The following is a 115,428-nucleotide window of genomic DNA, read 5'->3' on the forward strand; positions in this document are numbered from 1 at the left end:
ATTTCAAGGCTCAAGATGTCTATTGCTAAATTATTTCTAGAAAAATTTCTTGAAAAGGGGACAATATGGTGAGACAAATGATTTGTACAGATAACTCAGGTAGCAAAATCTATGGAGAAGATGACTAGAACTTCAACTATTGTGATCAAAATTGCAAGGGTATGAATGTAGAGGTGTAGCTAGAGTTTAGAAATGTCTCTAAAATAGTCAAAAGGAGTTAGTAACTAGATACTGGGAGGTGAGAAACAGTAAGGAACCAAAGACAGTTGCCTAGCTTTCCTGTCTGCCTAATTGGAGACAGTTAGGTTCGTACAGAAACAGAAGATAATAAAGTGTGTAAAAGATAATTTGATTTGCAATTTCTTTGTTTGGCTTGCCCGGCACCTGGGCTAGGTTTAGAATTTTTTTCAGAGAAGGGTCTTTGGATGACAATCTGGTTAGAAGGTAAAGCTGTATTTATTGCCCTGGCTGGTGTGGCTTAGTGGATTGACAAACAGCCTGTAAACTGAAGGGTCTCCATTTTGATTCCAGTCTGGGCACACGCCTGAGTTGCAGGCCAGGTCCCCAGTTGGGGGACATGTGAGAGCCAACCAGACGTTGGTGTTTCTCTCCTTCTCTTTCTCCTGCCATTTCCCTTCTCAAAAAAATAAACAAAACTTTTATTAAAAAGCTGCATTTATTTAGCAGACACCTGTTTTTTATATTTAGATTTTATGCGTATTTGGTTATATAAATTGAGGTTGGAGGGTGATAAATTATCAGTCATCCCTAGGCAGGCCCTGCTGGCATCCATTCCTTCTTATTCTTCTATTCACCCTTCAATTTTCCTTAGGAGGTTCACCCCTCTCCCGCTTTCCCTTCCTGTGGACTTACTGCTCCTAATTCAAATCAGCCAACCAGAGCCAACGGGGCTGAAGTCTAGGAGTTCCCAGGGAACTGCTGAAAAATGCTGAATTGCAAAGAAGATAGGATGTAGACCTGGAGCTGTTGGCAGTTGTTTTGTTGGCCTGGCAAGACTCAACCCCAAGGAAAGTAGAAGTGAATTAATCCTGAAGACCTCGCTCTGATGGCATCACTTAAGCCCTAGGATTTACATGCATTGATGACAGTTCTAGGACTTTCAGTTCCAGGACGTATTAAAATTTCCTTTTTATTTTAAGTCATTTGAGTGAGCCTCTGTCATGTACAACCAAAGAAGTCCTGGCTGATACAGTATTGGAGATCAGAAAAAGTCTCAACTTTTCAAAAGTTTCAGCTATTCAAGGTAAAACTAAGAGGAATCTTATTGTAACTATACGAGTATTCTCTTTTATATTTAAAGGCTGACAAAGGTGTATTGAGCATCTGCTGTAGTGCCAGGTGCTGTGTTAGGCTTTGTACACAAAACAGGTTAATTAAAGGTGTGGTTACAAAGATAATCTTATGGACAGCTTGTTAAAATATCATTACAATTCCTAAATTGGCCAAATTAGCTAGCCAGAAGAGTGTGAATTTTGGCTTTTAGGTTTTATGTACTTTGCTTTATATTTCGTTTCTAGATACAAGGGTAGCTAAAATCATAGTTAGAAAATAATTTATTTGCTTTAACTTCAGAAATCTTTCAGATGTCTGGAATAGAAAACTCCAAACTAGCAACTCAAGTTTCATGATATAGATTATCAAAGGGTATTATAGCTTATATGTAAAATGTGTAACAATTGTCCACTCATTGATGTGCAGATTTTGGGGGTCTTTCTCCTGCATCCCCATTTCCATTACTTTCAAAGAATACAGATGGTGCAATCTCATTTAACGATAAAAGCTCAATTAAGCATTCTGATGTGACATTAGTAATAGATTATATAGAGTTGTAGGAGTAAGAACTAATCAGGGTCTTTTTTTCCCCTCTAATATTCATTAATGTTTCATTTTTAAGCCACCTTTGTGCCTCAGCTGTCTCTTTTGGTCTTGAGTTGTCAGTTGAGGATGGTTTAATTAAGAATGTTTTTGCTTCACACTCACCCTTGGGTCATTAAGAATCATAACGGAAAATATGACAATGGAAAAATAGTTAAAGCTGTTATTAATATGAGTACTTAAATGTGTATCAAGTGATCCAGAACACATTGTGTTGAAAAACCTAAAACACAGAAAAAAGTATTCACCACCCTACATCTCATAAAAATTACATGTAACCAACTGGTAATTAATGTACCACAAATGTAGAGTAACAAAATACTTCATCTTTTCTAAATTAAGCATTCACTGCTTAAATGTAAATAATCAACAAATTTTTCTTTTTCTCACCAGGGGTTTTAAGGAACTCACTAGTGAGTTCGCAAACATAGTCTTATTAAAAAATAAATATAGGCAACAAAGACCAGGGCACCCTGGCCTTCTGGCTACAGAACCACTTCTCAGGCCTGAGTTTATTTTCTTTCCACCAGAAACCCAATCTGCATTCCTCTTCCCTTTCTGCTAAGATTCTTATTACCCCTAGTCAAAGACAAGCTGTAGAGTTGGGCACATTTTCTCGAAATCTTGCTCACTATCCTTTCTCACTACCCTAATTCGTGGCTGCTCCTGAAAATTAGGCCGAGAGCCCTTTCATTACAAGAGTTTGATGGCTCTTCAGTTTCGAGAATAATGAAAATAATAAACTTGAGGACGTCTGAAAGCTTGGGAATTTTATGATGAAGTTCCTACATATTTTTCTGCATCATAGTTCCTCACTGCCCTGTTAGATGAAAACAGTGAACTCCAGTGGATTGTATTTCGGTTTACAGCCTTCCTAACAGAGTTCACCAAATCTCACTTCTGTAGAGTTTGCTTTTCATGACAATTATGCAAATTTCTTCCTCTGACATGGCCCTCCTCCCCTGTGTGTAGACTGGAAGTCATAAGCAAAACTGAAAAGGTATCCTCTTGTCTGAAATTGGTAATTTGTACTTTTGAGGAAGTAGAGACTGTGCAACATCCATTCCGAGGTACAGGTACCATATCGAAATCATCACTTTTGAGCAGTTACCCTTCTTGAAAGGATGCTAGGTTACTCAAGCTTTTGTCAGATTTCCAAGTTTTCCTGTTTCCCGGGGAAACCAAAACAGTGATTCTTCGACACAGAGACTTCACATTAGTAGTTAGAATTTCTTGTTGTAAACCTTGTGGCTATCGCCCTACACTTAAAACCTCTTAAAATATGGGTTTCAAATTATTTTTTTGCAGTTACTGGTTAACCTTGGCTAAATTTCTGCGAGAAAGCGGCATCTAGAAAACTAAGTAGCAGGGGAACTGACACAGCCAGGAATCCACTGCATTCCCCAGGGTCAAAACATTCAAGCCATTGCTAAAATGCAATAAGTATCAAGCGTTTATTGGCGTTCAAAATAATGATTTATAAAAATTGAGGTACCATAGCGATTTATTAATAAATCGGATTTGGCATGTCATTTTACGGTCTAAATTCCTTTAGCTTTGAAGGTCACCTACACAAGTGAGAAAATGTACAGTTGGGAAATCAGGTGTTATTCCCACTCAATGTCTGGTGTAGTGAGCACTATGAAACAGCAAGAAACACACAGTTTGGGGCGGGGGGGCGGAGAAAAGAAAAGAAAAATGAGGTTAGCATCGCGGTGTCGATTCCCCCAGGCATAAATGTAGCCCTGGCCCGGTAACGGAACCTTGCGAGACTGGCAGGCGCTTCCCCGGCGAGGACACCCAGCAACAGGGGCCGGGGGTCGCCGAGGGTTCGCCCGCAACCTGGGCGTCCCCGCGAGGGCTCAGCTCCCCGCGCACGGCGGGTCGCAGTCAGGGCGCCGGGGTAGCTCGTCCAGGCCGCAGGTGGTGGGGCTAGACGCTGGAGGAGCGCCACGGCGCAGGAGCAGCGACCCGGAGAGGGCCCCCGGGATCACGCCGCGTTCTCACGGCCCCGCGCTGGGAGCGGAGGGGCGGGACAAGCGCGCGACGGCGGCGGCGAGGGGGCGGGGCCGCGCGAGGCTGCTTTTCTCGGCTCCGCGGCGCGCGGCGCGAGCTCGCGGGGCAGTGGGACGGGACCGCGGCGCGGAGCGGACGCCGCAGGTGGCTCGGGCTAGGAGCCGGGTGCGCGGGCGGCTGCCGAGGAGTGGAGGCGGGAGGCGGGCCCTCGCTCGGCTCCGCTCACCGCCTTGGCGCAGCGGGCTGAGGAGACGAAGCGAGCCGAGGCGGGCGAAGGGCGCGCGGCACCCACTTGACGGCCGGCGGTGCCCGCTGCTCTCAGCATGTTTCGCGAGGCGAGGGTTATCCTCCCGCCCGTGGGCTGAGGCGGCGGCGGCGGCGGCGGCCAGAAGGAGCGACATGCACCTGCCAGGCGCGGTTTAGAGGACGCGGCAAGTCCCGGCCGCCAGCCGGAGGGCTTTCTTCGCCCGACTGCCGCCGCTTGCTGTTGCCGCCGCGGGCGCGAGCCAGAGCGGCGGGGTGGGCGCCCCGTCATGGCGGCCCGGAGCGCCCCGAGCTGCCACCTGCGGCTCGAGTGGGTGTACGGCTATCGGGGCCACCAGTGCCGCAACAACCTCTACTACACAGCGGCCAAGGAGATCGTGTACTTCGTGGCGGGCGTCGGCGTGGTGTACAGCCCGCGGGAACACCGGCAGAAGTTCTACCGGGGCCACAGCGACGACATCATCAGGTACAGGGGGGCGGGGGCGACAGCGGTCACCGCCGCGAACAGTTCTCGGAGTTTGCACTTGCCTGACCTTCTGGGTGCGGTGACCGAGTCCTGCAGGAAGCATCGCCCGGGAGAGAGCCCCGCAAGTGTCTTGTCCGGAACGCACCGTGTTCGACCGCTACAAACGCCTTTCCCCATCTTTGGGTTCTAGAGTCTCCCTAGGGGCGGAGCGGTGACACCAAGTCCGTGGGTCTCTTGGGCGTTCGGCTTTAAGGCTTTGCACCCTTCTTCCTCCAGCAATTTTTATGATACTGCAAGAAGGTTATTCGGCTGGCAATGTAGTCCTTTAAATCCCGCCCGAGATCTCTTGTTAAACGAATTCTTCGAGCGCCAGGGGAAAGTCCTTTACCTATTGGAGAACTGATCAAAACCAAGGACCGCCAGCGGTGGGCTGATCCTGGGGAGCGCGCCCAGGTGGCATCCTGGAGGGCACTCATCTCTTGGCCATAGTAATTAGTTCAGGTTTCACGGCCTGTGTTACCCACAGATAGGAAAGAAACCCTGGCAACCTTTTGGCAATTCATTGGACATTGAAATTTGCGCATCTGAAGACAGTTTGGGGGTAGGTTTCACCCGAAGGAAGTTGCTAAAAACAGTTATACCGTTTTCCAATTCCCTTGTTTCCTCTTCTTTAAAGTACTCCTAAATAAGTTTACTTTTGTATTTTTTGCTTAAATCGTATATATGTATTTTTCCATTTTATATAATTCTCCTCTGGGCGGTATCCTAAAGTTGGTCCCAGGGCTTGTTGACATTTCTATAGTGAATGGTGTATTTGAAATGTAATTTTCAGTTAATATTTCAGCAGAACTTTTGTGGAAAGTAAAGTTAAAAGCTGCAGAAATTATTCTAGGCCAGCGACTTTCAACTGGTGTGCCGCAAGAATTTTTAAAACATGCGGTACCTGACTACTTAGTCAAGGACACTGACCTCTTTTCCCTTAGATTGTCAAACACAAAAATAGCAACCACCAACACAATAGCCGTCCTGTGTGAATGAATCAAAATTATACTTTTTTTTCCTCTTTTTGGTCAGATCGGCAAAAAATGTATTGTTTGGTGCGCCGCAGAAATTTAGTTATGTGTGCCATGGGATGAAAAAGGTTGAAAATCGCTGTTGCAAGCCATTGATTACTGCCTGCTGCACAGCATACTTGTCCTGGACATTAGAAGCATATATTTACAATATTTTGAAAATGTGTTTGTGTGCTGCCTCTGGATTTTTAACAAATTCTGTGATTGGATTTGGTTACTATTTTATTTCCTTATTTATGTTCCACAGGGTTTAAATTGGGCATTTCAAATCCAGAATTAGGGTTTGGTGTCTTATAGTTAAGAAAGCCTAACTTCCATAAATGACAAAGTTGTTTTCTTTTTTAATCGCGTGTGTCTGTACATCTGTGATCTGTAGGGAGGACAAGGAGGCCTAGGACAAGCACAAGGTAGGGTAAGATGGAGTTACAGATGAGCAGAGCAAAAACTGAGATTGTAGAATAGGGAGTCAGGGGTGTGTGGGGTTCATTTGTTTGTTATTAACTTCAAGAGTATACTTTACCTCAGTTCTCTGTGTTTTTCACTAATCCTTCCCAGTCTCTTTATTGCCCACGTGTTAGGTTGTCGGGAGTACGGGGTATAGCAGCTGTACCTGGTTGAAGCCGCCCTCCTCCAGGTACTGGGTCTGCTAGGTTTAATTCAGTAGGAGGGGGAGGTGTGAAGGATTTCGAGGTCTTCTCAGTATATTTCTATTGTCTGTACTCCTTGGTATTTGAGAGCAGTATGGTATGAGGACCTTTCAGATTTAGATATGATTTATTTGATGGCATAAACTATGTTTTTGTTCTTCCAGCAGTAATTAGAAGCTGTGGCACAGGTCACACTGCTTGAATTTTTATAATTGTGTGTCAGTGAACTCTAAGGAAGGTAATGCTTTTGCCTTAGATATAGATATCTATACCTAAGATAGATATATGATAGATATATCTATCTTTGAGATAGATACATATGTATAGTTGCACAGTCTGTACATTGTCTCAAAATACTACAAAATGGCAAATTACTCGATTTTTGCCATAATTGGATACACACTTATAATTTTATACAAAGGATTTATCCTTATAACAATGTATGACAATAAAAAAGTTTCCTGAAAATTTGCAGTGCAATAGTAAAATCTGAATCATATGGCATCTTGATATCAATGGCACAAATGGAATACACTAAGAGTATAGCTTAGAAATCAGTCAAAGGCATCTGGAAATTTTATTTCAAACAATGACAGATCGTTATTGTTTGTGAAATAGATCAGGCAAATGTTCAGACCTTTCTATTTTCTTTCAGTTCAGTGTTTGAAATACAAGTATAGAAAGTACTCCAGTAATTGTTGATTATTTCACAGCAGAAAATGTAATATTCATAAACATGACGCATAGTGGAAAACAATGTTGCTGAAATGTTAGCCTTAGTAATAAAAAGTCATTGCCATTTTTATCACATGTTTTGTTTCTATATTTGCTTGAAACTTAGGTAAAACTTATTCATCAAATATGACTTGACTTAGTCTGGTGCTAATCAGAATAAGCAGGTCTTTTTTTCTTTTTTTTTTAGTTTTTGAAAATGTAAATGTTAAACTGCTTGTAAAGAATGAATCATAACCAGTCTATCATTTGCTTACTAGTTCTTCTATCATCTCACTACATCTAGTATTGCTAATAATGGTGCCACATGACTTACCATTTTGTCCATGTTGTGTATTGTTCTTTTTTACCATATGTCTCCATTCTCTAATAATTTAGCCTTTAGTTGCATTTATGTCAGTACTGATTCATATAGAAGTTAGTTTCACTGTCAGAAATAACACAGGACTTTTATGGACTCTTTTTCTTGTTTTTACAGGGTGGGCGGGAGTAGGTTTACAGTTCTTTGTTTGGAAAATAATACAAGAATAAAATCTGTTTCGCGTACCCACAACTATAAACCTACTTTTGCACCACTCTGTATTCTGTTGCAAATTGTAATGATAAAATTCTTTAATTCTTTAGTGTTCATTTGGTTTAACTGGTTTAAGACTAGGTTATAAAATATGCTAGACTACTACCGATTTTAGTGTAAGATGCACATTTATAGCTTGGTCTGTATTTTGAAACTTTTGTTGTTTTCCCAAAGGATGTAATAGCTTTTAAAATTTATTTATTTATTTTAGTTACTGCCTATCAACACATTTTTGGCACCTTTGTTTTTAGTATTAAGATTTTGCTTATTTTCAGAGAGAGGGAAAGGGAGGGGAGAGGGAGGAAAACCTCTATGAGAGAGAGAAACATCCATTGGTCACCTCTCATGCACCCCCCAAAAGGGACAAGGCCCACAACCTAGTCATGTGCCCTGACTGGGAATTGAATCAGTGATCTTTCAGTTTGCAGGCTGGTGCTCAATCCACTGAGCCACACCAGCCAGAGCAGGGAAGCTTGTGCTCGAAGTAGTGGATATTATTGACATTTTTGAAATCATTTATCACCAGTGAAGACCATTGATGAAATATAGTTGGTTTTCTTATGTGAGTGAACCTCCGCGTTGAACTGCCCGAGCCCATTGTTTATGTGCTATGTAGGTATGGAATTTCAAGTTTTTTCCCCTAAACATTGTGAAAGTAGCTTAAGATGGCGATGAGCTTAAATGACATAATGCATCTGAAAGACTTTGTAAAGTAAACCATATTACATAGTTGCAGGTTAGAATAATATTTATTGCTTCTATTGGGTTATCCAAAAAGTTTGCTTGTTTTTTTCTATTACGATGGCTCTAGTAGCACTTAGCTGTCTTTAACTTCATTGGTAACAATTTTGTTAGATTGTATGGTGACAGTCGTCATATCAGAATGCATTTTTAAAAACTTACGAAACTGGTGAATTTTTGTGTAGCCATTTTAATATTGAAAATGGAAGAAAAGATGCAACATTTTCGGTGTATTATGCTTTATTATTTCAAGAAAGGTAAAAATGCAACTGAAATGCAAAAAATGATTTGTGCAGTGTACAGAGTGGGTGTGTGACTGATCAAACATGTCAAAAGTGGTTTGTGAAGTTTTATGCTGAGATTTCTCACTGGACGATGCTTCACAGTCAGGTAGACCAGTTGACGTTGATAGCAGTCAAATCGAGAAATTGAGAACAATCAGCATTCTACTATGTGGAAGATAGCTGACGTACTCAGAATATCCAGATCAATAAAGTTATTGGTGAAAATGAAAAATGTGACTTTTATATTATGGAAAAAACCGTACGGACTTTGTGGCCAACCCAATAGATACGACTTTTTTACTTTAGATGAAATGAAAGTTCTTTTCTTTTCATCTAAAAAGTAGCACTTTTCTTCAGTTGTGGTAGATGGTATTCTTAAGAAAACTGATGTATCTATACAGTACACAAGTATGTATACTATATGGGGGGGAGCCTACAAAAACCCACCCAGAATTATCTTCTGGAGGGCAGACCCCTTGTAGCACAGGCCTCCTCTGCTAGGTGAGCATTCTAGGAACCCATCTGTATCAGTTTACTAACTGTCATTGAGGTGAGAGGCTGTGTTTGGTCTCAGTGAAATTTTTTTTAAACTTTCAGTGTGTTTGCCCATTTCATGATGGATGATTTATGAGTGCACCTGTGTACACCTCGCTGAGTGTTCAGTAGTTTTTGACCCAAAACGGCATGACCCTGTGCTCCACCCTTCCTATTCATCCGATCTCACCCTGAGTGACTTTTTTTTTCCCTTGGCTGAAAAAAGTACTCGAAGAGGTGAAACAGAATCGGCAGAAGCACTAAAAGGCATCAAAATCGACAAATTCAAAAACTGTGTCAAGCAGTGGAAAAAACATCTTGATAGGTTTATTGCATCAAATGGAGAGTACTTTGAAGGTGACTGAAGTTTAAACATGAAAAAATACACAATTTTTATAAATCAATTCTGTTTTTTGGGTCCCTCTTCATATACATAATATATGTATACACACTATATACATAATTTATATATAAATATAAGATTTACATTGTGTATCTCCCCACAATAGATACAAGTTTCATGAGGATTGGGAATTTCACATTTGGTTCACAGCTGCATCTCTAGTGCTAAGAATAGTCCCTGGCAAATAATAGGTAATCAATAAATATTTGCTTAAAGGTAAGTAAACCAAGAAATGCCTATTTCCACACTAACATGTGTTCAGACACCACTTAAAAAAGTGTCTTAAGAAGGTGGGAGTGACCAACTGTGACAAATGATGATAAAAACCTCAAAAGAGATGAGCTGTCTGGTGTGGCTGAGTGAATTGAATGCTGGCCTGCAAAACAAAGGGGCACCAGTTCGAGTCCCAGTCAGGGCACATGCCTGGGTTGTGGGCCAGATCCTCAGGGGGCGTGTGAAACACAACAACACATCGATGCTTCTCTCCCTTTCTTCCTTGCCTTCTCTCTAAAAATAAATAAATAAAATCTTTTTTTAAAAAAATCAAAAGAGATAACAGAATTGACCACTGGAAATGGCAGATGTAGAGGGCATTGGTGAACTTGACAAGCGTTGCTGTGGTGTACTAGAGTAGAGTCAAGCCTGAATGGGGGCGGGGAAGCTAAAGATAAAGATATGATGATACCTCTTCCCAGGATACTATATCTTCCCTCATTTATTCTGATCACTGTTTCTCTCTGTTTTTCTTAAAGACTCAGATGAGCTATCTATGATCAGTAGGAAACATCACTGTGAACTGTTATATCCCCATGTTGTACCATGTCACAGGTACACTAGTGCTATCACTAGTACACATAGTATCCTAACTGATTCTTTACTTGAGCAATTGTGTCTTTAAACTCTGAATACTTTAAGACAGGGACCATTGCACAAAGCAGATGCTCAATAAGTATTTCTTTGATGAGTAAAAAGGCCTTGAAAGAACAGTAAGCTGTTAATAGCTTCTCAGAATTTATTTCATATTATTCTTAATTCATGTCCAAAATATTATCTATTCAACATGAAACATAAAAAGGAAAATATTATAATGTAAATATAAATATTTGTCTTTTTCATAATTAAATAATACACATTTAATGTACATTTATGACAGTTTAAACTATTCTAGATAATTCCTACCTTTCCCTGAAAACTATCTTTTAATTTTATCCCTTAAACTATGCAGTATTTCAAAAACAAATGATTATTTTTATATGCAGACAGAAAAGGAAATCTTACAGAATAAAATTATATAGCCTGTGAAAGTTAAGTTCATATAATTCTAGTTACTTAAACACAGGGACACAGGTTTTACTAAACACACAGATTTTACTAAATCTGAATATATTCTCTTACTTTTTGAAGTATTGCATCTAGATATTAAACAATGCTTAAGAAAATTCTGGTATTAGGTTTCTACCAGAGGGGAGGGTTTATACTCATTTCTCAAACTGCTTATGTTAAGAATTCTAGGAATGCATGCTCTAGAATACAGATTGGCAGTGTGCTTCCCAAACAGAATCATCTGAGGCACTGTCTAAAAAACAGATTTCTGGGCTCTGGCTACAGAAAATTCTGACTTAGTGAATCTGAGGAAATACCTAGAATTGGCAAAAAGCTCCCTAAATGATTCTGATTATCAACCAGGTTTGGTAAATATTGACCATATATCTGGAAACATAAAGGAGATAAGTAGGTTTACATTAATTCCTGCCAGACCTGAAAAAGTTGCTACCCGAAACCCAGATAAACACAAAAAATATTGACCCAACATGGAAACATTATGCATTCTGAATTGCTTTTCCGGCTACAGTTTTGACTTATGTTGAATGAATGAAGTTTCCATACCATAAATACAGAGCTGTTACAAACCACTCTTTACTATGTTATCAATTTTCTAAAGAACAGCACCTGCCAGCCACAATCGAAGAAAAGAGCTACTGCACCATATATAATTAAGGGCTAAGGAAAAAAAGGCAGGAGAGTGCAGTAGAGACTGCTGGAAGAGTTTAGATAGGTGTTTGGATAGGGTGACCGGGAAGGCTTCACTGTAAGATATAAAGGTAACACTTCAGTAGAGGCTTAGAGGTAAGGGAATGTGTTGTGTGGACATGTGAGGGAAGGATGTTTCAGGCAAAGGGGCTATGGGCTATCAAGTGCAGAAGCCCTAAAGTGGAATGCCTAGTGTGTCTGAGGAGCAGCTGAAGAAAGTCAGTGTGGGTGGAGTGTGGTGAATGGGGGTGAAAGTAGTAAGAAACAGGGTCTGATGAAGTAATGGTGCAGGAGCAGAGTGTCAGACCTTACAGGCTATTGAGAGGATTTTAGGGTTCCTATCTGCGTGAGATTGGAAGTTACTGGAACAGTTTAATCAAATAAGTGACATAATTTGACAATGTTTGAACAAGGTCACTGTGGCTCCTGTACTGAGAACAGACTAAGGGAGAAGAAGAGAGAGGCAAGATGGAAGCCGAGACCATTTAGGAGACTGTTGCAATGACCCAGTCAAGACATATTGCTGGCTTGGACCACAGTGGTAACAGTGGAAGTAGTGAGAAAGGTTCAGGTATATTTTGAAGATAGAGGCAGCATTATTTATGGGTGGATCAGATGTCAATTGTGACAGAAAAGAAAGGGCAGTGATCATCACAGTTTTTCTCTAGAACAACGGAAAGAATGGAGTCGACAGTGACTGAATTGGGAAAGACTTGTAGGAAGAGCAAGTTTTCTGTGTGGGAGAGAGGCGAGATCCTGAGCTCTGTTTTAGAAGCGTTCTGTTTGAGATGCTAGTGGACAGCCACGTGGGGTTATAAATTAAGCCGTTGAAGATACACGTGTATAACTCAGAGAAGCAGTCTGAGTTGGTATAAATTTAGGTGTTATCAGATAGTTTTTAAAGCCATGAACATGGATGAGATTACTGAGTATAGATAAAAAATCTAAAAAATGAATTGCTGTGGCACTCTAGCATTTGAATATAGAGATGAAACAGTACTGACAAAAGGTGGCCAGAGAAGCAGGAGGAGAAAAACAAGAAGTGTGGGGTCATGGAAGTTAATAAAAAGAGTATTTAAGGAAGAAGGAAGTGACCAGCTGTATCAAGTAAAGTGAGGAGTGTTTCATCTTAGTGGAGATGTTAGCTGTTTTGCGATTATTATGTATTGTAATACAAGACTCTCCAGGAGGCTGTGTATGCTCAGCTGATCATACGAACAGGGGGAGCAGAAAGATGTCTTCAAAATGAGTCATGTTATTATTAGTATACAAAATTGACCTCCTTTAAGATTTGTCCCAGAAGCTTCTAGTTTGCTTGGTTATTTAAACAATTACACATGGCTGGCAGCTCTAGATCCTTGGTACATAAATATGTGGTCCTCAGACTAGCAGCTTCAGCATCACCTGGCAGCTCCTTAGAAATGCAGATCTCCAACCCCATCTAGACGTGCTAAATTAGACTGAATTTTAGCATTCTCAGGTGATTTGTAAACATATTAAAGTTTGAAAAGCACAGTCTGTGTATATCAGTGGTTTTCAAAGTGTGGTCCTTTAACCAGCAACATTAGCATCACCTGGAAACTTGTTAGAAATGCAAATTCTCAGTTCACCCCAAATCTAATCAGAAACTCTGAATATGGGACCCAATAATCAATCCATTTTAATCACCTCCAGGTGATAATGATGTGTTATTAAGTTTGAGAACCACTGCTCTAGATTTCTGATTTTCAACCCTGACCACATATTAGAGTTACTTAGAGAGTTAAAAACAAAGTAAACAATAAAACCATCAATGACTGAATCTCATCCTTAGAAATTTGATTTAATTTGTTTAGGGTGGATCTTAAGTATAGTTTCTTTGTTGTTTGCTTCTGTTTTTAATTTTTAAGCTTTCCATATGACTCTGATAGGCAGCCAGGGTTGAAAAACACTTCTCTAGATATAGTAGTAATCCATGTTTAGCTGGTGGGCTAGGAAGTCAACCTCAAAAAACTCAGGACTTAGCCAAATTTATTCATTTACTGTTATGCATAAGTATTGGATTGCATAAATGGCCAAAACGCCATTTAGTTTTTTCCATAAAATACAAGACACATTTTTCATTTTCACCAATAACTTTATTGATTTGGATATTTTGACTATGTCAGCTATCTCCCGCTATTGGCTTCCAGTGGGTAGAGGCCAGGGGTGCTGCTAAACATCTTCCAATGCATAAGACAGCCCCACAGCAAAGAATTATTTGGCCAGAATGTCAGTACAAAGAAACTTTGCAAACCACTTTTGACACATTCGAGCAGTCACAGCACCTTCTCTATACACTACACAGATCTTGTTTTGCATTTCAGTTGTGTTTTTATCTCCTGAAATAATAAAACGTAATATGCCAAAAGTGTTGCATGTTTTCTCCATCTTCGGTATTAAAATGGCTGTACCAAAATTAACCTATTTTGGTAAGTTTTTTAAAAAATGCATGCTGATAAGACAGCTGTCACAATACAATTTAACAAAATTGTTTCGAATGAAGTCAAAGGCAACTAAGTGCTACAAGAACCATCTTATGGAAAAAAGCAAATTTTTTGGCCAACCCAGTACTCACTTAGTATGTTCTGACTTGTTGAATACTACCCAAGCCATGCAGGTGCCCACACCAGAAACCCAAGAGTTCTGCCTCCTTTCCATCACTTCCTATTCTGTTTTAATACCCCCGCTAACTTTCCCCTCTTCCAGTATATCCTCCATCCTGATTCCAGTAGTGACCATTTTTCTCCCTAAGGTGAATCTGATCATCTGAATCTACTTGTAGAAAAATTTATCAAGGAGAAATTTATATTCATTCCCTGTCTTCTGCTGATGTATGTGAATTGTTATTAGCTAGTAGGTCTTTGTCTTGTATTTAAAGACTCAGATTTTTTTTATGAATTATGAGTGACTTTTCTGTTTGTTAAAATGTGGTTTGTATTTTAATGTTAATACTACTGTGGGAGTACTACTAAGTACAATTTTTGGACACTAAGATTTGGTCTAACTTTATCCGATAAAAAGAGTAAAATGGGAAAGAGGGCTTGAAAACAAATGAATAACAAATAAGAAAATGGAATGTGGTAGGGTTGCCACTGATTTGTTGCTGCAGTTCAGTTGATCCTTGTGAAAATTCCTTTTTTGGAGAAGTTTAACATACACTGTATCATATTACAGGGATTATGAAATCTATCATTAACTGTTTATCACATTATATTGAAGCAGTAACTGTTAGCATGGATTTTTATAAAAGTTATTTTAAATCGAAATTATTTTAAATGGATAAAATCTAATTTACACATTGGTATATGTTATGTATACAAAATACTCCAAAAGCTCTATGAGTAATTTTAAGTATTTATTTGTTTTGCAGCCTTGCATTACATCCTGAACGAGTATTGGTAGCAACAGGGCAAGTTGGGAAAGAGCCTTACATCTGTGTTTGGGATTCCTACACTGTACAGACCATATCAGTTCTGAAGGATGTTCATACACATGGTATAGCTTGCTTAGCATTTGACTTAGATGGACAGGTATGTGATAATTTTTTAAACTATGTTTTAAATATGTACTATAAGAAATTATTACAAATATGTAAATATTAAATCAGAAAACAGTTGATGAAAAGTATTTGTTCAAGTATGGAGGTGGGTAGATGGGATGAATGGTTTGTGTATATGGAAAAAAATAAGAAAAATAAGGTTTTTTTTTTAAATTTTAAGAACTTTTCAATTGAATTGATTACTACCATGAAAGACAAAGAGATTCTGGACTATTACCTGGTGGTTCTAGAAAATTTTCCAAGTTGTATATATTGACAAACAAATGGAAGACATCTTAGAAAAATTAAGTTTCTCTAAGTAGAGTTGCATACATTTTAATTTTTTACGTTTTCTATTAAAATTACATTTTTATTGAAAATAATGTAATTCCTAATAAACTATTTTTATACAAAATTACAGTTCAAAACAAAGGATATAATTATCATTCCACTTACTTTTCTAATCCGCTTCTAAATTATTTACTTAGTCAATGACTTTTTAAAAATTAAACAAGGCAAAGGCTTTTTTTGTGGGCTTTAATGGACTTTGTTATACCTAAAACATATTTAAGAAGTTGGGTTTTGCAGATGTGGTTAATTTATAGTCTTTAAAAGTTTGATGTTAAAATTAAACTTTAAAAATTTAACTTTTAGGAAAAATTTTAGTTTTCTGCATTTCAATTGATAAAATTAATTTCACAGATCGAGATTTAACAGGAACAGATTACATTGTGTTCTCTTCTCTTGAAAATGATAGCCACAGATGTTTTATTCATAACTCTAAGGAATGGCTTCTTTGAGTATTATAGATACATATGACTTTCTGATAAAAGATGCCTTCTTGGTTTAATATTGCAGGTAGCAGTGATTGGCAATTACAGAACCTTAATTTGTGTGCCATTTTTGCCATACTTCAAGTCCCTTAATGTCTTCATAACAGAATTTTATTTTCTTTTTTAAAAAAAGGATCATACTCTTTACCTACTTTATAGGAGATTATTTTATATGAAACAAAACTACTCAGTTGTTTTTAAAAATCATTTACTAAAGGTGTTTGAAATCCAAGATGTTTTAATTGTGTATATTTTCAATATAGATGCTTTCTTTTTAATTTTAAAATTGCCTTTTCTGCATGTAAAATACTGCATTGCTGAGGAATTTTTTTTATATGTACATAGAGAAATTATGCCCATAGCTTCTCTTAGTTGAAAGCCTTTAATTTCACTTATTTTGAACAACTATAAGAAAAGTTTTGGTACATGTACTTTATTATCACAGATCTTCATGAGAACATATTAAACATTTAAACTTATAAAAAAACATAACAGCTAGAAGTTACTGAGCACATGGAAGTATAAGGCATTGTGCTAAGCCTACATTATCACATTTAATCCTCACACCCTATGAAATAGATACTACTATTATCTCTATTTTACAGATAAAGAAACTGAGACTTAAAGAAGTTAAATAACTTGCCCCAGGTTACACAGCTAGTAAATGGAACCAGAGTGGGGAACCCAGGTCAGTCACACTGCATAGCTCATGTTTTTAACCGCAGTGCTCGACTGCCCCCCAAATGTGGAACTTAGGAGATGGTTATTTATATTTCAAAGGGAATTTATTCATCTAACTACAGGTAAAGCTTGTAAGGAACACTACCAATTGAAGATTAAGTTAAGGAGAGTACCTCTGAAATTATGTTAATGAAAAAATGCTTTACCTAAAAATATTTTTAGAACATATCTGTCCACTCATATCTATAAACTATGAGATACCAACTAGGAAATACTGTATAATTTTTGCATTTTCTATTATAATTGAAACTGTAAACGACCAATTAAGATTCTTTCAGTGAATGGGTTTCCCTGTTGGTAGTAATGCTGAATGTTCTTTTCCCAGAGAGGTTCTTCAGAATGGATTGAATATCCATGCTAATACTGGAAGTCTGCCTCATTGAGAATAATTAGGGCCTAAAAAGGCTATTTATATAAATCCACATAAAATAGGGACTAAAAGTTTATAGTAAATGGGGGAAGAATAAGAGGAAGGGAAATTTGACTGGTACTTTATCTTGAAAAATATAAACGTAATTTAAAATAATAAAAAGACACCTTCCATATTTAACAAAATCTGAGTTGTAGTTATAACTCTGATAATTTATAGAATGAACCAAGAATAAGGTATTAATGTTTTTAACCTAATTTGTCAACTGTATACTGGTACAAAATAAAATGCTTTAGTTTACCTTTGACTTTTGGCACATGATCATGAAGAGGGGTCATTTTTACAAAAATAGAGGAGTTCACTGATTTTTTTCAAGGGCCTTTCAGTAATCTCTTGATATCTAGACATATATCAGTTGCCTATAGCATTATTTTTGAATTTGCTTCTATTGCTCTTCTAGGTCCTAACTTCTAATGGCTTTCTGTATGATTTGACCAATATTTACTCCCTTAAGTAATGCATCTTTTGCAAAATTAGTGATTTTTACTTTGTTTACTTAGTTCTTATATAATAAACACTGAGATCACAAGGATCTCCAAACTAGAATATTTTTCAAGTTTAATTGTCCATTATTTGATTATGTTTCACAGTTGCAGGAACACATGGGCTGTGTCTAGTTGTGGCTATTGGAATATTTTTCTTATTTGATTATTTAGTGTACTAGAACTTTTTACCAAATACTTCCAATTCAGTTAATAGACACAACCAAGATTTTGTTTGGAAATAGGATCAGGAGGACTTTGGGGAGCTGGATAGAGGCTTCTTTTTTTTTTTTTAAATCCAATTTTCTTTTTTCCTCTCTCACTGTACTTCTTAGTTATCTTTAAAGGAGCCTTTCCTCCTGTCTGCTTCTTAAATGCCAGTGTTCTTTAGGAGTCTGTTCTTTTCTTTTCACTTTATCTAATGTCTGTAGGTGGTTATCTAGATCCATGACTTTAACTCCCTCATCCATTAATAGTGGTCCCAGCTTCACCCTTCAACTCCAAATACCCTCCTTGAATGCCATGTAGATATACCAAACATTACTTATTTAAAACTGAATTTTCTCTTTATTCCAACTCTGTTTTTAAAAAATAACCTTGTTCCCCTGGTATGTGGCCTGCCTCTCCGGGCCTGTCTCCTGCCACTTCCCAGTTGTCACTCTTTCCCTCAGCCATGCTCATTTAGTGGCTCTTTCCTGAGAGGGCCATGATATGTCTAGTCCTGGTGTCTTTTGGCTTGAAATCCACTTTCTCATACTTTTCTATCCAACTCTAACTTTGTCTTCCAGAATGATTCAAACAGTATTTTTACTGGAAAACTTTGTTCTCTTCCTTACCTACATAGACTGGGTTAAATGTGAGAACAAATAATAAAGTAAAAAATAAAAAGCTGGGAGAAAACATAGTATTTGCTTGGTTATTTTTAGCTTTCTCTTTCTACTATTGTTTAACTTATGCTTAGGAAGGTTAATTTTGGCCATGATAATACTTGTCATGGCCAAAAGTGGAAGTGCTTTCAAGTCTATTTTGTTACTGCCTGTACAGAGCTAGATGCTTTGAGGCTCTGTTGAGACACATGGAGTTTTAAACGTTTTGGTCACTTGTGGTTTGCTATGTGTGTGTGAGCTGAGCCAGAGAAGAGCATTGTAGAAAGGACAAAGTCCCTCTGTTACTCACTTTACAGTTGTCTTGTGAGATTTTAATCTCTACACAGTTTGCTCTAGCAAGAGGTGTATCTCGTAGTTAGGTAACTTGCTGATACCCTCTAGTTCCCAAATATTAAAGACCTTAGGAGAAGCAGATTATCTCCTCTTGTTCACTTGTGCTTTGTGCTTGTGTGATTTGCTGGAGAACCATGATAAACTGTTCTCTCTTTATGGGAGCCATTCATTCTACCCATTTGAGGGTTTAACTAGCAACTATACTTTGCAGAAACTATTTCTAACTGGGTATTAGATGACATTTCTCATTTGGACAGGGAGAGGCCATCAGTTCTTGCAGCTAATTATGGTCATGGTAAACTGATGATGGTGATGTGTATAACACTAACTGTATTCCAGGCGGTCTTCTAAATTCTTTATGGACAGTGTGAGGCAAAAGTAGGTTTACAGTTGTTTGTCTAGAAAATATACAATGATTAATAATAATACAAAAGTAAAGTGTTTCATGTACACTCACAACTGTAAACCTCCTTTTGCCCCATTCTGTATGTTAAATTTCATATTAACTCTACAAAGTACTTATATTATCCCAACTTAATAGATAAGGAAATTAAGTTACAGAGAGGTCTGCAGTTCATATCCCTACCTTGGACATGTTCTAAACAGGAATAGGAGATAAAGATAAGGTAGTCTACAGAACAAAATCAGGCTTACCAGGGTTTAGCTGATACCTTTAGCGTAAAGTGGATATCAAAGCTCTTTTTCTGTTCAGTATTCCCATAGGAGACCGGCTTTGTTTTTGTTCTCAGATTTCTTAATTTTTGACAGCACAGCAGTGCACCTAAAAGATGTTTTTACCTTTTACCGAGCATTTTTAGTTTTTGACAGGAGAGATGTTTAGACTATTTGGTTAAATCTTACTGTTAGACATGGAAGCCATTCTGTTTCTTAATGGGATGAACTACACATATGTGCCAATATTAACATGAAATATATTCAGCCTTTCTTTATGAGGTCTATAAAATATGATTGTATAAGTTCTGATGTTTACAGCACCCATGAGTAGAATTTGTTTGCCATTTATAATTTGGTTCCTTGTTTGTTTGCCTGTTTATTCCCTTCTGGACTTCTTGGACATAATTCAGCGCTTGGTTTCAGTTGGACTCGATTCAAAAAATGCAGTTTGTATTTGGGATTGGAAAAAAGGAAAAATGTTATCTATGGCTCCTGGTCATACAGATCGAGTAAGTATTCCCCTATGGGGTTTCTAATGGGTATAGGATGGGAAAAGGCCAGAGGGTGTCAGCGGGTTTTATGTTTCTGTGTTTTGTTATTGGCAAATAGTTCATATGTAATTAAATACGATTGCATTTTTTAATACCTATTTTTCAGTATGTTAGTTCAAAATTATATATGTAAAGCACCTGGTAGCTGGCTTGCATTAGGTGCTAATCCTGGAAGAAATTTAACCTGTGGGACCTGTCACATGGTTTGTAAATTTAAAGTACAATTGTAATTAGAATGCATATGTATTGTAGGCTCATATAGGTATAATGTTGTTAGCACAAAACTTTTATCTCAGTTGCTTCAGCAAAACTGATTAATTTTATGTTATTAAAACCTCAATTTAAAAATAGAATAGTTCATGCCCTAGGGTCTGTTTTAGTTTGGTTTATCACTGACTTGTTACATATGTATCATAGTTAAGGTAAAAAAGATATTTTGTGTGTGAATTTAAAATTATCTATTAGAATTAACATTTTCAGGGACCTAATTTTTTTTTACTTTTTAAACTTTTAAAAATATATTTATTCCAACTTGTTTAAAATTAATGTAAAGAAAATGTTGTAGTCAGCTTTTTAATTAAATATTATACTACTTTTGTAAACATACATCAGAATTTTGTCATAAACTCTTAAAAATGTCTGAGTTTTTTTGTGTGTATAGTAAAATCCTAACCTAAAGGAGGAGCACAGGAGGTATAGTCATTGATTCTATTTGGGGGAAATCTCTGATTCTGTAGAAGTTGTATAAAAACATTTGTGTGAATTTGTGTTTTGGTTTTTAACATTTTCAAAGAGGCCTGTTACACGTAAACATGATTTAAATTATTAAAGTGTTAAGTATATTTTATTAAATGATTGTGTACTCTGAGAGCAAAGCATTTCATACATTAGTACTTTGGGTTTAGTAAATGGGCTGATTATTACGAAAAATGTTACTGCCATTCCATTGGAACTTTTAAAGTATTTTTGTGGTTAGTGTTTTAAAGTTGTATCAATGTGTTTGTCATATAGTCTGTATTATGGCGAGTTGTTAAACATTGTAAGATGAACTCTCATCACCGAAGAGCATCACTTTGTACACATCTATAGGTAGTATTTTACCTGATTATACTGATAGTCGTCAAGGAAACATGGTGAAGACTAACCATGTGAAGATAGCAGAATTCTTTTCTGCTATGAAATTCTTTTTCAAATATTAGTTTTCCTTTTAGTTATTATTAAAGTACATGTTTCTAATGAATATTTTATTTCATCTGTTTTTTAATCTTGTTTGCTTTTCTAACAAAAATAGTGTGTGTATTTAGCATTTATGGAATCTTAGAAAAGAACAAAGCCTGAGAATCTCCAAAATTTAAGTATAAGTTAATTTTTTTTGACCTGTAAAGAATAAAGAAAGCAAAAAAATATGGAATTTTTACTGTGAAATAAATGTTTGGATTCTTTATGTAGGTAGTTTTGCATGATAGAAAACTATAAAAATATTCTCTATTTATAGCTGTATGTGTTAAGGTTATGTTCCATCCAGATTTTTCTGTTGTAAAAATTATACAGATTCCTGCTTCATACCCTAGTTGTGTTGAACCATTCTTGTTATTTATTTAATTAAAAATAGAGTTAATTGTCATTTTACTAGTTGCTTCGTAAGTGCATATAAACTAAGAAATAGTTTTTGTTTCTTTTCCTTTATGTATTTTTCATAAGATTTTAAAGTGTAGGATTCTGATTATTATTTGTTGAAGAATGTTACTTTATGATAGGGTTTGGGGGTTATGTGGTCTTTTGGACAGCACTCTTAAATGATTCAGAAAATAAGTATTTTAACCATGAATCTTATTTGTTTACAGATATTTGATATTTCTTGGGATTTGTACCAGCCAAATAGGCTTGTCAGCTGTGGTGTAAAACATATCAAGGTACTAGAAGAGTCTTATTTTATAATAGTCATCTTTATTTATTATCTGCCACTGAGTACATATCACACTATTTAGAATTTAGGGTAGTTTTAGGACTTTGACAGAACTTATTTTTAAATGTCAACATTTTAAATTTTTAATATTCAATCTAACAAACATTGTGTAGTTACTGTGTGTCAGGAACCTATGTGAAGGAATAAGTATGAATAAAAAATAAAACACTTTCCATAAAGGGATTTATAGTCTAAAGAAGTAGGTTTACTGTGCTCATCTTGTTTCTTCATGTTTCATTTAGAAGGCAAAATGTAAATAAAAACCCAAGTGAACTGACCTTCATTCACAAAGATAGAATGTGAATGTGGTAGAAGGATCATTGATAGACTGGACTTTGCCACCTACTAGCTGTTTGACCTGGGATGAGTGATTTAACCTCTTCGAGCTTCCTTTCACATCTTAAAACTGAGGCTGCTGTTGCCACCTCAAAGAGGTGATGATTAAATAAGGCAGTGTGGATGTCATAGTGCCTAGCACATGGTCTGCTTTCTGAAAGTGTTATCTTTTCTTTGCATGTTTGCTCTCTTATTTGATCTCAGCCTTTGATAGCCACTGTTTACTTTGCATAGGAAAGCCCATATAGTCAGTGATGGTCTTCACTCTATGTTTATAATTACTTTTAAATCCCTGATGCAAGTTGGAAATACTTGCTTGTTTCCCAGTATCTGATATAACAGTTCCTATAACAGTTAATTCCTAGTAAGTTTTTGTGCGCACATTCTTTTGATACTCCCACTTCCATCCACATTTTTCCAAAGCATATTTAGCTGCAGCTGCAATTCTGGTTTTCATATTCTGGTTCTGATTTGATCATGGGTAATATTAAATTTTTATTTTTTCAGTAAATATTAGCAAAAAGCTCTGTGCTAGGTTTAAAGTAAGTAGTATATGCACTGTGAAGGTAGAAATTTTTGTCTTGCTCATCTTTGATGAACAAGGTGATGTTTGACACAGTACTTGATATATATTAAATTCTTTGTAAAGTTTTTATTCATTTTGTTTTTAGAGAGAAGGGAAGGAAGGGAGAAGGAGGGAGAGAAACATTGACGTGTGAGGGATACATTGATCAGTTGCCCCTCACATGCCCCCACTGGGGACCTGGCCCGCAACCCAGGCCTGTGTCCTGACTGGGGATCGAACTGGTGACCTTTCGGCTTTCAGGCTGGCACTCAGTAAACTGAACCACAGCAGCCAGGGCTGATAGATATTAAATTCTTAATAAATTGTTGACAAGTTGATGAAGATATCATACTGCTGTTTTATATTGTAAATAAAGCTGAAATTTCCATTTTCAGATTTTTAAAAAACTTCTCAAACTAAACAAAACTATATATTTTACTATGAATATCTTTCTTTACATTTGGTAGAGGCAACGAATAGCATGGTAGCTATCTTTGTAGGTAATACATGTGAATAAACTAAGTCCCAAGATGATCTAGAATGGCGCTGGCCAGTAGAGTAGCAACTAGCCGCACATAGCTATTTAAATTAAATTAATTAAAATTAAATAAAATATAATATTCATTTCTTCAGTCCCACTGGCAGTATGTTCAAGAGCCACACCTATTAAGTGGTTACCATATACACACATGCACACACTTTCATCATAGAAAGTTGTATTGGGCAGCACTGATCTGGATTCTTGAATAATGGTTCTTAACTCTTGCTGAATATTAGAATCATTTGGATACCTGGACTTCACTCTCCAGAGAGTCTGTCTCATTTTATCTTAGTGGGGCACCAGGCATACAGTGTTTTATAATTTTCCCCAGGTGATTCTAAGGTGCAGCCAAAATTGAGAATCGCTAATCTAAAAGAAAATATTAGATTGAAATTGAATTTACTGAAAGAAAGAATACCAGCTACCCTTATGCACAAAATTATGGAACTTTTAACTTTAAAAGTCATAAAATTTCTTTGATTAAAACATCCATTAGTTGTTTGAGTGGATCAGCATCATAATTTTTAGTTCTTTGATACTTCATACTTTAAGATCTTTAGGTCTTAAAATAAGACCTTGAAGATCAGGTAAGATTTTTAAGTATATAATATCAACGAATTAATTATTTTAAATAGCAATTTACTTACTATAATGTTGAGTTTATTCTCAGGCCCAAATTTCTCTCTGTGCAGCTATTTAATATATATATCCAATATTTAATATATGCATATTCCTGCTCTGCCCCATTTTTGGTTTTTTATTTCTCTTTGCAAACTTTTACAATTTACCTGAATCCACATAAAAGAACAAGAAACCCTGGGCATAAAGATTTATGTTTGACTTTTGTTTACCCAATAATAAACCAATAATTCCAAATGTGTGTATCTCTTATTTTTAAGCTTTACAAGGAAAGGTATTGCTCAGCCTTGAAAATACCAGCGAGAGCAACATACTAATCCTTTTATTTTTCCCTGTCTTTGCTGTCTTTATCAGAGATTGAACATTAGTTTTAGCCCTTTTTCCTATTAGTATATGGTATTTTATCTTCATATTTATTGCTAACTCATGCTGAACTTTTTAACCTAAATTTCATGTAGATTTTTTCCAGAAAGCTAGTAGAAGCGTAGCGTATTGTAAAAGTAATGCAGTACATCCCCTCCCCCCCTTTAAGGATTTTAAGGAATGAAACCAGTGACTCATCTGCTATAACATAGCTATTGACAACACTAGGGTGAGGATGTGAACCTTGAGTGCTATTGTACTATAAGGGAGTTTTTTAGGTACTTTCTAGTCTGCAGCCTAATATAGCCTCAAAGAATTAGGACTGTTTTGCTTTATTTTATAAGCATTCTTTGGTAACTTAATTATACTATGTACCTCTTAGTTCTGGAGTTTATGTGGAAATGCTCTGACACCAAAACGAGGGGTCTTTGGTAAGACTGGTGACCTTCAGACAATATTGTGCCTGGCCTGTGCAAGGGATGAATTGACATATTCTGGTGCACTCAATGGGGATATATATGTTTGGAAAGGAATCAATCTTATACGAACAATACAAGGAGCCCATACTGTAAGTATATATATTTAAGTATTTCAAACACTTTTAGATGTTAATTGCTTATCTTCTTGTCTTAGAACAAAAGATTACATAATATAGCAAACTTTCTAATCAGTTATGTGGAAAATGTTATAACAATTTGTTTTCAAGATTTCAATGGCAAAACATTATGCAATTAGACACACATGGGTATTTATTAAGTTAGTATAATTAGTACCTTGTTCAAACCATTTCTTAATGTGGTATCTTTCTTAGAGTTGAGAAAAAGCTTGTTAAATTCAACCTAAAAATATTCTCGATTAACCACATTAGAAAAAAGCTAGTGCTTCTGTGGCTAATTTACTAGTGGGAAATTTGGTGTACTTCTAGAAAAAAATATGTAACTTTTTTTTTCCTCATCCAAGGACATTTTTTCATTGCTTTTAGAGAAAAAGGGAGAGAGAGAAACATTGACGTTGAGAGAGAAGCAGCAATTGCTTACCTCCCATATGCACCTGTACTGGGGATTGAACCCGTAACCTATTTATGTGCCTTGACCAGGAATCGAACCCGCAACCTCTGGGTTATGGGATGATGCTCCAACTAACTGAGCCACCCTGGCCAGGGCAGAAAAAAATATAACTTTTTGGTCTTAGTATCATTAATTCATTAAGTGAGTGGCCAAGGAATTTTGTACTTCATGAGATTGTCTTATGAACAAATGATCAAATCAGGGGAAAAAAATTTGTTAAAACCTTTTAGTGTTTTGATTTGAGCTTTTTGTAGTTAGGTCCCTTACAAAGTGTAAAGGAAGCTAGAGAGCACAGGGCTACTACATTGTTAGCCTTAAGATCTCAAGTAGAACAGTTATTGAATATATTGGATTGGCCAAAAAGTTCATTCAGCTTTTTCTGTTAAGATGACTTTAGTAGCACTTAATTCTCTTTAACTTCATTCAAAACAATTTTGTTAGATATGAACCACTATTAAATATACATTACATATTAAATATATTAAAGAAGCATTTACACAGAACTTGCTTTAAAGCAAAATAAATACCTAAAGATCAGAAATACCAGATTCTTTCCCACAAAGGTTGTGGCAATTCACATTTTTACCATGAGTATGTAAAAATACTAGTTTTTCCTCTAATATTAATCAGCATCAGAAGCTGTAACTGCTTCTATAAATTTTTGCTTGTCTACTGGGTAAAAAATAGTAACTTCTTGTTTTAATTTGCTTCCTGTCTATTTGTGAAATTTCATGTATTTACTAAATTTCCTTTTCTGTTAATTGGCTTTTCATATCCTTTGCTTGTTGTTTTTGTTGAATTTTCTTTCCTTTATTCATTGTATATTAGGGATATTAACCTCTGACAGTCATACATTGCAGATATTTCCCCAATCTGTTTATTTTTGCTTATGATATCTTACGTTAAAATTCTAAAAATTTCCTTTATAGCTTGTGGATAGTCTGCCATGCATTAAAAGATTTTTCACAGCCCAAAGTTACATGTGTTGTGACTCTTTTCTAACATTTTTTTTTCTATTTTACATTTAGAGTTTTATGCCTATTTGTAATTTATTTTTATATGGTATAAGGTCTAACTTTATTGTCTTTTATTTTATTCCCATATCATGAAATACCTTCTTGGTCATATGTTGAGTTCCTATATAATACATAGACTTATTTCTAGGTTTTCCTTGGTGTTCTCTGATGTATTTGTTTATTCTTATGTCACATCAAAATCTTTTAAAGTGGGTTTATACCTTCATATAGATTTTCTAAAAATATATATATTGTTAAATTATTTCCTCTTCTAGGCAGGGATTTTTAGCATGAATTCTTCTGAAGAAGGCTTTGCTACTGGTGGCAGAGATGGCTGTATCCGTCTTTGGGATTTAACTTTTAAACCAATTACTGTGATTGATCTCAGGGAAACAGACCAGGGATACAAAGGTAATAACAAAACAAATATCTTATTACTAGGCAAATTCTAAATATATCAAGGATTATCTGTCTTTCAGTAAACATAAATTTGTTTTATAAATATACATGATACTTACATTGCTCCTTTAAGCTGTATACAGTTAATTGAAATTCTTCAATTGAAGAAAAATTTTGCCCAAAAATGGTTTAGGTTTGCTGTTATGACAAGGGTTCTTCATATGTCTAATTACTATTATAATGGGACCTAGAGTGATGTGATAGATTCTTACTTGGTAACCTTGGATCTTGAAAATACGTTACTATTAGAATATTAGATGTAACTTGAGTAAATAAACTGCTGAAAATAAAATGTGTTGAGTGTTGGAGGAACCTTTGTACACAGAACCACTATGTGGGTTATAGTGCATAGATAAGAACACTGAGAGAGACTAGCATTCCCAAAAGGAGTTGTGGAGCACGTAGAAAACGTAGACGTCTTTTTCCTTAAAGATTTTATGAGCAGATTGAGGAAATGAAATACAGACACATGAAAAGTCAGATTATTATAGGAGATAAATAATACCATTCTGTAAAGGTAGTTCCTGAATACTTACTTTTTGGATGATGCAAACTGTGCTAGAAGATTTTGGCTGAGAGAAGAGGTCTAACTATGACTGAAGTTGTCCAATAAAGAAGAAGGGTGTGTATCTTGACAAATGGGTAGAAATTTGGTATATAAAAAGAGAGAAGTATCATTCCACGTAGAAGACAATATAGAGAAATTGAAAAAAGATATAGGGATCAGAGACTTGTAGATTCTTTTTATTGATTTAGGCAATTGGAATTCTATTATGACAGCATTACTCTTAAATACAATTCACTTTTGACTAGGCTTGTCTGTGAGGAGTGTGTGTTGGCGCGGTGACCACATTCTCGTTGGAACACAGGACAGTGAAATTTTTGAAATTGTGGTGCATGAAAGAAAGAAACCTTTCCTAATTATGCAAGGGCATTGTGAAGGTGAACTCTGGGCACTTGCCATCCATCCTACTAAACCTTTGGCCGTGACGGGAAGTGATGACCGTTCAGTCAGGTAAGCAAATTATAAAATAATTGTATAGGCTGGAATTTGTCCTTAGATAAACAAAAGAAAAACTTTTAAAAAATACATAGATTTAAATTTTATCAACTAGTGGAATAACAAGTGAACATAATTAATAGGCACTTGAAAGTAATAGAATTAACTATTTATAAGATGTTTTTTCATATTAAAAACCTCAGTTGGAGTTTGTTCCATATCAAAATGTACAAGAACTACCTCTACCTTTTTAAAATCCTGTAATATTCCTCTACATGGATATACTGTAATTCAACTAATTCATTACTGATCTGAGTTTAGTTTCTTCTAGTTTTGTGCTATTAAATATAATACTTTCAGAGAATATCCTTATACCTATGCCATTATGTACCTGTGTAAAAATGAATATCTGTATGATAAATTGTTAGCAGTGTTGAAAGAATATGTGCATTTGAAATTTTGATAGCTAATGCCTTGCATAGAGACAATAACAATTTACATACCTATCAGCAACGTATGACAATACATTTTCCCACACCCTTGTCAACATTGCCCCAAAAGATGAAAACTGTCTTGCTATTATTTGGAAACGTGAATTTTTTCTCATATTGAGTACGTTTTCATGTGTTTAAAGGGCATTTATATTTCCTTTTCTGTGACCTCTCCAAGCTCTATGCCTATTTTCTATTCATTGGTCTTTTTCTAATTATTTAAGAACAGAGTCTAACAAAATCTGCCTGCATATTAAAAAATCAACCCATTGTCTATGACAGTGGTTCTCAAAATGTGGTTCCTGCAGCAGCACCATCAGCATCATGAGGGAACTTGTAAGAAGTGCAAACTCTCATGCCTTATCCAGGGGCTCATATCAGACACTCATCTACGTGTGGTTTAACAGACCCTCCAGATGGCTGTGATTTACACTACAGTTTGAGAACCACTGGTCAGAGGTATGAGTTGAACTATTTTTTTCCACTTTGTTGTTGTCTTTGTTCCCCATTTCATCTGTAATTACTTCCAGTTATATCTCTAAAAGGTAATTCTAAACATCTTCACAATGCTGTTACCACACAGCATTCCTTTGGCTTAGAGTTAGACTCCAAATAAGGTCCATAGATTCCAACTGTTGATCTGTCCCTTCAATCTCTATTATTGTATAGCTTCCTTTCCTTTTTTCCTTCTTACAGTTTATTTGTTGAAGAAAATATTTACCATCTAGAGTTCCCCACTTGCAGAATTTGGTTAATTGCACACTCGTAGTGTATTTTAAGAACTTCTGTCCTTCCTGTATCTTTTAACAGATAGTTAGATCTAGAGGTTTGGTGAGATGCAGTTATGAATTTTCACCAAGATGATTTATAGGTGGTAATGTGTTTGATGGTATATAATATAGGGTCAGGCAAAAGTAGGTTTACAGTTATTCATATGGAATTTAATACAATAATTAATAATACAGGAATAAACTGTGTTTTGCCTACTCAGCAACTGTAAACCTGCTTTTGCCCCAGCCCTGTATTTAGCTCTTTTTTTGGTCTTAGCAGTTATTGATGGATATTAGGTCAGTGTTTTTCAACAACTTTTTATATTACTGTTTTCTTAATGAGACTTTTTAGACATTTTTTCCCTAATAACATCTCCCATGTAATTTTAACACCACAAAAAACTGTACACTCATTTTTGTACTGTGGCCCTTTAAAGATCCACAGACCATTGTAATAGTTAAGATTTTCATCCCTAAAAACTAATTTTTAGCCTTTTTGAGGTAGTATAGCCACTGTTGTGAATGTATAACCTAGCTCTGTTACTTTAAAAGCTTCTAATGGTCATTCATTATCCATTATTCATTTGTTAGCTACCCTATTTCTATGAAGAGAATTTCTACTCATCAACTATTTGGTTATCTTGGGTACAGTTTGTACAGGAAAAGCAGAAAAGTGCTTAATTTTTTCCACTTAATAGTTTAAAAATAATTACTAGATTCCCTAGAATTCTTTCTTTGATCTGTTCGCATTTCTTGCCATTTTTCTTCTGTAGGGTTGTAGATCTTTTCTCCTTTATTTTTAACGGATTTTTATACATTATAGATATTTATTTACCTGCTGTTTGTGATGTAAGTTGCAAACAGTTTTCACCAGTTATTTGCTTTTTACTTTGCTTAGGTGGTTTTTTTACCATGCAAAAAAGGTTGTGTTTTTTTTTTTGTTATTTTATTCTATGTAGTTGAATTTATCAATATTTTCTTTTATGATTGAGTTTTCTATCACAGAGAAATCTTCCCCGAAGTCAGAGTTTTTCAATGTATTCTTCTAGTACATTAGTAGTTTTATTTTCTGTGTTTAATTCCTAGTCTGTGTGAATTTTACTTTAGTGTAAGAAGTAAGGTGGGGGATACAACCTAATTCTTGCCAGATAACTACTTATTTTTTTCAGTGGTATGTTAATCAGGCATGCTATTTATTGCCATTGTGCCACTTCAGTTTTAGGAGGGTGGGAGATGCCATAGCTCTGTGTCCATCCACGGAAAGTTGCTGTGGGGCTACACTTCACCCTTAGGCTTTGCTATGAACTATTTTATGGTTCCTTTCATTTTAGACAAACTGTTATTACCAGCTCCTGCGTTTCTGTTGAAAAAAGGGCAATTAGTCTTTCAAAAAGTAGTTGATCAGACTTCTGTTTCTATTATTAATGAGCAAATTATTTATAAAGAACTCTTCCATTAAAAACAACTAAGAATGCTGGTTAAAATGTAAATCACCTTAAACATTTTCAAAGAACAGTCAAGATAGTAAGGAACTGTCAGCCAAATTATGGAAGAAAATGGGAATTTAGAAGCACCAGTGGGCCAAAGGCACTTTTGCCCTGAAGGCATTTTTCTACCATTGAAAAAACTTGGACTTTGTTTCTGACTTTCTGCAGGGACACAGGGACAGAGAAGTCAAGATGCAGGGCCCACCCAGGGAAAGCAGTCCAATACACTCAGCTAGAACTATTGATTAGGCTCTGAAAATACATCCCCTGCAAATTTGTGTAGGAATAGAGATCTTGTTTCTTCAAGTTTCGATAGCACAGAAAGTGCATAAAGCATCTTGATGCTGTTATTCAAATAGCATTAATTGTTGTCCAGGTAACTTTACCACAGTACTAGTTGCACACGTAAGTGCTGCTTTTGTCTTATAATTTTAGATTGAATTCATTAAGAATCAGTATCAAATCTGTAGCAAAAGCTAATTTCCAAAGCTGTTCCGTGTTTAATAATAGTAGTTGAGGGCAGTTATTGTTCAGAAAAATTTTATTCTTGGCTCTGAGATCAAAATATTACTATAAAACTTTACCACTGCTAAGCTGTTAAACTGCTTTTTAGTAGGGCAAGTTAATTTTTAGCTTCTATTACTGACAAAAATTTAGAACTGACAGTAATTAAACCCACAAGAGCTATTGAAGCTCACAGTTAACACTATTGATTCAAAAATTTTATTTATTTATTTATTTATTTATTTTGTGCAGAATACTTAATGTAAGAATATTACAGTGCATTAATAAGCTTTGTAAAAATTAGTAAACAGGAACTTCATTTAAAGTGAAGTCAGGAGGCCAGAAGGGGGAGCCCTCATGCCCTATGGTCACTGAGACCAATAGGAAAACTCTTTGTTTATAGTAACTCCTCCAACTTCTCTGTAAAAGAGTTTCCTCCCATTTGTTCATCTGGGCTTGTGTGTAGTTTGCCTTTAGACCACACATCCTCAGCTGCAATTCTTCCCCCAAAAAACATTTTCCTGGAGAAATATCTGGCTGTGTAAGGTAAATACCTTACATTTTCGCAGGCTTTATGTTATTAATGATATTAATAATATAAAGAAAATAAAGCCTTTATTTTCTGAGGCGTTTTCACCATACATATTTTTTTTTTTACCATTGTTTGATTTCACTTTACATTGTATTAGATTAGCGCTTTCTTACTAATGTCTTTGAAAATATTCTAGCCTATAGTTTTTCCACACAGACTATTCATAGAAGCTATTTGTTCTTCACTGCAAACTTGGCATTGACACCGCAAATAAATAACTGAGTAGTATCCATAACATCTGTTGACTCATCAAGATTCAAGAAAAACTAATCACTCAAAATTATTTGCCTTGTTTTTAATTAACTGTTGGTGTTGTTCCCAGTACTCTCAACTCTTTGAGCAACTGTTCTCACCAAAAAGCTAATATTCTTAAATTTATTTTCTATGGAGACATTTCTTCAGTTGCTGCAATTCAAAATAATTTAGTTAATCCTTTACCAGTAAACAGATTTCTTCACTTGGCTAACAAATGAGCCACCCAGAAACTTACTTTTGTTGAAACTTCATTTTAATTTTTAAATTTAAAAGAAAGTCTTGCAATGAGATATTTTTTGTTAGATTTTCTAATTTTTCTGACTATTCTTTTCATGTGAGTTGAAAATATTGTGATGAGTGCTTAGTCTGGTAATAATACATATTTGTATTCTTTTAGTACAGCTATAATGTCATTGCATAATAAACATGAAGCTGTACCATCGAATTTAATAATTGTATAATTCACTTCTGCTGTGCCATAAAAAAAATGCTACATTCAAAGGTCACTTTTTTTTTCTCATTTTGACATAGATATGTATTAGAAACTAATAAAAGGTCACTATATAATACTGATGGCACTCAAAATGCTATAAAGTTATAAATGTGCCACTGCAATTTAGTGTGCTGAAGGAGCGATGTGTTGTGATGCCAGTGTCACACACTGCCATCTGTTTTGCAGTGAGTGACACAGCTGTGCCTCCATAGTGTAAAAGCAGCCACTGACAGTATGTAAACAAACAAGTGTGGCTGTGTGCCCATCAAACTGGAAGTACAGATTTGAATTCCATAAATTCGTGTCAAAATGTTATTCTTTTAATTTTTTCAACCATTTAAAAATATAAAAACCATTCTTAGTTTGCATACTGTACAAAAACAGGCAGTGGGCCCATGTTGGCCCATAGGCTGTGGTTTGCTGACCCCTTTTAGAGCATAGAAAGTCTTCAGTAAGTATCATATTTCCATCTTATAGTAATATTAAAAGATGAAAAATTTTCCCTTGAAATCAGGAAGAAGACTATGATTTCTACTTTTACGATTATATTTTTCCCTCTTATATTCAGCTCTAGACTAGAAGTCTTTGTCAGCACAATAAGGCCAAATTCTATTTATATATGATATAATGTGTATATATTTACATATAAAGAGATATATAGATACTTAGAGTGAAAGAGAAGAAAAACTGTCATTTGCAGGTTTTTAATGACTGTGTATGCAGAACATTGTAAGGAAGACACAGAAATGATTAAAAATAATTTAACCAATTTTTATGGATATAAAAACAATATACACAATCATTTGTCCTATAAGACAGCAACATAGAGAATAGTGTTGTTGTTTTTTTGAAAGACACTGCTGCACCGCCACCTGCCCTGTGCTGCTCCCCCTTCCTTGCCATGTCTGCTGAAGTGAGCAGTGTGACCTGCAGGCCTGGCCACCCATGTGGTCCAGCCTCCTTGCCCAGTTAGTATCAAACTCAAGCTTGTCTCCCTCTATCCAAAGGCCGTTTTCTTGATGTGGCGCTGTGGGGCTCTGCTGCCAGGCCCCTGCCACACGGGCTCCTGGAGCCAGGGTGGCTACCTGCGTGGCCACTTGGGCCACAGCTGTGCCGTGTCATGGGGGCTTCTTGCATCTGCGTTCACTTGCCAGTGCTGCTGTACCAAAGGAGACCAGCGCCTTACAGCCAGTCTCAACCCCCAGGTGCGGCAGAGGCCGGGTGGTCACGGCTGGGCTGGGGGAGCCGCTGGGGCACCGGTGGCGTGCCTCCAGGTGCTGCTTTGCAGAGTGTACAGAAACGGCATTTCTGCTTCTCTGATGCTTCCTGGGAGCCATAGAATGCAGGGGCTTTAAAAAAAAAAAAAGAACCAAAAAAAAGACAGATAGTGCCATAAAAACATTTGAGAATCTATGTAGCTGTATTGATCTTTATCAGTTCATGAAGTTGTAACCTTTGTTTTTAGAATATCTGCAGAGTTCCCCCTAAGTATTATTTCAGCTATATCCCAGAAGTTTTGATATGAAACAGTCTTGTTATAGCTTACTTCAAAATACTAATTGTCATTAAGATTTTGTTTTTGTCCTTTAGGTTATTTGGAAGTATAATATTTTCAAACGATGGGTGTTTTTACCTTTTGTAAATTTTTAACATTGGAGTCTAAAACAGACTCTGAATTTGCTTAGTTTTAATTTGAAAGGCTATATACTATGCCACATATGTATACATATACCTAGGACCATACACCACTATGCTATATCTAGAGCTCCCTTTTGATCAGGGTAGAAGTCATCTATCTAAAATTAATTGTAGGAAAGAATTAAAAATTAATGTTGTTACATTGTTCTATCAACCTTGTCGTATGAAACATGAACAATATTTCTGTTTTCATAGATAAGAATTCCTGCCCTGGCTGGTGTGGCTCAGTGGATTGAATGCTGGCCTGGAAACCAAAGGGTCACCAGTTCAGCTCCCAGTCAGGGCTCATGCCTGGGTTGTAGGCCAGGTCCCCAGTTGGGGGTTGTGCAAAAGGCAACCACACATTAATGTTTCTTTTCCTCTCTTTCTCCCTCCCTTCCCCTCTCTCTCTAAATAAATAAATAAAATCTTTTTTAAAATTTAAAAAAGAACTTTGAAAAAATAGAATTACTCGGCCCTGGCCAGGTAGCTCAGTTGGTTAGAGCATTGTGCATACATGCCAAGGTTGCAGGTTCGATCCCTGGTCAGGGTACATACCAGAAAGAACCAATGAATATATAAATAAGTGGAACAACAAAGCGATGGCTTCTTTTTCCCTCTCTCTCTCTCCCCCTTTCTCTCTTTCTCTAAATTCAAAAACTAAAAGAAAAAAAATTCCTTGCCATGAAGTATATAGTTAAAAATCTAGATTTATTTTAAAATGAGATTATTATTTTAACCAAAATCTTTTCACAGAGTCTATCATTTTTTTAAGTATACATAACTACACTTTTATTTTAATTAAATGTTACAGGATATGGAGCCTAGTAGATCATGCATTAATAGCGAGGTGTAATATGGAAGAACCAATTCGTTGTGCCGCTGTAAATGTAGATGGAATTCATCTTGCCCTTGGAAAGAAGGATGGCTCACTCACTGTACTTAGAGTAAGGTATGGCATTAGGGTAGAAACAGAAACAGTAAGTTTTCTAAGTGAGATAGATTATATAATGTTTGTTGTTTTTCCTGTTTCCTTATTAATATGTATTTCATATATTACTCTTATTAAATAATGGAAATATATTTATAAAAATGGCTTTAACAGAAAATTACATTAACTCAGAAACCTCGGTTTATGGATTAAAAATGCTTAGTAGATAAATGGCGAAAATATGAATTATAAATTTGGGTCCTGACTTTTCCTTGGTGGTAGTGATTTTCAGTAGTGATCCTCTGCTATTGAAGGGGATTGGGGCAGGGAGGTTTTGAGGCTTAAAGATTGATTTTTATTTTTAGAGGGGAAAGGAAAGAGAAAGAGGTAGAGAAACATCAACGTGTGGTTGGTCCTCGCATGCCGCCTACTGGGGACCTGGCCCGCAACCCAGGCATGTGCCCTGACTGGGAATTGAACCAGCTACCCTTTGGTTCACAGGCTGGCACTCAACCCTCTGAGCCACACCAGCCAGGGCACATTGAGGCATTAAAAATGGGTCATTGATTTTGTTTGCAACTTTATGTTTTGAGAAAAATTCCTACTCTCTTCCTTTGTTTGGGTCATTACAAAATTTTTAAAAATTTGTTAAAGAAATTAACATCTAGTGTTGAATTATAATATGTCAATTGAATTTTATACAGCCATTAAAAAATTTGCTATAGTGCTGGCCAGGTGGCTCAGTTGGTTGGAGCATTGTCCTGCTACACCAAGGTTGTGTGTTCCATCCCCATTGAGGGCACATGCAGTAGTCAACCAATGAATGCGTGGATGAGTGGAGCAACTAGTGGATGTTTCTTTCTCTTTCTCTCTCCCTGCCTTCCCTCCCTACCCGTCCCTCCCCTCCCTCCATCCTCTCTGTTTCTCTTTATCAAATCAGTTAAAAATTTTTTAAAAAAATGGTATACATCCACATGTGTTCACAAGGATAATTATTTATGAAGTCTTTCTTCTCTAGCTCAGCAAATGGTAGGACCATCCACCCAATTGCCCAGTCCAGAAACCATTAATTCATTTCTTTATGTTGCCTCCCTTGTACTAGTTAATCAGAGTTCTAAAGAATCTACTTCATAAATTGCTTTGAAATTAATCTACTTCCTTCTGTACTCACAGTTGCACTCTTGTGTAGGCTTCTGCCACCTCCTAACTGGATTGATGGGGTAGCATCTCAGCTGGTCTTCTTACCTCCTGGTCTACTTTTCTCAAAACCTTTTTCACTCTACAGCTATGGTGATGCTTTTTAAAACACTTTCATTTTCTTACCTCTTTTTTCTAAAGCTGGTAAAAGCTTTGTACTGTTCTCAGGATAAAGTTCATAATTCTTAACTAACGTAGCCTATAGTGCCCATCTCTCCAGCCTGTTTATTTCAAGTTCTTTATCTTTTGTGTTTTCAGATACATCATGTTCTCCATATACTCTTGTACTTCTTAGTTTCTTTAGAGGCTGACTTCTCTTTCCGGGACAAGCTTTTAGAGTAGGATATGATGAGATTTTTCTCTTAAATTAATTTTTATTGTGATAAAATATAAAATTTACCATTTTAACCATTTTTTAAAAGTATATAATTTAGTGGCATCAGCTACATTTATGTTGTTCTGCAACCAAGAATTTAGTATGCATAGAAAACACTAGAGTTCCTATCATATAGCTTTTTGCATTAAAAATTATTATTTTTTCCCAGTCTTACCTTTTTAATTATTGTTTGCAAGAAATTGGCTAAGTTATTATAGCTAATAATTCAGTATTTTAGCAACTTAGTCCAAAATTGCTGACAGGATTATTGGAATAGTTGCTGTGACTGTTAAATGTATTTGTAGTTTAAGCACAAAATTCTAACTCAAAATAGTCTCAATCCTTCTGAAGTTACCTGGTCACTATTTCTTCTTAGTTTGCATGTATATATTCTCTATAACATAAAGCAGGTTCTTAAGTGTAGCAGTACCAAAGTACCCTCACAGGAGAGGTTATGTTATGATTGGAGGGACATAAAATAAATGAGAATTTTAACACACTGGTTCTTAAATTGGAGTACAAGGTGATGTGTCAGGGCAAAGTCACATAACTTACTAGACCATCTCTTTGCCTTGTGATAAAAAAATGTTAATTTTATATTAAAAGGAACACTAATATCATGGAGTGAAATGAAAGATTGCAAATATTTTTCAAAATAGAAGACACACACACAAAACTGACTCTGTGGTAAACTGTGTTATCAACATCAAGCTCCTCAAAAGCATTGATTCATTCCCCTGAATAGTTAGGGAGACTTCCAAGAGATTGAGAAGTGCCAGTTCATGGAGTATGCTGAAGACGGAGTAAGTTTTCCTGCCGGGCATGGGGTAGACTAGTTGTGAAAACATTAACTTTGCCATTTTAGATTCTACCAGTGGTTAGCCATTTGTCTCTTCCTGACAGTTCATTACCATCTTATATCAAATATAAAAGGATTTGGGATAGTTTTCCCTAACTAATTGCACACAATAAAAAAAAAATTTCAACCTATATGTATTTTACCCCATTTTCTTGAGAATAAGTTTCAAAAGTTGTTTCCTGATTTTATGAGTAACTCTCTGTATATGTCTTATTTTTGACATCAAATTTTTTGTCCCTCTTCCCCCCAAAAAATATGTTCAAATAAGTTTTACTTTAAAATTCCTACCTAAAGTTTAAGTCCTCCTCCAGTTATATCACATTTTCTCTCTTTCACAGTAAAATTCTCAAAAAACCGCCTTATTTATTCTCTCTCTTCTTCCAATTGTCAACTTTCTACCCCCATTCCCATACAGCTTTTGCCTTCATTGTTCACTGAAAAAACCTCACTAATAGTACCCTGTTACTGAAGCCTGGAGACATTTTTCAGTTCTCATCTATAATTGATTCTAGGCAGTATTTGACAACCCCCCCCACCCCCCCACCCCGGTCTCCCAACCACTTGCTCCTTCTCAAAACATTCTCTTTCTTGGCTTTGGGTGTTAATTCTCTTTGTTTATTCAGCCTACTTTTCTGACTTCATTTTCTTTGTAGGCTAATTATCTTCTGTCTACCCACTAAGTCTTTGGGCTCAGTCTTTGGGCTTTCGGCTTTTTTTTTTTTTCCCCCACTTTGAATTTTGTCCCTGGATAATCTCATCCTTCCTCCAGATAAAGGGCTGGTTTTCATCTCTTGTCTTCATGATTAACACCATGGTAGAGCCCAAACCCCTTGACAGTATATCAGATCTCTCTTTAACCGCAACAATTGCTACCTTTCTCATTTATTCTTGTGTCCCTGTTATACTGTCGTCCTATGTGCCGATACTTTCATACTTTGCTCATGCTGTGTCTTCTTTCTGGAAAACCTTCCTTCCTATTTTATACTTAGCCAACTCCTCAGATTTTATACTTAACATATATGTCACTCTTCCTTGTCCGTTCCTGCCTTTAATCTAGTCTTTAACCCATTCTTTAGTATTTCCTAGGGAACTTAACATGTATCTTTTGAGAACTCACCTGCATCTTGCCAGTTACAAAGTATAATTACTTTGTATCCATTTGTCACAGAAGATGAGTTTATATTTTATGTGCATAAAACAAAGTGTAGGTACTTAGTGTTACTGGAAGAAATTTGAGGTTGATTGCTTTCAGTTGTCTGTTTAGAAACTTTAAAAATTGTAAAATGTCCACTCACACTTCTGTTTTGAAATCATCTACTTGGTGCATTTCACATTGGTAATGCAAACTTTATGTGGGGAAAAAAGACCCTGGCATTAATAGAAAATAGGAATTCTTATTTCACCCTGCCCTTTTTCTCTCTCTCTTCTCCCCCTTCTCCCCCTCCCCACCAACTCTGCAACTTTGGAAACTCACTGGTGTTAAACTAAGTGTATACATTTTTATGGCTGTTTACAATACTTGTGTTATTTTGGAAACTCAGTTACAAGGCATCATTGAAAAAATATTTAAATTCACTTGTAGACATGTGCCTAATTGGGAAGAATTTGCATTCTCTTAAAAAAAGTCAAACAGACTGAAATAAAACTAGTAGTAGTTATGTTCGAATATATATATTCAAATGTGTTACTGAAATAGCACAAATCAATTCTTCCTTTTTTTCCCCCTCAATGTAATTTTGCATGTTTGGCTCATTATAAATACTTACTTGAAAATCATGGTGTTAGTAATGAAGCATTTTTCATAAATTTGGTATTTGTGACTTATTTCCTATATTGTATGGCTCCATCAATCTTAGTCTGGATCTCTAAATTACGTGAAGTAATTTAGGAACTAGAATTTAGCATTTTCCCCTATTTCCAGCATATATTGTACTCATATATTTCTGTTTAGCAAAATAATTATTCCTTAATTAATACTACTTGTCTCATTAAATGTGTTTTATGATTTATAAATACCCGATACAGCCTCACAGTCATTTTAGACACATTATGAAATTTAATTCTGTAGTGACCTTATTCATAAGTTCTTTTTTTTTTCTTTACAGAGATATGACAGAAGTTGTACATATTAAAGACAGGAAGGAGGCAATTCATGAAATAAAATATTCACCAGATGGAACTTACCTTGCTGTTGGATGCAATGACAGCTCAGTTGATATTTATGGAGTTGCTCAACGTTATAAAAAAATTGGGGAATGTGTGGGATCACTTAGTTTCATCACTCACCTGGACTGGTCCTCAGACAGCAGGTATCTACAGACAAACGATGGAGATGGTAGAAGACTTTTTTATAGGATGCCAGGTAAAAGTTTCTAATACATTATTTATAATTTTTAGTGCCTATAAAATATTTTAGGATTTCACCAGAAGCCAAGTAAGTTACATTTGATAATAAGAAATCAGTGAAGATCTGAGCTAATATTTTGGGCATTGTGATCTTTTCTGTAAGGCTGCCCTCTTATACTGAAGTCCTTTTAGTTCTTAATTAAAACTTCTTTGCTTTGAGGATCTAAAACCTTCTTTATGTTGAATTCCATACCATATAAGTAGTATATGGTAAAGTCCTTGTATGTATTAGTCAAAACTGCCATTTTTATGGGTGGAACTAATTAAATACAGTTGCTACAAATGTCTAACCATAAGTTGTTTGGGTTTTTGTGGTTACCTCAGATAAACTTTGCAAATATTAATAGTACAGCTAACAAATTAAATTTGAAAAAGTTTTCATCAAAGAATTAAAAAGAATAAAAACAGTAAAACATTCTTAGTACTTTAGTATGATGCTTAGTGAATTTAGTCACTGTTTTCTAATTTATTTAATAAAAGTAGATACGTAATTAAATTAACGCATTTCCTTAAAAGTATTTTATTAACAACTTGTATGTAATAAAGATTGAATCAGTCTGCAAGTTCTTCTACTTAATGTAAATTTATTACTCCTCACTTGTCTTTCCTTCTCAGTCCTTTTCAAAAGTTTTCTTTTTCTTGACCATGTATCTACTTAGGTTTCCTTTTTAGTACTTAATTTGCCACTTTCTTACAGCTTTTACCTTTTCTTCCAACTTACCCAGTTGTGACTGACCTGTAGTATGATTTTAATAGGGTTCAGTTTTATTTTCCACATAGTGAACCTCCTACACTACATCATAATCAAATCTGTGTGTATCTCTGAATCAGTATAATTTTGGCTTTTTAAACATTTCTAGCATTTAATTTTCTTCCCTCCTTACCATATTTACCTACCTATTCATGTATTTTATTTTAACTGGAGTAGGAAACTATTTAAATGTGGGGGTTTACCATGTTAGCAGTACAATTTATGCTTCAGTAGAAATCAAATGAAATAACTTATTAAATTAAGACTGATTTATTTTTAGGAGGAAAAGAAGTGACAAATAAAGAAGAAATAAAAGGTGTTCACTGGGCTTCATGGACATGTGTTTCAGGCCTTGAAGTAAATGGAATTTGGCCCAAGTATTCAGATATCAATGATATAAATTCAGTAGATGGAAACTATATTGGCCAAGTTTTAGTTACAGCTGATGACTATGGAATTGTAAAATTATTTCGATATCCTTGTTTAAAAAAAGGTACTTTTTTTTCAAAGTACTATTTATAAGGGACTTAAGTTCTTGCAAAAATTAGTCTTGAGATAAATAAAAGGTTTTATATTTTTGAAAATATGTGTACTGATTATTTGGTGAAGAGTTTCATCAAAATGAACAGAATTAGCTACTTTTATTTTGCTAAGTAAAAAAGTATTGTCACATGTTACATTTACTTTTTGACATGAACTTTTTATTAGAAAATTGTTTTTGAATTCATAAATTATGAATGGACTAATACTTTACCTCTTTCTTCTTAAAGAATCATTTTTCTCCCCGCTTCTAGAATTGCTTCATATAGTCAGACTGTACAATGATAGTAATACTTTTCTTATGATTTGTTATCTTTAATTATTTAACTTATTGAACATACATCTTTTAAGTGATATTTCTTTCATGTCTCAATAATTCTGATGAAGTAGTGAGCTGTACACGTTCAGGTCATACTTTAGAATCTATTCATTTGCTGGTTTTCACGTGAGAATTGTATTTTTGCTTAAATTCTGAACATATGTTTGACATTTGTTTATTTTCTCTAAGTGTGGCTTAAGAAAATATAAGGGGTTATTTTCTTTTTTAAAAAACCAGCTTTTGAAGGCATTATGTATTTATCGAGTCATTTAAAAAATTTTCAATTACAGTTTACATTTAATATTATTTTGTATTAGTTTCAGGTGTACAGCATAGGTTAGACAATCATATGCTTTACAAATGGTCCCCCTGACATTTCAAGTACCCATGGTTATTATAGTGTTACTGACTATATTTCCTATGCTCAGCTTTACATCCCTCTGGCTATTCTGTGACTGCCAATTTGCACTTAATCCCTTCACTGTTTTCACCCAGCCCCAGAACTCCTTCCCCTCTGGCAACCGTCAGTCTGATCTCAGTATCTGTGAGTCTGTTTCTGTTTTGTTTGTTCGTTTATTTTGTTCTTTAGATTTCAGGAGTTATTTTTCTACACATTTTATGTATCACCTCTTTTTCTTGGATCTCTTCTAAAATGATGATATTAATCATTCTGTTCCTAGTTCTGGGAAATAAATGAAGTGCTGTATTAGTCATTTATTTCATGCGTTGTTCCACAAAATATTTGAGTTAGCTTATAACAGGTCCATAAGTACTAAAATAATTGCAGGAATAGAGAATTAGTACCAAGGGAAAGACTATATTATTAAAACTAGATAAAGGAAACAGCAGTAGTCAAACATCACAAACAAATCTGAGCTTCCTGGAAACCAAAAATAAAATAAAGCAGGGCACAAAATAATTTTAATTTCAGCTAATTTTTTAAAAAGCATACTTGCTACTCAGGGAAATCAGAGATTCTTCAGAGATTTAATTTTCAAAGAGCTCTTTCCTGTATGGCACTTTACATTAGGTTCAGTGAGTGTATTCATAGAGCATCAACATCTATGTCAGATGCACTAATAATTTTCATCTGGTTGTTGATAAAAGCTTTGGGCAGATGTAAAATGCAGTGTAATAAAAGGTGATTATGGAAACAGCTGAAATAGGTTTATTGGAATAAGCTATCCATTGATGTCAAACTCAAGGACCCGGTTTTCCCAGGAGCTGGTTATTTCTGTTGTGCTTGTTGGTGAGTTCCAGGCCCTGCCGCGTTGTTGATCCCAGCCTATGAGGTGTGTTAAAGGCTAGCTAAGTGTCTAGTGATTGAAGTGCCCCATTTCTGGATCCCACCACGTATGTAGACAGCACATGGGAGTCACCAGGCACAACAAATTTTATTGTGACTTGCCCTGTTAGAAGCTGTGAGATTCAGTAAGATTAATCTTGATTTTAATCTTGGACACTGCTTGTCACTGTTTCACCTAATGACCTCTATGCAAAAACAAAAGTACTTTCATTTTCTGAGTTTTCTTAGTCAAGTGAATGGGTTTTATTGACAATTTTTGTCTTTTGCAACAGGAAAGACTGCTTTTATTGCATGGTAATTTTATCTCATTTATAAAATGTGTTATACAAAATGTAGAGATTTTAAAATGACTAAAAAGTACAGTCATTGAGACAACTACTGGGTATATTTATTTTGATTAATATGGCATATTACACTGATTTTTGTCTGTTGAATCAACCATTGCTTTCCTGGCAACAATCCTGTTTGGTCATGTTCTGTAATCCTTTTTATATGTTGTTGTATTAAGTTTGCTAGTATTTTGTCGATGACTAAAGTTTTAAAAGGATCCTGTGTCTCCTGGAATTGAGATTAGTGCGGGGTGGAATAGACTGGTTGAATGTCACCTAAGACCAAAGACCTCAAAATTAAAACATTCAAATGTCTTAATAAGAGATCAGTTGATCCCCTTGTGGCTTCAGGCTTTTTTCAAAGCAGTAAGATCATGGCCTCACAACCTTGTGGTTCCTAGAAAATTATATTGTGAATCAGTGGAACAAAATTTTACATCCCTTGATGTAGACTCATTCATTCAAATATCCCAACAAATTTTTGAATTAACATTTTTTCCCTTTGATCATAATTGAGATAATGGAAGGAGGGTGCATTGGTTCATGTATAGGACTTGTTTGTTGAGGTTGTGTTTTTGTGTGTTGGCATTTTTTAAATGAATTTAAAGGTATATTTTTTGTTATAGGGGCCAAATTTAAAAAATATATTGGTCATTCGGCTCATGTAACTAATGTCAGATGGTCACATGATTATCAGTGGGTTATTTCTATTGGTGGAGCAGATCACTCTGTCTTTCAGTGGAAATTTATTCCTGAAAGAAAACTGAAAGATGCTCTTCACATAGCACCCCAAGGTGAGTAGTAGTACATGTTCCCTAAATAATTTCTCTGTCAAATAACTCTTCAGTAACCCCAAAATAAAATTTTACTGTTGAAATGTAATCTAGCCTCATAAGTTAACTGTATAGTTTATTAGTGGAAATTTGAAATTAAAATGTCAGGTCTATATGTTTAAAGGCAGATGTCACAGAGCATGGAATATACATTAGCAGAACAAACATTTACTGTATTTGATGGGAGATGGGTATCTAGGTTGTGTATATGGGTTTTGGGGGGGTTTTTTTGACAAAGAAAAATATGTCAATTCATCTATTAATCATAATGTTTTCTAGCTATTTTTTTCATGTTGATTATAGGTTATATTCACTTATATTTGTGCAGACATTGAAATTTGATATAGTGGTCATTGGGGAGCCAGTGAAGGGGTTTAAAGGAGCTATTGAGTTTGCAGTGCGAGGAGAGGAAGATAATTGGTAGTGCAGTTTACTGACACCTGTGGCAATTGACTAGGTAATTTCATTTGATTGTTTTATGGCCTGTCTCCATGTCAGTTGGCACAGTCAGCTCTTAATAATTAATTTTACAGTGCTGCTTTGAAAATGGATCTTCTTTAAACAAATAATGTTTCATATTTTAAAATCATAGAAAGCCTGGTTGACTCTAATAGCGATGAATCAGATTCAGATCTGTCTGATGTTCCAGAACTGGATTCTGAAATTGAACAAGAGACACAGCTCACTTACCGCCGGCAGGTAATTTTTATTATCATGTGATTTTTCCCTGAAAAAAATCTAGTTTCTTCGTCTTTCTTCTGCTATTTACTCATCTATTATCTTTTGTGGTTTTTAATTTTCCAAGAAATATGTGGCTGTTTTCTTTCTTCAAAAGTTAAGTACACTTCTGTGAAATGTTCTTTGATAGCTAAGTGCTTGATATATTAAGTGTGCCTGTAGTATATTTGCCTATAGCTTTTTGTTACAGTACACTCCTATTTATTCTGTTTAAAATATTCTGTTAAGAAGTACAAAAATATCATGGAACACAAAATACATATTTGTCAGTGTGAGACATAGGAAATGTAAATGTGAATTAAATTAGTTTGTTCTTTCCAAGGGAGTAAATTTCATGAAATACTTTCCTATTTAAGACAGTTGTTAAGACTTCAGTGATCATTAGTAACCACAATGTCTGAAAGTCACATTAAGAATCAGTGAAAACGTTGTTAATATATATTCTAAAAATATTTCTACATTATTTAAAGGTTTACAAAGAAGATCTACCTCAGCTTAAAGAACAATACAAAGAGAAACAAAAAAGTGGTACTTCTAAAAGAAAACAGCGTGCTCCGGAAAACAGTATTCGATTACACTTTGTTCATGGGTATAAAATAACTTTTTCATTTATATGTTTGAATTTTGCCTTACATTTATTAGCTGTGTGATTTTGAGCAAGTCGCATAACCTCTCAGTGCCTCTGTTTCCCCATCTGTAAATGGAAATAACAGTATCTACTTCACAGCATTCGGATGAGGAGTAAATAAATAGTTGTGGTGACTTAGAATATTGTCTGGTACATAATAAGCACTATATAGGTCTTAATTAAATTAAAAATTAATTTGTCTTATGAAAGTTTTATAGTTATAGAATTGGATCTCTTTAAATAAATGAATACATAAAATGTAAGAGTTTATCATCTCCTGTAAATATAAGTATGTCTAATTTAGAATGATATTGTGTATTCATTTTGCCTTCATATTTTAATTTCAATAAAATACAGTTTCTGGATCATCTTAGAACATTTGGCAATACAGTTCTCCCATATCACCCTGAAACAACAGTTTCTCCAATCTGACTCCTTTTTCTCCTCACCCAGTAATCATTTTCTTACCTGACTGATAAGCTTTCAAGAATTTCAGAAAGGATTTATTTAGCAAGAGTATTTTTTTTCTCCTGTGTTAATAGGCAGTATTTCTATGCAGTTATGTTTTGTTTTATTTTTTTAACTGCCTATGGTTTTTTTTCTAGGATTTTAATTGTTTCAGGTCAAACATTTAAGTCTTTAATCCATTTTGAATTAATTCTTGCTTGTGGCATAAGAAGGTGGTCTAGTTTCATTTTTCTGTATTATCTGTCCAATTTTTCCCAACACCATTTATTGAATAAAGTGTATTTAGCCCATATTATGTGCTTGCTTCCTCTGTCAAATATTGACTATAAAGACGTGAGTTTATTTCTTGCCTCTGTTCTGTTCCATTGATCTAAGTGTCTGTTTTTATGCCAGTACCACACTATTTTGATCTCTATGCAATTATGTTATATGAATTTGTTTTCTTTGAAGTGCAAAGAAAGGTTGCTCTAAATGGAATTGTAATAATCATTTTTAGAAGATTTGGCTACTTTCTTCTGGAAGAATATAATATTTTAAAATTATTGTTTACACTTTTTTTGGACTATATCTTATATTCTCATAGTTCAGCAATGTGTATAAAAGGACACCCTTTGAAACCCTGTTACCACCTCTGCTCTCCAGCCATCATTTCCCCTGCACCAAGGGTAATCACTGTTACTTCCAGAAATACTTATGCATATACAGACAAATACAAATATCTATTCTTTTCTGTACCCTTTCACATATAAAAAGCACCTATTTTTGTTTTATAGTGTACAGATTTAGTACCATACTTATATGTGAATAGTAGTGTACTAAATACATTTATATGCACCTTGGTTTTTTTCATTCAATAGTATAGCTTGGATTTAGCTATTTTTTTCCAAAGATTATTTATTTCTTTTTAGACAGGAATGAAGAGGGTAAGAGAGGAAGAGAAACATCAATGTGTGTTTGTCTCTTGCACAACCCCCAACTGGGGACCTGGTCTGCAAGCCAAACATGTGCCCTGACTGCGAATCAAACTGGTTTGCAGGCCAGCACTCAGTCCACTGAGCCACACCAGCCAGGGTGGATTTAGCTATTTGTAATGAACACAATTCATAAAAGCTTATGTGATTTGAGATTTTGTATTTTGTTTAAATGGCTTAGTATATGGTAAAACTACACATTGAATGACCCCAAAGGTGTACACACACATGTACACACACATATATAGTCCATATTTATCAGATAAAAGACCAAAGCTCATATTATATATGCTTTCTATATTTAGTTACAGAGGTTATGACTGTCGAAGTAATCTGTTTTATACTCAAATTGGTGAAATTGTGTACCATGTGGCAGCAGTGGGTGTCATTTATAATCGACAACAGAACACACAACGCTTTTACCTGGGTCATGATGATGATATTCTCTGCTTGGCTATTCATCCTTTGAAAGACTATGTGGCAACAGGCCAGGTAGGTCCTTTGAAAAACTATGTTATAACAGGCCAGAGAGGGTAGACCTTTGTTTGGCTTTAAAGTTAGATAAGTCCATTTAAACAATAAAAATCAATGCACATACTTTGTATTCTAGGGGATAAAGAGTAAAGAATTCTTTGGAGTGGGATTTAATATTCATATTAAAAATAAAATTTACCACAGCTCTTTCCTACAGTTTTTCTTAGAGTTATTATTATTATTATTATTTTAATTTGACTTTTTCACTAAAGAGCTCTGGCTTCTTTCTGTGAGGATAATATTAACTATTTAAAATTTGTGAGTAAAAATTATAGAAAACAGACTAGAAATATGGTTTCAGGTGATCTAAAATAATATAGTAACTTATCTGACAGATGTTCTATGACAAAAAGACTGTTTTTTTTGTTTTACAAGCATGGTAGGGAACCTATTCAGGTTGATCAAAATACAGAGCAGCAATAACGAGATAGAAAACACTGAGAAAAGCCTTAACTGGTACCTCTCTGTATGGATAGTCCTAGAGAAGGATGGAAAGGGGTGATGTTTATAGACTGTTACTGTATCCAGGCACTTGACTAATTTCTTAATGTGTAATTATTTTATTCTCATGTCACCTCAAGTAGAGGGACACAAACGATTTCTTCCACATGTTCTTTAAAAATATTTTCCCAATGAGTTTGCAAAATTTATCTCAGTGTCGTAGTGCTCATTATATCCAGCATAGGAATACTGCCAATAATAGGAGGTTGGTAAGCATTCTCTTTACTGATGAAGTATAAGGTAAAGTTGAGGAGTCACATAGTTCTAGGACATCGCTAGGCATACTGTGAGCCTAGCTTCATTCGCCCTTCAACAAATGTAAGAGAGTCGAACAGTCTGCTTTATAGTTTTCATTTCATAAATGTCTATAACAAATACAAAAAAAGGCTATAAAATCTGTTTTATTTTCTTTTAAAAGATTAAAAATAAATGATTTAATTGTATAAAATTACTTTCATAATTCTTATTTTAGGTAGGAAGGGATCCCTCAGTTCACATATGGGATACAGAGACCATTAAACCGTTGTCTATATTAAAGGGCCACCACCAGTGTGGTGTCTGTGCTGTCGACTTCTCAGGTAAGGCTGTTTTGAATCTCAGTGAGAATGATCAAAATGCAGAGGCAATACATAGCATTTTAGTCTAGATCACTGTTGCCGACACTTGTCAAACGTACGTATGTCTTAGCCTAACAAATTAGGACTATGTAAATGTGGGTTTTCTGGTTAGTTTATAATTGTAATTTAATACGTGTACATTTTTAAATACATTTTATTTTTTTTTATTTTTAATCCTCGAGGATATATCCATTGCTTGCAGACAGAGGATAGGAAATAGAAACATTGATGTGACACAAACATCAAACGGTTACCCCCTGAATGCACCCCAACAGGGGACCAAACCTGCAACCTAGGCATGTGCCCTAACTGGAGATCAAACCTGCGACCCTTTGGTTTACAGGACGATGCTCCAACCAGCTGAGCCACACTGGTCAGGGCAATGAGTGTAGTTTTTGATACCATTAACATAAATATGTTTCTATTAAAATAAAAGATTTTGTCTACATAAAATCTAAAGTCCTCTCAGTTACTACAAGTGGTATTTAGCTCCCACTTTGGGCAAACTCCGATCACTGTGTCTTAAGCCACAGAGTAAACTTTAAAATTGTTTAAGGGTGAAAGTGAAAGAAAGAGGTGAGACCTGAAATGTTTCTTTTATAACATTTCTATGAAGTGACAATTTCAAGCTGTCTTATCTATATAATTTCAGATCATGTTAGCCCTTTGCTGTGCATTTAAAAGTTTCACAATTACAGATAGATCAAAATACAAAAAGAGATACACAGTGAAAGCTGGGGTGTGGATCAAGGAACAGGAAGTACCATTAAAAGAGAATTTTATATTAAGTTTGTGCTGTCTGCTCCTCTGACTGAAGTGGTAGTGAATTATTCATAGAGATTTTGGGGGGAAATGTATATACACATTCAAGGATCTGCTAAAACTCAAGAAACAGAATGAATGGCAAACTAAAGGAGTCAACAAGAAACATACCACTGGTAGCGAAAATGAACTGATTGGGGTTTTCGAAAAGCATGGCAGAGTGGCAAACCTCTTATTTAGTTTCAGCCTTCACAAATGATGATAAATGCATGCACACTTGTCAGCATGATCTAACATGTTCATTACTTGTTGCTTGATGATAGTAACAAAATAACTGGCCTCTAAAAATAATCACATTAAAGACAATATGCGGTGGTAACCTACGTCCTTTTCATTTGATTAACTTTTCATAATCACTATGAGTTTTTATATCACAATAGATTTCTTATGGTGAATTTAATTGAAGTAAATCTGTTCTTTCTTATTTTTTTCTTTTCATTATTTAAATCTCTCTTTTCCACTTTTCTGATCGTCCTCCTTTCCCCTAACTCAGCCTGATGGATACGGTAAATGAAGTCAAAGAAAATGTCAGCAGATATGTTTAGATCCACTGAGAAACAATTCTCTTCCCCTTATAAAGTCTGGTTCTTTTTATAGCTGTATACATATCTAACATTTAATATTTCATGAAATTTTAAATATCATGCTGTGAATTTTATAATAGGTACTGAATGGTTTTTACCTTCTGAATGTTAATGGTCAGGATGTCTCTCTGATTAATTTTCATAGCGGACGGGAAACGTTTGGCTTCAGTTGGAATAGATGATGGCCATACTGTTGTGCTGTGGGACTGGAAGAAAGGAGAGAAACTTTCAATAACAAGGTAGGTGAAAAGTTATTATCACATTGCAATATACTGAAATTACTTTGGGCTTAAAATTTTAAAAAATTAAAACAGTTTAGAAATCAAGCAAACATAACCTTTTTCTATAGCTGCCACTTTTGTCACTAAATAAGTAATATAATCATGGTAGAAAGACAAATGATTTCAGGGTTCATTTCTAGGTTTAATCCTTGAGAATTACTTTTTAATTTAACCACAACATAACATTGGAAATGGTTATTATCCATTTACAGGCAGAATTCAGCTGTATGATAAGCTATTATATATGTATTGTAAAACATGATAAAAAATGTTCATATTATATATTTATGTGAAAAAGGTACATTCAAACATACATGTCACAAAGAAGCCATGTAGATTTTTAAATTTCTGTTATACTTTTTATTTTCTAAATTTCCTACAGTGAGCGTGTGTTATTTATAATAAAAGTATTAACAGTTTCTTTGAAGTAGGAAATAGTTATGTCATATTATTTTTTTAACTTCCTCAAAGTGAGACATTAAAGCACTTAAAATATAGATAAAAGCTTTTGTTCAGAGTATATAAACAATGCCCAAAGAGAGTTTACTTTGTATTTGGAAAGGCTCTATTAAACTATTATATTAAAGTATTTTTAAAATTAACTCATTCATGCCACAAATAGCATTCTCTGTGCATAGTACAAAGTACAATAAGTAGCATGCAAAAGAAGTTCAATTTTAACTGTTCCTATCCTTTAAGATTCTGTTGAGAAGAGTTAATAGTAAATTAAAATAAAATAACAAATGTACAAATGCATGATTACATAACCCAAACCTGAGAGGCAAGTGGGTCAGGCATTCAGTATGAGGTAATCAAGGTAGGGTATAGATTAAGCAAAAGGTTATTACAGGAGAGATTTAGCTTAAGAATGAAAACATCTTTCCCTGGCAGGTGTGGCTCAGTGGACTGAGCATTGGCCTGTGAACTAGAGGGTCACTGATGCGTTTGATTCCCAGCTGGGGCTCATGCCTGGGTTGTGGGCAGTTCCCCAGTTGGGGGCATGTGGGGCACAACCAGTTGATGTTTCTCTGCCTCTCTATTTCCCTCCCTCCCCCTCCTCTAAAAATAAATCTTTAAAAAAAAATTAAAACATTTTGGTATTCATTTCAGAGGAAGTAAAGATAAGATTTTTGTTGTAAAGATGAACCCCTGTGTGCCTGATAAGTTAATTACAGCTGGAATTAAACACATGAAATTTTGGCGTAGAGCAGGTAAGAAAGTGCTTCTTTTTATCTTTTTGAAACTTAAGAAATTACTTTTCAAAGTGATTTAGCTACGTACAATGTGATATTGTAAAGTGGATCCTGGAACAGAAAAGAGACAGTGGCAAAAGAGGTGAAATCTGAAGTCTGGAGTTCAGTTAATAGTAATACATCAAGGTTACATATTTGTTTCTTAGTTTTGATAAATAATCTATTGAAATGTACGATGTTAACATTAGGAGAAATTGAGTCAGGAGTACTGTATGAGATCACTGTGTTATCTTTGCATCTTTTATAAAAATCTAAAATTATTCAAAATAGTAAGTTAATTTTTTCAAAGGGATTCACAATTGCCTTGGTACATTTTAAACAAATAGAAGATTTATTTTATCATTTATTGGCTGCATTGATGTAGTGTTCATATTTGCAAAAGGATTTAACTTATGAAATTAACCAAATGATGTCCATACTCCTTTTTTCTGTTCAAGACATTTTCTAAAAAAAATTTTATACGCTATGGAATGTTTATTACTTTAGTTATTTTTAACTATAAGTTAGTAACTGTGGAAGAAGTTCACATTTTAAAATGAAAATTTTTGCCCTGGCTGATGTGACCTGGTGGACTTGGAGTGCTAGCCTGCAGGTGGAAAGGTCGCCGGTTCGATTCCCAGTCTGGGCACCTGCCTGGGTTGCGGGCCGGATCCCCAGTTGGGGGTCTGAGAGAGGCAACCAATAGATGTTTCTCTCACACATCGATGTTTCTCTCCCTCTCTTTCTCCCTCCTTTCCCCTCTCTGTAAAAATAAATAAGATCTTTAAAAAATAATTAAAAGGAAACGTCTCTTTTCCACATAATTAGTATACTTATAAATTCCAGCAATTTGACATCAAAGTCTCAGTATTCTTAAAGCTTTCAGGTAAAATACATAACTGTAGGAAGAAGTGAAACATATATTAGAGAAGAATAGTCTTTGTGAAGGCATTTCTCAAGTTTAACTAACTTTTGAATTGTAAACCACATAGGACACAAATGATTTTCCAGACTTGGTCTTAATACTTCATCACAAATTCACCAGATAATATTGTATACACATTTATAAAGTAAAGACAAGTATTTTCACATTTGTAATTTCATTCCTATACAATTAAACAAAACTTTTAATTTGAGCATCTTAGTCACTTGGAATTGTGATTACCAAGCAAGTAATGCTTATTATTTCTGTCTTGAAAAAACTATAACATTTTTTAAAATAAGAAACTTAAAGAAGGTAAATAGCCTTAAAATGACAAGATTTACAATTGATTAACTATTTTCCTTAAGTTTATTAAAACATAGTAGACCTGAAACTGAACCATAAAAGGACTGGTATGCATTTCAACCTTCCTCACTTTTCGGGTTCTGATCCACAGAGTTTACTAGCCAACTGGGAAATAAGTAAACACTTTATTAGGTTAAATGCTCTTTAAACCTGTAAATGCATAGCTTATATACACTAAGTTAAAGATGACTCAAGTCTGAGACTAAAAGGGAGGGAGAGTCTTACCTCCTGTTCCAAATGTAGGCTTTGAGGATTCCAAGTTACGAATTATTAGTCTCTCCTGTAAGGAATTTGAAAACTCTTCATGGCTGATGGGACATAACCACTGAAAGTTTTTCAAGGGCAACAGTGACATGACCTTGTTGTACTGTGTTTATCAGAAAACCCAACTAATGAGTATCTAAAACATGAGTGGTATCTGCTTTCTGTAAATGGCTAGAAAGTAAATACTCGTATTTTAGACTTTCCAGGTCCAAAAGCAAGAATATTATGTAAGTATTTATAGTACGAGTGAGAGAACCCCTGCCCTGCCTTACCAGTTCGCACCCAGTGCCATTAGCTAGAGACATTATTTCCAAGATCAAACTGCTGTGGTGAAGGGGACTGGCAGGTTGGGGTGGGGAGACCATGGTCAGCTTTGCTCAGCCCCAGTGACACATAGATCCTAGTGTATCCTTCTCCTCCTGTAGAGCCCTACCTTCTAAACTTGGGCAGCTGGCCGGAGGAAAGGCAACTCCTGGACTGTGATTCCACTGTTAGATGCCCAGCAGTTGCCATTAGCAAAGTTCTCAAGCCCTGGGCAGCTGCTGGTAGGCAGCCACCAGTCAGAGAGGCAGGCTCGGGGAACAGAGAAGGAAACAGGTGTGGCCTCTGCAGTTCACAGCGCAAAGCTCCTCCACTGGGCACCATACAACAATATGTGGTGGCAGAGTCTGGCCCTCAGCCCATCGTTTTCCCAGGGTCTGGCTCTAGATGGATAGTCTGTGCTCTAGTGAAGGCCAGTCCCTCCACATTTGCACTAGACCCTTCTCTCACTTCCTCAAGGACATCACTCCCACTCTCCTTCTCTTTCTTCCCTACATCATCCGCATCATCAGTTTCCCTTCTACTGACTCTCCCTTTGGCATACAAGAGTGATGTTACTTCTCCATCTTCAATAAGAAAGCATCTTTTAACTCTACCCTCCAGTAATCAATTTCTTTTCCTACCTCTGCATTAAAACACCTCCAAACAGTGGTTTACCCTTTCACTTGGATATTTATGTTCACCTTCTTTCTCTTGAGAGAACTCTATCTGGTTTTTATTTTCCTTCACCACTCCACTTAATTGCCCTTCCAGGTTCACTAACGACTCTGGCTGCCATGCTCAGAAAAGACAGTCTTCTGAATACATTTGGAATATGACCATTTTTCATCATCTTCATGTTACTGCCCTGGTCTATGCTACCTTTATCATTTGCTCAGATGATTGAAGTAGCCTGCTAACTACTTTCATCCTTGCTGCTCTTCAGTTTACTCTCAATCCAGAAATTAGAATGAACCTGTTCATAAATGATATACCAGATCCTGCCATTCCACATCCAAGTGTTTTTCGTCGCATGTACCATAAAAGTTAAATTCTCACAGTGGTCTGTGATACTGCATTGGGCCTCACTGTCCCCATCTCCCATTACTGACTTTCTTCCTTTGTTTGCTTCTCTGTACTGGCCTCCTAGTTGTTCCTAGTTACATCCTTGTGTTGGGGCCTTTGCACCTGCTGATCTCTCTGCCTCTAACACTCTTCTGGGATGACGTGCTCTTGCTGCCTCCTTCAGGCCTTCTTTCAGATACCACCTCTCAATGAGGCCTTTCTTAACCACTTACTTAAAAGGGACCCCTCCTATTTCTTAGCTGCATTTTATGCTTACATTTTCTGCATGGCGCCCAGTAGCATCTAACATACTGTACCTTTTACTTATTTACATTATATTTATTGACTCTCTCTCACCAGGAACTTCCACGAAAGCAGGGAATTTTGTTGTCTGTTTTGTTCCTAGCAGTACCCCTAGTTCCTTGAATAGTTCCTGGCACTCGTGTTTCATGAATAAACGAATAATGAGTTCAGTTGGAAAAATGGGTAAAAGGTATCAACAGGGAATGAGTGGTCAATAAAAATAGGAAAAAAATAAATCTCATCAATAACCAGAGAAATGTAAATTAAAACTACAGTGAAACTGTTGGTATTTCACATCTCCGGTCTGACAGTACCCAGTGTTCCTAAATGGTAGAAAGGAACTCCTTTTACTATTAATGGGATTGTAAGTTAATGTGTCAACTTTGGAGAACAGTTTGGCCACCGATGATACCTCTCATCTATATGCTGTTCCTTTTGCACATACCCAAAGCCATTCCTAGGCATTCCTAGAGAGTCATTTGCACTTGTATGGAAGAGTCCTTTATGAGAATGATTAAAGCAGCAGTGTTTTCAATAGCAAAACTTGGAAGCAACTTAAGTACCTATTAATAGGAAAATGGAATGCTATATAGCTAAGAAAATCAGTTTTTCTAGAGGTACAAATCAACATGTATAAAAATCCATAACAAATAGTGAAAAAAAGCAAGTTGCAATACTTAAAGAAGATTTTAAAACAAGGAAAGTAATATGACAGACCGCTTAGTAGTTCATAAATTAGCAGTAAGAGATGTATCAAGAATGCATGAGAACAATCAACACATTCAGAATAGGAGGGGGTGAAGGTGGGTGATGGGATTGGTATCACAGATCAGTCGTTTTAGCAGTTTTATGTAAGTTAATAGTGGATATATAGGTGTACTTTGTATTGTTTTTAATACTTTTTTGTATTCTTAAATATGTCATAATAAAATTTTTGTAAAACAGAAGTGCTGAGGACTGCTTAAAACTGCTTCAAGACATATACGCATTTGTTTATTTAAAAAGCTGTGGCCTGAGAACAAACAACCATAAGTGTGGCCGCACCAGCCAGGCAAGGTGTTGCTCAAGTCACTCATTAAGAAACCATGTTTTTCTTCTTAACTCTTCTTAGTGTTACATGTCTTTCTATTTAAACAACAACAGTAGAAAAGAAATATTACTGCTTCATAATTTTATATATTTTGAAAGTGGTACTTTCATAGTATTTTTTTATGAACCAGGGGGAGGATTGATTGGAAGAAAAGGCTACGTAGGCACACTGGGGAGAAATGACACAATGATGTGTGCGGTGTATGGCTGGACCGAAGAGATGGCCTTTTCTGGAACGTCCACAGGAGATGTGTATATCTGGAGAGACGTCTTTCTGGTAAAAACAGTTAAAGCACATGATGGGCCAGTGTTCAGTATGCATGCATTGGAAAAAGTAAGTAACCTAAAGATAATTTAAGTTAAACAGAATTTCATCATTTGATCATGGAGGGTAGAGCACTTTCAGAAGTACAGAAACATTGGCATTCAGTTTAGCTGAGCCACTCAATAAGAAGCTAGTTCTCCAGACCTTGTTTTATTTTTCTTTCAAACTCCTGAACCCAGAGTAAGATAGGTCTGCTGTTTAAAAAAACAAAAAGTTTAATATTTGTTAACCACTTACTGTGTGTCAAAAATTGTTTAAGTGCTTTATGTTTTATCTCATGCTCTGTGAGGTAGCTATTGATATTATCCTTTCTTTTCAAAAGTGGGGTTATGAAGGCTCCAGGAGAATATATGTAACTTGCTGAAAGTAGTGGAGCTACCTTATGTTTCCATATTATAAAGTTTTTATTTTTTAACTTCTTAAAAATGTATTGACTTGAAAGAGAGTGAGAAACATTGATTTATTCCACTTATTTATGCATTCATTGATTGATTTTTTTTAATGTGCCCTGACCAGGGACTGAACCTACAACCTTGGAGTATTTAGATGATGCTCTAACTAACTGAGCTACCTGACCAGGATCAAACTGTGTTATTAAAGTCCTGTCCTAAAAGTAGAATGTTTAGTGTCACTGTAAATATTTTTGCAAGTTCCATATGGATGTTTAAAAATATTCAATGTATTCTTATACTAATTTCATTCATTATAAGCAGTAATTTTTGCCTATAAATGTTCTTTCCCCTAGAATTTTTCAATACAAAGAAGCTTATTATTTTAAAAATATTTAGATCTTTATTAACTCAAAACTTTTACTTTTATAGGGATTTGTTACTGGAGGAAAAGATGGTATGGTAGCTCTTTGGGATGACTCCTTTGAAAGATGTCTCAAGACCTATGCTATAAAAAGAGCTGCTTTGGCCCCGGGATCTAAAGGTGATCTGATATTTAATTCACTTGGTAGGAGAAAAGATTAATGGCTCATTAACACATGTGGTCACTGAGGTGGAACCAGTGGAATATATTTTTTCTTCTTTACTAAACAGGCATCAGAGTTAAATGGGAGAAGCCACTTAACTGAATGCTAGAATCACTGCCGTTCTTTCAAAATCTATTTTCTGTTATACACATGGTAAAATATTAACCAAGAACAAAATTAGTAATGTTAATTTTTAACATTTATAATTTTCCAAAGAAGATTGCCATGTGCATATCACGTTTACTACCAATTAGGAATTCGTTTTCAAACTTGGTGTTTTGTTTCACTGTGGTGTTGTATTGGCCCTTTCTTTCTAGCATTTCAGCCCTTTCTTTCCTTTACCCTTCTCTCAGCTCATTAAGACAGTGAATCACACTCCCTCACCTCTAGGCCTTTCTATATGCTATTTTAATAGTTGCCCTTCCCACCCACTCCCTGAGCCATTTTTCAGTTGCATTTGCATGTGGTGAACCACAGTCTTAATATTATTAAGTGGAAAATTTCAGAAATAAACAATTCCTAAGTTAAATTGCGTGCTGTCCTGAGTAGCGCGGTGAAATCTCATGCTGTCATGTTCTGTCCTGCCTAGAATGTGAATCTTCCCTTTGTCCAGTGTTTCCGTGCTGTGTATGCTCCCCGCCCTTTAGTCACTTAGCCTCCTCAGTTATCAGATCCACTGTTGTGGTTTCACAGCTTTTTGTGTTCAGTAACCCTTATTTTACTTTACAATGGCCTCAAAGCACAAGAGCAGTGATGCCGGCAATTCAGATATGCTAAAATGCAGCCATAAAGTGCTTCCATTGAGAAAATGAAAATTCCTAACTTAATAAGGCATTTTATACATCTCACATCACAAGAAGGATGAGTATAGTACAATAAGATATTTTGAAAGAGACCACACTTACATTACTTTTATTACAGTTTATGGTTATAATTGTTCTATTTTATTATTAGCTCTTGTTGTTAATCTCTTACTCTGCCTAATTTATGAATTAAACTTTATCATAAGTATGTATGTATAAGAAAAAATATAATACATACAGGGTTCAGAACTATGCACACATAGCACTATGCACAGTTCTGAAACTGTGCAGACATCCACTGGGGATCTTGGGACACATCCCCTGTGGAGAGGGGGGATTTCTGCCCTTTTGCCTAGAGTTTTCTCTTTCTCCTGTCTTACCCCTTCTAGCTACCTGACCATATATTTTTCAAATTTCAAACATTTTTCTTCTGGGATGATTCCTTTCCCTTCCCTCCTTCTAAGGAAAGGTTAAATTCCCTTACTGTATGCTCCTTTTTCAATATGTTTCTCATACAAACAGGGTCCGTTTTTCTCATTACATGCTCTGTGAGGGCAGGAGCTGGCTCTGTCATGCTTACCAGCATGTTTCTGAAGCCTGCCTAGGACATGGTAGGCACAAATGAAGTAATCTTAAATTGAGTTGAATTTAAATTATTAGCCAGAATATTGTACATGCTCTTAGAGGGTCAGGAGGTGGATAAAGAGGTACAAATATGAGGAAAAGAGACAGTGGTCAGAATGATAGTAGGGGATCTGGGATTATACTGAATCACACAGTTGTATGTAGGTGGTACTTTTGAGATTAGTAAATTGAATGGGGGAAAGTGCATCGCATTTATTAGAATACTTAAAATATAGGAGAAAGCAACCTTGTGTGATTTTCGTTGTGAAAATAGCATCATTGGCCATATATATATACCCTTGTATTATAGTAACTGCATTCCTAGAAGAGCATCTCCATTTAACATTCCAGGTCTTCTCTTGGAAGATAACCCATCTATACGTGCCATATCATTAGGACATGGTCATATTTTAGTTGGCACAAAGAATGGTGAAATACTAGAAGTGGATAAAAGTGGCCCGATAACACTTCTTGTCCAGGTAATTTCAAATGTTAATATTCTTTTTTTTCCCTTTGTATACAGTTGATTCAATACATAAGAACTAAAGTTTATAGTGGTGAAAAATGATGTTAAGTAGGGAAATATTTGTTAATGTTACTAAATACCAAAAAAATGTAAGTTTTAGTATAGCTAAATGCATAGCTTCAGTAAATGTACACATTATCATGTGGATAATAGCCAATATTTTAAGTAATTTTTTATTGTAAAACCAATGGAAAGAAAAATTCATTTGTAATTAATTTAACCCAGTCCATTTATTTCATATTTAGTTTTACTTATTCAAAGTATATTTGTTGAATCTAAGGCCATTGCTTTTCTGTGAAACTCTTTAGTTTATTTCATTCTTTCTTAGGTTTCTAACTTAGAAAAATTAAAAAGAATATATGCTAAAACTGTATTGCTGAAATCAGTGAAAATACAGGGTGGGACAAAAGGACGTTTATAGTTCATATTGAAAATAGCGCAATAATTAATAAATAATATAAGAGTAAATTGTTTCACATACTCACAATTGTAAACCTACTTTTGCCCCACCCTATATGTAAATAATAAAAAGAGTCCAGAAATACAAAAAAATCTGTGTAGTAGAAATGTAAGATGAAACAGGGAATGCTGTATTAATTTTTCACATGAAATTTCCTGTAGGTATTACATTTTTCTGAAAAGTAGTGGGGGAAGTAAATCGATAGTGCAAAACACACTAGGTTGGGTAGGATCTATCTACCCGAGCGATTGTCAACCTTTATCATTTCACAGTACACATAAACTAGTTGCTAAAATTCTGTAGCATACCAAAAAATATATATTTTGCCAATCTGACCCAAAAAACAGGTGTAATTTTGATTCATTCACACTGGATGGCTATTGTGTTGGCTGTTGTCATTTTTTATTTGACAATCTAAGGGAAAAGAGATCCCTGGCTGAATAGTAAGGTATTGCATATTTTAAAAACTCTTGTGGCACACCAGTTGAAAATCACTCATCTACCCTAATGAAAAATTGTCTCATGCAACTCTATATAGTAACACCAATTTTGGGCTTGCCTCTTACCCTGAAAAAGAATTATGTTCTTTTCTAATACAGACTTATTTTTTTCTCCAACCCCCACTCCACTCCTGTTAAGATACCAAAGAGAACACTTAAATGGGAACATTGCACATACTTCAGTGTTCATATAATATCCTGATGTACCAAGGAGAACTTACAGGCAGATAACACCTTTTACATTAAATTAACTGTCAGACTTTTGTGTCTTACTCTTTAATTTCAGTCACGTAATATTCCATTGAAGTAATGAGATGATGGAATCATGGTGTTTATCAATATGTTTATGATCTCTTGGAAAATATTGGACAAGTACACTTTTACAGATGAATCCATAGATGAGATTATTGAACACACACACACAATTTCATAATTTTAAGATTTTTAGAAGTCATAAATGACATCCTGATATTTTTATATTTATTGTAGAGTTTAAGATTTCAAATCTACTGTCTTTTATATAAAATCAGGAAAAAGATAAGGAGACCAATTCTCACCATTATTGTCCCACTCTGTATGTTAGGTATTAGCCAATGTAGTCAAACAAAAGGAAAAAAAGGGGTGAGTTTTAGAGGCATCCCTGTCAAAATTGCAGATATTATAACCATATATATTGAATATTCAAGGGAATAAAATGGAAATTTAGTACACCTTATTAAGGAGTCCTATAAAGTGAGTAGATGCAAAATCAACACACAATAGTATTTCTATATATTAGCAATAATCAGAAAATATGACACAAAAATGGTACTCAAAAAAAAAACAACAAAACCCTATACAATAACCAGGAATAAATGTAGGTAAAAATATGCAAGACCCAAGTTAGGAAGAGTATACAATTTTACTAAAGGCATAAAAGAATAAATTCTGAATAAATTGCAATATGATTATAATGCAAATCCTAATGAGATTTTTCACAAATTGTGAGAAGAGTTTTTAAAATCATCTAGAAGGGAGACAATATTTTAAAATAGCCAAATTTTTGAGAAACTTCATGCTAGAAATAAATATAAAACTGAAGTAATTAAAAATGTGGGAATGCATGTACACAACAGAAGTGCATTCATTACATAGACCAAAAAACATGTACAACAATGTTAGTAGCAACATTTTGTGGATCAGTTTGGGAAGGTAGTGCCTGTTAACAGTATCAACTTCTTTGATTCATGAACATGGATGTCTCCATTTACATAGGTCTTTAACTTTTTTCAATGTTTTATAATTTTCAGTGTACAAGTCTCATAATTATTGTGTTAAAAATAACAACTTATCAAGTCTAATAGGTTTTTTTAGTGGATTTTTTTTTTTTTAGGATTTTCTGTATACAAGATCATGTCATCTGCAAATGAAGATACATCTACTTCCCCCTTTTTAACCTGGATGCCTGTTATTTCTTTTTCTTGTCTAATCATCCTGATTGGACTCTGTACAATGTTGAATAGAAGTAGTGAGAGCAGACATCCTTATTTTATTCCTAATTTTAGGGAGTAAATGTTAACTATGGATTTTTCATAGATACCCTTTGTCAGGTTGCGGAATTATGCTTTTATTCCTAGTTTGTTACATGTATTTCTCAAAAGTATTTGTCAAATACTTTTTCTCTGTCCTTGAGATTATCATGTGATTTTGGTTTTTGATTTTACTCATTACAGTGTATCACACTAATTGGTTTTGATTTTAAACCAACCTTGCATTCCTGGGATGAATCCCATTTAGTTGTGGTGTATAATTCTATAATGGAATCAGTTTGGTAGTATTTTGTTGAGGATTTTATTATCCATATTTATAAAGGATATTGGGCTGTAGTTTTCTTGTGATGTCTCTCTGGTATTGGTATCAGGGTAACACTGACTTCATAAGATGATTTGGGAAGAGTTCTGTCCTTTTTGATGGCCTCTTTCCCTGATCACCGCCACCACTGAAGCTCTCTTTTTAACATTTTCCTGAGGCATAAGTTGCTCCACAGACTAAACCAATTAAATTCAGGCTCCTTAAAAGGAACGGTCCCCTAGGTTAGGTGCTTTGAGGAGTTTGGAAAAAAGGAAATTACTTTGATATTCCAAAATTACTGTTATCGGGTATGTTACCCGAGATGCTAAAAAGATTGTTAACAGACAAGCTCAGTTAAGGTAAAGGTTGACCTTTGTTTGGGAGAAATATCAGCCTAGAACATGACTCCCTCCATGAACTGCTTTTAGTTTAGGGAGTTTTAGTGTCAGACCATCCTCTGGCTGCTTTCGGTCTCCAGGCTTGTAAGGCTGCCGTGTAGGCCTCCCCTGAGCTGATCAGGTTTAATATGTGGCCCCTTTTTTCTTCACAGTTTTTTTCTAAATACACATAGCTTTAGGTTAAATTGACCTTAACTATGTTTCTTTATAGGGACATATGGAAGGAGAGGTGTGGGGTTTGGCTACACATCCTTATCTGCCCATCTGTGCTACTGTAAGTGATGATAAAACCTTAAGAATATGGGATCTCTCTCCTAGTCATTGCATGTTGGCTGTCCGGAAACTGAAAAAGGGTAAGAAGCTCTCAGAACTAATTAAGTTGACACAGTTTTAAGAACTAATTAAGTTGCCCTCACAAGTGTAAGAAGGCAATAGTTAGTGTATTAAAAAAAAAGAGTAGATATTTATTCTATGTCACTTGCTCATGATGCTGTATAAACAAAATTAATGATACCCACCCTTTACGAGGCTGCCCATGATCAGGCCTGTCCTGAGCCAGTTTTCAACTGGCTCATGTTGGAAGAAAGAATACAGGAAGAAAACAAAGCTAGGTTTCCTACCCTTTATGACTATGGGTTGTGAGTAATTCAGAATTAAAAACTAAGAAAGAAGACCTTAACTTAAAAAGGGGTAGCAGGCCCGGTGGGAGGAGGCTGTTCTAGGATAAATAGAGCTGGGCACATCTGTGGGAGGCCAAGGAGAGCAGCCTGTCGGGGCAGAAGAGAAGAGGGCTCAGTGGGTGCAGCAGGGCTGTTAGTGCTGCCCTGGGGCGAATGAGGACCTACACACGGCTTCCCAGTTCTCGGTAAGACGGTGAGAAATGTTATTTTATGGCATAGGGATGTTGTATAGAGAGCTCTGGTTGAAAAAGTGGGGAATGGTGACTCAGAAATGTAACAGAATCAGCAAATGAAGGAAAGGTTTTGTCTAGTTTACTAAGGACTGGGTTGAAGTTATGTAACATGTAATATGGATTGGTATTTCAGTCATTTAACTTATTTTTATTTCCTTTGACTAACTTAAGTTACAGAGTCTACCTCTTCTTCTAGGGTTACTGTTAAATTCTAACATGTATGCCTAACTAAAAATCTGAGGCTAGTCGCAATCTCTAGAACGCTTGAAACTCCAGCCACTGTCCTTCCTTTTTTTTTTTTTTAAAGCTATTGATGTCCAGCCTTTTCATCCTCTCGTGTTTTGTTTGTTTGTTTTTGGTGAAAATTAGAGAGACTTACCACATATTTCAGTGGTTCCATACTTGATTTACCTGTCAAGTATACATTTAACCCATCAATGTTGAAGGTTAAAGAGGATTCCAAAACCACAGTCACGCCTCTCTCTACACAGAAAACCGTGTTACCAATTATTCTTTTCTTCACAGGTCCATCAGAAGTCCCGACCAGTCAAATTTGTAACATACTTGCTTTTAATACCCATCAGATTTCTTTTTCTTTTTTTAAATGAAGTATAACTGACACATGACATTAGTTTTGGATATACAGTATAATGATTTGATATTTGTATATAATATAAATAAAAAGATCACCACAATAAATGTAGTTAATATCCATCACCATACAGAGTTACAAAAATTTTCTTTATTATGCTGAGAACTTTTAAGGTCTGTTCTCTCAGCAGTTTTCAAATATGGAATATAATATTATTAGCTGTAGTCACCATGCTGTACACGATACACCTGTGGTTGCTTTTATAACTGGAAGTTTGTACCTTGGACTCCCTTCACCCATTTTGCTCACCCTCAAGCCCTCACCTCTCGCAACTACCAGTCTGCTCTCTCTATATATGAGCTTTGGGTGGTTTGTTTTAGATTCCACATACAAGTGAGATCACATGGTATTTGGCTTTCCCTGTCTCTCTCACTTTAGGTAGCACAGTGCTGAAAGGGTTCACCTGTGTCGTTGAATATGGCAAGATTTCATCCTTTTTTATAGCTACTTAAGTAATATCCCATTGGTTGTGTGTTATACATATTCCTTATCCATTCATCTGTGGACCCTTAGATTTTTTCCATATTTTGGCTATTGTAAATAATGCTGCAGTGAATACAGGAGTGCATATATCTTTTTGAGTTAGTGTTTTCCTTTCCTGCAGGTAAATACCCAGGAATAGAATTGCTGGATCAAATAGTAGTCTTATTTTTTTTTTGAGGATTTCTGGGTGTTTTAATCCCCCTTCAATTGGACATTATTTTATGCAGCGTTTACGTAGCTTATCTATGCTTATATGTTCTTTGTTCACCTTTTCTTCTTGTGTCTCAGATTTTTTTTCTTGTATGATTTTCTTTCTCCCTAAGATAGTCTTAGAATTTCTTCTATAAAGATGTGTTAGAAAGTCACTCAGCCTCCCTTGTCCAGATCAGTGGTATACCAGAAACAGACCGGTGGGAGTAGTCTGTTCTGGCAGCTGGCATATTTCATCACTGCCGTCACAATTCTTAAAAAAGAATTCAGTTTTTTATTCCATTTTTATTGTTTTAAATTATCAATAGGCGGCGTATTGCCACTCAGGGTGAACTATTGCCACTTCGCTGCCCTTGGTATACTACTGGTCTGAGCATGGTTTGATTTTTGTCTTTTATTTTTGAATGCTAATTTAACTACTTCTGGAGTTCTTAGTTGAGAGTAATCATTCCTCTGGTTCCCACTGTCCTCTTTTACTTAGTTCTACAGTTCTGTACTTTAGTAAAAGCATGCATGTATGATTTTATCAAATATATTATTTTAATATATTCTGTTTAGGGTTTGGTGCGCTTCCTAAATCATTGGCTTTATCTCTTGTCCTAAGTCCTGCAAAATGGTCTGCAAGAATTACTGGCTCCTTCTAGGTGTAGATCTTTATATTATATTGTAGGGAAAAGTCATGATTCTGTATTTTTGTTTTTAAATATTCTTCTATAATCATTTTTTAAAAATCTGTCATCACTGGTTCCAGAGGAAATAGGTAGATTTTTATAACTGCAAAAGGATGTGTATGGTTTTATGCTGGTTAACTATAATAAAATTACCAAAGTTATAATGGTTTAAATATTATAAAACACAGTTATCTCTTTTAAACACTCAGTAAACATACAATTTTCTTCAACAAATGAGTATACAAGAATTATGGTCCTGAGGCTTAACATTTTATAAAAATAAGTTTTTATATACAAATTAATGTAAACTGTCTTATGAGAATTTTGTCAAACAAATAATTCAATTTTATAGTAACTAGTTATAGAAAAACCAGAAGTACGAATATGTAACATGAATAATGCCCATATTCTTGACATCTGTAAATTCTTTCTAAATATTTGCCAGCCTTTTATACTTTTTTGTATAATGCTGTATTGGAAAGTTCCTTTTAGAAACTTGAATCCACTGGCTTCAGCTGTTAGTTTTACTCAAACCTCAAATTTTAATAGACTATTTATTTTTTAATTCTACACTTATTTTATGCCTTGGCCTATTTTACATTTTCTATGTAGCATTCTTGAAAAATTTTTAAGGTCTTTATTCTAGCTCTTAAAATTTTTTATAGCAGCTCTTTTTAACCTGTCATTTGATCTATCCAATAGGTATTAATTTTTTATAATTCTCATGTTTTCATACTTACCTTAGGTTTTTAAAATTTTTTATTTTTATTTTTTATTTTGGAGGGGAAGGGAGAGAGAAAGAGAGGGAGAGAAACACTGATGTGAGGGAGGAACATTGATTGGCTGCCTTCTGCATGTGCCCTGACTGGGGACTGAACCGATTACCCACACATATGCCCTGACTGGGAATCAAACAGGCAACCTTTGGGTTTGCCAGACTGTACCCCACCAACAGAGCCACACTAGCTAAGGCACCTCAGATTTTTTTTAAAACACATTATTCCTTACTTATATTTTGTACTTTCTCTTTTGTGTCTTTAATCTTAACTAATCAGATAAAAAATATAAAACCTAGTTACTGACAGCCTGTGGATCTGACCATGCTGAGTGTTTGTTCTGCTGTTTTGAGGTTATTTTCCTGCTGACTTCCTCCTAATGGTCCATTTTCTTGTGTGCTTTGGATTTGAAGTTCGTGTTTGCTTCGGCTTCCTTTACCTATGGGAATCCTCTGAGGTCTGAATCGAAGATGTGTTCTTCCAGAGAGGTTTTGCATTTTCTTCTGCCAGGTGTCCGGGGTGCTATCATCCAGACTACAATAGTTAATTTCTTTAATTGGAATTGCTTAAATCATGCAAATAATATAACTTAAAACGTAAGGTCTATGTAAGCCACCCGTGTTTGTGAAATCTAAAGTATGATTTTTTACCTCCTCTAGAACCCAGGCCAAGATAGACAAGTTAGGTAAACCCATTTACCTATGGGTTAGGATTCCCATAGGTAAAATCCAAATTCCTGATGTCTTTCTTTACTGTCAAGCACATTTTTAAAAAAGTGTATTCTTCCCTTGAGATATGATTGTATTTCTGGACTAAAATGACAGTATAGGTATTTGGAGAGTATATTTTGACACAAGAAAATGGTATGTAATTAAATATTTGTATTTTATTTCTAATGGTATTTACAGATCACAAAAGTTAAAAACTATCAGTGAAACTAAACAGTATATTATAGTTAAACACAAAACTCGTAAACATAAAAAATCAAGTTAAAAATGCAATTATAAAAATATTGTATATTTTAATTACTAGTAAATTGTTAATAAATACTTCATAAGAGAATTTCAGCATGAAACATTAAAAATGAAAGAATTGATTTTTTTTAAAGCAGTCTTAAAAAGTAAAATTCATTAATGGTATTATTGAGTTGCAAAAATAATTAATTACATGGAAATTTTTCTTCATGTCCCCAAAACCTTGCTGACTATACTGTACACTGGTCTGAGTGAGGTGAAAAGATAACTATAATTCAGTTCTATAGTCCCTCTTTTATCCTCATACAATATTATCTCTTGTTTGATAGCTGTGAGGACAATTTTTTGAATAACTTTTTTGGTAGGGACTATAGCCCCTCCATTGAAAGCAAGCTATAATGTTTCTTTCAAAGAAAGTATTTCCAATCTTCTTTGACTTTAGATTTGTGATTTATAGAAGGAAATTCTAATTCATTATTATTATATCTAATATGGGTTGAATTGTGTCCCCCCCAAAAAGGTATTTCGAGGTCCTGACCCCCAGTACCTGTGAATATGACCTTATTTGGAAATAGTCTTTGCACATGTAATCAAGTTAAGATGAGTTCATACTGGATTAGGACAGGCTCTAAATCCAGGGACTGGGGTCCTTAGAAGAAGACTGCGTGAAGATACAGGAACTGCAGGCACACAGGGGATCCAGTGCGGTAACAGGCAGAAGTTGAGGTGTGAGGCATCGGTGAGCCAAGGAGCACCAATGATTGCAGCCACCACCAGAACCTAGGAGGAGGCAAGAAAGGAACCTTTCCTAGAGCTCTCAGGAAGGTACGGTCCTGCCCACACCTGATTTCCGTTCTCCAGCCTCCAGAACTGTGAGAGAATAGACTTCTGTTGTTTTAAGCCACCCAGTGCATGGTAGTTTTGTATGGCAGCCGTAGGAAACTAGTACTGTTCACATTCCACTGTATAAAAATTCTGTGAACTAGAGTAAGAATTATTCAAAGCTTTGCTTAGTTGACTTTTCTCTATAAAACTTGAGAGAAGAAAGAAAATAAAGAAGCATACTTTAACCCATAATGAATTTTAAAATGTAATGTATCTATATAACTCTGGATGTCTCAAGATGCTAATGATTGAAATATTAGAATATTTCTAAATTTGGACATAATACTACACATTCAGTACCGGTATTTTGGAACTTAAAATTAACATAGAGTTTGAAAATCAGTATCATATGAATACAATGAATACGTACCCCTCAAAATTCCAGTTTAATTCAGGATGCTGATGTGTAAGTTTAGTCTCCTCTGCCCTCAGGGCAGATGTGGATTTATTTTATTACTCTAGTTTTCTGTCTTTTTAATTTGATCCCTGGGGAGGTTTTTTTGTTTGTTTGTTTTAGGTTGTTTTTTTTTTTAAAGATTTTGTTTATTTTTAGAGAGAGGGGAAGGGAGGGAAAAAGAGAGGGAGAGAAACATCAATGTGTGGTTGCATTTCAAGCACCCCCTACTGGGTATGTGCCCTGACTGGGAATCGAACCGGTGACCTTTCTGTTCACAGGCCAGCACTCAGTCCACTGAGCCACACCAGCCAGAGCTGTTTGTTTTAGTGTTTAATGAGCTCAGCTATGCATTTAAAAGAATTCTTATATGTTAATCTTTGCTTAAACTCAACTTTCTACCTGCTCTATTCTGCACCCAACCCGCTGAATAAGGTTGAGTAAAAACTGTGGTTGATTGGTCTCACTACCATTCTGCTTTTCTCCATTGTAGCAGAACCCCTCAGAGTACAGTAGTTGATACATCATTGTGCTTTCACATGACAGTTGCTTCACAAACCACTGCTTTTATCTCCATTGAACCAGCTGCCAATCTCTTGGTCAGCTCTCAGTCCTCACTTTTATCACCTCGTAGATCTTGCTGACATAATTGATTATTCCTCCTTTTCTGAGATACTTCCCTTACTTGGCTCTAGGAGCTAGGCTTATTGGAGTTTTCCCCTCTACAGGCTTCTTTTCTTGTTTCCTCTGATGGCTCTGCCTCTTCTTCCTGTTCTCTACATTCAGAAATGCTGCAGGGATCTATCCCTGGCTTTCCTTTTTTTTCATATGTACACTCGCACTTTAGGTGATGATATCAGTCACTGTCCAGTCATAACACAGAGGCCATGCTAGTCACTTGAACGGGGAAAATTTAATTAAAATGACTGTTAACAAGTAAAGGTGGTAACCTACTGAGAAAGCTATGGCAGCAGCCACAATAGAAGGCAGATACTAGCCCGAGTGAGCTGAGGGAGAGTGAACTAAGTGGCAATTCAGACCCAGCTGGGAAAGGGCGTGGCTGCCACCCGAACACTCCATCTGTCAATGGAGAAGAGGCTGCTGGAGGCGCAGGCCTCAGTGGAACAGTGAGAGTGGCCACTGGGTGAAGGAGAAGCTTGCCAGAGGGCACAGGCCAGAGCAGAATGGCAGGACTACTGCTTAGAGGAAAATTTAACCCAGGCCGGAGGCTGCTGTTTGGGCAGAGCATTTTGCTGGAGCCTGCTCATTAGGGCCATTACTCTTAACGGGGTAGAAACTTGCTGGAGGCCTCCGTAGGGGTCAGTGCTGTGGGGAGTGCAGCCAGGTCCCCTGCATACCTGTGCCCTGGCTCTTGAAGAAGGAAGCTGGTCCTTTTACCTGCTTTGGACTTGTAGTGTCCTGCACCCTTGATTGGCAAAACTTAGTGTCAGTCATCTGACAAAAGAGAGAAGTCGAGGTCCAGAGAATGGTAGATTTAGAACGGAGAGGCAGTAAATTAATAACTAGCCCAAATTACCCCTTTATCTAATCAGCACCCAAATGCACCTTTATACACACATTTGAAGTTCAGTACAGTCCCAGAACTAACCTTATGCTTATGTTCTATCAAAAATTTCTACCAAACAAGGTGCAGCTACCCTCGGTCTCACCCTCTCCCCAAAGAGAGAAGACACACTGTCCCAACAGTTATTGTATCCGTTGCTGACTATGTTAATTACTCTCAAATTCAGTCAGTCTCACTAAATATTCTCCTACCTTAAGACTAAATTGGTAAGTTAACTTCCAACAAACTTGTATAAAATATTAAGGGGAAAAGGGAGAGAGAAGTAACTAGATTATATATACATATAACAAGCATTTATGTATAGACGCTGTTTCTGTGAGTGGTTATAGGCTGTGGCTGCTATCTGTGACTTTCTTCTTCCATCACCCATTCCATACTTCCTCTGCTCTTAGCCAGAACCTTAAGTGGGTAGGGTTACTTAACTGGTGACCCAAACCTTCATTACTGAAGTTTTTTTTCCTTGTTGTTGCTGTTTCCCTTTAAGGTTTATCACTGTCTATGTAAGGCCTCCTAGTAAATCCCCTGGTTTCCAGACATAGTCCCCCGTGCCTTCATTCTGTAGCAGTAACTCAGTTTCTCCTTTGTAACCAGGATTGATCACTCCAGCCAGAAGAGTAACGACCCCTCTATTTGCCCTTCGGTTCGGTGGCATAAGTTGCCCAACATGGCCAGGTGGCAGTCTCATCTTCCAATAATAGTGGAAACATTTTGTCCCCTGGTAAAAGCATTCTCCCTCCTCTGGGGAGCTAAAACCAAATTAACAAAGCTCAGAGTTGCCAGGATGCAAAAACAAATTGTGCAAGCTGCTTATTAGATATAACAGAAGAGTCCCTCCCACTACCACCTCTTGATTTCCAGACCCACGGGTGCTGGCTGTGAGGTGGGTAGCACCTACATAAAATGGTCTGTGATTCAAAGCGTATACCGCATCCTGTAAGATAGAAATCCCAGCCTTTAAGGGTGTTGTTTCCCAAATGGTGCCATAAATTAGTTTCAGTAAGCCATTACATTTTCTTGGCAGCTTTCTTGGAGTGATGAGGTATGTGATAAAACCAGTTAATTCCGTGGGCACGAGCCTAGTGCTGCATATTCTTTGCAATGAAATGAGTTCCTTGATCAGAAGCAGGGGTGGTGGCACTGCATACGGGCAGGGAAGGAAAATCCAGAGTTCACGCTTATTCCAGGGAGGGTAAGTCTCTGCCCGCTTCATAATGGATGGGCCCAGTGCGGTCTGCGTGCACCGGGCTGGTCTCCTTGGGATTGGTGCCATGTCCAAGGGTCAGTCGGTCTCCGTTGGTAGCGGATTAGATACCCAGAAGTGGGGATAGCAAGATCAGCCTTGGTAAGGAGAAGTCCGTGTTTTTGAACCCAAGCATGGACTCCATTCTTGCCACCGTGGAACCATTGAGAAAGTTCTAGCTAGCTAAGGAAACAGGCTGCCTGATATCCACAAAGCATATCATTTTGTTCATCTGAATATTGAGAGCCTCCTCTGCAGAGGGTCCTTTGGTAAGCATTCATTAGTCACAAAAACCTTCACAGCATGTGCCCGTTCTGAGAGGTTCAGCCACACCTATTTTCCAGATCTTGTTTCCAGCCTTTCACTCATTTCTTCCAGTCCTTAACTGTATGTGCACATAGTTAACAGTTGTTAATAAATTGGTGTAAATCTGTCCATCTGGTCATTTCTTACTGTAAAAATGGAAAACCAAATGTAGTGCTTGAAGTGCTGCCTAATGGGAAGTTTTACCTTTGCCACTGTCTTTCGGGGTCACCCTTGAGGAGGGCTGTAATGCATTTAGATGGGTACGGACATGCGTAGAAACATCTGTAAATATGGCTCAGACTTTCTTTTCTCCCTCAGTCAACTGATTGATCATAAGGAATAGCTGTGAGGCCCTAAGTATAGATTGAGAGAGAGGGGAGTCATTGCAGCAGGAATTATTGTTGATGGACTCTGAGCCACCAATTCATGCAAATTACTTGTTCCCGAACTGCCCAAGCCTGGTCTTTTATATACCATTTCCATTTGATAGATTACTTTTGTGCACAGCCAGTCTATGGTTATGGTGGTCATGTAATTTTCGGTGCATAATAGGAAGTTCTGGACACATAGTCACCTGCTATCCCAGAGTTAGGAATTTATCCTCTAGCAAGACCTAGTAGCAAACCAGAAGCTGCTTCTCAAAAGGCAAATAGTACCTGTAAAGAAGGGCATGGATTTTCTCTCAAATCCAAGAGCTCTGCACTATGATTCTCCTTCGGTAGCTTTCCAGGGGCTCCATACAGCATCCTTATTTACTACAGACACTTTGAGTATCATTGAATCTGCTGGGTTATAAGCCCCAAGGAGAAAATCAGCTTGCCTTTTCTTGTTCTGGTCCCTATTGGAATCTGGAAGCCTTATCAGTGACTTGATAGATGGGTAGAAGCAGCGAATTATATGTTGCCTTCAAAAAGGCCTACCAGCATTTTACTCCTTTTGTTTGAGGGATGGTACAGTAATTTGACTTTCACCTTGGAGGAAATATCTTGACAAACTCCAGATGACTGGATCCCCAGAAATTTCACTGAGGTGGCAGGTCCCTGAATTTTTGTGGGGATTATCTGCCACTCTCTTGATTTACTTATATTTTACTAAGGCATCTAAAGTACTTGTTGCTTCCTGCTCCCCAGATCCATTCAACATAATGTCATCAATGTAGTGGACCATTGAGATGTTTTGTGGAATGTCAAGACGATCAGGATCTCTGTGGACTGTGTTATGGCAAAGAACAGGAGAGTTGAAATAGCCCTGGGGCAAGGCTTTGAAGGTGTACACAGATACAAGCCAGGTAAAAGCAAACTGCATCTGGTGGTCCTTACAAATTGGTATGGAGAACAAAGCGTTAACCAGGGTGATGGCTGCATGCAAAATGCTAGGGGCTGTGTTAATTTGTTCTAGTAACAATCTAATAGAGTAGCTTCAATTAGAGTCTCTACCTGAATAAATTTATTATCCGTAGTTATAATCTAAAATCCATCTGATTTCAGAACAGGCCAAACAGCCAAGTTTTAATGATGATATGACGGGTATTCTCCTATTTCAAGTCGTTGGTAGTGTCACTGATTTTTATAGTTCTCAGGCTCACAGTTTTGCTTCTGGTTTATTGTCTTGGTAGAGGGATGAATTTCCAGAGTTTTCACTTCGTTTTTTACTGTCATAATGACCTTACCCTATGGATCGCAGAGCACTTGACAAGTATATCTATTCAAATTCAGGAATTGGATGTGGTCGATAGACCGCCTGGGTCCACTGTGATTCAAAATTGGGCTAAAACATCATCTACCATGAGATCACCCTAAGGCCCTTTGACTGGTGTACAACAGTGGCATTTTGCATTCTCCAGAATTAGTGTCAATTCAGAGCTTATATGTGGTAATTCCTAAAAGTTTGGATATATCCTTTTCTCAGTCACAGTCATTATAGTAAGTGGCCCCAGGTGCTTAGAAGAAACTTTACATTATACACTTGCGGCAATACTGTGTGGTTCTTCCCTAACGGGACCTGACCTTCCCTTTAACAAGGGGCTCTGAGTATATGAATTGGCTTAAAGTCTGGAAAGTGGTCGAGAATCCAGGACCCTCCATTGCAGTGATTTGAGTCAGGGTTTTCAGCTGCCTTGCGCACAGTTGTTTCTGTTATATAGATCAAACACTAATCTAGCAACCTGCGCATCTGTTTCATTTCTGGAGATGTCATGATAAAGTAGCCACCAACAGAAACCCCCACAGCGAAAACATTCTGATTTTAAGTGCATCCCTGCTGCCTTTTTGCTAAAAAGAATACACCTTATCTTTGGTGGTTAAGTGTTGCTTCTTGGCCTCTCCTTCTCCAGGATTTTCCTGGTTGAATCAGGGAGCCCCTATTAATGGTGACACCTCCCACTCCTGACCTACAGAGGAACAGAGTCACAGAGCTTTTCAGGGGTGCAGATGCTGCCCTTAATTAATGTATTCATCAATGCCTTTGTGAGGGGACTGTTTTCTAGACTTTTTGAGAGGATGTAGGTTGCATGTGAAAAAATCTACTTTAACATTCTTACCTCTCTAAGCTTTTGGAGTCCTTCCTATATATCAGGTGTTAGCCCACGGGTAGAATCCAGCCCACCTCCTGATTTTGTAAATAAAGTTTAATTGAAGCACAGTCATGCTCATTCATTTCTGTATCGTCAAGGTCTGCTTTTGCACTACAATAAATAGCCCAGTTGAGTAGTCGTGACAGAGACCATATGGCCCACAAAGCTGAAAATATTTGCTGTGTGGTCCTTTATGGAAAGGTTTCCCAACCTCTGCCCTGGAGGGTGCTGGGATTTAATCCAGGCTGGGGGACTAGTGACAGGAGAGGGATGGTGGTGATGATTCTTCAGAACGTTAAGCATCCCCTTGCCAAGGCGTCTGCCTCCGAAAGTCAATCTTCTCATAAACAGGAGAGCAAGCTACTTGTACTGGCCAGTGGAACTCAGAATAACACGTGAGTTCAAGATTCTCAGTTACATCTGATTTCAGTCCGACGTTCCTACTCCAGGTTTCCACGTTCCCTTTCTTCCCAGTTAGGGCAAAAATGCCCTAACTTTCATAAGTTTCATAAGAAACTTGGTGAGGCTGTGGTTTTAAATTGTAAATTTTATACTGACACAATTAAATTTTGTGTTTAATTTTCAGCAATATCAGTCCTGTCATAGATTTTTTTTTTTTTTTAGATTTGCCATGGAAGTGCGTGCTCTCTCTATTTAGACTATGATTTGTCCTGAGAGTTTAAGAACCTGAGCTTACAACATCTTTCTGTAAATGTTCCGTGCTCTCAGTTGCCTAACACAGTCTTTGTAGTCATCGTTGTATTTGAAATGGTCAAGGACAGCAGCCGCTTGGACTTCCAGGGCACTTATTTCAGTAGACACTTACCATAATTAACTGCAGGAGATAACTGATTGTTATGACAATGTGTACCTTGCATTACTAGCATCCCATATCCCACTGGCAAGGACTTAAGCACTGTGCTGAAGCCCAAAGACATGACTAAACTAACTCCAGAAATCCTATCTTTAATGGTCTGTTTCCTATGACCACATCCGTACCAATTCTGTGTCAGTCAGGAGACAGAAACTACCCCAGTAATTTGAACAGGAAAAATTTAATATGAAGTGTTAACTAATAAAAGGTGATTAAAGGGTAAAAGAGGATTCTTAAGGTGTATAGAAGCAACAGCTGCATAAAGCAGCTACCACCCACATAGGACTAGTGGACGACGAACAAGGAATGAACTCAGAGGGTAGACCCTTCCCTTTTTCCCCCTAGGCTGAGATGCAGATCTCCGGGAGAGGGTGGGGGCACCACACGAAACTGCACCCTGCCACTGGAAAAGAAACTGCCAGGGGGCTGATCTGTGGTGGCAGAGACACCCCCCTTCAGTGCCCCAGAAAAGTCCCTCCCTTCTGCTTTTGCCTGTCAAGGCCCCTCAGCAACTTCTGCTGGCCAAAGTCATGTCAGCTGGCAATGAAAAAATGTCTACAGCATCCAGCTCCAGTATCACATAGCAGGAAAAAGATGGGTGGATTTGGAGCTGAGAGGCAATAAATTAGTAACAAGTTCTTATCCAGTTTCTTGGCTGGAACTGCTGTCTGTATGCAACTGCATCCCATGTTTATATCCTGAGCCTGTTCTTTTCCCTGGAGCTCCAGAGAAGTGTTAATATTTGAACTGGCTCTGCCATGTTTCATTTGAATTTTTCACAGTTATCCTTAACTTAATGGATACAGAATCAAACATTTCTATCTCTTCTAATTTTTTCTCATGCAGTAAATGGCATCACCATTCAAACAAAAACATAGCCTTGACTTTTATCTTTTTCCTACTCCACTCCCAGTTCATCAAAGTCTCGCCAGCTCTATCTTCAAAATTTATCCAAATCCTGCCATTTCTCATCACCTCTATTACTGCTACCCGGCTCTAGGTCATCATCTCTTGACACTTAAATTTCAGGAATCATATCCTAGATTTCTCCATTATATGCTTGGTAATTAAAGGACTACTTGTCCTTAATTCTGTAACTTTTCACTGTGTAACAACTGTACCCCATCTCTCCCTTGCCGTCAGGGTAAGCCCAATTTTTTGTTTGCCAATTCAGCACTAACCCTTACCTCTAATTTTTAAAAATTAATAATAACATTTTTTCATGTGTGGGTTTGAAACATGTATAGATAGATCTTCCTAGTAATTGCATATTTTCAGATTTTTTAAAATTTGAAAATGTTTTCCTAAAGATGACTTTATATCTTAAATCTCTGATTTGTTGGGTAGTTTCTACCCCTCAAAAAATTGCCACATATGTCATTGGCTTTATATGTTAAAACTCTCACTCTTTTTCAACAATTTAATCTTTTTAAGGTGAATATCAGTACTTCCTTTTGTTACTTGCAGAAGAGGGAAGGTTTGTATTAATTATTTCTTAGAATTCCATACCACTGATTTCAATAGAAAACTATTATCTTGATCCTTTGGCTCCTTTTTAATATTGATTTGAGGCATAAATATAGGAATCCTCTTTGAAATTAAAGGCTTTTTAAACACATACTTTGTTTTTAATAGAAGAAAATCCCCTGACATATGCCCTTCTTCTTGTTCAGGTGGACGGTGCTGCTGTTTCTCTCCTGATGGGAAAGCTTTAGCTGTGGGCCTCTGTGACGGAAGTTTCTTAATGGCAAATGCAGATACTCTTGAGGACCTTGTATCTTTTCACCACAGAAAAGACATTATTTCAGATATTCGATTCTCACCAGGTAAGATTCCATTGAAATCGCATTTGATTATTAACTTGGATCTGGCAATGAGTAAACATATCAATGTGTAATTTTTAGTATGTGTTATTGTATCTCAGAATTTTACTTTTTTGACTAGAATAGGCAGTATGGTAAAAGGTAAAAGCCCTGTCTTAGATCAGTGGCAAAGTACCTTAGTGCCAATTCTGTCACTAAGTTTTCTGTGTGACTTGGGCCCAAGCACTTCTCTGAGCTTCAATATCTTCATTTGTACCATAAAGGGATTGGATGGATTATCTTCATTTTACTCTTAATACTTTTGAAATTATATTTTGTTTCATCAATTTTATGTATTCTCTATAACAAGGCCTACTTTAATATAGGAATTAACTAATGTTAAGGCAAAATTTACTTATGTTGGTTTACTTCTATTTTTCCTACATTTAGAGGGCTTTTATTTTTTGGTTAAATGCAGAGTGTATCAAAATTACATTGTATATAATTTTTGGCATTTGCTTTCCACTGTATTTTACTAAAAAACTCACTTCATTGTTAATTAGAATATACTTTTAAAATGTTACCTTTTTTTTTTTTTTTTTTTTTTACCATTTGACACATCTTTTTTTCCCCCACAAGGCATTTTTGTTGTATACAGATAACTTGATTGTCCTTGCCTCATCCAATTTCCTTTTTTAAGAAATATTTTATTTATGCCGTTACATTGCCCCAGTTTTCCCCCTTTGTCCCCCTCCGCCCAGCCCCTCCACCTCCCACAGTCCGTCCCCACACCGCTGTTGCCATGTCCGTGGGTTTGACGCACACATCTTGTTAGAACTCACAGATCAACTGAGTTCCTTCCAAAAAGTATTACCAAAATTTACTCTAGTCGCACGGTGTAAAAAATATTTTTAAATGGAGAAAATTTCAGGCAACTATGTTTCTATTACAGGTTCTGGAAAATATCTCGCAGTAGCATCCCATGACAGCTTTATAGATATATACAATGTAATGAGTAGTAAAAGAGTAGGAATATGCAAAGGTGCTACAAGTTATATAACCCATATTGACTGGGATATTAGAGGTAAGAATTTAAATAACTTACTATTTTATAAAAGTTTCATTTGATTTAGTATCGCTAATTTAGAGAAACAAAAAGTGATTCAACAGATTAGTTCAAAAGAATTGTGAAAAGAAAACGTTATTCTCAAAATTATTTTTCACTGCTTGCCCTCACCACCTGATAATGTCATGAGTTTAGACTTTCCAACATTACTTCTAGGATAATTCAAATTATAATACAGTAAGTGTAAGTTCTTTAATTTGTAAAGTATTTTAATTTAAATATTATACAAAAAATTTTTTAATCATTTGTCCTGGTTTTTGTCAGAAAAGTTTGACATATATAGTAACTGAAAATTTGAAAGATAGGTATGTTAGTGAGAATTTTAAAGTGATTTCCCCATTGTTTAATATAAATACATTCCCTAAAATTATTCACATTTGCATAACATACAGTATTTAATGAATATCTCTGTTTTAGCAGGATGCTTGGCATGTGACAGTATTTAATAAGTTTGGATAAATGTTTTTTAAGGATTTTTGTTTAACACACTCATCCCTAAAAATCTAGTATTGTAAGTTAAAGTTTTTCCAAGTACATTTGAACAAAATTTTAAAAGCCCCAAAATTAGTTTCTAGGGTCTTTTATATGCATAACAACAGAAATAGTTTTAATGTACATATACAAAAATTAAACCACTTATGAATTTAATTACTTCATAGTATGGAAATTAACAAAATCAAATGTTCTTAATATATCTTGACTGCAGGAAAAAATGGTCTTTTTTTACCTTTTTTTTTAAATTTGTAAATCATCTTTATTCTATTACAGTTGTCCCAGTTTTTACCCTTCACCCCCTCCATCTATCCCTCCCCCACCCCCCACTGCCACGCTCAGTTCCCACTCTGTTGTCCACGTCCGTGGGTCCTTCATACATGTTTTTTGTCTAGTCCCTTCCCCTTCTAAAAAATGGTCTTTAAGCTTAATTTTTCCATAAAAGTTAAGCATAATACTATATGTATATTTATTTATATTTTATATATGTATATGTAATTTTTGTCATACTTGAAAGCTTATTCAAATGCCAAACTTCCTTCTGTAACAAACAATTGTATTCTGGTTGCATGCCCGGCATCAGGGTCACACACCATGGCAGCAGCTGGACTTGTTCAGTCTTTTTTAATTTTTGCCATGGTTGGGTGGATAATTACATCTCTTTTTTAATTTGCACTTCTAAATTATTTGTTATCATAGACTTTTGTAATTTTATTACTATATATTTTCTTTAACATATAAGGTTCATGTTTTTATATAATAAAAGTTAATTTTAATAAGTTTTCTTTAGAATTTCAAGATTCATGTTATGCTTATAATGGTTTCTATTTTAAGATTACAAAATTATTAAAATATAAAATTATAAATATAGATTATATATATATTTATATATATTTTCACCTTCTTTTTAAGGAAAGCTTTTACAAGTTAACACTGGTGCTAAAGAACAGTTATTCTTTGAAGCTCCTAGAGGGAAAAGACAAACCATCCCCAGTGCGGAGGTAGGAAAACAGTAGTGCTTGTACTGTTGCTGATATGACCAAAGGTGGTACAAAATTGATGCTTAGTACAGTTACACATGCAGCCTGTTCTCAGATTATCCAAATTCTGGATATTTTTTTTCTGAGTTTATTTTATTGGGTCAGACTACATAGATGGGTAAAGGAAGAGACGCTGTGTTAAGAAAAGGAATAAACCCTGTCTAGCGTGTCTCGGTTGGAGCATCGTCCCACAAACCAAAAGGTCACAGGTTGAATTCCCCATCAGGGCGCATGCCTAGGTTGTGAGTTTGGTCCCTGGTCAGGGTGCTTACGAGAGGCAACTGGTCGTTGTGATGTTTCTCTCTCTCATCGATGTTTCTCTCCCTCTCTCTTTCCCTTCCTTCCCCCTTCTTTAAAATCAATAAGCATGTCACGGGTGAAAATTAAAAAAGAAAAAAGAAAAGGAATAAATTACATGTATGCTACTTATATGCTCCAGTTACTTTCCTCAAGGACCAGAGAAGCATGCAAGGGCAAATAGATGACATGACATCTAAGATTAGAAGACATGTTGGCCAAGTCTTTTGGAACCCATATGCCTAAAATGCTTACTGGCACATACCTGTTTAAAGAAAAGGAAAAAAATGTGTTCAGTTTTGTGCTTGACATTAGCAAAAATTTATGACATGACATATCCGAGGAAGAGAGGTTAAATAAATTTTAACAGGAAAGTGACTTAATAAGGAAGGGACTGTAATTTCCAACAGTGATTATTGGAAAACATGCTTATTGTGTATTAGTAGAAATTTAGATGTGAAGGGTAAGAATAACTTTTTTGATTATTCAAAGAGCAGAAATTGACTTATTTCTTATCACTGTATGCTGATCATCTAGGACACGCTGTGGATCTCTAAGTACATCTTGAATAATCTTAGGTTAATATTTTTCTGCAGGAACTAGATGGCTTGGGATACTCCAAAATCAAGACACCTAACATTTAATTTTTTAATTTTATTTATGCCATATAATTACAAAGAAAAATATTAAGATTCAGTTATTAATTTTTGGTTTTGATATTCCAAACTTATCAACATTTTTCTCCTTTTTAGGTAGAAAAAATTGGTTGGGCATCATGGACAAGTGTGCTTGGTTTGTGCTGCGAGGGAATCTGGCCAGTGATCGGAGAAGTCACGGATGTAACGGCCTCTTGCCTCTCCAGTGACAAAATGGTTCTAGCTACTGGGGATGATATGGGATTTGTGAAGTTATTTAGATATCCTGCTAAAGTATGTGTTTTTCTTTAACTTTCCCAATGATTATAATTAAAACTCTGATTAAGGTAATGTCCTTTCATTGCATTTCATACTTGTGAAATGCTATTTCACTACAACAATGAAATAGGAATATTATATACATAAGCTATAATATGAAATGTTTAAAATTATGTTCCCTATTCTTGATACTGCATTTATGGCTTTTATCTAGAATTACTATAATTTATGATTCCATGCCTTAAGTTGTATATTATATTGGACAGTGTTTCTCAATATTGAGTAATGTAAATATCCCTTTAAACGAAATATTTTACCTTTATATTAACTTAATATCAACTTAATATTAAATAATGTTAGTATTCTTTAGTATCCTTTTGATTGCATATATACTATTAGCAGCAAATATAAAGTTTATATTTAAAGTTTATTTTAATCAAATAAAAACTACTGTAAATACAACACCTACAAAATTAAATTAAACATTGATTTAATGTGATGAATGATGTTATTTTGCTAAAGTCAAAATGTACAAATTCTTTCTACTGTACTATATGTCTGTGCTACTGTGTGATTACATGATTCTCTTATTGCTTTCCTCTATTCAAACTACTGGGAAACATCACAAAAGTAAAATCATATTTCAAGTCCAAATGCATTTATTCTTAATTGTCCCAAATTCATATATGTAATTTGGCACCAACAAAAGCAAAAACATAAATTTGAAATAGGGCTCTGACATCATCTAGGATACTTAGTTCATGATGGTCTTCATTGCTCATATTACTATTTTTAGATCATCAGTAAAGTAAAAACACATGTCTAAAAATTCTGATACACAACTCAAGTGCCCAGGAAAATAGTGTATCTATTTTAGATGCACATAAGTGGTAGAACTTTAGTTGCTAAGAATGTGTTTTCAGTAAATTTATTAGTCAGAAACTTCAACTTCAGCATTTAAATGGTATAAATGCCCTAAGAATAGGTTCTGGGACATGGTCTGCAGATTCTCTTCCTTACCTCACAGGGGCAACCACAGAATCTTAGGGAAACGACCGTCTTGCAGTGTTTAGTTAACAGACCTTCATTTTATTTCCGCTAACTCTTTAGAGTCTTCATTCCCAGAGTATTCACTGATTTAGATAGCATTATGTTTTGTATATTTAAAACATTTCTTATATTAACATCCTTAAAAAGATGCCCATCTGAAACCTGCTTATGATACATTACCCTGCATTTTATTTCTGTAACTTGGTAATGCTGGTGTCCTAAATTTACAAATTGCCAATATCTAAAACTCATATTTTTCTTGATATTTAAAAATACATTCCCATGTGTGGTGCTTACAAACAAAAACACTAACGAATTAAGGTACAAGATATTTGCATGGGCATATACCAAAATGATTGATAATTATTTTTGCTAATAGAGCCATCCTATACATAGATATTTATATTCTGATTTCTAAGTCATTGTTTTTATTTTTAACAATGCATAGCTGTTTTTTAATAGATATGCACTATTCCACAGAGATACACTACAATTAGTGAGCATTGCTCTTACGAATTTTTAAGATTTTTGAACTTTTTCACTGCTGTAAGTAAATACTGTGGTAAATAACTTTAGCGCACAGCATTTTTTTTAGCGTGGATATCTAGAAGGGGGATTGGTAAGTGGAAGATCAGAACATTTTTATGCTTTTAATGCAGAATACCAAGTTGACTTCTAAAAAAGTTGTGTCCATGGTACTAGCAATATGTGAAATTACTAGTTGTATCCTACCCTCACCAGATTGGGAATTGTTATTTTTTTATTCTAGTGAATTTCAGTATTTCTCATTTTTTATAAGTTGTATTTATAATGATCAATTCCTAATCATGTATTAAGAAAAGAATTCAGAATTATAACTGAAAGTTCAAGTAATGAAATTTCTCAGAAATACTTTGACTTTTTTATCTTTAGGGAAAATTTGGAAAGTTTAAGAGGTATGTGGCTCATAGTGCACACGTCACAAATGTTCGTTGGACTTACGACGACAGCATGTTGGTTACCTTAGGAGGTGCGGATATGTCTTTAATGGTTTGGACAAATGAAATGGAGAGCTATCGAGAAAAAAAGCCTTGTGATAGTGAAGAATCTGATGTAGATTCTGAAGAAGATGGGGGTATGTTGTTTTATAATATCTTAACTAAAATACAGAAAAAATTAGTACAACTAGTTTAAACTGCAGAAGTTTAAGTAACAACAATGTTTGAATAATTGTGGTTTTAGTGTGTTTGGTCTGCTTAACACCAGAATTGTTTTTGTGACTCAAGAATAGCAGGCTGTCGTATATTGATGACTTTGATATTCTTTATCTACAAGTGTAAGATAATCATCCTTATCAAATAAGTACTGTTAAAATAATTACAGTATCTAACTTCATATTTTAAAATAATTCCTAATATACCAGTAATACCAGTTCATTATAGAAAAATTAGAAAATATATTTTACAGTTAAGTAATAAGTACAGCATCCATAATTTTAACCACTCTTTGGCAATCTCTATGAACATTTTGAGGTCTATTAATAAGGGTCTGTGCATTTGATACACACAACACGTTTTTAACAAAAATGGTATCATATTGAACTTATTTTTTTGTAGCTTGCTATTATCACTTAGTAATAGTTTGAAAACATTGTTACATATCATTAAATATTTTCCTACATCATTATTACTGGATGTATATTTTATAATTTGGCTATAATATAGTTTATTTAACTTATTTATATCGTTGAACATCCTTGTATCCAAATTATAAGATCATACTTGGTCTCTTTAGTTATCACTTAACAAAGAATTCTTGTATTTTAATAGGCTATGACAGCGATGTTACACGGGAGAACGAAATGAGTTACACCATCAGAGCCTTATCAACAAATATCCGTCCAATGTTTGGAACCAAGCCTCATTTGCAACAGAAAGAACCGTCAGTTGATGAGAGGTAACAGTTAAGTTTAAAACTAGATGAAGAAAAAGATACTGCTTTTAAAAATTGAATTTATTGTTTAACTGAATGAATGAATTTTTGCAAAAAACTAACACTGGGACTCTTTCATTACACAATCCCCAGCACCTCTTAGAAAACATGTTTTTCTTTAAATCCTTTTTGGTGGTAACATTGGTTTTTTAAAGTATTTTAGGGAATGATGCTATATATAAAATATATAAAGTCTATACAATTAAAGGAATCTTATTTGCCAACTTTTATAAATGTATGCATTGGGGTTGGCGATAATAAAAATTGAATCCAATGTCAGGTACTTTTTAGGAAGCATGTGAACAGAGATACTAAATTTTGAAAAGGCCTTCTGAGCCAGGTGCTTTTAATCAAGAATAGAAAATCATCATTTCAAAAAATTGTCAAAAAGGTAAGTATAGCTTGTTTTTAATGGGAATTATTGGTCTTTGTCTAGAATCAGCATATCAAAACTAAGGACATGTACACAATAATTTTAGCAGAGATAACTTTTTAATAAAGTATCTCAGCTGGGTTACAGGTCAAGAGAGAAATTGTGAACCTGATGCTTTAAAAATCATCAGGGAAGATAGAAAACAATAAAGAGGCATATGGATCAGTGAGTGGCATGGATTTCAGAAGCAAAGAGGTTTTAAGAAATGTCAGAGGAAAAATTACCCGGAGGCAGCAGTGTGGATCGAAGGAGTGGGAGGTGGAAACAACAGTGACATCTTCTGTAGAAAGCTGTGATGAAGCAACTTGATCATGAAAAGTCCATAAGAATGTTTGAGGGGAAAGTTAAAGAAAGGGAATGCATCCACAGCGAATGGAATGTGTGGGAAATTCGAGTGAATGTGGAGTGCCTGAGAAGTGCTGAAGAGCCCTGGAGCTCCGCTGGGAAAGCCGGTCTCGTGGGAAAGCAGCGGCAGAGGGGCTTGCGCTTACACCTGTGGGTTTAGTACGCGGGAAAGATGAGGTCGGAAGGGTGAGGTGCATGGCAGTGAGGGAGAAGTGGGGAGGGCTAGACCTTCAGCGCAGAGTTCCCAGGGAAGTTCTGGGTGGATGCTGAGGCGGTGACTGCCTCCACAGCACCTGTCTCAGGTCCCCTGTCGATGGTGGTGTGCCTCAGGTAATAACCACGGTGAGTCCCTTCATGGGTGATAATCAGTGTTGTCCCCATGGATAAAGAGGCAAAGGATGAAGCTACAGATATGTTTCAAGAAAGTCGACCAAACCATAATCCGAATACTTGCACAGGATTCAAGGTCGAAGCGACTTGGTAGGAGGCAGTGTCACACCCTGCAAAGGACATGGTTTCGGATTTAAACGCGTGTGTCAAGATATTCATGTTATCATTTATCTGTGATCTTGAAAAACTGTTCATTTTCTCTGAGCCTCAGTTTCCTCCAAGGTAAAATGATCATGATAGCTTTAACTTATGGAGTATTTCAAGGTTTAAATGAAATAATGTAAATAAAGAATTTAGATAGTAGGTCTTTACCAGTGACATCCCTCCCATGGAATGAAATACAAAGTAACCTGAGGAGTACGCTGCTTAATACTGAAGCACTTTCTGAAATTATATATTCACAAAGTAGGGAACGCTATACATTTATTAAGTAATAGATTTAAATATGCAAATGTGGATGTTTCTAATTAGAATATTTGCAATATAGTGCTTAATATTACTTAAAGGAAATCGTTTCTCCCAGGTCAAGGAAAATGAAAAGTGTCTCATAAGGGAGAAGGAACTTGATTTTTCCATAGTCTTTTTCATTTATTATATTGATTTTTAAAGAAAAATATCATCACATAAATTTGGTATGTCAGAAAGTGTGACCTAAGTTTAATCTGTAGGCCATCTCTCATGATAAAACACTTCAATTTTCTTCCTCATTACTGAAGGGGCCCAAGTTCTGACATGAAAACCCCTCGCTGCTCATGAAGAAGGGCTGACGCTGTGTGTGATAGCTGCCACCTTCGCAGTTAGCTTGCGGTTTTCACACTAACCTCTTAGAATTATGTTTGAATTTATTTTGCACATTGTCTTTAAATCATAATACAGCTCTGCTAAATTCTAAAAATGTCAAGGCAGACACAGCCAGTAATGTGATTCATGGTTAGGAGTCTTCTGTTTCATGAAATGAAAGAGTCAAAGGAAATAACAAAGAAGGGATATTTCTTTTTACCAACTTTGAATATATGTCTGAGGAAAGAAAATATTCTGTATAAATAATTGCTTTCATAATTTACATAAAATATATTATTGCCATGTGAATATGAAATAAAACTTTATAAAAAGTTAAAACAAATACTTGTCAAATACCCACTTAAAAGGAACATTTTTCTAATAACAGTTTGATTACTATTCTAGTTGGCTGATACTTTCGCGGGATTTTTTTTTCCTAAATGACTAATAATTTTGTTATTTTTCTATAAATATATGTGAAGCATATCTTATGTATTTAGTTTATTGTTAATCAAATCTTTAATATTTTTGAATAAAAGTATTCAAAACAATGAGATGTCGAATTAGGTACTTTTATTTCTTTAAAAGTTGTCATATTTCCTTTATTCTGCTTACTAAACTGGTACATTTTATTCTTCATCAGTTTTCATATCTGTCTCTTACATTTTTTTCCTTTTGCTCCTTTTGAAGGCAGGGGGTAGTAAGGTAAGCATTTCGTTAAAGAAAACACTTTCCTCAAAAATTGACTCTTTTTTTGCTCTCTATAGTATTTTAAAATACATCTTTTTGCTATACAACATTGAACCACATTTGTCATGAAAAAATCAGAAAATGAAGTAGGGCAAATCCTACGAGAGTTTCATTTTATAGATACAATATGTGAGTGTTGTAATGAGGATCTGTATCATGATCATTGGTTTTACGAATGACTTTTCATAAGCTCCTCTACTCAAGATAGTTTGTTTTTCCACAGTTTCAGAGACTCATAAAAACAATCTGTTAACCACAAATTTTTATCATTGGAAAAACTTTCCATTTATAAACCTTAAGTGTCATTTAATACATGTTTAATATATTTATTAACATTAACATAGTGCAATGACAATATTTGTATATTTGATAAAACATGTACAAGGAAGGGCTCTGGAATACTTCCACAGCTACTTTTAGTGAGAGGAAAATGTCTTCTAACAGTTTCTGAAAGAGAGCAGTGTGGGCAAGGCTAGTTTAGGAGTTTCTTAAAAAGGTACCATCCAGAAAATGCTGGAAGGCAAGGATGAAAAAAGTAGATTTGAAACCAGATTGTATAGAAATGCAAATATTAGGCACTCCTTAATTTACAGTCAGCAGCAATTATCTGTTTTTTTTTTTTGCAGGGGGTGATGTGTGTGAAGATGAGTCTAGTGTGAGATTTAATTTCTAAAAAGGCCTTTATAATTCTGTTAATACTATTTTAACAGAAGTAAAATGTTCAGCTCTAGCCTGAGATCTGGAGCAGTTTATTTAGGACTGATCTCTGCATTTTAAAGGGATGTCGGAAGTTTACAGTGACCCAGATGAAGGGAAGCTGGGAAGCCACTTCACCTACAGAATAATTCATTGTTGTAGGAATCGCTTGTTTAAAAAATAAACAAACAAACACCTAAGTGGAGATATCGCTGCTTGGGCGTGAACAGTTCATGACCTCCCTGTCACAAGCAACATCTGTGCAGAGCTTAGATGACCATTTGTCACCGGTGCTACGCAGGGGTGTTCTAGGCGTGTAAAGAGGGTTCCTGGTTCCATTGGGAGTATGGATGAGATGACTTGCGTGATCCCTTCCCATTCCCACTTGGTCATTATGTTATTACAGGAAATTTCTTTTTAAGTTATCTCCTTGGCTGTGAAAATCTCACCTCCAGGTGGGTCCTCAGGGAGTCAGTCTGCCTGCTCAGTTGGACTGAACTCTTCTGGGTCAGAATAAGGGGAGCTGGGACTCCGTAAACAGTTTCCTTCATCGCGGCTCCAGCGTTACCAGCCCTTTACGTGAGATGTTAACATTTTAGTGCCCTTTCCTAAGGACAAAGATCAGCTTTAATATTTTGTTTGAAATTCTGATTGCCTAGTAAAAAAAATTAAAATGGCACTTTTTAATATTTATAACACAGAACATGTTGAATTCTCTTTTATTCTTCTTTTTCACATTCTTATTTCCCTGCCATTAATGGAATGACTTAAGCTTTTTCTTATATGCAGTAATAGATAAAAACAGTTGGTCTTTAATATATGCAATGAACTTTATCTGCATTAAACTTGTAAAAATATTTTATTAGAGAAAGTATTTTGCAAGTGTTTTAAATAAATTCATTCTGTGTTGTAATCTTTTCCCTTTTTTATCTGCTGCTAAAAAGAGGTTCCAGGTAATCCTCTTTCTTTGCTCTTTCTATGAGGCCTAATTTTGTGTTTTTCTTTTCTTTTTTATTTCCCATTAATGAGCTATGTTAACTTAGTGTTCTTTACCTCCAGTCACAGTTTTTCTCGTTTTTCTCATTCGAAATGAGTATTTCTGAAATGAATAGCATCTTAGTTATTGGACACATACTACACAAGTAACTGCTTCTCTAAAACTTTATCCACTTACCTTGTACAATTTTATAAGATGTATAAATTTAAGCAATAATATATCTTAAATGAATATTTACAGAAGTTAAAATATGCTTAATTTACACAGGATTGTGTAGATAAAAATTACCTGTTTCTTAAAGCTGTCAAATGATAACATTGACTAAAGTTCAACAAAATGGCTTGGAAGCAAAGCCAAGACTGCTATCCTTCTCTAAAATGATCCCAGCAGAAATATTTTGGAGTTAAATATCATAAATTTTAGTAATTTTATTAATTACATGCATTTTTAAAAGTATACAAAAAAGGTTTGAAACCAAAAATTTTATGGTAATTTGCAAAGTTCTCTATTTAGTTTAGTGACACAAAATTTAAATGCACTTAATCAGTCATTCTTACATGCTCACACATGCTGCTCCGTATGAAAATAGACATTTCCTTTATATTACATGTTCAAGATACAACACTTCACTTACTTTTTATGAATAAATCACCTGAAAATAATTTTGAAAATACAATTGTATTGTTGTGCCTTTACTTTTATGGACTTATTCATAAATGTTGAAATTTTCACGGGAAAGTTAATGTGTATCATTTCCTGATTTAGTTTTTAAAAATTGAATATTAGCTTAAAGTTTGGAGGGCGAGTTGATACATGATCGATTTCGGTTCAGTGTTACGGTTATTAAATATTTGAATAATGGTTATCTCAGTTAAAACTAAATGATGTGGAGTTTAAAAACATTTTTAAAACGTTGTTAGGAAAGAGTCTCCGCATTTAAATGATTAAAAAATGGGAACTCTATACACCTGAGGGGACACAATGAATAGATCCTGAACTAATCGTGGGAACAGAGAAGAGCAACCTAGATTTTTGAAGACTACTATGTAGATAGAGTTAATAAATGTTTAGAAAATGGCGAGGATGAAGGAAGAGGAGAAGTGGGAGGCAATAGCAATAGTAGTCACCTTTCATAGAGTGTTGCGTGGTTTACAGTGCCTGCGACTGTCCGGTGTCTTGCTTGACTGGTGTTGATGCCATAACGATGTTAGGGACTCCTGGGAGAAGAGGAGGTAGAGGGTGCAGAGTTGCAGGTAGAGTACAAATTTGAACTCAGACATGACTTTTGTCACCAACAGTATAGAAAGTTCATAGAGGTTTTCAAAATTCAGTTTAAGAAGCTATTGAGAACCTGCCATGTGTAGAATACTGTGATAGATACTTTAGAGCAATAATCCAGGCGTTACTAGTGCATCCCATCAATGAGTTTTTGAGTATGTAAAGCTAACATTTGTATATTTTTATGAGCAGTCTGCTCTTATACTAGTATAGGATTTACATTATGAAACCTACACCAAAGCAATTAAAAGTAAAATGAATAAAAGCTCTAATATTTTCTTTCCACATTGGTGTTTTAGAAGATACCAAGATAACAGAGGGCACAGTCTAGTGAGCAGCACAGATTGGGTTGACTTTGTGAAGGAGTGTTAGACATTTCTCTCTGGAGGGCAGGTAAGGGAGACCCCACGAGGGTGCCTGTGATGGGTGCCTGTCATCATTCCCTCTTCCCTGTTCCAGGCCCCCGGTGAGCAGGGCCCCACCGCAGCCAGAGAAACTCCAGACAAACAATGTTGGCAAGAAGAAGAGACCCATAGAGGTGAGGAAAGCCATTCTCTGGTGTTCACTTGTGCTTTGAAATGAATCCCGAGTTCATTCTGTTTTCTTTTTGTAAATATCCAAATCTTGTCATTATTTTTAATGAAAATAAACATTGAGTAATTTTTTGGTTGTGAAAATTGCTTGCTTAACTGTCAAGTCTGAGGATTAGGTTGACATCCTGTTTCTCCCAGGCACTGCATAATCCTAGTGTCAGGAGCAGCAAGTAAACTGTGAAATCAGGGCAAAAACCAGGCATTAAAGCTGTGGGAGGGTGACTGTTGTACTCCCTATTCCGCTCGGCCCCACAAGGTCAAGGAAAGTGGTGGGCACTTTAGCATGAGTGAGCAGAGAAGGCGTGCTTCATTTTGTGCACCAGTAGCAGTATACTGTTTGGGTCCTTGAAGTATAACACTTGGCCATATTTTATACTGAGTTATATATGCAGATCAGATATCTTGACTAACACACACAAGTTGGAATATTCTTTTGGACAAAAATATCTTGGCATTTAACACAGGAAAATCTTAAGAGCTGAAATTCTTGGAATCATGACCTCGTGATTCCCTTTTTGTTTTTATAACTTTATATAGAAAAATATAGAATGTGTGTTTTAGCTATACAGAACAGGTTACATAAAGAAGTATGTCTAGTTTAACTTTGTATTTTCAGTTCGTAAAACATCAAAAATGCATCCTCTTTTGTCTGAAGACTCCAGTACTGGATACAACAAAAAATGGTGATTATTTAGACATGAGGCGTTGTATAATGGTTTTTATCTTCATTGTAGGACCTTGTGTTGGAGCTTGTTTTTGGCTATCGAGGCAGAGACTGTAGGAATAATGTTCACTATTTAAATGATGGTGATGATATAATTTATCATACTGCATCCATTGGAATCCTGCACAATGTTGCTACAGGTAGGAAACTCTGAGTCTTCATCCCTACCTTTTTTTTTAAATTAGGGTTTTTTTATTTAGTGTCTTAAAATTCTTTGTTATGAATGTAAGTAATTAAAATGCGCGAGCCTAGAATATAACTATTTCATACTGTAGAATTGTGTACTAGTATTTCAAGTAACCAAATATACCATCTGAATAGAGTGTAATAGGAAAAAAAGATTTCGTAATGCAAAGTGTGCTTATAGGTGTCTATTAGAAGTGAAGGTTTACCATATGTTGAAACCTTGTTTTATAGTGAAACCATTTGTAACTTTATTCCATTTCCCCATAACCTTAACATGAACTTGGATAGCTGGATGGTTGTCTTTGAGAGTAACTGAAAGTAGAATGTTAAGTGTGTTGATTGTTTGGTGGGGGCGGGGAGGGGACGGGAGAAGGTGGGGGGTGTTTTTACTGAGGCTCTGGAAAACCTAGGAGTTTAGCTAAGAAAGTTGCTTGCCTGTGGCTCTACTGATAATCCTTTGATTCAGGAAGGTAAGAAAATACTTCTTGAGGTTTATTTAACCTACTGGATTGTTGAAATGCAAATAAAGTTCTCTTAGCATCATTTGATGACCAATGATGTAATACTACTACCAGAGACATTCAGTATTTAATTTTAAATTTGGTTTTATTACAGAAAAATGTAAACTTCATAAAGTCTGAAAGTTGAAAGTAAAAATAGAGATTATCTAGTTCAAACATTTCTGACTTTTCTTCTGGTAACTTCACTCTGAATAGGTAATGAGTCCCCCACTCCTGATCAGTATTAATCATTAATATACTTTTTCTGTTTTTGGTTTCCTAAAGAAAAGGACTCACCAAGATCACACAGAAATCAGTGGCAATTTTTCATTTAATAATTTGGGTCACTTAAAAAATACCACTTAGAAAGAAAATCCTCTTTAAGTGAGGCTTCATGTACCCTTCAAAGAGAGTAGAGGAGAAGAATAAGACAAGCTAGAAAAGGATGAATGTATAAATACACTTTCATACATACACTGCTTACGATGTCATACACTGCTTAACGATGGGGATGTGTCCTGAGAAATGCTTGCTTAGGTGATTCGGTCATTGTGCAAACATCGCAGAGTGTACCCACGCAAATCTAGATGGCATGGTCTGTTACACCCCAAGGCTCTATGGTACAGCCTCCTCCTCCTAGGTGAGGAACCTGTACAGCATGCTACTCTACTGGATACTGTAAGCAGTTATAACAATGCTAAGTATTTCTGTATCTAAACACATTAAACAGAGAAAAGGTACAGTAAAAAATATAGTATAAAAAATTTAAAAATGATGCGCCTGTAGAGATCACTCGTCATGAATGGAGCTTGCGGGACTGGAAGTTGTTCTGGGTGAGTTGGTGAGTGAATTTGAAGACCTAGGACATTATACCGCATATTACTGTACACCTTGTAAACACTGTGCACTTAGGCTACACAAGAGAAAAATGATGCAATCAAGAAACAGTGAACGTCAGCTGTATGAGGCTGCTGCCGGTGTAATGTGGCATACTGTTTTATAGCAAACTTATTTTAAGTAGAAAGTACACTCTAAAATAATAATGAAAAGTATAGTAAATACAGGAACCAGTAACATAGTCATTTATTATTATTAACCAATATTACGTACTGTGTGTCATTGTATGTGCTATACTTTTATATGACTGGCAACCCTGTAGGTTTGTTACACCAGCATCACCACACACCTGTGTGATGCCTTCCATTATGTTGCTGTGTCACAAGGCGATAGGAATTTTTAAGCTCATTATAATCTATGGAACCACTGTCCTTTTTTTTTTAATTGATTTTTAGAGAAAGAGAAAATGAGGAAGGGAGAGAGAAATATCTGATCTGTTGTTCCACTTATTTATGCATTCATTGATTGATTCTTGTATGTGCCTCGACCAGGGATTGAACCCACAATCTTGGTGTATAGCGATGACGCTCTAACCAATTGACCTACCCTGCCAGGGCTGGAACCACTCAACTGTCTTACGTGGGGTCTATCATTGACCAAAATGTTAATGCGGCATTTGACTGTCCTTCATTTTTTACTGTTTTAATTTTTGTACTTCTAATTTGTCACCTTTGTAATGGTAGGTGTAGAGAGACAGGGCAGAGGTGAACCTAGACACTTATTTGGCCTCTCACCAATTTGGAGACACATTGCTACGTTCACCATCTAGGAAGTCTTGGTATGTTAGATTTATTACTTTAGCTGATTTAACTGAACTCTCAGTCCTGGAAAACATGAAGCAATGTCACTTTGAGAAGTGTAAAAGTAATATTAGATCTGTTCAATTGTTGGGGGTTATTTTTTTTTGTTTCATTTTTTGCTTTTTGGTGGACTTTTGCTTTTCGATGACCCAATTTGGACCCAGCCTACCATCTCGGCCTCATCTCCCGCCTCGCTGCTGCACTTGCCCAAGCCCATCTGCATTACCGCCTGCGTCGGCATGGTCTGCTAAGGTCTCTTCACTGTCACCACTACTAGATGAACCACTTCACTTCTTTGATCAAAACTCTTCAGTACCTCCCCACTGACTATACAATAAATATGAAATTTAATAGGATGGCATTTCAAATCCTCTATAATTCTAGTTCCAGTGTGCCTTTCAACCATCCTTCTCATGTTTCTTCTTTATAACCTTATGCTTCAGACCAATGAACCCTTTGTATGCATACCTAATACTTTCTTGCCTTTGTACCTTCACTTACACTGTTCTACCTAGGATGTCCTTCCCCAGACACCTTCACATTTACTGAATCTCCCAGATCACCTACGAATGCCATGTGCCCAAGATGAGATTCTTCTCTGATATGACTTCCCATAGCGTTTTGATCTTTAACTCTCTGTGGCACTTGCTCCCTTTTTTCTCATAGCACATTAGTTTATGCCTTTCAGGGCCCCATCCCATTAAATAAACATGTCAGAGTCATTTTCCCATCCTTATGATGATGTACACATAGTAAGTGCTCAAAAATATGTGTTAAATAAGCAAGTTAAACAGCACTTTATTGTTGTGGATAAGCGCATTTGGCTGTTACAAAATTTTCTAACTTAATTCTCAAATTCTTTTTTCGTAGGAGCTCAGAGTTTTTATCAGGAACACAATGATGATATTCTGTGCCTCACTGTAAACCAGCACCCAAAATTTATCAACATAGTGGCAACTGGCCAAGTAGGTATGTTTGTATATTTTAAAAGAAACAATTTAAAGTAATTGTCATGCTCAAATTACTTCAGTATCCTAGGGAAAGATTAAAATATATTTGTGTATTTGTGTATTGTTCAAAATGTATTTGCACATAAAGCACACACCTAGTTTTACCATGTTATTTACTTCCAGGTAGCTTTCTCTCCCTTTGGTTTTCTGAGTTGATTCACACAGTTCAGAATTAAGAATAAGCTCTTTTATAGTGGTTAAAAATAGTTGGATTTAGTCCTTTAGCAGAAGTTTCTGATCAGCAAAAAGTTTAATAGCATGTAAAACAGAAAGGAAGAATTTGAGGACAAGGTAGATGATAAGGGGAGGCAAGAAATAACTAGACTGGGGGAGCAGAACCTCTGCTTCAGTGGGGGTTAAACTGGAAAGGAGAGAGAAGCCAAGTCTATTCCATGTTTGTAAATCCCCTCTGCCTTTTTCTTTTCTTGGAATTTATCTAATTTGCCAGCTGTTTTGAAATTATTACCTGTACTGCTGTCTTTTACTCTGTAGAACTGTAAACTTAAAGGCTATAACTCTACAGGGAAAATGAAAGGATAGCAGGTCTACTTAGGGCATATCTACCAATCAGTAATCACTACGAACACTACATAATAGATTTTGTCAGTCAGATCTTGACAACTCTGGTACAGTTTTTAAAAATGATTGAAACCATTGGGTTTGTTGGATCTCGATTGCTAAGCCAGCTTTTCCGGTATCTTTTTCTTCTTAAGATAATTTATGCTTTTAATATCTTCATTTTCACACAAGTACTATATTAATCAGTTAGATACTTATTTTCTGGGTTGCGTAGTTCTATAGTTATGCTACAAAGACCCTTGTATTTTTTCCCTGGTTCTCTTTGTTAAAAATCACATAGATCATAGATATATCGACTTCTGATCAGGATGGCGGCATAGGTAAACAGGGCTCGCCTCCTTGCACAACCACATCAAAATTACAACTAAATTATAAAACAACCGTCATTCAGAACCATCAGAAATCGAGTTGAATGGAAGTCTGACAACTATGGAATTAAAGAAACCACAACCATCCAGTCTGGTACGAGGGGCACAGACACGGAATGGACTGGTCCCACACCCATGTGTAGTAGTGTAGTAGTAGTAGATAAACATTGAGGAGCGATATCTCAGGAGTGAGAAGTCCTGGCCCCACAGCAGGATCCCGGTCCTGAGTTTCAGTGGCAGAGAGATAAGTCACCGTAACTTCTGGCTGCAAAAAACAGTTGGCGTTGAGATGGTGGAAGAAATTTCTGGAGCCCCAAGCAGTTCCTCTTAAAGGACCCGCACATAGACTTACTCAGACTCACTCCCTCTGAGCTTCAGCACTGAGGTAGCAGCTTGAAAGGCTCCAGTGACATACAGGGAGGGCCTGAAATGTCTGGCATCAAGGCAAAAGCTCAGGGACAGCCTTTTCCCAGACTGAAAGGTGGGCAGAGGCCATTGTCCCTTTTCGGAACCCTCCCCCTACAGAGCCACAGAGCCGGCAGGTGGGTGCTGTGTCTGAGACTCCATGAACCTGGCTACCACTGTTTGCCCCGCCCTAGAAATCCCCTGAGGCTCTGTCCCGCCCAACTTAGAGCTGTTAATGGTGGTTTTTCCGTATGGATGGCTGGTCTTGGCTCAAGCTTCACAACTTCCTAAATCCTTTCAAACAAGCAACAGCAGGCCTTTCTGAGCCCGCAGCCTCCATACCTCTTGCTAAGTGGTCCCAGGCCTGGTACTAGCAACAGCCAGCCTAGGTTCACAACCTGGCTTTGCCTGGGAACCTCCAAGCCCAGCACAAATAGCAGCCATCTCATATTGCTTTATAGCTCGGGCAGGGTGGTCCCAGACAAAACACAGATGGGGGCTCACCTTGGCCTGTACCACCCAGGAAACATCGGGGCCAGTGCCCCCCGTGGACAGCTACAGCACCACCATTCTGCCCCTGCACAGCTAGTCCTCCACATGAGCTTCCATGGCTCCTGTGGTGTGGAATAAAGCTGGGAGTGGGAAGAGAAAGGGATAGGCCGAGGCTGTGTCATGCTGCCCCAAATTCTAAGGAGTTCTAAATTTGGACCAGGCCTTCAAAGTTTCTTAGAGGGGTACTTGTCCAGATAAGAAAATAAAATATTTAATTTATCTTGATTGATAACTTGAAAATACTTAGGCCTGTAATGCTAAGGTCTTTATTTGTACTCTTGTCCCAGGTCCTGTAGGTATTCAGGGACAAACCTGACTTCGAAACACTGCACCCTGAGTCTTTCAACCATTCTTCATGTGGCATAGGTTTCAAGTCCTCTCACCATATGGTTGTTATCAGAGCATGTTCAGAACTAAAAGTGGTATTTTTCCTGAGTAGGCTGCTCAGCAGAGTCAGCTATTTTATTCTCTTTTCTCTCATATTCCATGTCAGGACAGTATGGGCCTACATTATGAGTATGTCTTTGAAATCATTATTTCGTAGTGATGCAAGGCTCTACCAAGGCAATCATCCTTTGAAAGGATTTCTAAATTTTCACTCCTTTCTTTCTTGCTAAAGACCTGTGCTTCTAAAGTTTTGCTTAATAGGTATCTCTGCCACAAATGCAATGAGCGTAGGCTTTCATGTTTTCTTTCTTGGCAGTCTTTTACTCATGCAAAATATATTTAGTTTGAAAAAAATTAAGAAATTTGTTACCATATTTTGCCATATATAATGCACACTTTTTTGCCCAAATTTTTTAGGGAAATATAAGGGTGTGCATTATAAAAGGGTAGTACCTGAAATACCTTGTATCTTTTCTTGTGTTTTGTGCTTATTTGTTACATAACATTTCTTGTACCATAGTATGTTCAAAAATAAATGCTGAAATTCTTTTATGGTACCAAAAAATAAGTATCTAAATGTAAAGAAATAAATAATTGAATTAAAAAAATAAAATGAAGGATATTTTTCCTTAAAGTTTGGGCCAAAAACGTGGGTGTGCATTATACATGGCAAAATATGGTAATTTATGACCTGAATTAAGAACTTCTTTCTTGAATTATGTGGTAACTTTGCCATTGTTTCTCAGAAGGTTTAGATTTAACTCTTTCCTTCAAGGAGAGATGCATCATAACCTGAAAGAGCCTATTAATGGCTCATTTGGTAAACCAAAATGAGGATCATATCAACTTAACTCAGACCATTATTATTTTTAAAGGCATTCAAGTTTTATGTAACTTATTAAATACAAAGAAAATAAATTATTGATCCAAAGTTTGAAAGGTATATATAGAGTGTTAATCTGTATAATATATAATTGAAATTATTGACTTCACTTACAGTTTACTCAGTTTCCCATAAAATTAACTTTGTATATGATACTTTATTATTTAAGTTATTTTAAAATTATCACTTTTATGATAATCAAGTTTTTACAAATTTTACTATTTATGTTATTAATGGATAATTATTTTTCTACTCTTTTTCCATTTTAGGTGACTCAGCAGACATGTCAGGTAAGGAAAAATGAATCATTTTTTTGTTTTTAGTTATATTGTTTAGTAATGATAGTCCAAATTTTTATAATGAGATACTTGAACCTATTTTGGATTTTTAAAAAAGAAAGAATACATCACTTTCATGTCATGATGCTGAGCCCAATCTGTAACAATAATAATATTTAAATATATATGTTTTGAACTTTTTAGTGTGCCCGGCACTGTTGTAAGCACTGTACAGGTTTTATGTATTTAGTCATCATGAGAATTCTTCATGGTGGGTATTAACTCACTAATATCATATAGGTGGTAAGAGTGGAGGTGGGTTTAAAATTTAATCTTAAATATGAATCAATAAGCCTTATTGCCTGAAAATAATTTAAATTTATTTCTATATATTATCCCAATTTTATACATATTAGGTCAACAGGTCATTTAAAGATACAAGAATAACTTTTTATTATTGATTTTGACCATGGCCTTGTGAATTTAAAAATCTCTTAAACAATGTGTGTCCGTTGTTTTTAGATATATAATAACTAGGCTTTTGAACTCATCTTTCAGTTTACATAATATAGTAAGAAGAAGTAGTTTGATAAGAAAACATTTGCCAGTAATTTGTATCTATTTCCCTGCCCTCTTCTCCAGCAGAAAGCAGAATTTTGTAATTTGGCTATTCAGTTACAAATTTATTCAACATAAATAAATTTGGTTCTTGCTCTCTTGGTTCCATGCAACAGCAGATGCTGGCAAACTACAGCCTGTGGGCCAGCTCTGGCCCACCGCCTCTTTTCGTACCGCTCATGAGCTGGGTGCAGTTTACTAACTCACGTAGCTGGAAAAAGTCAAAAGAAGACTAAATCCTCACAAAACTTGAAAGGTTTATGAAACTGGAATTTCAGTATCTGTAGTTACACTCTGTTGAACGCAGCCACACTCATTCACTTACAACCTGTCTGTGGCAAAGTTTGTGCTACAACGGCTGCGTTGACTGGTTGCAGCAGAGACTGTATATGACACCCTCAGTGCTTTGCGTGGCTGCTGGGTGCACTGCAAGTTGCAGTGGTGCAGTTACTGCCTGACAGGGTTAAGTGCTATGTGCACCACTGTACCGCAACATTGGTTTTATTTTCTTTTTGTTTTTTTTACCATGTTTACTGACCATGAGTTAATTAAACTCATTATAAAATTTTCCAAGAAGTTAAAAAAACATTAATTCAGTGTAACCTGAAGTGGAATCTGCTAAGACATGTTACACCTGAAGATGGTAAAAAGTATGTGTGGAGCTGGAGCAGAAGAAGGCGTAGTTGGCTTAGTTTACAAAGCTGGTGAAATTTAAGGTGTTTAAAGCCTATGGTTATTCAGCGTACTATTTATCAATAGGTAGTTTGTGGAAAATATTTCAATTTATCATATGCTACCAAACCTCAGTAGTTTGTTATTAAGAGTCAACAGTTAACTTCATTTGCTCTCATAGATTTAACTAGCATCAGTTCCATGAATTTATTTTAGGAATAGAAATGGGATATCCTGACTTTATGGCACTAAGACCATATTACCATTTGAATACATTAAATGTGCTTTGGGTGGACACTAGGAGAGCATCTTTTGTCCCAGAGAAGCTTTTCCAGCCCATCTAAGATGTGGTATTAGGAGCCAAGAATTTGACATTTTTGATCCTTAAGACAATTCAATGAGAGAGTTCTTTCTCTGGTCTTGGTTACTATTTGTCATGATAGGCAGTTGTCTGTGAAATAACTTGCGTGGTCTTTCGTGTGTCCTCTGAGACATAAAATAAGGAAATGTACTAGCACACAAGAGCGACCAGGGAGAGGGGTCTTTGATTTGGCTGATTCAGGAGCTCCGTGACGCACTTCCCACCTCTCTGTTCTGCCAGCCACAGCTTTGACTTCACCCATATGGCCGGTTGTATTTGTGGTTATAAAAGGACTACTAGTAGCACCTGGAGTTACATGCTTCCTGAGAAGACACCAGGGGAATACCGTGTGCTGAGTGGCTTAAATCTGGGTTATTGAACTAAAGCGCTTACGTCCAAGGTGGGGAGTTGGGATGGTAAGGGGGTTAGGGGTGCAGTGGAGTGTTACCATGGTGGGCTTAGACTGATCTGTGGGGTGTGCAGGGCCTTTCCTCTGAATTCCTTGCTCTGCATGAAGGAGCAGTGGATTCCTGAATCAAGCTGGATCTTTACCAAGAAGGAAGGAGGGATGAGATCTGGTTGTATGAGAGCTGTCCACTTCAGAAACTAAAGAGCAAAACAGTTGGCACACTTCCTGGCCCATATTAATTCTTGTTTTAAAAATACAGCATTTATTATGCTGCATCAAAGGCAATCTAAGGGATAGAAAGAGTAGCCTTTAAAACTTAGATTCCTGTGAGATCCAATTAGTAATTTAAAGAGACCCTATGGCATCTCTATACTGGAGACTAAGGGTGAAGAATGGTCATGAAGAGTTGGTGGGATTGACTTTCCAAAGTCACCTTGATGTGATGGAAAGAGCAAGAACAGAGCCTGGCACTGTTCTTCTCTGAGCCGTGGGAAAGCGCACCTGCCTAAAAGCAGGGATTTCAGAGCATGAACGTTCCTGGTAACGTGCCCGGCCCACGCTCGGCACTCACCTCTGGTCAGTAAGGAGGGGAGAAGTAAGGTCCTATCCGTGGTACTGTAGCATGATGTATAGCCACTTTCAAATTACAGTTGGCCTTCCATATCCACAGACTCCACCAATGGCAGATCAACTATACCAGAAAAGAAAGATCCCAGAAAAGTCTCAAAAAGGAAAATAGGAATTTACCACACACTGAGCACTGTGCTGAATCCATGCAAACGAAACGATGTAGGCAGACACTGCAGTAGCCTATATGCACATATAGGTTATATGTAAATACCATGCCAATGAGGGACTGGAAAATCTCCGGTTTGGGTATCAGTCCCCTGGGGAAATCAAATGACGACTGTATAGGAGAAAATTAAATGTACTTAATAAACATAACTTAATCCTGCTTCAGTAAGTTAGACCTTGAACATTTCCAGTAATTTAAATCTTAACTAGTGTTATGTCAATAAGTTTAGAACAGTCTAAATGTGGAGCAGTCCCATAATGTAATCATATTTATATGTTTTAGAGTACAAAGTCCTGATACACGTTTCTTACCATCTCATTTAATTTCACATAAATGTTTGAAAAGCTCAGTAATTCAACTTATCTAAAATTACTTGCTATTTAAATTTTAGATAAATGAAGCTCTGTAATTTGTAGCATTTTAAATTTGGTGATAAATGGAATTCTGTAATTTGTGACATGTTAAATTTGGAGATGTGTCTTGAAATTCCATTTTCTACTTCGTCACATTTAGCCAAATATAGTATATGAATTGCCCAGAGGTGCTTTTTGTAAACATACAGAAATGTTTTTATATTATAGAAGACCCATGTAATATTTATCACTAGCAAAATATTAGAGTGATCTACCAGTATATATTTACATTTTAAATTTGAACCATATAACATACCTTATTGGTATTAAGTTTACAGTCCCCATGTCCTTTGAATTTTATTGAATGAAGAACACCCAAATTTTAGTCCAGTACTTAAATTATTCTCAGTTTTTCACACCTAAATAGCTTGTCTTATAATATGGTAACCTTTTATGTCTATTTCTATGTTCTTTTGATTTTTTAAAAATATTTTTATTTTATTTATTTTTGGAGAGAGGGGAAGGGAGAGGGAAGAGAAAGGGGAGAGAAATACCGAGTGGTTGCCTCTCACATGGTCCCGGTGGGGGACCTGGCCCACAACCCAGGCATGTGCTCTCACTGGAGATTGAACCAGTGACCCCTCGGTTCACAGGCTGGTGCTCAGTCTACTGATCGACACCAGCCAGGGCCAGTTTTTATTTTTTTACATAAAGTTGTATAAATTTTATATCACCTGTAATTGAAAAAAATTAAAAAAGAATAACTTGAAAGAGTTGCAGAAATATTTGAACAATTTTCTACTTAATCATACTAAAATTTAAATTCCTGGTTTAGTATATGGTAACTACTTGGAGGAATTATCAGATTTAATTTATCGTATAACATAAATTGCAGATGGAGTACAATATAGTCTAAATTTAATCAGAATATTTTCTTAAGAGACCAAAATTTCTTTCTGCCCCAAATGGTTTTAAGGTAACTTATCTTACTTAATATTTCTCTATTTTTGCAATACAATATTTGTAACACATTTATAATTTAAAGCAAATGCACAGTAGTATTTTGGTTATTAAAAGTACTTATGTTCTGAGACTGAATTAGCTGCTGAATTAACTTATCCATTTCTTAAGAGTTTCATTCATTAAAAAAAAAGAGAACAATACAAGGCTATGATTTTTTTTAACTTGGAAAATGCAGAGAACTGGGAAATTTTTTTTAAGCAGTAGAAACAGGCTTCACAAGGTAAATAAAAACAAATGTAATTTTTTAAAAAGATTAGTTTTGCCCTGGCTGGTGTGGCTCAGTGGATCGAGTGCTAGCCTGTGAACTGAAGCGTTACCAGTTCAATTCCTGGTCAGGGCACATGCCTGGGTTGCAGACAAGGTCCTTAGTTGGGGGCGTGCAGGAGGCAACCCAATTGATGTATCTCTCACACAGAGATATTCTCTCTCTCTTTCCTTCTCCCTTCTCCTCTCTCTAAAAATAAGTAAATAAAATCTTAAAAAAAGATTAGTTTTATTTCTTCCATAAACCCTGTTTTAAAAAAACTGTCTTAGAAAGTGATACAGATGTAGCATTTTACCAGATACTTGTCTATATGGTTAAAGATTTCTTTTGAGATCCTTTCAGGTGGTTTCCTACCTATTGTTTTTCTCAATTTGTGTTTGTTTTTCATCTCTTCTTCAGATAACCTAAGTACTAAATATACCCGGATATTTAATTGTGCAATATTTATGTATTTCTTCACATAAGTGTATAAATATTTAACATGTATCTAAAATGTGCATTATTTTTGCATTTAAAGTTGCGATTACCCAAGTTGCTTATCTAAATGCTTTTTTCTTAAAAGTGCACTTTGGACTATAGTCTGAAGTATTCTGTATTATTTTTTCATTCCTCTTTTTCATTTAGTCATAGTTACGCATTTTTAACCAAGTACACAACCTTTCTTTGTACATATTTTCCATGTTTCAGAGATGCATATGCCTTAGCTTTAGAAATGGAAACATTTATAAGAGGTGTATCACAACTTTTGGATTTTATCCTTATTTAGCTACAGCTCCTTCTATCCACATCTGGGATGCAATCAACAAGCAGACTTTATCTATACTAAGATGCTACCATTCAAAGGGAGTGTGTTCAGTCAGCTTCAGTGCTACTGGCAAACTCTTGCTGTCTGTGGGCCTAGACCCAGAACATACTATTACCATTTGGAGATGGCAGGAAGGTAGGATTCGTTTTTCTTTGTGATTTTTAAAAATAAGAATACTATGGTAATATGAATTCTCTATTTAATATTTACCTTAATTTGGTGATCGAGAAACCATTATTCACTACAGCCTTGCACAACACACAGTACACAGCTGGTTTTATTGTAGGTGTGTCACACGTAAAAAACCCAGTGAAATTGTAAGCTCACAAAGGGTAAACTAATGGAAGTTACTAATATTATAAATGATTTGCTGCTCTTTCCTTTCAGTAAGTGTTTTGCTAAATGTTTGATCAGTTACGGAGGATCTTAAGAAGGGAAATGGCCCTGGCTGGGTCGCTCAGTTGGTTAGAGTGTCGACCTGATGCGCCAACGCTGTGGGTCCCACCCCTGGTCAGAGCACATACAAGAATCAGCCACTGAATGCGTGAATAAGTGAAACTACAGGTCGATGTTTCTCTCTGTCTCTCTCACCTTTCCTCTTCTCTCTGTCTAAATATCAGTGTTAAAAAACTTTAAAAAGAGTGGAAATGAAGGATATTGTAAGTGATAATGGAAGATCAATAAGGTCATATACACTTCAGAGAAAACTTTTCAGATACACAGCTACTAGAAAAAGTGAAATTCCTAGAGCTACATAGAAAAAAAAAAGTAAGATACAGTTTACAAAGTCTAAAATTCCCCTCAAACGATGGCAGCGGTCCTGCAGCTGACCAGCCAGACAGCCGGATGGATGCTCATGGGATAAAAGAGTGAACAACTGTCAATGGTAACCAGTTTTTATAAACCATAAATAAATAAAATGCCCTGTAAATGATAAGGCAGCTCCGCGAACACATACTACTTGCAAAAATACGTTTAGAGGACCCTGTACACAAGTACATAATTGTACGTCATGTAATTGCCAGGTAGCAGAGCAAGGGGTACACCCTCTCTTATTTAAATAAGCATTTGCCTTTTGAACTATGTATTTTGAATGACTGTTGGAGCCTATAAAAATTACCTTAGTTCTTACATTAACCTTCATGATTTTGTTGTACCTTTTTTTATCAGGTGCCAAAATTGCTAGCAAAGCTGGTCACAACCAACGTATTTTTGTGGCAGAATTCCGGCCAGATTCAGATTCCCAGTTTGTGTCTGTGGGAGTAAAACATGTGAAGTTCTGGACACTGGCAGGAAGGGCTCTTCTTAGCAAAAAAGGGCTACTGAGCGCACTGGAAGACGCCCGGATGCAGACCATGCTCGCTGTGGCATTTGGTGCAGTATGTCCCTTAAATGCGTGTGGTAGTGGACTCTGAATTACCTAAATTGGACTCCTTTGCATTTTCTTGCCCTAGCCGAGTCATATTAATGCTGTTTATATGGCACTGTATGTAATCTGCCGGTCATTACTTATGTCCCGGTCAGGCATGCACTTCATCTTTCAAAATCTGATACTTGCAGAAATCTGGGAGTGGGACAGAAAGTTGATGAGGGAGAAGGATTATAATGAAACATTTAACTCCGTGGGCCTCTGCCATTCTCAAAAGTCTTCGCTAACTCTGAAATTGTCACCCTCAATCTTCTAGGTCCGGGAAAATTTGTCAGAATAAAAGAGATAGCACAAGAAACATAGTTTTCCAGTGTTTAAAAGGTGGTACATGGATTTAGGATTTCTTTTGCTTTCTGTCATCTTAATTTACTGCTTATCACAGGGTTGGAAGTGCCCTGGGCCAGTGTCTCCCATTCAGGGGAAGAGAGCGCAGCTCCTGGTCTGAATAGAAAGTGTTCAAGAGCCACGTCCTCTCCTTCCCCCACTCCATCTGGGGCTGCGTTTTTCCTTTTTACATTCCGTCCTGGCCAGGCTTTTTACTCCTTGGGTGCATGATAACTCTAAGCGGATTTCCTTACCAAAGTGTCTGTGTGGGCAGGCAGTACTTGAAGGAAGAAAATTATAATTTTAGGACCTTTAAGGACACTTAGAGTTTTGAGAAAAAGACCATTGAGAATATTGACTATGCCATGTCAAACTTAAGATAAATCTTTTGGGGATTCTTAATATAAGACCAGTAATTCCTTTACAGAAGAAAACTGACATTCATATCCTTCTGGCATTTAATTTGCCCATTTAGATTAACTGTCTTCATGTATAAAATTCCTGATGTAGTGAATTGCCTATTCCCAATAGAAAATAAACGTGAAGATTACAGTATTATTCATACTTTCAGGTTTGAAGCAAGAGTGCAATCAGAGAGAATGTTTGGTTGCATAGCAGAGTGGGTTTTACTCAGGTTAAGCCTTCCGAAACTATATGCTAGGGGCTTATGGAAACAGCAGGCGTAAAATACTGGTTTTTACACTTGAAGCATTTGCATTCTATTTTCCGATAAGGCATGAAATAATGGTGCTCCTAAATGACAAATACAATTGTTATTCAAATACGAGCTATAGTGAATAAGTGTAAATGCTGAGGAATTCGCAGTAACATTAAATTGTTGTAGGGAAATTAAACATACAAACTAGTATTCTCAGATTAAAGAAAAATCTCTTTGCCACCTAAAGAAAAACTTATCACCAAAAACAAACACAAAAAAACCCCTCAGCTTGTTTGTTACCATTCAAAGTCATATTCCTGTTGGTTCATTCCGTACTGTTTAGGGTGAAAGACCTTACATGGATGAGCTGCTCTAAAAGTAAAGCTAAAACGAGGTAACAATGGCACAGGATATAGATATAGGACTTGATTTCTCCAATTTCCACAGAAGGAACTCAATCAGGATTGCAGTTCTCAGAGTGACCTAAATAAGCTTTTGGTACCTTATCAAATTTATCTTTCGATTGATGGCAAAAATGCATTAACTTCTGCTGTCTTGATTTTTAAGAAATGGCAGGTGTTGATTTCATTTGTAACTTCATGAGTTAGTGAAATAAAAAAAAACCTACAACTTCACGATAGATAATAGTTTTAGTTTTACTTTCTATGACAAAGTATCACACCTAATAAAATACTTTCACTTCCCATTTTTATTCTCTTTTAACTCTGTTTCTTGGTGGCCTTTAAGTTATTTCTAGGGTAGTTATAAGGAAGCAACCCAAAGGGAGGACATGACTAGAATCGCAGCACTTTGTAATTGGAAGATAGCTTAGAGACTGACGTGTGCTCACTGTGACTCATTTAACACAGGAAAAGCTGAGGATGCTCACAGAGGTTAAAAGTCTTATCCCAGGTTATTCCAACTGATAAGCAGCCCAGCTGGAGGAGGGAAAAAGCCCAGACGTGGCTGAGCCTCCCGTCCAGGTTTCCCGGCTGTTGGTCCCCGCCCCGGTCCCCGCCCCGTGCTCTCCTTGTCCCGCCGTGAGATAGGATCACACTTACGTAGAGAGAGAGAACTGCACATTTGAACTCTGTCTGAACTTTTGATGAGTTTATCTTCCCCACTCCTTTTCAGAATAACTTGACGTTTACAGGTACCATCAGTGGAGATGTCTGTGTGTGGAAAGATCACATACTGTGTAGAGTCGTGGCCAGAGCTCACAACGGGCCGGTGTTCGCCATGTACACCACCCTGCGAGACGGACTTATTGTGACTGGTGGCAAGGAAAGACCGTGAGTCCTTTTTCTTTTCATAGCCTCCTGAATATTTACGCATTGTGGTCTACCTGTGGTTTGCTATTAGTTATTCTGCTTATTTCCAGACCAGATGGATTATCCTCCCTGACTGTTCTTGTTATATGCTTCTCCTTTTATTGCCTTTTATGGGCTTTCTTGTTGGCTCCTATTTCTGATTTTAAATGGCTTCCACTTTTCATTTTGCATTGTAGATAAACAGCTGAGGTGATAATTTTTCAGAGGTATGGATAGGTAGTTATCCTGCAAGTTAAGAATTGATTTTCTTGATGTCCGTATGCCTGTGTAAGTATTAGTGGACTAACAGATGACCCATGAGTGAATCGTTGCCATCAAACCCAAGATGCATCTTGCCTACTTGCTTTTTGTTCAGACGGGGCACTGAGGGGTGAAGTGCATACTGCCACGTTAGAGAGGGGTGAGCGGGTGCTAGAGGCCAGCTCTGCCTTGTTTTGCTTGAGGCAAACTTGTGCCATAAAATTGTTTAATACCAGACCTCAAGATTTAAGTCGAGGAGAGGCCTTTTCCTGAGTGATTTTCAGATCTTTCCGTGGAAACCAGATTGTCATTGATTTCCTATCAGCATAGTCATATGCATGTTAAAATGTAACATGTAATGTGACCAGGAAGTTAAGTACATTTCAGTACAGGATTAAGAGAACCTACATCTATCTGCTAAACACAATTGCAGCAGCTTTTGCCTTTCTCACAAAGGAAGATTGTATTATGGTACAAGAGAAAGTTCTTTTCCCTAAGACAAGCGGTTCATCTAGTAGAAAATAAAGCAATACACTTTTCAGTTCTCCCAAAAGAAAAACCACAACGGGCTGTATTTTTTAAAAGATTTTATTATTTATTTATTTATTTATTTATTTTTTAAAGAGAGGGGAAGAGGGGGGAAGAGAGGGAGAGAAACACGATGTGTGAGATAAATCGCCTGGTTGCCTCTCGCGCACCCGCAGCTGGGGACCTGGCCCCACAACCTGGGCATGTGCCCTGACCGGGAATTGGACCGGCGACCTTTTGGTGCGCAGACTGGCCCTCAGTCCACTGAGCCACACCAGCCAGGGCTGTATTTTGATTTTTTGTAGGTTACTCTGACACTTACGCTTCCCACGAGTCATCAAGTCTTGCACACCCCTCCCTACTCCTTAGTAGTCAATAAACTGTTTCAGAAGGATATTGTTTTTAACCTTAGAAATAGTGTTTTAACTAAAGTGATAGGATGAACTTACTCAAGTACCAAAGCTAACATAGAACATTTCAATGGTACCTCTAAATCAAAACATATGAAAATGCAATTGACCGAATATTTAAAAAATATATATATGTGTAGATAAGCTTATTAGATAAAAGGTATGTTTTTTCCTTTTTTTTTCAGAAGGCTATTTGAATAATAATGGTAGAGAAAAAAAATGTTTCTCTTTTGGCCCTTAAAATAGATTCTGTAGCGTGGCTGTAATCCCTCTCTCTAACCTTACATTCCCATCATCCTCAACATTAAATATCATTTTGTACATTTCCTTAATCAAGAGGTCGTGTTATAAAAGGATATGTATTTGGGAGTGGGGCTAAATAAAATTATGCTCATGTCAGAAAAATGAATTTTCATAAAATCTGCTTAAACTGAGATCCAGTATATCTTAAAATTGCTGTAAAAAGTTTAGAAAACTGTATGAAATATATTATAAACATCAGGGCCATCTTTAGTGCCCTGCTTATAACTTAGTATTTGTTTATAATAAAAATTATTTGTAGTAGCCAGTAATAAGTCTTTTTTTTCTTTTTTGTTTGGGTTATTTACATAGGTCAAAAGAAGGAGGAGCAGTGAAACTGTGGGACCAGGAACTGAGGCGATGCCGTGCCTTCCGGCTTGAGACGGGACAAGCCACAGACTGTGTCCGTTCCGTGTGCAGAGGCAAAGTACGACGCTCCCTGAGCCGTGGCGTTGCCGCCGCAGAGGGCGAGCATTCCTGCCTGTGGTTCTCTCGCCCTTTGCAAGGCGGCGATGTGATACTCCAGCCGCTCTGCATGCGGGTCTGCGCGGCCTTCTCCGCACAGGCGCACCATCGCACCGGTGCCGGGCGTGGGCAGGAGGCCGTTCGCCTCAGCGCTGCATTGGAACCTCCCTGTTCCCTTGAATCTGCTCGTTCAGCAGTGGTAGACTGAGCTGTTGCCTTTCCAATCGACTCATTTTGAGTAGTGCAGCTGTCTGATTTTCTTCAAAACACATTTCTAGAAAAAATTTTGGCCCTGCATGTACTTGCTAAAAGTATATTTATAAATCATCTACATATATTATCTGTTGTTAGTCTGTACAGCTTACTTTTATTTATACTTATTTTTAATTAAAATCCAGTACTTTCTTCCTATATCTAAATTCATTTATACCTCTCTGGAGATCTTCAGGCTATAATGTCATCAGAGTCCAAACTTGATGATTGGAGAAGCCAGGGGTATTATCTTGCAAATGTGCCTCTAGACACAGGAAACGGTGTGTGCTAGATTAATTCAAAGCAGAAAGTTCTCTGAAAGTAGGCTATTCTGTTTCTGGAACCAACCCTGATGGGGGCGGGAGGGAGCCCACACAACCCCAAGCAATTCTCTGACAGCAGCAGCGGTTCTGAAAATTCAGCTCGGCTCTGGTGCTGTCTACTCAGGGTGAGCGTCCGGTGGTGAGGGGTTCTGCCCTCGGAGATTGCCCCACCCCCCTTGGACCTAAGGCTCAAGTCCAGGTCCGTTACCTGTGTTTCTGGCCAGCTGCCTACAGGTTAGAGTCCCCGGCCTGACCCTGGGTTTGGTTGATTTGGTAGAGCAGTTCACAGAACTCAGAGAGGTGTTTCACTTACACCTGGGATCACTGTACAAGGATAGAACTCCTGGACAGCCACGTGCAGACCTGCACGAGGCAAAGTACGTGGGAACAGGCATGGAGCTCGCACGCCGTCCTCCCCACGTCTCCCTGTGGTCATCAGCTGGAAGCTCTCCAAACCCTGTCCCTAGGATTTTTAAGGAGGCTTTATCACGTGGTCGGGATAGATTACAGCCAGCCGTTAACTGATTTAACGTGCAGCCCCTCTTCCCCCTCCCCAGAGGTGGATGGTGAGGAACTGAAAGTTCCAACCCAGTAGTCACAGGGCTGGGTCTCCAGGCAGCCAGCCCCCATCCTTAGGTGGAGTATGAATGGCATCTCATTAACATAACAAAAGACATCTCTAGGGTTCTCATCACTTAGTAAATTCCAAGGATTTCAGGAGCTTTGTGCCAAATACATACTTACTGTAAATCACTGTATCACAAAGGTAAGGTCATTCTCATATTTTTAAGAAGAGCAACTGTTGTATTATGTTAAATATATTTGTCCCACTGTGTTTCAGGGCAAGATTCTAGTTGGGACAAAGAATGCTGAAATAATTGAAGTTGGAGAGAAAAACGCAGCATGTAATATTTTAGTTAACGGTCATGTGGATGGACCCATATGGGGACTAGCAACACATCCTTCCAGGGATTTTTTCCTTTCTGCTGCCGAAGATGGGACAGTGATACTCTGGGATATTGCTGATAAAGTGAGTGCAATTTTTTAAAAGATGCTGTAATTTCGTAGCATTATGTTGAGTTTTGGGAAGAAACTGGTTTACTTTGAAAGTACTTAATGTAGTTCTCGTAATTCTTTTGGTTCTTATGCAGAAGATGTTAAACAAAGTGAACTTGGGACATGCTGCTCACACTGTATGCTACAGCCCTGAAGGGGACATGGTGGCTATTGGAATGAAAAACGGAGAATTTATTATTTTACTGGTGAGCTCTCTAAAAATATGGGGAAAGAAGAGAGACAGGCGATGTGCAATTCACGATATCAGGTTTGTCAGCAAATGGGGTAATATTTCTACTATACTCTTTACGTTTATGTTTTTGTTTTAAATTGAATTTATTGGGGTGATGTGGGTTCGCAAAACCATACTGGTTTCAAGTCAGTGTACAACCCAATAAAACATCACCTACACACCGTATTGTGCACCCATCACCCCAAGCAAAGGCTCCTCTCCCCATGCCCCCTTCACGCACCTTCACCCCGTTTCCTCTAGGCTACCATCATTCTGTTGTCTGTGTGCGTTTTTCATATATAGATATATAAAATTTGGCCAGTCCCTTCACTCTAATACTCTTAAATGACCCAGTGTGCGTTTGAGAAAATGCCCTTAGTTCACATCATAAATTGTGTGCTGAAACACCGCTGTTTGTATACTTACTCCTTGGCAAATTATGGACCCGCTGGGCACCAACCCCAGTGCCTTATAACGCAAGTACCAGGGAGTGTTTACTAAGTATCACGCTGGACATGTCCAGTGAGGTCCTCCTGCCAAGGACTTCCTGTCAGCCAGGAAAACTAAAGTTAAAACCCCAAACGTCTCTCACTTCTCTTTCATTTGGGCCCTTAGTTCATTCATTTACTACTCGCTAAACATCAGCGATGACCCAGAGTCTGAATTAATTTAAACTTTCCTTGAACCTTTATTTTTACCAATGGCTACCATTTGAGCACTTGTATGTAATCGAGATAAGATTATTGAATCCAGGTCTGTCAAAATCTTCCACTCTTCCCCAGTAAAACCATTTCACAAATGAAACCTTCCTCAGAACCTCAGTATGTAACAGTGACAGTGGCTTCCCGTAGCTCCCCCAGGTCCCTAAGGTCCCTACCTCTGCAACTCGTGGACAGTTTCACAAGGCTGACTGTGGAATACTGCTTCCCATGATCAGTAGACAATAGTACTTTGTCTTTTAAAATCTTCCAAGCCACAAGTAATGTCACTGGCCTGAGTTAAGCTGGTCTCTTTTCTTCGCTGTTAAGACACGATCTTTCCAGATGAGAGAATCCTTTCTTACTGAATTATGTGACTTAGTAATTAAATAATTGTTAGTGGCTTTTTTAAAAAACATTTTTTAAAGGAATTAGGAAATTAAAGTTCAGGAACAATTTAAAAATTGAAGTAAAATATAAGCGTTTTGTTTCATTTAACACAAACATAATCTGAGTATACATAATTAGTTTATCAGATAAATCTGAGGCCATGTTTTTCAAATTTAAATTATTTTGTATTTAAGCACTGATTTTACAAAATATTGTATAAAGGTGAACTAAATATATTTTAAATTTTTATTAAACAGTTCATCATCTTGTTTTTTTCCGTTACCATTTATCTCCCCCGCAACCCTCTACCACTTCTAGCCACCCCTCCCCGCTGCGGTCACTGCCCTGTTGTCTGTGTTTCCTTTTTGCTCTGTCCCTCCACACGGCTCCCCCAGATCTGTAAACCTGGTCTATGAGTCTGTCTCTGTTTTGCTTGTTAGTTCACTTTGTTCGTTAGATTCCACTACTAAATTTACAACTTAAGTTCATGTAAATCACCTCCAAAATGTATTCCACCTGAGATATAAGATGAAATAACATAGAAGCATCTGCTTTTTCAATAAAGTTGACCAGTTTCATGTCTCTCTTGGTCAGCTGACCACAGTCAGGTGACACAGGAGTTATCTGGACCTTGTTGTACACACTGAACCATTCCTGGTGACGATTCTTTTTCTCTGCTTGTAGAGCAACTTGGGACATAAAGACAAACTAAAATCTTTGAAGAACTCTTTGTAGATGGCATCTCTCTTAATTTCAAGTATTCTACTCTTTAAGGTCAGGTGTAACCTGGTTCCTCTCCTCTGCTGTCAGCAAGTGAGCATCTGCTGACAGGGCCGCAAGGCACTGGGGCTGATGCTCCAGCACTGCCAACAAGCGCCCGCCAACAAGCTTCCTGTCTGTCCCCACCCCCCAGAACCGCCCATCACACATTTATTTTGAGAGCTAGAAAACTCAAGTCTTAAAATAATTGTTTATATTGTTTCATGTCACCGAATGCATCTTTTACATGTTTTTTTTACATACTCAGGTTTAGTCCAGATTCCCAGTTTCTGGCAGTGGGTTCTAGTGAGAACTCTGTGGATTTTTATGACCTATCATTGGGCCCCACCCTTAACAGAATCAGCTACTGCAGGGACATTCCAAGCTTCGTCATTCAAATGGACTTCTCTGCAGACAGTAGGTACCTCCAGGTACAGTACTAGTCCTGTATATCCAGTTACAGTCCTTTCACGTCTTGGAAATGAACGTGTATTTAGAACTCCTGAGTTCCAGAGCTTCCAAGCTCTTGCCATTTACTATTCATTGTCTCCATACTCTTTTATTATTCCATTCTTCAGGCCTTTCCTCCATTGTTTTGTACAAGTTTTGTACTCATCTTCTACGTTCTTAGCAGTTAGAAATGTAAACCCAGTAGCACTTTGCTAGTGTACTATACTTCTGGATTTTGCCTCACACGTAATAGAGCTCTTGTCCCATTTTAATATGTGATGAAAGGTCTCCACTGGTTGCTATAAACGGCATGTCTACGAAGTGCCTTCAGGGAGACATCTGATGGATCCAGCTGCCATCGACAGAATTACTTGGGCTACGTGGACTAGGTAAACATTTCATACATTCAGAAGGGAAGACCTGACTGACGGTCAGTTAGGAGCATCCTGTTTCAGAACAGGCAGTCATTCCACTAGGGGATAGTAACTGAGTTCTGTTTGTTACGGTATCTTCCATTCTTCCTAAGGGGAGAATGATGTGCTCACCCTGAGACCGCTTTTGGTTGCCTGTATTTCCAGGCTCCATCATTGGTTCTTTTAAAGAAAGGATGTCAAAGTTATGACTTTAAAGATGCCTCATGTTTCCTTTAACGTAGTAGGTTTAATGAGAGACAATAAAAACATATATTGGGTACTGTTAGGCAGTTGTATTATTTCTCTATCTTAAATGAATGCTATCTTGCAGATGTTAGAAATGAAACCTTACAAAATTTGTTCAAACTTGCTAGCTGTATAACAGGTAATCAGGCATATCCATCTTTTTAATCAATGTAAATTATAACAGCCATCAAATTCCTGTAGAACAAGCATCACTATTTTGTAAACCAGCTCTCATATAGTAGTAATTTATTAAAGCAGTTAGTGTATGTACCCTTAAAATTATAAAATTTCTCTAAGAGGGAAGGGTTACCATCCCAGGTGAAACACAGGACTCCAGATAATTGACCTTACACAATTTACTTCCTGTATTTTAAAAAAATACAGTTAGCCACTTAGAGACTAATTACCAAGAAAACTTTTTCAGTGTGGCAAACCTATATGTGTTTGCCATGGAGTGTTTTCTTTCATTCCTTCCCTCTAGTATCCTAGGAAATGAAGTCCTGGGAATCTGGTCGAGACACGCCGAGAAAGCTGACGTCAACTGTGCCTGCGTATCTCATTCAGGAATCAGCCTTGTAACAGGAGACGACTTTGGCATGGTGAAGTTATTTGACTTCCCATGTCCTGAAAAATTTGTAAGTATTTGGTCTGGTATTTTATATATTTCCAATTTAGATGTCTAATCATTAGTACTTTTCCCCACCCATTAGCCAAAATGTATTATTGTCTCCTGCTTTCAAAGTACTTTGTGTTCCTAAAATGTTCCCCAAACTTCCTAAATCCATTACTCTGAAATAACAGCTATTAGAAGTTACATCCCCTGCTCTGAAGTAACTCCATCTTTGCAAACTATTCTGATAAAACTGCAGTTTGCTTTCCAGCAAACCTTTATCTGTTACTGTTTGAAATGCTTTTCCTTAGAGGAACCCCTGGTTTGTGTTCAGCGCAGATCCATCACTCACTCGGACAAAGCGCTGGATCGTTGGCTGTGGTCCTGACTGCTTCCTCTCTCCACACCCTGGCGATGGAAAATCATGGCTCCTTATAGCAACCTCTGACTTTTGTGTGCCTCACACACCTTGAGCTTTTTCTTTTTTTCTTTTAGGCAAAGCACAAAAGGTTCTTGGGTCACTCACCCCATGTGACAAATATTCGATTTACCAGTGGTGACCGACATGTTATTAGTGCTGGAGGTGATGACTGCAGGTAGGTAGCTTTCTTTGGCCAAGAGCCAACTGTCTTTACTAGTTATTAAAGAAATTTAATTTTACTTCTAGTTTCAGTCTCCGGACTCAGTCGTCAACATTATAGGTAGCATGACCAGATGGCTCCTTGGAGCTGCACACTAATATTTAAATACAGGATAAAAGGAGTTAATGAGGAAAAAATTTGTATGTGCATGACCTGAAAGCTCAATTGAGAAACTTAGTATGTTTTGAAAAGTCAGAACTGTAATGAACTCACTGCAGTTTTCCCTCCGGTTGCAGTCTGTTTGTCTGGAGATGTGTGCATACGCCTCACTGAAGGATATGGATGCTGAGAAGATTATAAAAAACTAACAGCTTTGAGAAACCAGAATAACAGAAGAGGGAAAAGTCAAGTGGTGCTAACTTAAGATGGGGACAGGGATGTATGCCAGAATCATCAAAGTAGAAGACTGATACATTCAGAGTATTTATTATATGCACTGGGTGACTGTCCATAACCATACACTGCCAGATAATTACATTTCAAGGAGGAACTGATACTGGATAGGGAGAGCCAATCCCCAGTTTGGGGGGAGGGGGGGTGTGCACGAAGTTGGCAGACCTGCTAGGGAAGTTTAGGGTACAGCACTCCTCAGACAACCCAAAACCTTAAAAAACCCAACTTGGATAATTTTCATTTTAGCAAAACTCCTTTTAGAATTTTTATTTTATTTTCAAGTGTCACTGTTTGATGAAATAGTTTATCATGTGTTTCCATAAGGAAAGAAATACACACCATCACCCTAAAGGATGTTTTTAAAAGGCAAACATTATTTTTCCCTGCAGAAACATGTACAAGCTTCACTGGAGGATGTGCTACTTCTTAAGCATTAATGAAAGCCCTTTTGATAAGGGAGAGTTTTCTCCTGGCATTGACAAGATAGTATATGATTGCTACTTTTCATATTTGAGCTGTTAAGCTTTATGTTCAGAAGTCATTTCTATATTTGAAAAATTAAAATGAGTGTAG

The 115,428-nt window shown here is 36.5% G+C and overlaps 1 protein-coding gene across 5 annotated transcripts; it reads left to right on the plus strand.

Moving 5' to 3' along the window:
• The first annotated feature begins 4,445 nt into the window (after positions 1–4,445).
• Positions 4,446–114,803, plus strand: EML5 (EMAP like 5). 5 transcript variants are annotated; one of them, XM_054567172.1, is made up of 44 exons: positions 4,446–4,642; positions 15,053–15,212; positions 20,012–20,110; positions 21,997–22,065; positions 24,945–25,130; positions 26,921–27,056; positions 27,918–28,119; positions 35,188–35,325; positions 39,842–40,098; positions 41,174–41,386; positions 44,014–44,181; positions 44,813–44,919; positions 45,429–45,547; positions 47,331–47,517; positions 48,533–48,638; positions 50,229–50,322; positions 51,475–51,575; positions 56,037–56,239; positions 57,052–57,163; positions 58,985–59,112; positions 62,559–62,700; positions 76,556–76,708; positions 77,637–77,768; positions 79,215–79,303; positions 80,392–80,568; positions 82,516–82,717; positions 83,412–83,538; positions 86,213–86,227; positions 87,913–87,921; positions 89,703–89,781; positions 90,571–90,700; positions 93,814–93,912; positions 97,397–97,417; positions 102,669–102,842; positions 103,878–104,086; positions 106,253–106,410; positions 108,240–108,354; positions 109,809–109,997; positions 110,119–110,291; positions 112,371–112,533; positions 112,838–112,941; positions 113,693–113,846; positions 114,317–114,417; positions 114,699–114,803. In XM_054567172.1, the coding sequence occupies exons 1-44, from the start codon at positions 4,446–4,448 to the stop codon at positions 114,733–114,735; spliced, it is 5,934 nt and encodes a 1,977-aa protein (XP_054423147.1). In that variant the 3' UTR covers positions 114,736–114,803. The 5 variants fall into 5 exon arrangements, with proteins under 5 accessions (XP_054423147.1, XP_054423150.1, XP_054423146.1 ...); XM_054567175.1 differs by lacking the exon at positions 97,397–97,417; XM_054567171.1 differs by lacking the exon at positions 87,913–87,921.
• The last annotated feature ends 625 nt before the right edge of the window (positions 114,804–115,428 follow it).

The sequence above is a fragment of the Pteronotus mesoamericanus genome, unplaced genomic scaffold (assembly GCF_021234165.1).
Source record: "Pteronotus mesoamericanus isolate MK-2021 breed Mesoamerican mustached bat unplaced genomic scaffold, CSHL_Meso_final contig_182, whole genome shotgun sequence".
NCBI classification, from domain to species: domain Eukaryota; kingdom Metazoa; phylum Chordata; class Mammalia; order Chiroptera; family Mormoopidae; genus Pteronotus; species Pteronotus mesoamericanus.

What these genes read in the sequence shown, in the direction of transcription:
- EML5 (XM_054567172.1), top strand. Translation starts at nt 4,446, where the DNA reads ATGGCGGCCCGGAGCGCCCCGAGCTGCCACCTGCGGCTCGAGTGGGTG. An exon ending in CTCCTGGTCATACAGATCGA is followed by an intron (nt 20,111 to 21,996) that starts GTAAGTATTCCC and finishes ATTTGTTTACAG; the next exon opens with ATATTTGATATTTCTTGGGA. An exon ending in AGATATTCGATTCTCACCAG is followed by an intron (nt 76,709 to 77,636) that starts GTAAGATTCCAT and finishes TTTCTATTACAG; the next exon opens with GTTCTGGAAAATATCTCGCA.